At 45.4% G+C, this 144,179-nt stretch overlaps 1 long non-coding RNA gene across 1 annotated transcript; it reads right to left on the bottom strand.

Moving 5' to 3' along the window:
• Positions 1 to 43,687: 43,687 nt before the first annotated feature.
• Positions 43,688 to 118,419, bottom strand: LOC137377060 (uncharacterized). The gene is made up of 3 exons (XR_010976356.1): positions 118,312 to 118,419; positions 67,759 to 67,868; positions 43,688 to 44,256 (listed from the first exon to the last, which is right to left on the bottom strand). It is a non-coding gene; the product is annotated as an uncharacterized lncRNA (long non-coding RNA).
• Between the last annotated feature and the right edge of the window lie 25,760 nt (positions 118,420 to 144,179).

Below are 144,179 nucleotides of genomic sequence, written 5' to 3'. Positions count from 1 at the left end.
TTTTTTAATTACCCACTTTACCTGCATATTAACCTTTTGCAATTCATGCATTCACCCAGATCACTCTGCATCTCAGAGCTCTGCAATCTCTCACCATTTAGATAATATGCTTCTTTTTTATTCTTCCTGTGAAAGTGGACAATTTCCCACTTTCCCACATTATACTCCATTTGCCAAACAATATGTTAATGGTGTGTTGAAAGACAAAGCATTTGTACAGATAGGGTGTTAACGGACTGAAATTTGAACAGCAGCAAGTACAAACATGAAAAAAAAGTGGGTAAGCAAACTGAACAAAATAAGATGAAATAAAATGAAATAAATGCACAAAAAAAATATAAAAAAGAAAAAATAACTAAAAATAAAAGTAAAATGGGGGGCCTGTCATGCTCTGAAATGATTGAACTCAATGTTCAGTCCGGCAGGCTGTAGGTTGCCTAATCGGTAAATGAGATGCTGTTCCTCGAGCTTGGAACACTGCAGCAATCCCAGGTTAGAGATGTGAGCATGAGAGCAGGGGGGAGTGTTGAAATGGCAAGCAACCGGAAGCTCGGGGTCCTGCTTGCGGACTGAGTAGAGGTGTTCCGCAAAGCGGTCACCCAATCTGCGTTTGGTCTCTCCAATGTAGAGGAGACCACATTGTGAGCAGCGAATACAGTATACTACATTGAAAAAAGTACAAGTAAATCGCTGCTTCACCTGAAAGGAGTGTTTGGGGCCTGGGATAGTGAGGAGAGAGGAGGTGAAAGCGCAGGTATTACACTTCCTGCGATTGCAGTGGAAGGTGCCATGGGAAGGGGATGAGGTGGTGGGGGTAATGGAGGAGTGGACGAGGGTGTTGCAGAGGGAACGATCCCTTCGGAATGCTGAATGGGAAGGGAGGGGAAGATGCGTTTCATAGTGGCATCACGCTGGAGGTGGCGGAAATGGCGGAGGTGATCCTTTGGATATGGAGGCTGATGGGGTGGAAAGTGAGGACAAGGGGAACCCTGTCATGGTTCTGGGTGGTAGGGGAAGGGGTGAGGGTAGAGGTGCGGGCAATGGGCCGGACACGGTTGAGGGCCCTGTCAACCACAGTGGGGGGGAATCCTCGGTTGAGGAAAAAGGAAGACATATGAGAAGCGCTGTCATGGAAGGTAGCATCATCAGAGGCAGAGAAACTGGGAGAATGGAATGGAGTCCTTACAGGAGGCAGGGTGTGAAGAAGTGTAGTCGAGGTAGCTGTGGGAGTCGGTGGGCTTATAATAGATATTAGTCGACAGCCTATCCCCAGAGATGGAGACAGAGAAGTCGAGGAAGGGAAGAGAAGTGTTGGAGATGGACCATGTAAAGGTGAGAGAAGGATGGAAATTAGAAGCAAAGTTGATAACGTTTTTCAGTTCGGGGTGGGAGCAGGAAACAGCACCGATACAGTCATCAATGTACCGGAAAAAGAATTGGGGGAGGGAGCCTGAGTAGGACTGGAACAAGGAATGTTCGACATATCCCACAAAAAGACAGGCATAACTAGGACCCCTGCAGGTACCCATAGCAACACCTTTTACTTGAAGGAAGTGAGTGGAGTTGAAGGAGAAGTTGTTCAATGTGAGAACAAGTTCAGCCAGGCGAAGGAGGGTGGTGGTGGATGGGGACCGGTTGGGCCTCTGTTCAAGGAAGAAGCGGAGAGCCCTAAAACCGTACTGGTAGGGGATGGAGGTGTAGAGAGATTGGAAGTCCATAGTGAATAGGAGGCAGTTGGTGCCAGGAAACTGGAAATGGTCAAAATGACATAGGGCGTCAGATGAGTCACGGATGTCGGTGGGAATAGACTGGACCAGCGGAGAAAAGATAGAGTCAAGATAGGAAGAAATAAGTTCAGTGGGGCAGGAGCAGGCTGACACAATGGGTCTGCCAGACAGTCCGGTTTGTGGATTTTGGGAAGGAGGTAGAAGCAGGCTGTCTGGGGTTGCGGGCCTATGAGGTTGAAAGCTGTTGAATGTTTAAATATTGAAGCTGCTGTTCAATTTTCATTCCATTAACACCCTATCTGTACTAATGCTTTGTCTTTCAACACACCATTAACATGTTGTTTGCCTTTGCTCCATGACCTTCTGGTCAGCTATTCTGTGACCTTGTCCTATCTACACCTTCTCCTTTGTTATCTCTTGCTCCACCCCCGCTTTACTTGCTCATAACCTTTCACATTTCTAATATTTGCCAGTTCTGAAGAAGGGTCACTGACCTGAAACGTTAACTCTGCTTCTCTCTCCACTGATGCTGCCAGACCTGCTGAGTATTTCCAGCATTTCTTGTTTTTGTTTCAGATTTCCAGCATCCGCAGTCTTTTGCTTTCATTCAAGAGATAGTAGGGGCTCTGACACAAATTTTCAAATCCTCTCTGGCCACAGGAGAGGTACCAGAGGACTGGAGGACAGTGAATGTGGTACCATTACTCAAGAAGGGTAGCAGGGATAAACCGGGTAATTACAGGTCAGTGAGTCGAACATCAGTGGTAGGGAAATTAGTGGTAAAAATTCTGAGGGACAGGATTAATCTCCACTTGGAGAGGCAGGGACTAATCAGGGATAGTCAGCATGGCTTTGTCAGGGGGAGATCATGTCTAACTAACTTGATTGAATTTTTCGAGGAGGTGAGTAGATGTGTAGATGAGGGTAAGGCAGTTGATGTAGTCTACATGGACTTCAGTAAGGCTTTTGATAAGGTTCCGCATGGGAGATTATTTAAGAAGGTAACAGCCCATGGTATCCAGGGCAATTTGGCAAATTGGAACAAAAATTGGCTTCGTGGCAGGAGGCAGAGGGTGATGATCGAGGGTTGTTTTTGCGAATGGAAGTCTGTGACCAATAGTGTACCGCAGGGATTGGTGCTGGGACCCTTGCTGTTTGTAATGTACATTAATGATTTAGCCGTGAATATAGGAGGTATGATCAGTAAGTTCGCAGATGACATGAAAATTGGTGGTGTCGTAAATAGTGAGGAGGAAAGCCTTAGATTAAGGGGCGATATAGATGGGCTGGTAAAATGGGCGGAGCGGTGACAAATGGAATTTAATCCTGAGAAGTGTGAGGTGATGCATTTTGGGAGGACTAACAAGGCAAGGGAATATACAATGGATGGTAGGACCCGAGGAAGTACAGAGGGTCAGAGGGACCTTGGTGTACTTGTCCATAGATCACTGAAGGCAGCAGTACAGGTAGATAAGGTGGTTAGGAAGTCATGTGGAATACTTGCCTTTATTAGCTGAGGCATAGAATATAAGAGCAGGGAGGTTATGATGGAGCTGTATAAAACGCTAGTTAGGCCACAGCTGGAGTATTATGTACAGTTCTGGTCACCGCACTATAGGAAGGATGTGATTGCACTGGAGAGGATGCAGAGGAGATTCACCAGGATGTTGCCTGGACTGGAGCATTTCAGCTATGAAGAGAGACTGAAAAGGCTAGGGTTGTTTTCCTTAGAGCAGAGAAGGCTGAGGGGGGACCTGATTGAGGTATACAAAATTATGAGGGGCATAGACAGGATAGATAGGAAGAAACTTTTTCCCTTAGCGGAAGGATCGATAACTAGGGGGCATAGATTTCAGGTATGGGGCAGGAGGTTTGGAGGGGATTTGAGGAAAATTTTTTCACCCAGAGTGTGGTTGGAATCTGAAACTTCCTAACAGTTTCATGTTGACAAAACCAAAGCTATTGTCTCCTGCAAACATATAGCTCTGACCTCGACTGCCTTCTCCTTTTTCAGCTGCCATCTTATTTGAGAGGTGTAGAACTTTGATATACTGTTTGACCCTGAGCTCAGCTTCCGCCCACACCTTCAATTCCTCACCAAAACCTGCTTCTTTCACCTCTACAACATTGAATTTCCCCTTCACTTATGAAACACTAATCCATACTTTCATCACTGCTGGACTGGTCTTCACCAACCCTCTGCTAATGGGCCTTGATGCTTCAAGTCGTCCAGACTGCCACAATCTGTGCCATTATCCACACTCAGGTCTGCATCCCTTTCTACTGCCTTCTCATGTCCAGGAAAATCAAGTCATCGGCCTGTAGTTTACCTGGGTCCTCCCTATGTCACTGTTTAAAGATCAGTGTGCCACTTTAATTCTTTACATTCCTCACACGGCTCCCATTTTCAAACAATGAGCGCTGGGGAATCTGCGATTGTGAAATGGATGGAGTACAAAATATAAAGCGAAAAGGGGATGCATCATACTGGATTCCATGGAACAGAAAGACTAAAACTAAACTGAAACTTAAAAGCAGGCAAATGATAAAATAAGGGCTAACAATACTAAAGAAAATCATGATTGAATGCATTGAATACAGAAAGTGTCATGAAAATGGTACAATAACCTAGATAGTTATGGTACTGGACTAATCATGAGTTTAAATCCCACCATAGCAAGTTGTGAAATTGAATTTAATACATCTTTTAATTAGCTTCAAAGTACCCCCTATGATTCTAATGATTCTCTGTTGATAATAGCAAGTGCATGACTGATTTTACTCACCACTTCTTTAAGTACACCTCTATGTTTTGTCTTCTTTTAACTTTGACAGGCGTCCAGATCAGGGCTTTGGTCTGTTTGTTTTTTTAGGCAGCAGGAGCCACACGTGGAAGAGTGTCTGAAGGAGAAGCAGCCTTACATGTCGGCCTCAACAATACATTTGCAAAGAACTTCGAAGACCTGACTGAGACCATTCAGCCTGTGATTAAATTGACCCTGAACTTCTGCCTCACATTAGGAGGCTGCAAGAAGCGGTCACAGATTTCATAGTCCCTCTGGAGAGTAACAATAATGTCGTTTGTTTAAGGACTTCTGCAATGTCTGTAGAAGAGACAACTTTAGCCCTGAGCCCAGCACCCCTTAACACTGCAAGACAAAGGCTGGTAGAAACTGGTCCCTCTGTGACAACTGTTTCACTGAGACGAGTAGCCAGTGGAATTCTCCCAGCTAACCACTGCTCAACCTCATCTCACTCAGGGAGCACCTCATAGACATAGCAGCTCCAGCAAATAAGTTATTTGGCATAAAGGGTAGACCATGAATTGTTCAGCACCTTTTGGTGAATTTTGTCATGGTCAGCAAACACGGCTTGACCACATTAAGTTTTGAATTTATTTCTGTGTATGGTTGCAACTTTTTGAAGTTAGAGAATAGCAGGTGAAATGTCGTATGAAGGAACTGGCAGAAGTCTTTGATAGCAAGGGACTTTGTGAAGGGGGTCAGTGGAGAATAGACAAGTATGAAGTGTCTTTATTTGAAAACACTAGGTTGTAAGTTAAGTTATCTTTACTCTGGCTTCTGGTTGTCCTATTCCACATCCTCCTCTTCCTGTCCGCATCCTCAGGCTGTGCAGTTGGAGACTTTCGTTACCTGCCTTTACATTCATTCCATCCAACCTCTGCAAGCAATAAGTCTTTTCCATTTTGCATAATATGCAACAAGCTACAATGATTTCACCATATTTATCAAGGTTGCTAAAACAGGACTCATAAATGCTGAAAGTGCTGGAAATACTGAGCAGGCCAGGCAGCATCTGTGGAGAGAGAAGCAGAGTTAACGGCCAGAATTTTTCTCTCGTCAGACGGGAGCCATCCACCAACTGAAAAGTCAATGGCGATTCCGCATCCGCCTGGCCTGGGGATCCATACCGCATTTTACGGTCCCCAGGCCTTTAATTGGTCTGAGGCGGAATTTCCACCTTTTTGAGGCAGGAAGTCCCGACTAATGGAGCTGCCAGCCAATCAGCGGGCCGGCAGCGGTGGCTACTGCTGCGACTGCAACCGAGCTTCGAGAAGAAAAGGAAGGACGGCCCTGGGAAAAGGTAAGGTTTTGGGACCTCGCTGGGGGTGATCGGTCGGGCCCTGGTGAGGCAAGGGTGGTCAATTTGGGGGACGGGGCGTGTTGGGTTTTGGGGGTGGTCGGGGCACTCTGTGCCCAATGGAGGGCCACCCCCCCACCCCCAAGCCATCATAAATCCACTTCCTATTAACAGGCGACTTTTCACTTTTCTCAGGCCTGGGCCACCCGCTTGGCAACTGTAAAATCCCTGTGGTGGTGGACGTAGGCCCTTAAGTGGGCGTTAAATGGCCACTTAAGGGCCTTGATTGGCCTGGGGTGGGCGGGCGGTTTTTCACCGCTGCCAACCCGCGTAAAAGGGTGGCAGAGACGGGAGCGGGTCGGGAAGGGCACCCCAAGCCTCCCACCCCATTTTACACCCCCCTCCCCTGCCACCACCTTGCTCTTTGAGGGACGTAAAATTCCGGCCAACGTTTCAGTTCTGATGAAAGGTCACAGACCTGAAATGTTAACTCCGCTTCTCTCTCCACAGATGCTGATTGAGCTGCTGAGTATTTCCAGCATGCTGTTTTTATTTCCGATTTCTAGCCTCTGCAGTATTTTGCTTTTACTTATAAATGCCTATAGTCAGCTCTATCACTCTTCTTGCAATGCCATGGGCCTCTTCACATTTGTTCTCCTCCGAAGTCTGTGGAAGCCTTACTGGGATAAAAGCATATCTGTGAGGATAGTCCCTTCCGGTTTGACTATTCTATCTAGATGAACCATTTATCTAATCCATGTCATCGTTGAACCATGTCTCTGTGATGCTTATATCATAAGGTATCTCTGAGCAAGAGCCTCTAGGCCTCCCACTTTATTCCTAAGGTGCCATGCAATCATAAATAGAACTTTGAGATAACAGTTTTCCTCACTTCCTAGATGAATGTATCAATTTACTTTGTAATTATTTCCTCATGTGTTCATCCTTACATAATTACCTGCTGTACCAGCATCTGCACTTGAGCTGTCATCTACCAGCCCCTGTTTTGTACTATAACATCTAGTTTGTACATCTTTTTAATCTCTACTACTTTATTTTCCCTCTTTCTAACATCTTCACTCTTTACCCTTTTTCTCTGTCTTATTAGCTTAACCCTCCTGCACTAATTCATTGGACAAGATTACAAATTGCGGGTTGGAACCCTGATGTCGCGATAACTTCCAGGTCGCGAGCCCATGCTGATGCGGAAATGTGCATGCATTGCAATTTTTAATCAGCAAGAACGTAATTGGCCTGGAGTTGCATTTCCCGACCAATTTGTGGCGGCGGACATAGGAAGGAGGCGGGAGTGAGACAGCAGCGGCGGACCCATTTTAAAGGGTGGGAGGCAGCCATTGCTGAGGCGGCTGTTTGTCCAAAAAAAGGAAGCACAACCTGAGCCGAGGGCAGTGGGCAGGGAGGCCCCCTGTGCCAAGGCAGCCCCCTATTTTGCTGATGACTCGCTGGAGGCAGTGACTGCACACAGGAACATTCTCTTCCCTGCCAGTGGCAACAGAAGGCCCACAAGACTCAGCAAGAGGGCATGGCTGGAGGTGGCACACGAGATCAGGGGCAGAGGAGTGGTGAGGAGGAACTGGGTGCAGTGCAGGAAACGCTTCAATGACCTTCTTAGGTTTGGCAAGGTGAGTGCCAAGAGAGACCCAGATGGTTTGTCTTCCAGTCAGTGGTCACCAGAATTCAATAGAGAAGGCCATCCAGAAGGCACTTAGAGTTCTCCTCACCATGGGAGAGGGTGAGCTCAGGTGCCTTGCTGACCCATAAGCAGAGGTCAGAACCCTAGTGCTGCTGCTCAGGAGGCTGGAGCGCAGACTGCATTATCATCTATGAAAGAGAAGCTGCAAGTGGAGAGAGAGGGAGGCATTGTCACAATGGCATTGGTCTTCACCTTGCAGGCCAAAAGGAAGCTGAATGCTCGGGAGAATGAGAGGGAAGGCCTGGATGTCAGGGTGCCCCAGCTCGCGGTATTGATGCAATTCAAGGAGAAGACCCCTGATGTGTCCAGCGTGTCCAGCCACAAGGATGCTGGGGACGGAGAGGTGGGAGCCTGCCACAGACAGGGTGAAAAGATCTCAACATCTTTATGTTCAGGGGTTGCATGGCAATGCTGCCTGTGCCACGAGCAGTCAATGCATAAGCTGTTGTCTTATTATCTTAAGCAGCAGAAGTATCTGTTGACTGTCCCGATATCTCATCATCGTCTTCTCTAATGTCTCTCACAGGGCCAGCTGCAGAGGGGCAGGAGTCCACACTCAGAACAATTTCCTGAGGACTCTGAGGAGGAAGAGACTGTGGAGCCTGCACCATCACATCTTACTAGCTCACCCTCCACCAGCGTAGATACTCACACCTTGGTGGGTTGTGGTGCGTTATTAGAGAAGGTGGCACAGGGTAACGCACACATCACTTCAAAGCAGGAGGATTCGTGAAAAGCAGAGTCAGATGTGACCATTCCCCCTTGGAGGGACAGGTGCAGCCCTGCTCAGTAGGGCGGAGATGCAGTGCCACATGAATCACAAAACAAGCGGCTCTATCTGGAGAACCAGTGTGAGATATGTGCCCACATGTCGGAGTTACTTGAGGCAGTGCGGATGGGATGAGAATGGAGGAGTCCATTCATTTCATGTGCTCCACAATGACTCAATGCTTTGAGTGCATGAGCTCCTCCTTTGAGAGAGTGGTCGCAGCATCCCCAGAGCCTACTTACCTGTCCTCAAGGGCACATGGCCATCGCTGTAGCCTCATGCTGCAGGTGCCGCCCAGCAATGGCCACCACTCAAAGTGGCACTGGTGAGGCTGCTGAGCCCTTAGCCCTCTGATTGGGCTGACATCTCTTGGGGGTATGCCACCATCCTTAATATGGACAGCAACCCTGGTAGCAGTCACTTAATTGGCCAGGAATATGCCTCCCTGGGTACAGCCATTGGCTGGAGTGGACTCACCTCCCGCTTTTGGCCCTGGCAGTGGGACTCCAGCTGCCATCATAAAATTCAGCCCATGGAATCTGCCTGAACACCCACTCCCCCATCCTTACCTGTGAATGACGGCCATCTCTCAGCCTTCCTGCTTCAATGCTGTCTCTTGCTGTGTCCTGTCATTCAAAATCGCTCACCACCATGTCACCATCTCCTCCTCCTCCCTGGTTCTGACAGCTCATCGAACCCATACCTTAGAACCAAAATCCAAGTCTGACCCTTAAATGCGCTACCAATAAGCTCGTTGATATGCTTAATTGGTCAATTACACAGAGCGGGCTGGTTGGCCCTTCCGGCTCCTGTTGGCGCCATTCAAAATCTGGAGCATTCGGTTTTTGGGTCGGGAAACTGGAACGCCTCCCCCAGGGGTTGGTTTAAGGATCACCGTCCCCTGTTCCCCCCCTTACTGATGATTCGATTTCCCCGTTATTTCGCAGGACCTGTCACGTCCACCAGTCTTTCCAGACTAAAATCTACAGTCTTCTTGTCTCGTGCTTCATGATTTAATCTGAATTCCCTCCTAAGCTTGTCATCCTTGGTGATCTGCCTTGGCCTCAAACATTATACTAGGTTTCTCAGTGAAGAGCATGGGGAAGAAATTTGTTTGTGTAGACTTACGTCAATTCCCTGGGGGCAGGCTGTGCCATGGGCCACACAGGTAGCGGCCACGGTCCTGCCTGTCCCCGGGGAATCATCGTTGTCTAGTGGCGAACAAATTTTTCCCCTATGAAGGAGCTAACATTGTTTACTGCTCCTGGACTAGTAACCTAGGACATGCAAATTCAAATCCAACTCAACCTTTCAGTGCTTAGGCCCAAAAAAAGGCACCACCAATCAATTCATCACTGAATAGATGCTGTAAGCATGAGGGGAGAGAGTGGTGTAGTGGTAATGTCTCTGGGCTAGTAACCCAGCTTAATGCTTTGGGGACATGGGTTTGAATCCCACCATGGCAGATGGTGAAATTTGAACTCAATTAATAAAGTCTGGAATTAAAAGCTAGGTTAATGGTGACCATGAAACAATTGTTGTAACAATCCATCTGGTTCACTAATGTACTTCAAGGAAGGAAATCTGCTTTCCTTACCCGGTCTGGCCTACATATGATTCCATACCCACAGCAATTTGGTTGACTCTTAAATGGCCTCACAAGCCACTCAGTTCAAGGGCAATTAGGGAAGGGCAACAAATACTGGTCAATGACACCCACATCCCATGAATGAATAAAAAAGCACACTGGGAAAGGAATTATGAGATCCATGATCAACAAAGGTGAGTTTCTTTCAATCCATTGAAACATAGAGAGGTGTGTTTGTTCTCTGGAATGAGAAACATAAGTTTAATTTTTAAACCTAAATGAATGAATCTCCGTCCAAATGAGTGAGTCGCTAATAACTTCACTTTTAATTTTCCATATGCTGCCTGAAAATATTTTTTGTTAATTTGCCCAGTAACAGACTTGCTGTGAAGAATCTGCACAATGTTATAAATTGTGTCAGGGCTCATCACTACACCACTTCTGTGCAGCATTGTCATGGTAAAAAAATATGCTCCTTCTTCCTCATGGAGCAAGTTAAGGTTTGCCAAACACATTTTTGTCCAGTCTGTGCCTTTCAAGGTGTGCATCTGACATCGATACATTGGTCAATCTCCTCTGGATTTGCTCACAGACAGACATTTATAACATAAACCAGTCTACAACAGTTGACAACAATCTACTTGCATAGTCACGATGGTCTGAATGGCCTCCTTCTGTATCATTCTGTGCTTCTACTATGTTATCCTCTAATTATTTCTATTTGATTTACTGTGCGTTATCCGTCCGCAGGTTTGTACTCAATGTCATTGCTTCTACTGCTTTAAAATGTTTTCTTTTAAAAAAAGTTTATTTATGCAACACTACAGTTACACTTCACTTTTAACAATTCATGTACATTTATTAAAATTATCACAGCATAAATTGTGATTAAATCTTTTTTATCAATGCAATAAATAAATCCACTATTTAAAAAAAAAAGGAACAAGGGAACTAATGACAAAGACCAGTTAGAATCATAGAATTGTGGAATGGTTATAGCACAGAAGGAGGCCAGTCAGCCCACCAAGTCCATGCCAGCTCTCTGCAAGAGCAATTTCACTAATCCCACCCCCCTTCCCTTTCCTCATAGCCTGCAATTTTTTTTTCCTCCAGGTACTTATCTAATTCCCTTTATATAGCCACTATTGAATCTGCTTCCAGCACCCTTTCAGGCAGTGGATTCCAGATCCTAACCTGTGTAAAAAAAGGTTTTTCCACATGTTGCCTTTGTTTCTATTGCCAATCACTTTAAATCTGTGTCCTCTGGTTCTTGATCCTTCCACCAATGGGAACAGTTTCTCTCTATCTACTCTGTTGAGATCCCTCATGATTTCAAACACCTCAATCAAATCAGGGCGGCACAGTGGCGCAGTGGTTAGCACCACAGCCTCACAGCTCCAGGGACCCGGGTTCGATTCCGGGTACTGCCTGTGTGGAGTTTGCAAGTTCTCCCTGTGTCTGCGTGGGTTTTCTCCGGGTGCTCCGGTTTCCTCCCACAAGCCAAAAGACTTGCAGGTTGATAGGTAAATTGGCCGTTATAAATTGTCACTAGTATAGGTAGGTGGTAGGGAAATATAGGGACAGGTGGGGATGTTTGGTAGGAATATGGGATTAGTGTAGGATTAGTATAAATGGGTGGTTGATGTTCGGCACAGACTTGGTGGGCCGAAGGGCCTGTTTCAGTGCTGTATCTCTGATCTAATCTAATCTCCTCTCAACCTTCTCTTTTCGAAGGTGAACAACCTCAGCTTCTCCAAGCTTGCCACGTAACTGAAGTTCCTCATCCCCGGAACCATTCTCATAAATCTTTTCTACACCCTCTCTAAAGCCTTCACATCCTTTGTAAAGTATGGTGCCCAGAATTGGACACAATACTCCAGTTGAGGCTGAACCAGTTTTCATAAAGGTTCATCATAACTTCCTTGCTTTTGTACTCTATGCCTCTATTTATAAAGCCCAGGATCCCGTAAGCCTTACTAACCACTTTCTCAACCTGCCCTGCCTTCTTCAACGATTTGTGCACATATAACTCCATGTCTCTCTGTTCCTGCCCCTTTAGAATTGTACCCTTAGTTTATATTGCCTCTCCTCATTCTTTCTACCAAATGATATCACTTTGCCTTTCCCTTCATTAAATGTCATCTGCCATGTGTCTGGCTATTCCACCAGCTTGTCTATCACTATCCTCACAGGTCACTGTACGTCCAAGCTTTGTGCTAATCCAGTATTTAAAAAAAAACAAGGAATGAAGGCAAGAAGTGACAAGGACCACAGTTAGAATCACAGAATGGTTACAGCATAGAAGGAAGCCATTTGGCCTGTCAAGTCCGTGCCGGCTCTCTGGAAGAGCAATTTAGCTAGACCCACTCCCTGCCCCCTTCCCTACAACTCTGCAATTTCTTTTCCTTTCAAGTGCCAATTAGCCAATGGACCTATGTCAGGTGCTGAAAAGGCACTGATGTGACAAAAATTTGTTTGACAAACCTTAATTTGCTCAGTGAGGAAAAAGAAGCAGACGGGATCTGCATAATTTTTGCCATGACAATGCTACACACAAGTGGGATAGTGATAACCCTCGACATAATTTGTAACATCAATCTGCAAATTTTGAAATTGTGCCCTGCAAACCCAAATCTAAGTATTAATATTGATCAAGAAAAGTACTGGTACTAGTAGAACCATAGAGTTTTACAGCACAGGAACAGGCCCTTCGGCCCAACGCGCCTGCGCTGACTGTCAAGCACACGTCCTAACTAATCCCATTTCCCCGCATTTGGCCCCTAGCCTTGTATGTTATAGCGTTTCAAGTGCTCATCCAAATACTTCTTGAATGTCGTGAGGGTTCCTGCCTCTACCACCCCTTCAGGCAGTGTGTTCCAGATTCCAACCACCCTCTGGGTGAAAAAATTCTTCCTCAATTCCCCTCTAAACCTCCTGCCCATTGCCTTAAATCTATGCCCCCTAGTTATTGACCTCTCCGCTAAGGGAAAATGTTTCTTCCTATCTATCCAATCAATGCCCCTCATAATTTTGAAAACCTCAATCATGTCCCCCCTCAGCCTTCTCCACTCCAAGGAAAACAACCCCAGCCTATCCAGTCTGTCTTCATAACTGAAATGCTCCAGCCCAGGCAACATCCTGGTGAATCTCCTCTGCACTCTCTCCACTACAATCACATCCTTCCTATAATATGGATACCAGAACTGTACATAGTACTCCGGCTGTGGCTTAACTAGCGTTTTATACAGCTCCATCATAACCTCCCGGCTCTTATACTCTATGCCTCGGCCAATAAAGGCAACTATCCCGTATGCCTTCCTAACCACCTTACCTACCTGTGCTGCTGCCTTCAGTGATCGATGGACAAGCACCCCAAGGTCCCTCTGACCCTCTGTACTCCCTAGGGTCCTACCATCCATTGTATATTCCCTTTCCTTGTTAGTCCTCCCAAAGTGCATCACCTCACATTTCTCAGGATAAACTCCATCTGCCACTGCTCCGCCCTTCTCACCAGCCCATCTATATCGTCCTGTAGTCTAAGGCTTTCTTCCTCACTATTCACAACACCAGCAACTTTCGTGTCCTCTGCGAACTTACTGATCATACCTCCTATATTCACGTCTAAATCATTAATGTACACTACAGTCACAAATACACGGCGGTACACCACTGTTCACAGGCTTCCAATCGCAAAAATAACCCTCTACCATCACCCTCTGCCTCCTGCCACTGAGCCAATTTTGAATCCAATTTGCCAAATTACCCTGGATCCCATGGACTTTTACTTTCTTAACCAATCTCCCATGCAGGACCTTATCAAAAGCCTGACTGAAGCCTATATAGACCACATCAACTGCACTACCCTCATCCACACCTCTAGTCACCTCCTCGAAAAATTCAATCACATTTGTTAGACACAATCTCCCCCTGACAAAGACATGCTGACTATCCCTGATTAATCCCTACCTCTCCAAGTGGAGATTAATCCTGTCGCTCAGAATTTTTTCAAATAATTTCCTTACCACTGATGTTAGACTCACCGGCCTGTAATTACCTGGTCTATCCCTCCTACCCTTCTTGAATACTGAGTACTGACCCCTGGGGAACCACTGTCTATCTTCTTCCAGATGTTAATGTACTTTTAGGAAGGAAAGAAGTGAGTGGAATCCAGCCACTTTAAATATTGTTACGAAAGTGCCTCTGTGCTTTGTTAAATACATTTTTTGAGGATTCATTTTTGAAAGATTGAGGGAATATTAAATTTTGTGGTTTCAAAGGGGATCATGTAAAGGCCACTTGACTTTGAAAAACAGTCCCTGGAAATGTTTTTTAAAAGGGGTACTGAAAAGTCTTATGAGGAAAACAAACCTTTCCAGAATACCACCTGACTTCCAGCAACAACAGCAAGCCTTTCCAGGAAACCACCTGACTTGCAGCTCAATAAACACCAGAGAACTTTGGACACCTGGAGACGTTGTTTACAAAGAAGTGACAGGTCAAGATTGATGGAGGTCAAAAGATTAACCTCCTGTTGCCGGTTTCGCTTTTGAATTGTTTTGAGTTAGGGTTGAACTGTATAAAAATGGAAAGAACTTCCAAGGAGGGAAGAAAACTTCCAAGGAAAGAAGAGAATTCCCAAGGAAGGAGAGAAAATCACAACCCAGCTCGGCTTTCCAGCATCTCTCTAAAAGACCTTGAGAAGTCCATTGTGTCAAATCATCTCGTCTGCTGTCTTTGAAGAAAAGCCTGCTAAAATTAATTCTCAATGCCGAACCCAGTGACCTGTCTACATGTACTCAGAGGCCAGTTTTGAACACAACATATCTCATCTGCTGTTTCTTCAAGAATGAGCAAGTATTCAGCCCAAGTGTTTTTTTTGTAGTAGAGCTCGAAAGCACAAATCCCTTTATTTTTCCAGTTAACGTGTGTGTGTGTGTGGCGGGGGGGGGGGGGTGGGGGGGGGTGGGCGCTAAGGTAAAAAGGTAACTTTAATCTTTCAGTCTGTGTGTTTATGCTTTACTTCATTACTGGTTAAAACATGTTTTATAATAAACTGATAATTTTGTTTTTTTAAGAAATCTGGTTGGTGTGCTTCATTCTGAGATAAAAAATAGAGGATATGATTGACAGTATCGGTTAGTGGGAAAAAATTTAAATATATGTTCTGACCCATGGAGAAGTGGAACTAGAAGAAGCAGTGCACTCCTCCAGCCTCAGACATAACAATATAATTATACAAAAATCCATCAATGTATATGAGTAAAGCACTAAATGAATATTTGTTAGTGAAATTGTATGTTTGAACAAAATATCCACTACAAGACAAGGGAACACCCCCTCTCCCCCATCCCCCATGAGAATCCCTTTAAATCACAGACAGTTAATATAATAAATTAGGAGTAGGTTGCATATCCTGCAGGCCTTTGCAGTGTAAACCACAAAAACGGCTGTCACAAAATGAAAAACACCAACCATAGCACACAGAATGGATGAGTGGAGACACACTCTGTCCCAGTACCCAGAGGGATAGGTCTGGTGATAGCCCTCTCATCTGCTTAGCACATAATGCATGTGTTTGCTGCGATGCTGGTAATGTGTTTTTTTTTTCAACTTCTTTTATCCAGAGGAATGAATCACATAAGTAGAGCAGTGGAACAAGATTTTCAACCCATTGCCTTTGATTAAGTGCTTTTACATGGGGGTCTCAGGACCTGTAATAATATTAATGGAGTAGAAAGCAGAGCAAAGCCAGGACCTTCAGTTCCCCAAGTAGCATTATCCCAGGGATAAAGAGGGTGATTATAAACTTACATGTATTTGCTCTTATCATTGCTAAGGAGGAAGTTCAGAATGAGAATTAAATCTAATCCTCCTCTCCTTTCAAGCAACAAGAATTAAAGGTTGAAACAAAACCGATTATTAGAGCATAATTTTCTTTTATTAAATTAAGTGAAATACATTTCTAACCCTGTTTTATTTTTTGCATACCTGTTCTCTGACCCTTCCTTTCCTGGCTCATGCTGAGGTACAAACCTAACAGTTATTAGCCTGGTGGCCATTAAGTCCAGAGAAAGTGTCATCTAATAAGACAATGGAGTATAAATAATGACATAGGCCAATTCTGACCTCATCTAATATCCACGTGTAGACACTTTCCAGCTATTGTTACTTATAATACCATTGAATTTCATGTTAAGTTTGAGAGTGACACATTTCAATCACAAACAAGAATCTTAAACTTAAACAAAGCCAATTCCGAAGATATGAGGGGAGAGCTGGCTAAGGTTAATTGGGTAAATAGACTGGAAGGTATGGCGGTAAATGAACAGTGGAAAACATTTAAAGAAACAATTCGAAGGGTTCAACAAAAGTACATTCCATTCTAAAACAAAAGCTCGTCCAGAAAGACCCATCTGTGGCTCACTGAGAAGTTGAGAGTATTAGACTAAAAGAAGAAGTTTACAATGTTGCAAAAAATAGTAGCAAATCTGAGGATTCGGAGTGTTTTAGAAATCAGCAAAGGGCCACCAAAAAGTTGACAAAAAGAGAAAAAATAGAATATGAGTAAACTAGCCAGCAATATAAAAACAGATTGTAAGAGTGTTTATAAGTACATAAAAAAGAAGAGTAGCTAAAGTAGATGTTGGTCCCTTAGAGGCAGAGACAGGAGAAATCAAGGGGAATGAGGAAATGGCAGAGGCATTGAACAAATATTTTGTGTCTGTCTTCACAGTAGAAGACACAAGTTCAATACCAGAAATAGGCAGTAACCTAGGGGCTAAAAAGTGAGGAAATTAAGGATATTGATATCAGAGAAGAAAAAGTATTGGAGAAACTTGAGAGACTAAAATCTGACAAGTCCCCAGGGCCAGATGGCCTATATCCTAGGGTTCTAAAAGAGATAGCTGCAGAGAAAGAGGATTCATTGGCTATGATTTTCCAGAATTCCTTGGATTCAGGAATGGTCCCCGTCAGATTGGAAGTTGGAAAATGTTATGCTGTTTTTCGAGAAGGGAGGTAGAGAGAAAACAGGGAACTACAGGCCTGTTAGTCTACCATCAGTCATTGGGAAGATGCTGGAAATTATTATTAAAGAAGTCTTAACATTGCACTTGGAAAAGCACAGTATGATTAGAACAATTCAGCATGGTTTTACTAAAGGGAAATCCTGTTTGACAAATTTATTGGAGTTCTTTGAGCATCTAACTAGTTAGTTAGTTAGTTAGAGATACAGCACTGACACAGGCCCTTCAGCCCACCGAGTCTGTGCCGACCATCAACCACCCATTTATACTAATCCTACACTAATTCCATATTCCTATCACATCCCCACCTGTCCCTATATTTCCCGACCACCGACCTATACTAGGGACAATTTATAATAGCCAATTTACCTATCAACCTGCAAGTCTTTTGGCTGTGGGAGGAAACCGGAGCACCCGGAGGAAACCCACGCAGACACAGGGAGAACTTGCAAACTCCACACAGGCAGTACCCAGAATTGAACCTGGGTCGCTGGAGCTGTGAGGCTGCGGTGCTAACCACTGCGCCACTGTGCCGTAGTGGTAGGGTAGGTAAAGGTGAACCATTGGATGTAGTATACCTGGATTTCCAAAAGACATTCGATAAGGTGCCACATAAAAGATTAATAGGAAAGATCAGGGCTCATGGTGTTGGGGGTAATATATTAGTGTGGATAGAGGATTGGTTAACCGACAGGAAGCAGAGAGTGGCATAAATGGGGCATTTTCAAGTAGGCAGGCAGTGAATAGTGGGATGCTGCAAGGATCAGTGCTGGAGCCTCAGCTATTTACACTCTATATTAATGACTTGGATGAAGAGATAGAGAGTAATGTATCTAAGTTTGCTGATGATTCAAAGCTCAGTGGAAAGGTAAGCTGCGGGGAGGACATAGAGAGGCTACAAAGAGATATAAACAGGTTAAGTGAGTGGACAACAAGATGGCAGATGGAGTATAATGTAGAGAAGTGTGAAGTTGTTCACTTTGGTCGTAAAAATAGAAAAGCAGAATATATTTTGAAAGGTGTGAAACTGGTAAGTGTTGATGTTCAGAGAGACTTGGGGGTACTCGTACAAGGAATGCACAAAGTTAACATGCAGGTGCAACAGACTATTAGGGAGACAAATGGCATTTTGGCCTTTATTGCAAGGGAAATGGAGTACAGGAATAAAGAAGTCTTACTAAAATTGTACAGGGCTTTGGTGAGACTGGATCTGGGATACTGTGTGCAGTTTTGGTCTCCACATTTAAAAAGGGATATACTTGTACTGGAGGCAGTGCAGTGAAGATTTACTAACTTGGTCCCTGGGATGAGGGGGTTGTCCTATGACGAGAGGCTGAGTAAATTGGGCCTATATTTTCTGGAGTCTAGAAGAATGAGAGGTGATCTAATTGAGACATACAAGATTCTGAAAGGGCTTGATAGGGTGGAAGCTGAGGGATTGTTCCCACTGGTCAGGTAATCTCAAACATGGGGACACAGTCTCAGGATAAGGGGTCAATCATTCAGGACTGAGATGAGGAGAAGTTACTTCACTCAAAGGGTTGTGAATCTTTGGAATTCTCTACCCCAGAGGGTTGTGGACGCTCCACCATCAAATACATTTAAGGCTGGGATATATAGATTTTTGGTCTCTTTGGGAATCAAGGGATATGGGGAGCAAGCAGGAAAGTGGAATTGAAGTCCAAGATCAGCCATGATCGTATTAAATGGCGGAGCAGGCTCGATGGGCCATATGGTCTACTTCTGCTCCTATTTCTTGTGTTCTTATAAAAGAGTTGATCTACTGGTCTGAGGGCAGATAACTCATCATGCACCAGGGATCAAATTTAGGGTTTTCCTTGTGTGTAGAAAGAAGCATTTACTCACTGAGCCATCAAGGGCACACATTCTGGCTCCTTTTAAAGTGACTCTGTTTAAAGATCTGTGTATCTTCAAGCATCTAAATGACTGGGATCGGATCTTCACAATAAGAACCCACCCTTCCTGTAATCAAAGAAACAGATCTAAGTAAGCAACCTAACATGATAAGTCTCTCCTTTTAATTATTGTAATAAGAAATTCTCATTTGATTTGCTGTTAAAGATCATAGATACTAATTGAAGATGGAACTGGAGATCAATAACTGACTTGAGTTGTGGCATTCCTTGGTTTTATCATCATCACATTTCCAGTGTATTCCATGGGAGGTCAGGTCAGCTCCCCATCCTGCTTCAATACTTGCATCATGTTGTGAAAAATTTGGTACAGTGTGCACATTCATTGCAGATCGGCGGTGATGGTGACATTACATGCAAGCGATGGTAGACCTCAGGAACACTCACACATTTCAGACTGGAGCATCAATGCAATTACAAGGTCTTTGGTTCTGTGTGAAAAAAGATGGAAGGTAAGATGGTGGAAAGCTGGTCAATTAACAGACATCAGCTCTAAAATCTTCCTCGCTTCATTTGTAAAAGGGGGCAGTTAATGCAAAGGTAGAACCTCAGTTTGTAGCCAAGCAAGTCCATGGTACAGTGGGCAGAGGCTAAGCCAAGGCCAGGTACTGCGCCTCAGGAAGTGAAAATCAAAGCTTTCCTTAATTCATTCTTCTGTAGCTCCCAACTGCAAGTCTCAGAGAATCAGCGGCAGTAGCTTTAAGCCTGGCTGTAGATATTTTTCTTGGGCAGAGAACCCATCGGGAGGCAGTGGCATAGTGGTAATGTCTCTGGACTACAAATCCAGATGCCCAGTCTACTCTTCTGGGGAAATGGCTTTGAATCCCACCATGTCAGCTGGTGGAATTTAAAACAAAATTAATAAATCTGGAATTTAAAAAAAAAGCTAGTCTCAGTAATGGTGACCATGCAACCATTGTCGATTGTCATAAAAACCCATTTGGTTCACTAATGCCCTTTAAAAAAAAATCTGCTGACCTTACCTGGTCTGGCCTATATGGGACTCCAGACGTGCAGCAATGTGGTCGACACTTAAATGGACAAGCAAGCCACTCAGTTGTACCAAACAGTGAGAGAAAAGCCTAAAAGGAATGAAACCGGATGGACCACCCGGCATCAACCTAGGCACCGGAAACGACAACAGCTTTCCGAGCCCTGTTGACCCTGCAAAGTCCTCCTTACTAACATCTGGGGGCTTGTGCCAAAACTGGGAGTGCTGTCCCACAGACTAGTCAAGCAACAGCCTGACATAGTCATATTCATGGAATCATACCTTACAGACAATGTCCCAGACACCACCATTGCCATCCCTGGGTGTGTCCTGACAGACCCAGCAGAGGTGGCAGCACAGTAGTATACAGACAGGAGTAAACATTGACTCTGGACCCCATGAAGTCTCATTGCATCAGGTCCAATGTGGGCAAGGAAACCTTCTGCTGATTACCACCTACCGCACCACCCTCAGCAGATGAATCAGTACTCCTCCATGTTGAACACCACTTGGAGGAAGCACTGAGGGTGGCAAGGGTAGAGAATGTACACTGGGTGAGGTACTTCAATGCCCATCACCAAGAGTGTTCAGTAGCAGTGCTACTGACCAAGCTGGCCGAGTCCTAAAGGAAATAGCTGCTGGACCGGGCCTGTGGCAGGTGGTGAGTGAACCAACAAGAGGGACAAACCTACTTGACCTCATCCTCACCAATCTACCTGTCACAGATGCATCTGTCCATGAGAGTATTGGTAGGTGGGACGATTGCACAGTCCTTGTGGAGACAAAGTCCTGTCTTCGCGTTGAGGATACATTCCCTTGTGTTAGCACTACCACCGTGCTAAATGGGTTAGATTTTGAACAGATCTAGCAACTCAAAACTTGGCATCCAGGAGGTGCTGTGGGCCATCAGCAGCAACAGCAGAATTGTATTCAATATCCCCTATGCTACCATTACCATCAAGCCAGGGGAGCAACCCTGGTTCAATTAAGAGTGCAGGAGGGCATGCCAGGAGCAGCACCAGGCATACCTAAAAATGAGGTGTCAGCCTGGTGAAGTTACAACCCAGGACTACTTGCATGCCAAACAGCAGAAGCAGCATGCAATAGACATAGTTAAATGATCCCACAACTAATGGATCAGATCTAAGCTCTGCAGTCCTGCCACAGCCAGTTGTGAATGGTGGTGGACAATTAAAAAATTAACAGGAGGAGGAGGCTCCACAAATATTCCCATCCTCAATGATGGGTGAGTCCAGCACATCAGTGCAAAGGACAAGGCTGAAGCATTTGCGACCATCTTCAGCCAGAAGTGCCGAGTTGATAGACATATGGATGAAAATGGAATAGTGTAGGTCAGATGGTTTCACAGGTCGGCACAACATCGAGGGCCGAAGGGCCTGTACTGCGCTGTAATGTTCTAATCTCGGCGTCCTCCTGAAGTCCCCAGCATCACAGATGCCAGTCTTCAGCCAATTCAATTTACTCCACGTATTATCAAGAAGCAGCTGAAAGACTGCTGGATACTGCAAAGCCTGTGGGCCCTGACAATATTCCGGCAATAGTACAGAAGACTTATGCTCCAGAACTTGCCGTGCCCCTAGCCAAGCTGTTCCAGTACAGCTACAACACTGGCATCTACCCGATAATGTGGAAAATTGCTCAGATATGTCCTGTACACAAAAAAGCAGGACAAATCCAATCCTGCCAATTACAAACCCATCAGTCTACTCTCAAACATCAGCAAAGTGATGGAAAGTGTTGTCGACAGTGCTATCAAGTGGCACTTGCTCAGCAATAACCTGTTCACTGATGCTCAGTTTGGGTTCCGCCAGAGCCACACAGCTCCTGACCTCATTACAGCTTTGGTCTAAACATGGACAAAAGAGCTGAACTCAAGAGGTGAGGTGAGAGTGGCTGCCCTTGACGTCAAGGCATCATTTGACCGAGTGTAGCATCAAGAAGCCCTAGCAAAACTGGAGTGAATGGGAAGCAGGGGGAAAACTTTCCATTGGTTGGAGTCATACCTAGCACAAAGGAAGATGATTGTGGTTGTTGGAGGTCAATCATCTCAGTCTCAGGACATCACTGCAAGAGTTCTTCAGGGTAGTGTCCTCGGCCAAACCATCTTCAGCTGCTTCACCAATGACCTTCCCTCCATCATAAGGTCCGAAGTGGCGATGTTCACTGATGATTACACCATGTTCAGCACCATTCACGACTCCTCAGATACTTAAACAGCCGTGTCCATACGCAGCAAGACCTGGACAACATTCAGGCTTGGGCTGATAAGTGGCAAGTTTCATTTGCACCACACAAGTGCCAGGCAATGACCACCTCCAACAAGAGAGAATCTAACCATCTCCCCTTGACATCCAATGGCATTACCATTGCTGAATCCCCCACTATCAACATCCTGGGGGTTACCATTGACCAGAAGCTGAATTGGACCAGCCATATAGGTACTGTGGCTACAAGGGCAGGTCTGAGGCTGCAGTGAGTAACTCACCTCCTGACTCCACAAAGCCTGTCCACCAACTACAAGGCACAAGTCAAGAGTGTGATGGAGTACTCTCCACTTGCCTGGATGAGTGCAGCTCCAACAACACTGAAGAATCTCGACACCATCCAGGACAAAGTAGCCCGCTTAATTTGCACCTCATCCACCACCTTAAACGTTCACTCCCATCACCACTGATGCACAGTGGCAGCAGTGTGTACCATCTACAAGATGCACTGGCTCACCAAAGCTCCTTTGACAGCACTTTCCAAACCAATGACCTCTCCCACCTAGAAAGACAAGGGCAGCAGATGCATGGGAACACCACCACCTGCAGGTTCTCCTCCAAGCCACACACCATCCTGACTTGGAACTATATCACTGTTCCTTCACTGTTGCTGAGTCAAAATCATGGAACTCCCTCCCTAACAGCACTGTGGGTGTACCTATTGTACACCCACATGGACTGCAGTGGTTCAAGCACCTTCTCAAGGGCAATTAGGGATGGACAATAAACGCTGGCCTTGACAGCGATGCTCACATTCCGTGAAAGAATTTTTAAAAACTTAGGAGAGGAGACAGAAAAAAAGAAGGAGCCTAAGCTTCAAAAATAATGATTTAATTCACTCTACATGAAGGTATGGTTGATAAACATTTAGTCACTCTTAGTTTGAGCATCAAAAGAATTTGGTGGCGAATGTGGTGCATCTACTCACAGTATAGTCAGCAGAGATGCAACGTTATAAAGCACGAGGTTTGATGTGTCAATGGAAAATGGCTGTTCCTGTGAAATCATGGAGGATGCTATTGAACAAAACAACAGAATTTTTTTTAAGCTTTCTGGCTTCATCTGTGTACCTGCTCACAAGAATGTTCAAAGTCTGCGCTAGACTTTCTGCCTACTGACCGTGCGTGAAAAAGATTACCTACTTGCATTATTGCCAAATTCTTGAAGCAACAAAATTTGTCAACAAATTGTTGTTACCAGTTAGAAAGGTCAGGTCAATGTTGGGGCCGAATTCTAATGCCCTGATGAAGAGTTTTTCATTTAAAAAATTAAAATCATGTTTTAAAATAATAGAGCTCTCTTTATTATATCTGTGATTGTAATCACCCTGACAAAATGGTGTAGAAAAAAGAAAGATGCAAAATGCCTGACTTTCCATTCCATTCCAAGTGAGAGGGCCAATGGAGGAGAGGAGGTATTTGTGCGACTTTCTCTCTGTACCTGCCCTTACGCAGCCTGGTGTTGCTAATATCTGTTAAGAGAATGACATTGGGAGTGAGGACTCGCTGGAGTTTCCTGATTTGACTGATCTGTTTCACCTTACATCTTGCAGTATAATGACTTCATGCTTCATGAAGTGTATTGTTATTGTTTGACATTGTTAACATCACTATACTGGGAAAGGAGGGGGCTGTGAAAAGAGCTTACACATTATACCTTGATGCAAATTCCATATCTGTGCCCTGTTTTACAAACTGTTTCTTGGAAGAGGTTTCCTCTCTTGTCACTTTTCACAAGCAAGTGTCTGTCATGATGCATATTAGAAATGAAAAATTGATTGTAACAATTCCCTTAATAGGCACTGCTGTGCCTTAAAATATGTTTTAATGTCCTTTCTTCAGGCTCTCAAAAGGATGAGAGGTGGGCTCCCAGTGGGTAAATGTGGAGCTTGGTGCTGGACAGAGCCACACAGACTGGGAATGTTCCAGTTTTATCTCTGGTCCATGATGTGTCAGTTGACCCCAACTGGAGTAGCAGTTAAGGCATTGTAATGTGTCTCAAAATCATTCAGGGTATCTACTCCACATCACAATCCAGTGACCCTGCTGGAACTGCCTTTATGTGGGCAGTGGGTGAGGACAAGATCAGTTCTGATGTCCTCTATGGAAAACCACCCGAGTGACACTCACTACCTCGGCTCAGACATGAAAAATAGCCTTTTGGATCAGATAGCATAAAACTGGTGACACCTGTGGATCTATATCCTTGAAAGAGTCAACACCTTCAGGGGAAGAGGAGAAAAAAGAATAAAATTAGAGCAGTCTCCCTGAATCAATATTTCTTCGGAGCTAAAAAAAAATCAGTTCGAATGATAATTGCCCTTTGCTGCTGTTAACACTGAGGCGGGAGGAATGCACTGTTAATTCAGTCCCACTTCTCCATAGGTCACAACATATCAACAAAATGTCCCACTTACCGAAACAGCCAATTAGATACTCTATTTGTCCCCAGAATAAAACACACCAACGAGGTTTCTTTAAGAAGCAACAAAATTATCCGTTTATTATGAACCAAATCTTAACCAAGAATGAAATAAATATATACGCAAATTGAGATATTAAAGCTCAGTATTTTTCATATCCTAGCCCTCACAGATGCATACATGCATCCAAAAACAAGTTAATCAGGAAAAAAAGGGATTTCTGTTTACAGCTGTTACAAAGAAATAGAAGTGCTATGACCAGGTGAAGAAGGGGGTCTCAGGTTCCCCTTTCACCCCTTCTCTGGTTTGACCGCGACAGGGTTTATTCTTTTAGCACCATGATTTAGCTTACCCCCTCAGTGACCCCTTGCTCACTGTTCCTCTAATTATAATTGTAAATGAGCCAATCAGACAGGTTTTCTTGAGTTTAAACAAGAACGATGTAAGTATACTAATTTTATCACTCTAAACCGGTTAAAATTACTAAAATACATGATGCAACCATGCTCATATTCAATAATGGAATTCAAGTACTGAGTTTCAATGTCCTCAGTTGAAATTAAAGTCTTGAAGTCCTCACTGGGTCACATGCACAATTTAGGCTTGCTCCTCTGGTCCCAGAATTCTGAAGAGAGGCTTTATCCATCTCTTTGGTTGTTGCCTGTAAGGTTCTGTAATCTTGAGGCTTAGTAGCTGCCATCAAGGCTTCCCTGGGATTTTGCTGGAGAGAGAGACAGAGAGAGAGAGGTGCTTTCTCCTTGTAGTTCGGTTACTCTCTTTCTTTCTGAGGCATAATTCACAAACTCAGAGTTACACAGGTGGCTATGTCATGTGACCACCTCTTCATTTGAAAATAGAAGTTTCTGGAAGGTTGTTTGAAATTCAAAGTTCTTCTCTCAAGCTGTGAAAACATACTTGGTGGGGGGTGGGGTGGTGCTTTGGCTCTTTCAAAGTCAATGGGTGTCGAGGCTTTTGACAACCACTATTGACAAAACTCATTATAGGTAATTGAATCAGAGTGCACTCCTATTCTAGCTGGACTGGGTAATTACTTGTCTCCGGTCGACCTTTGGCTTCTCATATGCAAATTGTGAGCGGCCATCTTTAGCTGTTCTATTCTACTTTTTTAAAGTTATTTATAATGTCTAGTAAAAAAGTCTCAGGCAGAGTTCCATACGACAAAATTAATATTTTCCATTTGGCATGTGGGGTTTCCATCAGAGAAGGAATAAAAATAACTTGGTCTGAAAAGATATGGAAGGACGTCCTTTGGTTTGGCGGGGTGTCCCAAAGTCGAATAGTTGGTGGCCACTAGGAGTCTTTCCAGGTAAGGTTGATGAACTGTCTGTTTTGGGTAGGCGTTCAAAGAAATTCAACTGCAGGAGTCTTCACATAGGTCTTCCATCTGGTGTGCAGCAGCAAAGCTGTCAGATCTCACACACGTTCAATGCAAAGTCCTTTAAAAGATGTAAGGTTTCTGCAAGCATTCAGGATGACTTCAAAAATACAGGAGGCAACAGTACAACTTCATACAAGCTTTTGCTTTACAAGAGCAGGGATTCTTCAAAGAGAGGTAACAGTTTTCCTCTGAAGTCCTGGCAGGTCCATATCAAATTCCAATTGCCTCTTTTCCCAAAAACCAGCATCTTTTAACAGTTCAAAGTGAAACCAAATCTCTTTTTCCAGGCAAGTCTCATGCTAATCATAAATTCTCTCTTGTCACAACAAAGAATAGCTCTTAAGTCAAACCCCCTGTGGTGTTTACTTGAAATAATCTGATTTCCAGTAAAAACTTGTTTACTGGTCAACTTTTGTTGAATTTCCTTTCGCAAATAACACCCAAAGGTCAGCCTCTTCAATTTAAAACTATAGATTCCAAGTTTTAACAAAAATATATGGAAATTCATAACACTGCCTATTAATATTTTATACACACCATCTATAGAATGAAGTAGGATGAAGTCCAAACTGCAACGCGGTCTCTCATGGGTACTGGTGACATTAAGTTATCTCAAAGCTTTCCTACACCTCTACTGGCTTTGGCCAACCCATGACTCTATTTGGTTGACTCTACATAGTGGGCAGAGGGTGAATGACTTTCTGAAGTGGCCTAGCAAGGATTCTGTTGTACAAACAATTGCTGTGGAGGCAGCACCAATTTCTTAGGGACAGCCAATAAATGAACTCTCACCCGTGCTGCTCACATCCCAACATTAAAAATAAATCAAATGGAAATCATTGATTTTCTTTGGTCAGCCAGATGTGTGAAAACCCATCATCACCATCACAACAATGGCAGCAGCAACAGTGCATTTATAAACCACTTTTAAGATAGAAAAGTGACCCGAGGTGCTGCACAAAAAATCAGATGAACATAAATACTGAGTTCCAGTAGGAGAAATTAGTAGTGCTGATTATTGTCGAAAACTTGGCCAACATGATGGGTTTTAAAGGAGGTGAGGATCAAGTGGTGGAAGGCTTGAGGGCTGGAATTCCAGAGCATGAGGCCTAATCAACTGAAAGCACAGTGCCAATAGAGGCTAGATTGAGAATTTGCCAGGGTGTTGGGATGGAGTGAGTGTGGGGGGGTGGGGGGGTGGCGGTGGGGGAGGAGGGTGCATGGTGGGGTATGGGTGGTCATGAAAGGGAGGGGATTAAAATCATGCATGGTGTGATATTGTATTCTGGAATTCCAATAGGCTTTTTATAATTTTACAGGACCTTTGTCAAAGGATGAAGACTCCATAGTGGAGGACACTAACCAGGTCGGAAAGAGTGGAAGAGAAGAGAAGATAAATCAACAAGCATTAGTCATTGGGGACTCCATAGTTAGGGGAACAGATAGGAGGTTCTGTGGGAACGAGAGAGACTCACGGTTGGTGTGTTGCCTCCCAGGTGCCAGGGTTCGTGATGTCTCGGATCGTGTTTTTGGGATCCTTAAGGGGGAGGGGGAGCAGCCCCAAGTCGTGGTCCACATAGGCACCAACGACATAGGTAGAAAGAGAGATGGGGATTTAAGGCAGAAATTCAGGGAGCTAGGGTGGAAGCTTAGAGCGAGAACAAACAGAGTTGTTATCTCTGGGTTGTTGCCCGTGCCACGTGATAGCGAAGCGAGGAATAGAGAGAGAGAGGAGTTGAACACGTGGCTGCAGGGATGGTGTAGGAGGAAGGGTTTTGGTTGCCTGGATAATTGGGGCTCTTTCTGGGGTAGGTGGGACCTCTACAAACAGGATGGTCTTCACCTGAATCAGAGGGGTACCAATATCCTGGGGGGGAGATTTGCTAGTGCTCTTCGGGGGGGTTTAAACTAATTCAGCAGGGGAATGGGAACCTAAATTGTAGTTCCAGTGTACAGGATGTTGAGAGTAGTGAGGTCAGGGATAAGGTTACAAGGACGCAAGAGGGCACTGGCAAGCAAGAACTTGGTTTAAAGTGTGTCTACTTCAACGCCAGGAGCATCCGGAATAAGATGGGTGAGCTTGCAGCATGGGTTGGTACCTGAGATCTCGATGTGGTGGCCATTTCGGAGACATGGGTAGAGCAGGGACAGGAATGGATGTTGCAGCTTCCGGGATTTAGATGTTTCAGTAAGAACAGAGAAGATGGTAAAAGATGGGGGGGTGTGGCATTGTTAATCAAGGAGAGTATTACAGCGGCAGAAAGGACGTTTGAGGACTCGTCTACTGAGGTAGTATGGGCCGAGGTTAGAAACAGGAGAGGAGAGGTCACTCTGTTGGGAGTCTTTTATAGACCTCCAAATAGTTCCAGAGATGTAGAGGAAAGGATAGCGAAGATGATTCTCAACAGGGGCGAGAGTAACAGGGTAGTTGTTATGGGGGACTTTAACTTTCCAAATATTGACCGGAAATACTATAGTTCGAGTACTTTAGATGGGTCAGTTTTTGTCCAGTGTGTGCAGGAGGGTTTTCTGACACAGTATGTAGACAGGCCAACCAGGGGCGATGCCACATTGGATTTGGTACTGGGTAATGAACCCGGCCAGGTGTTAGATTTAGATGTAGGTGAGCACTTTGGTGATAGTGATCACAATTCGGTTAGGTTTACCTTAGCGATGGGCAGGGACAGGTATATACCGCAGGGCAAGAATTATAGCTGGGGGAAAGGAAATTATGATGCGATTAGGCAAGATTTAGGATGCGTAGGATGGGTAAGGAAACTGCAGGGGATGGGAACAATCGAAATGTGGAACTTATTCAAGGAGCAGCTACTGCGTCTCCTTGATAAGTATGTACGTCAGGCAGGGAGGAAGTTGTCGAGCGAGGGAGCCGTGGTTTACTAAAGAAGTTGAAGCGCTTGTCAAGAGGAAGAGGAAGGCTTATGTTAGGATGAGACGTGAAGGCTCAGTTAGGGCGCTTGAGAGTTACAAGCTAGCCAGGAAGGATCTAAAGGGAGAGCTAAGAAGAGCAAGGAGAGGACACGAGAAGTCATTGGCGGATAGGATCAGGGAAAACCCTAAGGCTTTCTATAGGTATATCAGGAATAAAAGAATGACTAGAGTTAGATTAGGGCCAATCAAGGATAGTAGTGGGAAGTTGTGTGTGGAATCAGAGGAGATAGGGGAAGCGTTAAATGAATATTTTTCGTCAGTATTTACAGTAGAGAAAGAAAATGTTGTCGAGGAGAATACTGAGATTCAGACTACTAGGCTAGATGGGATTGAGGTTCACAAGGAGGAGGTGTTAGCAATTTTGGAAAGTGTGAAAATAGATAAGTCCCCTGGGCCAGATGGGATTTATCCTCGGATTCTCTGGGAAGCCAGGGAGGAGATTGCAGAGCCTTTGTCCTTGATCTTTATGTCGTCATTGTCGACAGGAATAGTGCCGGAAGACTGGAGGATAGCAAATGTTGTCCCCTTGTTCAAGAAGGGGAGTAGAGACAGCCCTGGTAATTATAGACCTGTGAGCCTTACTTCGGTTGTGGGTAAAATGTTGGAAAGGGTTATAAGAGATAGGATTTATAATCATCTTGAAAAGAATAAGTTCATTTGCGATAGTCAGCACGGTTTTGTGAAAGGTAGGTCGTGCCTCACAAACCTTATTGAGTTTTTCGAGAAGGTGACCAAACAGGTGGATGAGGGTAAAGCCGTGGATGTGGTGTATATGGATTTCAGTAAGGCGTTTGATAAGGTTCCCACGGTAGGCTATTGCAGAAAATACGGAAGTATGGGGTTGAAGGTGATTTAGAGCTTTGGATCAGAAATTGGCTAGCTGAAAGAAGACAGAGGGTGGTGGTTGATGGCAAATGTTCATCCTGGAGTTTAGTTACTAGTGGTGTACAGCAAGGATCTGTTTTGGGGCCACTGCTGTTTGTCATTTTTATAAATGACCTGGAAGAGGGTGTAGAAGGGTGGGTTAGTAAATTTGCGGATGACACGAAGGTCGGTGGAGTTGTGGATAGTGCCGAAGGATGTTGTAGGTTACAGAGGGACATAGATAGGCTGCAGAGCTGGGCTGAGAGATGGCAAATGGAGTTTAATGTGGAAAAGTGCGAGGTGATTCACTTTGGAAGGAGTAACAGGAATGCAGAGTACTGGGCTAATGGGAAGATTCTTGGTAGTGTAGATGAACAGAGAGATCTTGGTGTCCAGGTGCATAAATCCCTGAAAGTTGCTACCCAGGTTAATAGGGCTGTTAAGAAGGCATATGGTGTGTTAGCTTTTATTAGTAGGGGGATCGAGTTTCGGAGCCACGAAGTCATGCTGCAGCTGTACAAAACTCTGGTGAGACCGCACCTGGAGTATTGCGTGCAGTTCTGGTCACCGCATTATAGGAAGGATGTGGAAGCTTTGGAAAGGGTGCAGAGGAGATTTACTAGGATGTTGCCTGGTATGGAGGGAAGGTCTTACGAGGAAAGGCTGAGGGACTTGAGGTTGTTTTTGTTGGAGAGAAGGAGGAGGAGAGGTGACTTAATAGAGACATATAAGATAATCAGAGGGTTAGATAGGGTGGATAGTGAGAGTCTTTTTCCTCGGATGGTGATGGCAAACACGAGGGGACATAGCTTTAAGTTGAGGGGTGATAGATATAGGACAGATGTTAGAGGTAGTTTCTTTACTCAGAGAATAGTAGGGGCGTGGAACGCCCTGCCTGCAACAGATGTAGACTCTCCAACTTTAAGGGCATTTAAGTGGTCATTGGATAGACATATGGATGAAAATGGAATAGTGTAGGTCAGATGGTTTCACAGGTCGGCGCAACATCGAGGGCCAAAGGGCCTGTACTGCGCTGTAATGTTCTAAATTCTAAATTCTAGTGGATGGTGACACCCAGCTTAGTTTTCAAAAGCCTGTAGACTGTGAGTCGCCTTAATCCTTCTGCTTGTGGATTGGAAGGAGGTGGTTTAAATGCTGTTTCTGTCCACAAAGAGTTAAAGATGACCTATAATTCTTTCCTCAGCCTGTGCTGTTGTATATTTTGGCTGCGTTGTCTGATTCCACTGGCATGTGGGCACTGAAACAGATACTGAAAGAAGAACAAAAAAAAGTTTGGGTTCTGAAAAAAAAAAGCATTTGTATACATCTTACAGTCTCCATCAAGGAGAGTTTTTGTTCTGTTGCAGAAAGTATTTTACGAGGCTGGTGTGCTGTGAGGCCCAACCAAATGAAGCTGTCATAGTCACTATTGACTGACATGCCAGTGTAAGTGAAACATGTGATTCTGAATGACTCCCTAATTACTGCTGCTGTGATGTCTCAGAGACTGCCGGGCCAGAGGTTAATAGTCTTGATGTTCAGCCATCGCCTGCTCCAAATGCAGGAGTTAAACTGGCTCCCTAACGGTCGATATCTGAATCAAGTTCTCAAGGCTATTGCACCAACCGATCAATTAGGCTCTTGTTCCCCTTGGTTGTCACCTGACAACAAGTTTGATGAGTTGGAGCTGGAGAGACAGGCAGTTTAAGGTAGTTCAAGACAATTAAAAAATATATAAAATAATAAAAGAAAAGGTCTCTGTATAACCCTTTCAGGGGCATTAACCTATATATGGCAGAAAGTCAATTATCTGGATGTCAGTAATCTAAACAGTTCCATTGATGGAATGCTGTAACGTGCTCTTGCACGCTTTTTTATTCCTGAAAATAAGAGGCTGGGTGCAGTGCAAATCGCCTGGCAAGTGATTAGAACGAGGGGTCTTTACAGAACTACACGTAGGGCCCTCTCTTGTTTTGTGGCCAGTGACTGCATGAGTATCATAGTCAGGAATGCAAAATCCGTGTCCACCATCCCCTCACTGAAAAGCAAAAGCAAAGACTCCGGAGAGTGCTACATTTGTAACCTTAACCAAGGATTATTCCACCATTTTATTTGGTTCAATAAAAGTTTACCTAAGCGCCACATGATACAGTATCACTAAAGTGTGAGTCATCTGGTATGGAATCACCTTACAAAGTACCATTACAGGGTGAGTGACCTGGTACAGATTCAGAACAGTGTAAGTCACCTGGTATAGTAGCAGTACAGTGTGAGTCACCTCTATGGGTTCAAATGGGTTCACAACAGTGTGAATCACCTGGTACAGTTTCACTACAGTGTGTGTCACCTGGTACAGTTTCATTACTGTGTGAGTCACCTGATACAATATTGTAATAGTGTTCGTCACCTGTACAGTTTCACTGCAGTGTGAGTCACCTTATAAAGAACCATTACAGGGTAAGTCACCTGGTAGACTCAGAACAGTGTAAGTCACTTGGTATAGTAGCAGTACTGTGTGAGTCACCTGGTACAGATTAATTACAGTGAGTCACCTGGTACAGTTTCGTTACAATGTAAGTCACCTGGTACAGTTTCACTACAGTGTGAGTCTCCTGGTACAGTATCTCTACTGTGTTCATTCCTAGGCGGGGAGAGATTGATTAGAATGGGCCTATATTCTCTGGTGTTCAGAAGAATGTGAGGTGACCACTTTGAAACATGTGGGATTCTAAGAGTGCTTGACAATGTAGATGCTGAGGGGCTGTTTCTCCTCCCTCGAAAGTCTAATACTAGGGGCATGATCTCTGGATAACGGGTCAGCCATCTAGGGCTGAGATGACGATAAATTTCTTCACTGAGAGGATTGTGAACATTTGGGGCGGCACAGTGGCGCAGTGGCTAGCACCGCAGCCTCACAGCTCCAGCGACCCGGGTTCAATTCTGGGTACTGCCTGTGTGGAGTTTGCAAGTTCTCCCTGTGTCTGCGTGGGTTTTCTCCGGGTGCTCCGGTTTCCTCCCACAGCCAAAAGACTTGCAGGTTGATAGGTAAATTGGCCATTATAAATTGCCCCTAGTATAGGTAGGTGGTAGGGAAATATAGAGACAGGTAAGGATGTGGTAGGAATATGGGATGAGTGTAAGATTGGTATAAATGGGTGGTTAATGGTCGGCACAGACTCGGTGGGCTGAAGGACCTGTTTCAGTGCTGTATCTCTAAATCAAAATAAAATCAAAAATCAAAAATTTGGAATTCTCTACCCCAGAGGGCTGTCAGCAAGTGTTTCCAAGGCTCAGAGTGATAGATTTTTAGAATCAAAGGATCGGGTGGGAAGTGGAGTTGAGGTTGAAGATCAGCCAGAATCTTATTGAATGGTGGAACAAGCTTGAGGGGCCATATGGCCTATTCTTGCTCCTATTTCTTATGCTCTTATGATCAGCACAAGCACCTTTGGCAACTTTAAGAGGCATTTAATGGGAAAAGATAAAGGTTGTTTTCTCTTGAGTAACCCAGGTATTCATTGCATGAACAATCTTTCGTCTATCTTCTCCATTTATATTTTGTCCTAGCTTAGATCATCATTTCAGCATCTGTACTGCCACTCTTGTTCCGTGCGCAGAGGGAACAATGATGAGATAGGAAATGAGCTGGAGGAATTATGAAATATAAGTCAACAGTTGAACTGAACTACGAAAAAAGTACACATCTGTGCCACAAACAAAATGGAGTAGAGGTCAGGTGACTGTCATTAAAGATGTTTGTCTGTTGAAGATGAAACCCATTATCCATGTCTGAATTAGCTTTGGAGAAACCACATTGAAATGGAGAAAACAGCCCATTCCATGCTAACAACTCCTATCTGCAGGAATGGAGCTAACATAAACTTGTGCAGACAGACTGACTCCAAAGGCCAAAATAATAGGTGTGAAATAACACATATTTATCAAAAACATCCCAACACCATCGTGAAACAATGGCTCCCATATCCTGGAAGATTGTTTGAATCAACCCAGTGTCATGCTAGGCCCCCACCTGCCAAGAATGAGGCACATCAATTTTGTCATGAACATTGATTTTTAACTGTTGTTGGAGTGAGGAAATGACTTGTTTAGCAGATCAACCATGGCTGGAAAAATACATTTACATACTAACAGACATTGAAGGTGAGGAAGCGCATTCCAGGGCCTGCTAAGGAGGATACAATCCACAAGGGCCAGAACTGGTTAGACCAGCTGGCCAGAACAAAGAAACAAAGAACAAAGAAAATTACAGCACAGGAACAGGCCCTTCTGCCCTCCAAGCCTGCGCCGATCCAGATCCTCTATCTAAACCTGTCACCTATTTTCCAAGGGTCTGTATCTCTTTGCTTCCTGCCCATTCATGTATCTGTCTAGATACATCTTAAAAGACGCTATCGTGCCCGCGTCTACCACCTCCGCTGGCAACGCATTCCAGGCACCCACCACCCTCTGCGCAAAGAACTTTCCACGCATATCCCCCCTAAACTTTTCCCCCCTCACTTTGAACTCGTGACCCTTAGTAATTGAATCCCCCACTCTGGGAAAATGCTTCTTGCTATCCACCCTGTCTATACCTCTCATGATTTTGTACACCTCAATCAGGTCCCCCCTCAACCTCCGTCTTTCTAATGAAAATAATCCTAATCTACTCAACCTCTCTTCATAGCTAGCGCCCTCCATACCAGGCAACATCCTGGTGAACCTCCTCTGCACCCTCTCCAAAGCATCTACATCCTTTTGGTAATGTGGTGACCAGAACTGCACGCAGTATTCCAAATGTGGCCGAACCAAAGTCTTATACTACTGTAACATGACCTGCCAACTCTTGTACTCAATACCCCGTCCGATGAAGGAAAGCATGCCGTATGCCTTCTTGACCACTCTATTGACCTGCGTTGCCACCTTCAGGGAACAGTGGACCTGTACACCCAAATCTCTCTGGACATCAATTTTCCCCAGGACTTTTCCATTAACTGGATAGTTCACTCTTGAATTGGATCTTCCAAAATGCATCGCCTCGCATTTGCCCGGATTGAACCCCATCTGCCATTTCTCTGCCCAACTCTCCAATCTATCTATATTCTGCTGTATTCTCTAACAGTCCCCTTCACTATCTGCTACTCCACCAATCTTAGTGTCGTCTGCAAACTTGCTAATCAGACCACCTATACTTTCCTCCAAATCATTTATGCATATCACAAACAACAGTGGTCCCAGCACGGATTCCTGTGGAACACCACTGGTCACACGTCTCCATTTTGAGAAACTCCCTTCCACTGCTACTCTCTGTCTCCTGTTGCCCAGCCAGTTCTTTATCCATCTAGCTAGTACACCCTGTACCCCATGCGACTTCACTTTCTCCATCAACCTACCATGGGGAACCTTATCAAATGCCTTACTGAAGTCCATGTATATGACATCTACAGCCCTTCCCTCATCAATCAACTTTGTCACTTCCTCAAAGAATTCTATTAAGTTGGTAAGACATGACCTTCCCTGCACAAAACCATGTTGCCTATCACTGATGAGCCCATTTTCTTCCAAATGGGAATAGATCCTATCCTCAGTATCTTCTCCAGCAGCTTCCCTACCACTGACGTCAGGCTCACCGGTCTATAATTACCTGGATTTTCCCTGCTACCCTTCTTAAGCAAGGGGACAACATTAGCAATTCTCCAGTCCTCCGGGACCTCACCCGACTTTAAGGATGCTGCAAAGATATCTGTGAAGGCCCCCAGCTATTTCCTCTCTCGCTTCCCTCTGTAACCTGGGATAGATCCCATCCGGACCTGGGGACTTGTCCACCTTAATGCCTTTTAGAATACCCAACACTTCCTCCCTCCTTATGCCGACTTGACCTAGAGTAATCAAACATCTGTTCCTAACCTCAACATCCGTCATGTCCCTCTCCTCGGTGAATACCGATGCAAAGTACTCGTTTAGAATCTCACCCATTTTCTCTGACTCCACGCATAATTTTCCTCCTTTGTCCTTGAGTGGGCCAATCCTTTCTCTAGTTACCCTCTTGCTCCTTATATATGAATAAAAGGCTTTGGGATTTTCCTTAACCCTGTTTGCTAAAGATATTTCATGACCCCTTTTAGCCCTCTTAATTGGCCTCAGACACCGGAAACATCAGAGGAATGTATGATGGCATGAAGAGAGCTCTTGGGCCAACCATCAAGAAGATCACCCCCCTCAAATCTAAATCGGGGGACATAATCACTGACCAACGCAAACAGATGGACCGCTGGGTTGAGCACTACCTAGAACTGTACTCCAGGGAGAATGCTGTCACTGAGACTGCCCTCAATGCAGCCCAGCCTCTACCAGTCATGGATGAGCTGGACATACAGCCAACCAAATCGGAACTCAGTGATGCCATTGATTCCCTAGCCAGCGGAAAAGCCCCTGGGAATGACAGCATTACCCCTGAAATAATCAAGAGTGCCAAGCCTGCTATACTCTCAGCACTACATGAACTGCTATGCCTGTGCTGGGACGAGGGAGCAGTACGCCAGGACATGCGCGATGCCAACATCATCACCCTCTATAAAAACAAAGGTGACCGCGGTGACTGCAACAACTACCGTGGAATCTCCCTGCTCAGCATAGTGGGGAAAGTCTTTGCTCGAGTCGCTCTGAACAGGCTCCAGAAGCTGGCCGAGCGCGTCTACCCTGAGGCACAGTGTGGCTTTCGTGCAGAGAGATCGACTATTGACATGCTGTTCTCCCTTCGTCAGATACAGGAGAAATGCCGTGAACAACAGATGCCCCTCTACATTGCTTTCATTGATCTCACCAAAGCCTTTGACCTCGTCAGCAGACGTGGTCTCTTCAGACTACTAGAAAAGATTGGATGTCCACCAAAGCTACTAAGTATCATCACCTCATTCCATGACAATATGAAAGGCACAATTCAACATGGTGGCTCCTCATCAGAGCCCTTTCCTATCCTGAGTGGTGTGAAACAGGGCTGTGTTCTCGCACCCACACTTTTTGGGATTTTCTTCTCCCTGCTGCTTTCACATGCGTTCAAATCCTCTGAAGAAGGAATTTTCCTCCACACAAGATCAGGGGGCAGGTTGTTCAACCTTGCCCGTCTAAGAGCGAAGTCCAAAGTACGGAAAGTCCTCATCAGAGAACTCCTCTTTGCTGACGATGCTGCTTTAACATCTCACACTGAAGAATGCCTGCAGAGTCTCATCGACAGGTTTGCGTCTGCCTGCAATGAATTTGGCCTAACCATCAGCCTCAAGAAAACGAACATCATGGGGCAGGATGTCAGAAATGCTCCATCCATCAATATTGGCGACCACGCTCTGGAAGTGGTTCAAGAGTTCACCTACCTAGGCTCAACTATCACCAGTAACCTGTCTCTAGATGCAGAAATCAACAAGCGCATGGGTAAGGCTTCCACTGCTATGTTCAGACTGGCCAAGAGAGTGTGGGAAAATGGCGCACTGACACGGAACACAAAAGTCCGAGTGTATCAGGTCTGTGTCCTCAGTACCTTGCTCTACGGCAGCGAGGCCTGGACAACGTATGCCAGCCAAGAGCGACGTCTCAATTCATTCCATCTTCGCTGCCTTCGGAGAATACTTGGCATCAGGTGGCAGGACTATATCTCCAACACAGAAGTCCTTGAAGCGGCCAACACCCCCAGCTTATACACACTACTGAGTCAGCGGCGCTTGAGATGGCTTGGCCATGTGAGCCGCATGGAAGATGGCAGGATCCCCAAAGAACATTGTACAGCGAGCTCGCCACTGGTATCAGACCCACCGGCCGTCCATGTCTCCGTTATAAAGACGTCTGCAAACGCGACATGAAATCGTGTGACATTGATCACAAGTCGTGGGAGTCAGTTGCCAGCATTCGCCAGAGCTGGCGGGCAGCCATAAAGACAGGGCTAAATTGTGGCGAGTCGAAGAGACTTAGTAGTTGGCAGGAAAAAAGACAGAGGCGCAAGGGGAGAGCCAACTGTGCAACAGCCCCAACAAACAAATTTCTCTGCAGCACCTGTGGAAGAGCCTGTCACTCCAGAATTGGCCTTTATAGCCACTCCAGGCGCTGCTTCACAAACCACTGACCACCTCCAGGCGCGTATCCATTGTCTCTCGAGATAAGGAGGCCCAAAGAATAAATTCCTCGTTTCAGATTGGTCCTACATTCCCGATATTCTTCCAAAGCTTCGTCTTTCTTCAGCCGCCTAGACCTTATGTATGCTTCCTTTTTCCTCTTAGCTAGTTTCACAATTTCACCTGTCCTCCATGGTTCCCTAATATTGCCATTTCTATCCCTCATTTTCACAGGAACATGTCTCTCCTGCACGCTAATCAACCTCTCTTTAAAAGCCTCCCACATATCAAATGTGGATTTATCTTCAAACAGCTGCTCCCAATCTACATTCCCCAGCTCCTGCCGAATTTTGGTGTAGTTGGCCTTCCCCCAATTTAGCACTCTTCCTTTAGGACCACTCTCGTCTTTGTCCATGAGTATTCTAAAACTTACGGAATTGTGATCACTATTCCCAAAGTAATCCCCTACTGAAACTTCAACCACCTGGCCGGGCTCATTCCCCAACACCAGGTCGAGTATGGCCCCTTCCCGAGTTGGACTATTTACATACTGCTCTAGAAAACCCTCCTGGATGCTCCTTACAAATTCTGCTCCATCTAGACCTCCAACACTAAGTGAATCCCAGTCAATGTTGGGAAAATTAAAATCTCCTATCACCACCACCCTGTTTCTCCTACATCTTTCCATAATATGTTTACATATTTGTACCTCGATCTCACGCTCGCTGTTGGGAGGCCTGTAGTACAGCCCCAACATTGTTACCGCACCCTTCCTATTTCTGAGTTCTGCCCATATTGCCTCACTGCTCGAGTCCTCCATAGTGCCCTCCTTCAGCACAGCTGTGATATCCTCTTTGACCAGTAATGCAACTCCTCCACCCCTTTTACCTCCCTCTCTATCCCGCCTGAAGCATCGATATCCTGGGATATTTAGTTGCCAATCGTGCCCTTCCCTCAACCAAGTCTCAGTAATAGCAATAACATCATACTCCCAGGTACTAATCCAAGCCTTAAGTTCATCTGCCTTACCCACTACACTTCTTGCATTAAAACAAATGCACCTCAGACCACCAGTCCCTTTGCGTTCATCATCTGCTCCCTGCCTACTCTTCCCCTTAGTCACGCTGAATTCATTATCTAGTTCCTTACAGGCTTTAGTTACTACATCCTTACTGTCCACTGATCTCCTTATTTGGTTCCCATCCCCCTGCCACATTAGTTTAAACCCTCCCCAACAGCGTTAGCAAAAGCACCCCCAAGGACATTGGTTCCAGTCCGGCCCAGGTGTAGACCGTCCAATTTGTAATAGTCCCACCTCCCCTAGAACCGGTCCCAATGTCCCAAAAATCTGAACCTCTCCCTCCTGCACCATCTCTCAAGCCACGCATTCATCCTGACTATTCTTTCATTTTTACTCTGACTATCACGTGGCACTGGTAGCAATCCTGAGATTACTACCTCTGAGGTCCTACTTTTTAACTTGGCTCCTAACTCCCTAAATTCTGCTTGTAGGACCTCATCCCGTTTTTTACCTATATCATTGGTGCCTATGTGCACAACGACAACTGGCTGTTCACCCTCCCCCTTCAGAATGTTCTGCAGCCAATCTGAGACATCCCTGACCCGTGCACCTGGGAGGCAACATACCATTTGGGAGTCTCGTTTTCGACCACAGAACCGCCTATCTACTCCCCTTACAATCGAATCCCCTATGACTTTTGTCCTTCCACTCTTTTTCCCACCCTTCTGAAGAGCAGAGCCAGCCACGGTGCCATGAACCTGGCTACTGCTGCCTTCCCCTGGTGAGCCATCTCCCCCAATAGTATCCAAAACAGTATACCTGTTTTGGAGGGAGATGACCGCAGGGGACACCTGCGCTGCCTTCCTGCTCTTTCTCTGCCTTTTGGCCACCCATTTCCTTTCTCCCTCAGCAATGCTAATCTGTGGTGTGACCAATTCGCTAAACGTGCTATCCACGACCTCCTCAGCATCGCGGATGCTCCAAAGTGAGTCCATCCGCAGCTCCAGAGCCGTCATGCAGTCTAACAAGTGCTGCAGCTGGACACACTTCCAGCACATGACTATCTGGCTGTTCCAGGGTTTTCTTTTGAACTGGCCACAGAGAGTTTGAAGGCAGAAAGCAGAATGCTCCTGGACTGAAAATCTCTCTCCTGGCTGGCTCGCCACAGACTCTCCTGTCTGCCTGCTCCCATCTCTTTCTCACAAGCCTCTGAATCCACTGAAAACACATGAACCCCACGGGAAAAAGTTTCCTGCAGCGAACAAGGTTTAAGAAGAATACTGGGACCCAACGAAAAGCAAGATCTACCTACAATCAAGGACTCTGCAGTGAGATTGAAGAACCATAACAAAAACTCTTCAGATATTAGCTCAAACGTTTCCACTTTGTTTCTTCTGCTCTGTTCTGCCTCTATCTGCATGTGTGTATCGCGTATGCATGCTAGCATGGGTGCCTCATGTATCCATAGGCATTAAATGCATTAGAGTTTAAGTTTAATAAATTTCAACTTTTCTTCTTTAACTCTAAGAAAGCCTGTTTGTGCTGGTTTCTTTGCCTTATAATTGGAAAGTGTTGAACAAGGATTCACCATGGGGAAGCTAAAAATACGGTGTGTTTAAAATTAAACCCTATTACGGTAAGACCAGGTGAAGTCTGAGAGGAACCCCTAGACACCTTTCTCACTGGGTCATAACACCAGGGAGAGAGGATGACCAACACCTCAACCTGACAAGTTTCTACCTCAAAAACTATCACTCTGGAGAGAGAGAAAACAGCCAGAGAAAGTCTTTTGCAGCCAGAACAGCTGTGAGACAATTTTGGCTAAGCAGGAACCCTGCTGAAAACATCTTTTAACTACTGCAGCAGAGAAATTGCAAGGTGACTTTGGAACTCCCCCATCTGTGAAAGTGAACCAGGATTTCCATCACCGACTTCAGACTGCGGCTTACCCACAAGGATGCGGCAACATTTCACCTTTTTCAAGACAAAGAACATTCAGGCATGCACCGCAAAAAAGTTTCCTCCCAAGAAGCTTCTAAAGGTTTTTTTTAAAAACAACAATCTCTTGTACAACAATTGGACTCTAATTGCGTGCTACACCCTATCTTTTCTCATGTGTGTGTGTGTGTGTGTGTCTATGTGAATGCATGAGTGGGTGAAGTCGCGAATACTTTTTGGTTATTGTGTAAAAGCATATTTTTTTTAACCTGTGAGCTGCAAGAAAACCTGTTGTTTGCCTATTTATTTGACCCTTAAAAACACTCAGGGACTAAACCATTATTTTTAAAACACTATCTGTGGTCAGTTGAGTGCTGAACAGTAGATGTCACCCACACCAACTTCCATCTGCCCGTAACACTCTATACATCTGCTCTGAACTGCATGCCTTTCCCAGAGGCCTACATGGAAACTCTGGCCTGGATTTTAAGAGCTCTCAAACAGCTGCCATAATCTCAAGCACGGCGGCTCATTTAAATAGTGGGGGTGGCTTGCCCCTCCCCCCCAATCCCCAATCATGTGGTGGAGGTAGGCTGTCCATCCCTGGCAATGGCATCAGCTGCCTGTGTGCAGGCGCTGGCACCATTTTTAAAGGGCAGCCAACCCTGCCAGCATATTTAAATTTTTAAAGAAAGATCCCCAAAATTAAATAAACAAATTGGTTATGCCCCTTTCCAACCCTCCTCAAAATTTTACACTAACTATTTGCCCTTTCCCCCCCAAACCACCTACCTTTTACATCTGACCTTTACCCCACCCCCCAAACTGCATTATGTTTAAGGTTCAACCCTTCCCACCATCCCCTACACCCATTACGTATGTTTGACCCCGTTACCACCCCCCCCCAACGCCCCACCCCGCATTAACAAACTTACTTCCTCCCCCTTCCCCACCAGTGTGGCGCTGTGTTTCCCTGGACGGGGATCTGAAGGCACGGGAGTGCCAGCCGTCGCACTGAAGATTATGATGGGCCCTCAAGATTAGAAGTAAGTGTATTAATTCTATCAGTTTACATATTTAAATTGTGGTCCTGTTACCCAGCAAGGGGGCGCGGGGGGGGTGGGGCGGTGGTGGTGGCCGCCACAGCGCCTCATCAACGCCGGGAGGATTGAGCTGGGCCCTGCCGGCATCGAGGTCCATGGCGGGCCTCATCCGGAGCAAGCTTCAGGTCCCCCACTCCCCCCAGCTCCCGACGGATCACGACGTCGAGGGCTTCTTAAAATCCCGCCCTCTCTGTGCAAGTGGCAACTCCAGTGCCAACATTGGAACAGGATTTGTCCAATCAGCCAGTCATGGCTGATCTGTATCTTAGATCCACCTACCCGCCTTTGTTCCGTAAGCCTTTAACTCCCTTGCCTAACAAAAATCCATCAACATAGTTTTAAAACTTTTAATTAACCCCCAGCCTCAACAGCTTTTTTTGCGGGGAGAGTTCCCGATTTCCACTACCCTTCATGTGAAGAACTGCTTCCTGACATCAGCCCAGAATAGCCTTGCTCTAATTTTAAGGTTATGTCCCCTCGTTCTGAACTCTCCCACCTTAGTAAAGAGTTTCTCTCGATCTACCCTATCAAATCCTTTAATCACCTTAAACACTTCAATTAGATCACCACATAATCTTCTATACTCAAGAGAATACAAGCCTAGTCCATGCAACCTGTCCTCATAATTTAACCCTTTTAGCCCTGGTAACATATATTCCAAAACATGTGATACATTTCTGAATCGAACACCCATTACCTTTCCTAACAGTTTGTGAGCGCTGCACCGTGTGGCCTAATTTTGCACTTCTTAGTACAATTTGCATGGCTGAATCCTGTGAGACTGGCTGGCAGCTGAGTTTATCTGTGAGAGGTTCCTGAGTTTCCACACATACCAAAGTGGACTGCAGTATTTCAATCTCATTCATCAAAATACTTTATCTGTGGGGTTTTGGAATCATCCACATTGGCCGCCAAATGATGAAAGCTCTGACACATATTCCCTGGTGTTACGGCCAGGTGAGGAGGGGGTCTCAGTCTCCCCTCTTGCCCTTCCTCTTATTTGGCCTCAACAGGGCTTATTCCTTTTAAACAGTGGTTCTGCTTACCACCTCTGAGTGTTTTACCTTTTTCCTTCGCTATGATCTTGAAAGAACCAATCGGACAGGTTTTCTTGAGTTTAAACAAGAAAGAGGTAAGTTTATTATACTTTACAATCTAACCACGATTTAAAAATAAAAAATACGCTACACATTCAGGCATACATTCACACGAGAATCACAAATACACAAATAGGGCTGGATTTTATGAGCTTGCTGCTGATCTTGGCGGCGAGCTCCAAAAATGGCGCTCCCCCTATGCAGGCCGCACACCAAAGAGCCACTGCAATCTCAAGCACGGCGGCTCATTTAAATAGCCGGAGCGGCCCCCCCCACCCCACCCACCACAATCATATGGAAGGGGCGGGCTGTCCGTCACCAGCAATGGCGTCAGCTGCCTGTGTGCAGCCACTGACGCCATTTTTAAAGGGCTGTCAGCCCTGCCCGCTTATTTAAATATTTAAAGGAATATTCAATAAAATTAAATAAATACATTTCTTTTGCCCCTCTCCCACCCCTCCAATAACAATTACATTAACTATTTGCCCTTCCCCCTCCCAAAACACTTACCTTTAACATCTGACCTTCCCCCCAAACTGCTCAAACGTTAAACTCTAACCCTTCCCACCATCTCCTACACCCATGATGTTTATTTGACCCCCTCACCTCCCACCCGCACTGATAAACTTACTTCCTCCCCCCTCCCCACCAATGTGGCATCTTGTTTCCCCAGACAGCGATCCAAAGGCGCGGGAGTGCCAGCCGCCGTACCGAAGATTTTGATGGGCCATCAAGATTGAACATAAGTACATGTTAATGTATTAATTTACTTTATTTGCATATGTTGATAGTGGTCCCATCACCCAGCAGTTGGGGGGCTGCCACGGTGCCTCGCCGCCGTCGTGAGTATCAGACTGGGCCTTGCCGGCGTCGAGGTCCGTGGTGGGCCTCTTCGGGAGCCATCTTCAGGCCCACCCCCCGCCACAGATCTCGACGTCGAGGGCTCCTTAAAATCCAGCCCATAGATTACAAAGTGGGAAAGTAGGTTTTTGGTTGGATTAAAGTCCAGAATAAATAAAAGTTAAATACACAGTTTGAAGTTGGATCATTCAGTGGTTGTCCAACTGGAGTTGTACTCTTGAAGTCGTTGTTGGTCAAAGTGCATTTTGTGATTGGTCTGTTTTGCTCAGGGTTTTCTTGAAGGCAGACTGGTAGGTGATCCTCTCCCCTTGGTCTCTGGCTGTAGCAGTCTGTAAGCTTGGAGCAGACAGTTTTCAAACTTGATGTTTTCTGGAGAATGAGAGAAAAAGAGGGAGAATGAAAGGGAGGCACACAGCTTTCTCAGCTTCTGTTCACTTCTTGTCTCTGTGTAACAAAACTCCCAATCTCTCTCAGGTGGTATTGTCAGTGTTTACCGCCTAGAAGGATGTCTCCACTACTGAATGCCTCAAGATGGCTTTGAATGCCCTGCTAATGAGGATGATCTGGATAATCTACTCAGTTAGCCAAAGCATTGTTCTGGCTGGGCTTCTTGTTAGACCTCTGGCTCTGGTTGGAGCCTTGGATTGTGCAAAGGTGTTTCAAAGCGAATTGTAGTGGCCATCTTGGCTGCCATTTTTTTTAAAGTTAACTGTAAGATTTTCTCCATTAAAAGTTTAATGTAAATTTTCCACCAATGAATTAAAAATTCCTCATTTGGCACATGGTGTTTTTTTGACAGTGGTGAGAATGATAATCTTTTACACTGAGCAAGTACTTGTCTTTCAAATGGCAGGCAGTTACCATTTCAAAATTAAATATGGAAACATTGCTGTGAAGCTACCTTGCACTATAATTATGTGTCATGTTTTCATTATGTGACATGTTTTTGTCATGTGGCAGGATTTTATCATGAAGCATGTTTTCTTCATATGCTGTATTTTTGTCATGTGGCATATTTTCTTTATGTAGCATGTCTTCATCATGTGGCATGGTTTCCACATGAAGCATGTTTTCATTAAGTGACATGATTTCATCATGAGCTACGTAATCATCATATGGCATGTTTTCATTATGTGGCATTTATTCGTCATAGAGAGATACAGCACTGAAACAGGCCCTTCGGCCCACCGAGTCGGTGCCAACCATCAGCCACCCATTTATATTAATCCTACATTAATTCCATATTCCCTACCACATCCCCACCTTCCCCCAATTCTCCTACCACCTACCTACACTAGGGGCAATTTACAATGGCCAATTTACCTAACAACCAGCAAGTCTTTGGCTGTGGGAGGAAACCAGAGCACCCAGCGGAAACCCATGTGGTCACAGGGAGAACTTGCAAACTCCACACAGGTAGTACCCAGAACCAAACCCGGGTCGCTGGAGCTGTGAGGCTGTGGTGCTAACGGCTGCACCACTGTGCCGCCCTCATCATGTCATGTGACATGTTTTAAGGGGCATGCATTCATAATGTGGCATGTTTTTGCCAAGTGGCACATTTTCATTATGTTTCACGTTTTCATCATGCGGCATGTTTTTGTCATGTGGCATGTTTTCATGAAGGGGCATGTTTTCCTACATTACAGCAATGACTATTTTTTTAAAAAGTACTTCATTGGCTGCAAAGCACTTTGGGACATCCTAAGATTGTGAAAAGCGCTGTATAAACATAAATCTTTTTTTCTGTATGTTTTGGCTCTTGAGCTGCATCTGTATCCTTGGGTCTTCATTCCCTCACTGTATACATGTATAAAATGGCTTGTCTGCTGGCAGGTAATTTGTCGGTATTTATATTTAATGGGCAATTCTCATTGATGTAATTTTCCCCTGGCCCTGTAAGTTAACTATAATGTTAACTATCTTCTTCTTCTTTGGCCTCCTTATCTCGAGAGACAATGGATACGCACCTGGAGGTGGTCAGTGGTTTGTGAAGCAGCGCCTGGAGTGGCTATAAAGGCCAATTCTAGAGTGACAGACTCTTCCACAGGTGCTGCAGAGAAATTTGTTTCTCGGGGCTGTTGCACAGTTGGCTCTCCCCTTGCGCCTCTGTCTTTTTTCCTGCCAACTACTAAGTCGCTTCGACTCGCCACATTTTAGCCCTGTCTTTACGGCTGCCCGCCAGCTCTGGCGAACGCTGGCAACTGACTCCCACGACTTGTGATCAACGTCACAGGATTTCATGTCGCGTTTGCAGACGTCTTTAAAGCGGAGACATGGACGGCCGATGGGTCTGATACCAATGGCGAGCTCGCTGTACAATGTGTCTTTGGGGATCCTGCCATCTTCCATGCAGCTCACATGGCCAAGCCATCTTAAGCGCCGCTGACTCAGTAGTGTGTACAAGCTGGGGATGTTGGCCGCCTCGAGGACTTCTGTGTTGGAGATACAGTCCTGCCACCTGATGCCAAGTATTCTCCGGAGGCAGCGAAGATGGAATGAATTGAGACGTCGCTCTTGGCTGACATACGTTGTCCAGGCCTCGCTGCCATAGAGCAAGGTACTGAGGACACAGGCCTGACACACTCGGACTTTTGTGTTAACTATATAGCGAAAAATTTGAAATTGTTTAAGGAATTCTAAAATGTGATGCTATCAAAATAAATGTCAATTTAGGCCGAGTAGTACTATAAAACACAGCAGTTTTGTGTGGAGCAGAAAGTACATGATCCTGTGACTAAGCATTTCTCTGGCTGATTAGGGGGGGTGGGGTTTGAAACCTTACTTCAAATGGGCCTTTTAGCTTACACACTAAGCCCAAGTGAAAAAAGCTCAGACGATATCAACTACTCAGCTTTTCAGGACCTGTCTTTAGTTTATGCTTCAGTCATTCTATGCTAATGCTTGAAATTTACTTCACCACAGAAAAGTTCATTCTTGGAATAATTATGCCATAGGCGTCATCAATCAGCAAGCATGTTATTGCCACTATGGGCAGTAAGAGTGTGGTCACATTACCGCAGACTGGACAATCCGGCCATTGTCTTCTCTGATTGTTAACATTGTTTGCAGACCTTCGACTGAGTGGCACCAAAGCTCAAGGTAGCTATATTAAAGCTTTGCAATCTACTGGTTTCCAGATTGAAACTGACTAACATTTAATGCATTGATTTTTTTTGTAGAGTACATTAAGTTCCCATTACTTTTATTAACCATCTGAAAGCTACTTCTGATCCTGTTTCCATTCACAGAATTTGGTGGCATAGTGATAATGTCACTAGACTAGTAATTCAGAGGCCCAGGCTAATGCTTTGGGGACATGAGCTCAAATCCCACCATGGTAGCTGGTGGAATTTAAATTCAATTAATTAAGAGATAAAAAGCTAGTCTCAGTAATGATGCCATGAAACAATTGTTGTAAAAAAAACATCTGGTTTACTCATGTCCTTTAGGGAAGGAAATCTGCTGTCCTTACCTGGTCTGGCCTACATGTGTCTCCAGACCACAGCAATGTGGTTGACTCTTAACTGCCCTCTGAAATGGCCTAGCAAGCCATTCATTTCAAGGGGAGTTAGGGATGGGCAACAAATGCTGGCCTGCCAGCAATGCCCACATCCCATGAAAGAATTAAAAAAACACACAAAGTTGTGGCCGTTGTCAGATGATCTTTGCTGTTGCCTTTGGATATGGAATTATCAAAGACTGCAATTCTTGCCCCTCGAGGGAATTTGTCACCCCTCGGACCAGCTGTTTTGTCAACAACTGTGTGATCCTGAGAAATTTCTTATTGTGGTCAGAACCCTACCAGGTTACAAGGAGTAATTTTATTGCTGTAATATTAAGACAATCTTACAAAATACAGACTCCAAGGGGTTTTCAACTTTCTTAACTTACCATCAGAGCATAAAACTGTTATTGTGAGTTGGATGGCCATTACTAAAATCAATAGGAAGGGAATTCAGTTGTTTTCTATAATGGCCTCCCAACCCTCAATGGAGGTTTTAGGTTAAAATGAAAGCAAAATACTGCGGATGCTGGCAATCTGAAATAAAAACAAGAAATGCTGGAAATACTCAGCAGGTCAGGCAGCATCTGTGGAGAGAGAAGCAGAGTTAACTTTTCAGGTCAGTGACTCTTCTTCAGAACTGGTGGTTTTAGACTTTGATGCATGGTTGCAAATTACCTCCGAAATATCTTAAATTCTAACTGGTGGAGTAGCAATTGTACTTCCATGCACCCATCTTACAGGCATCAAACAGAAGCAATGAAGTTCAGTTTCAAGAATCAATGCCTTTTCTCCCAAAAATAACTGAAATGCATCTGATCCAATATTGGGTCAGGGCATTCTTCAGGCATCCTGTTTGGCTGCCTAGAGCAGGTGTTAGTTCCATGTATTTCCTAATAAGGGACATAATACTTGTGTTAGGACCCCTCAAGAAAACTGGGCTGCCCTGAGTTTTTTTAAAATCATTTATGGGATGTGGGCATCACTGGCCAGGCCAGCATTTATTGCCCATCCCTAATTGCCCTTGAGAAGGTGGTGGTGAGCTGCCTTCTTGAACTGCTGCAGTCCACGTGGGATGGGTACACCCACACTGCTAGCGGTTAGATACAACTGAGTGGCTTGCTAGGCCATTTCAGAGGGCATGTAAGAGTCAACCACATTGCTGTGGGTCTGGAGTCACATGTAGGCCAGACCAGGTAAGGACAACAGATTTCCTTCCCTAAAGGACATTAGTGAATCAGATGGGTTTTTACAACAATCGGCAATGGTTTCATGTCCATCATCAGATGATCATTAGACTAGCTTTTTTAAATTCCCGATTTATTAATTGAATTCAAATTCCACCTTCTGCTGTGGTGGGAAGCAGGTGTCGAGCCTGCTCCACTAAAGTCTTCCAGATGTGGAAGGTATGTTCTGCCCCCTCTTGTTCTCCCCGCCCCCAGCCCAATGCACTTTACCCATATCTATTTATTTATTTTTTTTATTTATTTAGAGATACAACACTGAAACAGGCCCTTCGGCCCACCGAGTCTGTGCTGACCAACAACCACCCACTTATACTAATCCTACATTAATCCCATATTCTCTACCACATCCCCACCATTCTCCTACCACCTACCTACACGAGGGGCAATTTTTAATGGCCAATTTACCTATCAACCTGCAAGTCGTTGGAGGTGGGAGGAAACCGGAGCACCCGGAGGAAACCCACGCAGACACAGGGAGAACTTGCAAACTCCGCACAGACAGTACCCAGAACTGAACCCGGGTCGCTGGAGCTGTGAGGCTGCGATGCTAACCACTGCGCCACTGTGCCGCCCATATCCTCCCAATTCCCGGGACTTGCTGGTGACAAAGACAGTGGTCTGACATTGATCTTTATAAAATAGGCAAGCTGCCTATGGAGGAGCGGCAGACAGCAACAGGTCACCCGAATAATGTTATTGTGGCGCAGGGCCCAATTGTGGGCTGCCTTAGGCTTCTGATTGGGCTGCAGGTTTCATGTGCAACTCCTGTTTCAGGCTTGAAAGCTGGCCCACAGGAATTTCCCATCCAAACAGTTTGACTTTCACTACTTCACAACAGTGATTCTGATTCAAATTAATTCATTGTATGTGAAGTGATTTAGGATGCTTCTGAGAGATGTGATAAGCTGGTGTCTAAATGCTAGTTATTTCTCTGCTTTTCTCTTTCCTTTTCCCCCTGCTCCCACTTCTCCCTTTCTGTATTCCATATTTTAACTTTTATTTTGCAATTACTCTTTTATAAATATTCAAATACCTTTCTTTATCCCCCATGTGCCTCTAGAGCTAAATGTTCCTGTAATCATGCTAATGCTGGAACAATTTTATCTGACAAGGCTTATCAATAATATTTAATAAAATCCCCAAAGTCTTCTTATACAATACATTGTCTGTAATCATTTGCTTGAAGTAAATAAGCTCATTATTACTTTTCTGCTATCTAGAACTACCTTATTGTAAAAACCTGGGGCCCAAATTCTCAACAGCACAATTGCGCCATTGGGACAGATGGAGCAGATCTTTGCCCACTTCGAGGATGCAGTGCTGACCCCACCATAAATTGAAGGGTTAACCAACTTACATAGATTGAGGTGTGCAAGCTGTGTAAACACAGCCTGGAATGTCTCATGTACACTGGTGGAGATAGAAAACAGTACAAAAGGTGAGATGTTAGCCCGGAAATACCTGGAGGAGAGGCAAATACCTAGTGCTGGCCCGTGCTCACCTGCTGTGGGATCACTTTCCATTCTCCCCCACTTCCAGTCCAGATGTTTGGATGCTCTAGGCAGGAGTTGGACAATTTCCCCACCCCCCCCCCCAAAACCCCAACCAGCAAAGTCCATCAGAGTGATGGTTTGGTGCACACAATTCAAAAGATCCATGCAAATGAGGCCCAGGACGCATAATGGATTGGGCCTCAAGGTATTAAAAAACAGGCGGGTGACTGATGCACACTATCTAACGGCCACCTGTTAAATGTTAAAATTATCCCTGGGGTTCATAATCGCTTACACAGGAGGCCAAGGAGGACATGGTTGGAGTCAGGGGAAGACCTGCAACTTTCCCCACAATGGTGGGAAGGCACTTGATTTTTCAGCCAAATGGATTAGCGCCCACCAAAGACACATCCATAGTGCAGCTTGCATCTACCTACCTCATGCAAATTAGTTGCAGTCCCATTGACTCTGCAAACTCCAACAGGGTCAACACTGGAGGGAAATGAGGGGAAGCATCCCAGCATACCTGCCAGAATCATGTACAATGCGTTAATTTAATAGCAGTCCAAATGGATTCAGAATGGGAAGATCTCACCTGACCAACCTCCTCGACATATTTGAGAAAATGAAATCCCAAGTGCATTGAATTAGATGTCGCACTTAGACTTTCATAAGATATTTCGCAAAGTTCCACACAAATGGCTATTAGTTAAGCTCAAAGCAGTGTGAATTCAGGGTAAACCCTGGGAATGGAAGAGTAGAAAACAATGGGTACTTTTTAGAGGAGTTATCTTAGATTAAGGGGAACAAGTACTGAGTGGCTTGTAACATTTCTCACTGCTGGGCTCACCTCTGTTTCTAACACTAGTTATTTGAACTCAGTAAACAAGTGCAAGCTGCTTAAATTTACAGAAGATACCAAACTAGGAAGTTCAGTGGAATTGGAGGAGCCCACTCTCAAATCACAGTAGAGTGTAGAGATTAGGGCTTAAGGGAGAAACCTGAGAGGTGATCTCATGGAGGTAAACAATAACCTGAAGAACATGGAAAGGGTAAATCTGGAATGTTACTTTAAATTATATTCTGGGAGGAGAGTAAACAATCAGAAGTTTAAAATAACACAAAGCAAATCCAAATGTGACATCTGAAAGTTCTTCACATAATGAATGATTGACACATGGAAATAGAGAGAAAAGAAACCCCCGGGGTTATTTAAGAACCAATTGGATGCTGCACTGAGGGATTTTATGAGCTTTCTAGATGGAACATTGATCACTCAGAGCTAGTGCACAGGTACAAAAAATAAATCAAGAAGTCTAATAGAATGTAAACCTTTATTTCAAGGGGGCTGTAGCATATGACTGAGTAATTTGTGCTTCAGTTGTACCCAGCCTTGGTCAGACCTCATCCGGAGTACTGTGTTTAGTTTTGGGCACCGAATCTCAGGAAAGGTATATCTTTCAAAATATGCTGGTCTCGGAAGGGGTTAGCGCAGATCCACCAGAATGATACCAGGGTTTATAGGGTTAAGTTGAGAAGACAGGTTGCATAAACTTGGTTTGTAGTCCCTTGAGTTTAGAAGGTTGAGGCGTGATCTAATCAAGGTGTTTAAAATGATAAAAGGATTCAGTGGTATAAAAACAGAAAGTGCTGGAAATACTCAGCAGGCTGGCAGCATCTGTGAAGAGAGAAGAAAAGTTAACGTTTCAGGTCAGTGACCTTTCATCAGAACTGGCAAAGGTTAGAAATGTAATAGGTTTTAAACAAGTAAAGTGGGGGTTAGGGGGAAAGAGAACAAAAGGGAAGATGTGTGATAGGACAGAGGGCCGGAGAGATTAACTGACAAGGTCAGTGGAGTAGTTACAGAGAAACTATTTCCTCTGGTGAGGTAAATTAGAACAAAGGGGCATAACCTTAAAACTGGAGCTAAGTCTTTTAGGAGTAAAAGGAGGAAACACTTTTTTACGAACATACAAACGTACGAGTGAGGAGCAGAAGTAAGCCATTCGGCCCCGAGAGCCTGCTCCACCATTCAATAAGATCATGGCTGATCTGTCTGTGTCTCAATTTCCACACTCCCATCTACCCCCGATAACCTTTGATTCCCTTGCCTAACAAGAATCTATCTACCTCTGCCTCAAAAATATTCAATGACCCCGCCTCCACCATCTACTGAGGCAGAGAGTTCCAAAGTTGCACAACCCTCTGAGAGAAAAAATTTCTCCTCATCTCTGTCATAAAAGGGCGACTCCTAATTTTAAAAGTGCCCCCTAGTTCTGGACTCACCCACAAGAGGAAATATCCTTTCCACATCCACCTTGTGGAGACCATTCAGGATCTTATAAACTTCAATCAAGTCTCCCCTCACGCTTCTAAACTCCAGTGAAAACAAGCCCAGTCTGTCCAACCTTTCTTCATAAGACAACCCGCTCATTCCAGGTATCAATCTGGTAAACTGCCTCTGAACCGCCTCCAATGCATTTACATCCTTCCTTAAATAAGAAGACCAAAATTTCACACGGTATTCGAGATGTGGTCTCACCAATGCCCTGTATAACTGAAGCATAACATCCTTACTTTTATTTTCAATTCCTCTCATAATAAAGGATAGCATTCCATTAGCGTTCTTTATTACCTGCTGTACCTGCAAACTAAGTTTTTGTGACTCCTGCTCCAAAACACCTAGATCCCTCTGCACCTCGGAATTCTGCAGTCGTTCTCCGTTTACTCAAAGGATAGCGGAAATCTGGAATTTCTTCTCCAAATGTCTGTGGATGTTTGGTCAATTGATATTTTCAAGACTGAGATTGATAAATTTATATTAGATAAGGGTATTAATGGATATAGAGTAAAGCAAGGTAAATGGTGTTGAGCTACAGATCAGCCATGATCGAATTGCATGGCAGACATGCTCAAAGGGCTGAATGGCCTACTCATGATCCTTTGTTCCTGTGTTCTTCTGAGCAGAGATAGGCTAAATGGTCTCACTCAGCCACAATTGTCTTGTGATCTTGTTGTTAGAAAATTGTAAAATGTTTTTTATTTAACTAATTTTTAATTTAGGACCTCAAAGATTATAATCTCTGGGTTTCTTCCGGTGCCTCGGGCTAGTGAGTATATGAATAGGAGGTTAGATCAGATGAATGCCTGGTTGGGGAGATGGTGCAGGAGGGAGGGCTTTAGATTCTTGGATCACTGGGCCTGTTTCTGGCGAAGTAGAAGTGGCAGTGGGGGCGCATTTCGGGGATAGTGACCATAACTCTGTAAGATTTAAGGTTGTTATGGAAAAGGACATAGAGGGACCAGAAAAAGAGTACTGAATTGGGGGAAGAACAGATTTCAATACGATAAAACAGGATCTGGCCAAAGAGAACTGGGAGCAGCTTCTTATAGGAAAGTCTACATCAGACCGGTGGGAGTCATTTAGAAGGGAAATTGTGAGGGTTCAGGTGCAGCATGTTCCTGTAAAAGTGAAGAGTGGGACCAACAGGTCAAGGGAACCCTGGGTGTCAAGGGATATAGAGGATTGGATAATGAAAAAAAAGGAGGCATATGGCAGATTCAGAGTGCTGAAAACAGCAGAGGCCCTGGAGGAGTATAGAAAGTACAGGGGAGTACTTAAAAAAATAATTAGGAGAGCAAAGAGGGGGCGTGAAAAATCACTGGCAGACAAGATAAAGGAAAATCCCAAGGTGTTTTCTAAGTATGTTAGGGGCAAGTGGATAACCAGGTAAAAAGTGGGGCCCATTAGGGATCAAAGAAGCAATGTGTGTGTGGAGCCAGAGGACATAGGTGAGGTTTTAAATGATTACTTTTCATCTGTGTCCACTATGGAGAGGGATGATGTAGGTGTAGAGATCAGGGAGGGGGATTGTGATATACTTGATCAAATTAGCATTGTAAAGGAGGAAGTATTGGCTGTATTAGCGGGCTTAAAGGTGGATAAATCCCCAGGCCCAGATGAGATGGGTCCCAGGCTGCTATGTGAGGCAAGGGAGGAGATAGCGGGGGCTCTGACACAAATTTTCAGATCCTTTCTGGCCACAGGAGAGGTACCAGAAGATTGGAGGACAGCGAATGTAGTACCATTATTCAAGAAGGGTAGCAGGGATAAACCAGGTAATTACAGGCCAATGACTCTAACATCAGTGGTAGGGAAATTATTGGAAAAGATTCAGAGAGACAGGATTAATCTCCACTTGGAGAGGCAGGGATTAATCAGGGATAGTCAGCATGGCTTTGTCAGGGGGAGATCGTGTCTATCAAATTTGATTGAATTTTTTGAGGAGGTGACTAGAGGTGTAGATGAGAGTAAAGCAGTTGATGTAGTCTACATGGACTTCAGCAAGGCTTTTGATAAGGTCCCGCATGGGAGATTGGTTAAGAAAGTAAAAGCCCATGGGATCAAGGGTAATTTGGCAAATTTAATTCAAAATTGGCTTAGTGGAAGGAGATAGAGGGTGATGGTAGAGGGTTGTTTTTGTGAATGGAGGCCTGTGACCAGTGGGGTACCACAGGGATCATTGCTGGGACCCTTACTGTTTGTAGTGTACATTAATGATTGAGACGTGAATATCGGAGGTATGATCAGTAAGTTCGCAGATGACATGAAAATTGGTGGTGTCGTAAATAGTGAGGAGGAAAGCCTTAGACTACAGGACGATATAGATGTGCTGGGAAGATGGACGGAGCAGTGGCAAATGGAGTTTAATCCTGAGAAGTATGAGGTGATGCACTTTGGGAGGTCTAACAAGGCAATGGAATATACAATGGATGGTAGGATAAATAAAAACAAGAAATGCTGGAACCACTCAGCAGGTCTGGCAGCATCTGTGGAAAGAGAAGCAGACTTAACGTTTCGGGTCAGTGACCCTTCTTCGGAACACTGACCCGGAACGTTAACTCTGCTTCTCTTTCCACAGATGCTGCCAAACCTGCTGAGTGGTTCCAGCATTTCTTGTTTTTATTTAAGATTTCCAGCATCCGCAGTATTTTGCTTTTATATAATGGATGGCAGGACCCAAGGGAGTACAGAGGGTCGGAGGGACCTTGGGGTGCTTGTCCATAGATCAATGAAGGCAGCAGCACAGGTAGATAAGGTGGTTAGGAAGGCATACGGGATACTTGCCTTTATTAGCCAAAGCATAGAATATAAGAACAGGGAGGTTATGATGGAGCTGTATAAAATGTTGGTTAGGCCACAACTGGAGTACTGTGTACAGTTCTGGTCACTACACTATAGGAAGGATGTGATTGCAATGGAGAGGGTGCAGAGGAGATTCACCAGGATGTTGCCTGGGCTGGAGCATTTCAGTTATGAAGACAGACTGAAAAGGCTGGGGTTGTTTTCCTTGGAGTGGAGAAGGCTGAGGGGGGACATGATTGAGGTATACAAAATTATGAGGGGCATTGATAGGATAGATAGGAAGAAACTTTTTCCTTTAGCAGAGAGGTCAATAACTAGGGGGCATAGATTTAAGATAAGGGGCTGAAGGTTTAGAGGGGAGTTGGGGAGAAGTTTTTTCACCCAGAGTGTGGTTGGAATCTGGAACACACTGCCTGAAGAGGTGATAGAGGCAGGAACACTCACGACATTCAAGAAGTATTTAGATGAGCACTTGAAACGCCATAACATACAAGGCTACGGGCCAAGTGCTGGGAAATGGGATTAGTTAGGACAGGTGCTTGATCGTCGGTGCAGGCGTGTTGGGCTGAAGGGCCTGTTTCTGTGCTGTAAAACTCTATGACTCTATGTGGTCACTTGACTAAGTGCCATTTTAATTACTTCTCTATCCAATGTCTTTTCTCTTCCTTGGCTGTTCTCCATTTCGATTTCAATAGCAGGTTGAAAACCTCAACTATGTTGTTCACTCAATATCTTTCTACAGCTCATACTGTTTCTGAAATTTTTCAACATTCTGTTGTTTATTTTCCTGCTCAAAGTGGCTCAGCTTGTGGCAGTTGACATATGTGAATTACTTTCTCCAAAACTTTTCCTTAGTTTTCCATTGACAGCAATGGACTGACATAGTGAAACGCTAACTAGTTTGCTCCATGTATTAAACTCACCAACAGCACAGGGAAAAATCATTAGTATTGCATGATGATGAATTGAAATCCATCAACAAGGTTTAGATAATCATTTTCTATTGGCAAGTTGCTCCTTGTATTACAATAAGACATATTGACTTAAATCTGTCAATAGCAATAAAACAACTTGGAATGTAATGGCGTAAGGTGTTTAAAATATCAGAATGTGGTTCATTTTTTTAAGTTAATTGGTTCCCATCATATTATTGGCTAATTTGGTTCTTTTAGTTCTACAGCGTTAAGCATTTGATGCTGTGTTAAACCCTATTCAAAATATGTAGCATGCTGGGAAAACTGCTGAAATTACCTAGCATCCTGATTGGAATTTTACGCTGGAGGCTAATTGGGCAGTAAAATTACTGACACTCTGTGCATTTTAAATTGGACCCAGCTTATTTAAACTTGAAGCTTAGTTTGTGCCCTGTTGAGAAGGTTATTAATGGTTGTTCATTAACTCCAATCGACTACAGTCATTAAAAATAAAAAGGGAAAAAGGTATCTTTTCTTGTAGGATTAGAATAACATCAGAATGCATAGAAGAAGACCATGCAGGCTATCAAGCCCATTCCTTTCATGGACCATGTTCAATGTATTCTAAGACTGTCTCTACACAACCCAATTAATCTCTTGAGGAAAGACACTGCAAATCTCTCCCAAAGGTAAATCAAACAGAACCCCCGGCTACCAATCTAATCTCATATCCTACTATATATGTCTTAGATCAATTGCCTTCCTTCTCTTGGTAGTTCCATGGTTACAGGAAAGCAGGAAGAATCATATTTCATACTGTATTTGATCAATTTTCTTTACATATTTATCATTATTTCTAAACAGATGTTTATCAAACTTTTTCTTAAAATGCATTAATCTGCACAATTTTAGCTGGGAGTTTATCATTGAATATCTACTAGCATATGGGGAAAAAACTCTTCCAATCTCAAGTCGTCTTCAAGTTTCATTCATTTGATAGTTGAGTCTTCTTGTTCTGCACTCAAAATTCAAATTAAACAACATGATTTGATCGACATATTATGCATTCCCCTCAGCAATTAATAATACCTGGATCATGCCCGCTCTATAGCATCTCTTCCGGAATGAAAATAATTGCAATTCCATGAGTTTCTCTTCAAAACTCTGAGCAACTTGTCCTGGAATTATCTGCATCAGCCTCCTCCAAACACCAAGCATCTTCATGAGAGGTGTGTTCTGAAGGTGCTTCCATTTTTTAATATTTTTTTGAGGAATTGTGTTTAAAACTGAAAAGATACCATGGATGTGTTTTTTTTACAAGGATCACTGGAAGTCTTGTTTGGAAACAACCTTCACTGGAGGTCACATGCCTTAAGCTCAATAAACAACAGAAAACTTGGTGACTTGGGGAAGATATTTACAGGGAAGTGACATGTCCAGATTTATGCTTGTGAGGAGATTTCGCTTTTGGGATAGTGTTTTGACTTTCTAGTTGGGGTGTGAACTATTTTGAGCTAGTTGGAGCTCAGCCTGCCAAGAGAGAAACATCCAGCTCATCTCTTTCTTCACTTCTCTGAAAATCTCTGAGAGTTCAGTGTGTGTGAGAGCTACAACTCCTGATGCCGTATTTCTCCTGAGAAGCTGGAAAAGTTTTGTTGTTTATTAAGAAACCTGGTTGATGTATTTTATTCTGGGGTAAAGAGTAGAGTATATGATTGACCATATCAGTAACTGGGTAAACATTTAAATATATGTTGTGACCTGTGGAGACATGGAACTAGAAAAGACAGCGCTCTCCTCCCATCTCGGTCGTAACAGGTGTTATATATCATCAATGTAGCCTGCCTGAAGCCTTTTGAAGCAGGCCTTTATACAAGGGCAGGGTCACCAAATCACCCATTTTAGCCTGGCAGCTGATGACTGCGGAAGAGAAAAGCTAGATCAGGGGGTGAAGGGAGGGGCGGTCAATGAGAGTGTGAAAGAGACCCCGGGTGCTTCAATTGATGTATTGCATTATGCGGCATTGAACCACAGGGAAAAAGAAACTCTTAAGGTTTGATCATCCTGATTTTGATGTAAAACAGTTTACCTTTCCTGAAAGTTGCCTTTTACTCTTCTAAACTCCAGCAGATACAGGCCTAACCTGTCCAAACTTTCCTCATAAGACAACCCTCCTATTCCAGGTATTAGTCTAGTAAACATTCTCTGAACTGCCTCCAATGCATTTACATCCTTCTTTAAATAAGGAGACCAATACTGTACACAGTACTCCAAATGTGGTCTCACCACTGCCCTGTATAAATGAAGCATAACCTCCCCACTTTTGTATTCAATTCCTCTCGCGATAAACGATAACATTCTATTAGCTTTCCTAATTATTTGCTGTACCTGCATACTAACCTTTTACGATTCATGCACTAGGACACCCAGACCAATCTGCATCTCAGAGCTCTGCAATCTCTCACCATTTAAATAATATGCTTTTTTGTTCTTCCTGCCAAAGTGAACAATTTCACATTTTCCCACATTATACTCCATTTGCCAGATCTATATCCCTTTATAGCCTCCTTATGTCCTCTTCACAACTTACTTTCCTACCTATCTTTGTGTCATCAGCAAATTTAGCAACCATACCTTTGGTCCCTTCATCCAAGTCATTTATATAAATAGTTGAGGCCCCAGCACTGATCCCTGCGGCACACCACTCATTACATCTTGCCAACCAGAAAATGCCTACTCTCTGTTTCCTGTTAGCTAGCCAATCTTCTTTCCATACCAATATAGTACCCCCAACGTCATGAGCTTCTATTTTCCACAATAATCTTTGATGTGGCACCTTATCAAATGCCTTCTGGAAATCTAAGTACAATACATCCACTGGTTCCCCTTTATCCACAGCACATGTTACTTCTTCAAAGAACGGCAATAAATTGGTTAAACATGATTTCCCTTTCACAAAGCCATATTGATTCTGCCTGATTACCTTGAAATTTTCTAAGTGCCCTGCTATAACATCTTTAATAATAGCTTCTAACATTTTCCCTAAGGCAGATGTTAAGCTAACTGGCCTGTAGTTTCCTGCTTTCTGTTTCCCTCCCTTTTGAATAAAGGAGTTACATTGGCTATTTTTCCAATCGAATGTTACCTTCCCTGAATCTAGGAAACTTTGGACTGAATTTTACAAGTCGGTGGTGGGCAAAAACAACGTCGTGGAGTCGCTGCGATCCTAAGTGCGGTAGCTCATTTAAATAGCTGGAGCAGGCCTCCCTCCCCGATCACATGGAGGCGGTGGGCTGTCTGTCCCCGGCAATGGCGTCAGCTACCTGTGCTCAGGTGCTGATGCCATTTTTATAGGGCTTTGAGGCCTACCGTTAAATTTAAATACTTGAAGATGCAGTGAATAAAAAAAATACATTTACTTTGCCCTCTTCCTCCTCCCCAATAAACATAAAAATAATTACTTTCCCGCTCCCCCCCAAAACACTTATCTTGTCCACCTGACCCACCCCCCCCCCCCACCAAAGTACATAAACTTTCACCTCAAACCCTTCCCACCATCCCCTGCATGAGTGAATTTACTTTGACTCCAATCCCCCCACCCCCATCCCGCACGGATAAACTTACCTCCTCTCCCCTCCCCACAAGTGTTCCACCTCGTTTCCCCGGACACGGATCTGAAGATGCGGAAGTGCTGGCCAGAGTCAGGAAGGCCAGCGTCAGGAAGATCGTAGCAAGACGGAAAGTGCCAGTGTAGGTATGATTAATACATTAATTTTAATTTTTTTACATATAAGTATGTTAATGGGGGTCCCCCTGCCGGCAATATCGGGCTGGGCCCTCCCAGCATCGAGGTGCGTGGCGGCCCTCTCCCGGAGGCATTTTCCTGTCCCCTCCGCCACAAACCCCAACGTCGGGGGTTCTGTAAAATTCAACCTTTGTGAACATTAAAACCAACACATCAACTATCTCACTAGCCACTTCTTTTAGGGCCATAGGATGAAGTCCATCTGGACCCGGGGATTTGTCAGCCTGCATTTCCAACAATTTGCTCAGTCCCACTTCCCTGGTGATTGTAATTTTCTTGAGTTCCTCCCTCCTTTCCATTTCTTGATTTACAGCTATTTCTGGGATGTTACTTGTATCCTCTATAGTGAAGACCAGTGGAAAATACCTGTTCAATTCATCGGCCATCTCCTTATTCTCCCTTATTAATTCCACAGACTCACTTTCTATTGGACCAACGATCACTTTGTTAACTCTTTTCTTTTTTAAGTATCTATAGAAACTCTTACTATCTGTTTTTATATTTCTAGCTAGCTTTCTCTTGTACTCTAATTTCTCCCTCCTTATCAATCTTATAGTCATTCGTTGCTGTTTTTTATATTCTGTCCAATCTTCTGACCTGCCACCCATCTTGGTGCAATTATATGCTTTTTTTAAAGTTTGATACTATCTTCAACTTTTTTAGTTAACCACGGATGGTGGGCCCTCCCCTTGTAATTTTTCTTTCTCTTTGAAATGTATCTATTCTGTGTATTCTGAAATATCCACTTAAATGTCTGCCACTGCATCTCTATTGACCTATCCCTTAAGCTAATTTGCCAATTCACTTTAGCTATCTCAGCTTTCATGCCCTCATATTTGCCCTTATTTAAGTTTAAAATACCAGTCTTGGGCCCATTCTTCTCTCCCTCAAACTGAATGTAAAATTCAATCATATTATAAAATCACTGCTGCCTTGGGGCACCTTCACTATGAGGTCATCAAGTAATCCTATCTCATTGCACAATACCAGATCTAGTTTAATCTGCTCATTGGTTGGCTCCAGATCATGCTGTTTTAAGAAACTATCCCAAAAACATTCTATTAACGCCTCATCTAAGCTACCTTTGCCCATCTGATTTTTCCAGTCTATATGTAGATTAAAATCCCCCGTGATTATTGCCGTACCTTTCTGACCAGCTCCCATTATTTCTTCCTTTATAATCTGTCCTGTTGTGTGGTTATTGTTCGGGGGTCTGTACACCACTCCCACGAGTGACTTCTTGCCTTTATCATTTCTCATCTCTACCCATCTTCTACATCCTGGTTTCCTGAACTTAGGTCATCCCTCTCTATTGTGCTAAAAACATTGTTAATTAACAGAACTACCCCTCCACCTTTTCCTAGCTTCCTGTCCTTCCTAAATGTCATGTAACCTTCAATATTCAGATCCCAATCTATGTCATCCTGTAGCCATGTCTCTGTATTGGCTATCAGATCGGACTTATTTATTTCTATTCGCACTATCAGTTCATCTGTTTTTATACAGAGCCTTTAGTTTTGTCCTTTTATTATTTTTGTAACGTCTAGCCTTGACTACTGATTTACTCTTAGATTTGCATTCTCTATCCCTTCCTGTTACAGTCTTTTTATAATTTCCCATATTAATAGCTTTCCCTCTTGCCTTGTCTCTACTCTTTGATTTACCATGTCTTTCCAAATGTGATCCATTGCCCCCACTATTTAGTTCAAAACCCTCTCTATTTCCCTTATTATGCAGCTCGCTAGGACACCAGTCCCAGCAGGCGTAGACCGTCCCAATGGTAAAGTCCTCACTTTCCCCAGTACTGGTGCCAGTGCCCGATGAATCGGAACCCACTTCTACCACACCAGATTTGAGCCACGCATTAATTTCTCTAATCTTATTTGCCCTATGCCAATTTGCACGTGACTCAGGTAATAATCCAGAGATTATTACCTTTGAGGTTCTGCTTCTTAATTTGATGCCTAGTTCCTCATACTGACTATGCAGAACCTCTTTCCTTGTCCTGCCTATGCCGTTGGTACCTACATGGACCACAATGATTGGATCCTTCCCCTCCCACTGTAAGCTCCTCTCCAGCCCTGAGCAGATGTTCTGAACCCTGGCACCGGGTAGGCAACACAGCTTTCTGGCTCTTTGCTGCAGAGAACAGTGTCAATCCCCCTCACTATACCATCCCCTACTACCACTTTATTCCTTTTTGCCCCCCCACCCCACTTATGGCTTCCTGTACCACAGTGCCATGGTCAGTCTGCTCATCCACCCTGAAGACCCTACTCTCATCAAAACAAACTGAAAGAGCCTCAAACCTGTTGAACAATTGCAAAGGCTGAGGTTCCTGCACTCCTGTTCTCTGGGTCCCCTTACTTGCCTCAGCTGCAGCCACACTCTCCTATCCCTGACCACTGACCATATCAGAAGACCCTATCCTAAGAGGTGTGACCGCCTCCTGGTACAAAGTGTCCAGATAACTTTCCCACTGCCTAATGTGTCACAGTGTCTGCAACTCAGCCTCCAGCTCAATGACTCTGAGCCGAAGCTCCTCGAGCTGCAAACACTTACTGCAGATTTCTTTGCCCTGGATCGCACAGGCATCCAGGAGCTCCCACATGCTGCAGCCATGACACATCACCTCTCCTGCCATCCTTAATGTGTTTTAATTAACTACTAAATTATTTTATTCAATTATTTATTTTCCTTTTTATATATTTTATTAAACTTACCATCAGTTCCTGTACTGTTTTAAACCTTAGGAATAGAATAGACCTTTACCACTTACCAGATATTTACCAAACAGCTAGCTACTTCCCCTGCAGTAGAGTAAGAACCATATCCTACAGGGTGCAAAAGTTAGAAAAAGCAAAGGAGCACCACCTTTCCCAACTCCCTCAACTCAAAGAACTCCCAGCACTCTGTTCAAGTCACACTCAATGAAAGGGGGGAGGGGGACAAAGAAGAACAAAAGGATAAAAGAGGTGGTATGAGGAGGGTCTTAAAGGAGCAAAGGGAGATGGATAGGTGGAAGGCTTAGTCAGGACATTGCAGAAGGTGGGGCCTAGGCGTCTCAGGGCACAGCCACTAATGACGGGGTGAAGAGTGAGCACATAATGTGTCAGAATTGGAGGAATGGAAAGTTTGGAGAGGGTTGGAGAAATGAAGAAGGTCACAGAGATAAGGAAAAATGAAACCATGAATGGTTTTTATTATGATGATAATTTTAAATTGGAAACACCGGTCTGGAAGCCAATGTAGGCGAGAAAGGACAGAGGGGACGTATGGATAGGACTTGGTGCAGGATATAATACAGGCAGCAGAGTTTAGGATGAGGCGGATTTTATAGGGTGTGGAGGATGGAGACTGGACAGGACAGTATTGGGAAAGTTGAGTCTAAAGGTGACAAAAGCATTGAAAGTGCTTCAGTAGTAGTGGAGCTGAGGCAGGCACAGGGATGGTTGATGTTACAGAGGTCAAAGTAGGGGGTCTTTGTAATGGACAAAATACAAGCTTTGAAACTTAGCTGAGTTTCAGAGAGGACACCGAGAATGCAAATGGAATTGGTGGCAACGGTGTGGAACTTATGCTGGGGGCTGAAGGTGATGTCTTTAACTGGACAAACTGGCAGCTCTTGACTAGATGTCTGACAAGCAGTCTGACTACACAAAGGCAGTGAACAGGTTGAAAGTGGTGGTGGAGAGGTAGCTGTGTGTTGTCAGCATACATGGGGAAGCTGACTCCATTTTTATGGAAGATGTCGCCAATGGGCAGCATGTAGATGAGGAAGAAGAGGGGGCCAAGAATAGATCTTTGTGAGACTCTGGAGGTAACAGTGTGCAGCTGAGAAGAGAAATCATTGCTGTAAAAGCTCTGGGTATGATTGGATAGATACAAGTGGACCCAAGTGAGGGAAGTCCCACTGAGCTGGATAATGGAGGAGAGGCATTGGAAGAGGTCAAAGGTGTCAATGGCTGCAAAGAGGTCAAATAGGGAAAGGAGGGATAATGCCTCATGGTCACATTCATAGTTGTGACTTTGGTTAGGGTCATTTTGATGCTGTGGCAGGGGTAGAAACCTGATCGGAGATATTGAAATATAGAGTTGTCAGAAAGATGGGCATGGATTTGGGAGGTGGTAACATCTGATCCCAATTTGCATATTTAAATATGGATTCTGCCGGAAAGTTGCCTGTAAAGAAACCTACATAAAAATAGCAGTCAGCAGGATGCAAGTAGCTCGAGTGAGTGAAGTAATCTGAACAATTTTAAATGCCCCTCCATCTGGTTTCTGTTGGGTGGGTAGGGTTAAAATTGCACCCCATGTTCAAGAAATTTGTAAGGGAAGAAAAGATTGAAGATGAAGTGGTATAGAGGGGTCAAGGATTGGATTTTTTGGGGGTGGGGGCAGCGGTGATGGGAGTTTCATAGGGAAGTACCTCAGTACCTGAGGAAGAGGAACCAATTCCAAAGTCAGGTAGCATGGGGAATAGGAAGGGAATCTGGCTGGTCAGCAGTTTAATGGGAATGGAATCAGGAAGTAGGAAATAAGTCTCTGGACAAAATGAGTTCACAGAGCGCATGAGGGGAGCCAGGTAAGGCATGAGCTCAGGGCCGGGGCAGGAGGAAGCCTAGGGGGAGGTTTGGCTTGGTGGGTAAGAGGAAGGAGGGAAGCAGCAAAGGCAGATGAATGGATGATCTCAATCTTAATGACAAAGAGGATCACAAGCTCCTTGCACTTGTAGTTGAAAATCAGATTGGAAGGGAAAGGAGAATGAGACTTAAAGAGACATTTGGTTGGAGAAAAGAAGTTGGATAATCTCTAGGATAGTCCATAGGCTTCACAAACCACTGACCACCTCCAGGCGCGTATCCATTGTCTCTCGAGATAAGGAGGCCCAAAAGAAAGAAGAAGAAAAGAAGTCCTGGAATAATGGGTGATTTTGGCAGAGGAGATTGAATTGTGATAGTGCTGATGTAGTCTGGCCACATCTGGAGATGGATGGCTATGCCAGATGTGCGCCAGATAAACTCAGGTTCATACCGTTAGACTTGAGGAAATGAGAATAGGGATCATACTGGGGATTGACTGGATGGGAAACAGTAAAGATTCTTCTGGGACTAGGCGATTAAAGGTGGTAGTGATTGTGTGGTTGAGTAGATTGACAGCTACAGAAGTATCTTAGTGAGTGGAAGGACAAAGGCTAGGCAGCTAGGACTTTGGAGAGAGCATTCCGTGGGCAGATGGCATTGGAAGGGGTAGAGGAATCTGGGCGGTGAGGGATATAAGGAAGTGGGTGGAGATGGCCTTGTCTGTGATCAATTCCTTAGAAGTAGAGAGGTCATGGGAAATGTCAAAGTCAAGGGGCCAACTGTAAACATGGGTTGGAGAGATTACATGGAGAGAAAGGCTTAAGGAGGACAGGAGGGCAGTGAATTCATTGGAGAGATGGCATGGGTCACAGAGATGAAAATTGAAATCAGAATCATTTGATGGTTGAAAAATATTTTAGAATACAATTTGAGATGATCCTTAATGGCTTGTGGTCACTCCGAGCCCGACTGTGAGGCTTTGATACCAGTAAACAAACATAGAAAAGGATCACTTATCCAATCTAATACCAAAGTATTTGCATTATATCTATATATATATCCTTTCCTGGTGGTTACTGGAAACACACAGGAGAACCTATGGGCTGTGTAGGAAAATGTCATGAGCTTGCTGCAGTGAAATGGAAAAATGAATCCCTGTTGATTGGCACTAATGAACGAGAGTCCAGTCATGTGGCACAGTTACTAGGGAGCAGCTGTTTCTCACAGTACTGCCATATGTTATTTCTGGGCCTGTAATAAATTCCTGGTCCGCAACTTTTGCTGAAATGCAATTGACTATGAGATGTAAGTCATCCAGCCCCATATTTCAGGATTGTGATGTTTTTCTGGTTTTTGTTCCCCCTTGTTACTTTTTTTTGCAACAGTATGCATTACTTTTAGGAAACCAAATGGTATATTAGCCTTTACTACAAAAGGATTGGCATATAAGAACAAAGATGTTTTACTGCCATTGTATAGGGTATTTATGAGACCACACCTCGAGTACTGAGTTTTGGCCTCCTTACCTTCCTTACCTAAGGAAGGATGTACTTGCCTTAGAAGCAGTGCTACCAAAGTTTACTAATCTGATTCCTGAAATGAGGGGATTGTCTTATGAGGAGAAATTGCGTAGACTAGTCCTATGTTACCTAGAGTTTGGAAGAATGAGAGGTAATCTCATTGAAACATATAATCTGCTTAAGGAGTTTGATTGGATTAGATGCTGGGAGTGATGTTCCCCATGGCTAGGGAGTCTAGAACACGGGATCACAGTCTCAGAGTAAGGGAGCAGCCATTTAGGACTGAGATGAGGAGAAATTTCTTCACTCAGAAGGTTGTGAATCTCTGGAATTCTCTACACAAAGAGCTGTGGATGCTTAGTCATTGAGTATATTCAAGTCAGATATTTTTTGGATACTAAGGGAATCAAAGGATATGGGGATAGTGCAGGAAGGTGTAGCTGAGGTAGAAGATCAGCCATGATCTTATTGAACAGCAGAACAGGCTCAAGGGGCAGATAGGCCGACTCCAGCTCTTATTTCTTATGTTCTTATATTTTTATTTTATAGATTTTGTTGTCACTTTCTCTCCCCTTCCCCCAATATTTGGTTCCCATAAGCCACACACCAACAAGTACTTGGTTGGGTGACCTGTGGTTTTATTTTGGGAAGTATTTTGTTTTGCTGAAGTTGGGTATGCCAATGCTGAATAATGTGATGGAAACCCCACCTGCCAAGAATGAGGCATATTAATTTTGTCATATGGAACATAAATTTTAAACTCTTACTGGACTAAAAACATGGCTGCATCTGCATTCCAAGAGACAGTTGCCTGGAGAAGTCAATGGAACTGTTCTCTGATTCAATTAACCAAATGGATTTTGATCAAAAGACATTGAGGATGTGAAGGTCAGCATTCCAGCCCCCTCCTGAGGATATCTACTAATATTGAAAGAATCCACAAAACTTGCCAGGCAGGTTGTCCCGAAAAAAAAGAGCTAGTCCCATGACTGGCCTGCTGGCCCAAGGGTTGGTTTGAATTGTGTTCACAGAACAGTTTGGGTCAGAATGCAACTGACCATGAAGAGAGAACATCTCTCCCTGTTTCTCAGTCTGACGAAATGAAGAAACTGCAATTGGATTTCAAGAAGACAGAAAACCATCGAAACAAGTTTGAAAGTGTGTACTGGGCCCCAACGAGATGGCAAGATCGAACAGCAATCAAAGACTTTACATCAAAATCAAAAGACAGTAAATGAACTCCAGCTATTGCTTCAAATCTTTCTCCTTGATTCTTTCTCCTTTTCTGTCTCTATCTGCATATGTGTTTATCACGTACGCATGCTAGCGTGGTCACATCGTCTATTTTTAGCAGTTTTAACTGAATTTGAGTTTTAAAGTTAATAAACTTACACCTTTCTTGTTTAAATCTAAGAAAACCTGTCTGGTTGATTTCTTTGCATTACAATTGGAGAGCAGTGAACAAGGATTCACTGAGGGGAAGCTAAAAACACGGTGTATTAAAAATTAAACTCTGTTATGGTCAAACCAGGAAAAGGCTGAGAGGGAACCCTTAGACGCCTTTCTCACCAGGTTGTAACAATAATGAAACAGTTTCCACTTGAAGCAGTTTTCCAGCTTTTGTACCAAGAATCACCAAGTATTCTGGAATTCCCTACCTAACACCACTGTGGGTGCACCATCAACCAAAGTCTACAGCGGTTCCAGGAAAAAGCCTATCACCACCGTTAGAGGGGAATAACTGGAGCCTTGCCAGCATCAGCTACATCTGGAAAACAAAAATGAAAGAATTCTCAAACACTTTCAAATATTTCCCTTCATATATACTGTCCAATGCTTAATTTTTCCTTGTTTATATTCTCTCTAATTTATCCTATTGCCGATTGGCCAGTTATTTTTGGCCTTGATTCATTCACACTGTGGCCTTTCCTGCTAGATTGCCATGAGGAACTTTGGAGGTTTTGCAGGTGCTTAAAGCCTAATTGGGGTGGAATTGGTCTCAGGCCATAGCGCAAAACGAACAATAGCAAATCAGCAGTCGGTTTTACACTCTGCCTAATGTCAATGGAGTGTAAAACAGGCTGCTGATTCGTTATTGTTATTTTGTGCTACTATCTAAAACCAATTTCAGCCGCATTTTGCGTTTGTCTCTTTTTCTGTTTTGCTTTCTCTTTCTCATATATTGGGGGCTGGATTTTACCAGCCCTCCAACATCGGGGGTCGTGGCAGGGAGCCCATAAAATTCCGCTGGGAGAGGCTCGCCTTGGCCCCTGACGCTGAGTAGGCCTCGCCGCATTTTACTGTTGGCAGCGGGACCTTGGTGCGGCCCCCCCCCCCCGTCCCCCGCCGCTTGGCAGCGGACCCTCAATTACCATATATAAAGCGCTACTTACCTTTCCTGATTATGCAGCCCACTGCCTCTCCCTCCACAGTTCTACATTTTTCATTGAACGCGCGGCTGTCACGTGCCGTCCCATTCATGAATATGAAAAGCTAATGGGACATCAGAAGTAGGAGTAGTTGCTCACAATGCAGGTAAGTCTGGATATACCGGGGTCTGAACTCTGCATACTGGAAGGGAGGTGGGAGGAGGGGATGGTATTACAGGGTCACAAGCCTGTATACTGGAAGGAAGGTGGGAGGGGGGATGGCATTACAGGGGGGACAAGTCCGCAGATGTGTAGGGAGCCACTGTGTTTCCGCCCTCTGTAAAGGTTGTCCACTCTGTGCCATTGATTGCCTCTGTCAGTGAAGGAGCAATGGCACTCCAGTCACGCTGTATGTGGGGAGAGTGCCAGAAATGGTAGGCGTGTGAAGTTTCTATGTCTAGTGGGCCAATCGGTGCAGCTTGCACAATCTTTATGTGGTCATGCGGTGCCACATTTAGTGGCAGCTAAGAGGGGCAATGCCATGCCATGCCATCATAGTTGATGCATGAAAGCACCTGATATACCAGTCAACATTAATCTCTGCTCTGTTAGGTACCTTCAAAGAAGTGAAGGAACCGAGTTTAATTGTAACTTCGTGATGGAGATGTTTCACCCTATATGCATTGTCCCGCTTCTCGTGAGGATCCATAATGCATGCAGGCAAAATCAACAGGCAGGTGCAGCCCGCATAGAGGCCCCCGGATGTGAGCAGCAAACCCCAAAGAGAGCTCGCTACTACAGATCAACGCACATCTGCAGGTCCCGCATGACATACCTGCTGATGTCAGAGCACCAGTATCAGAGGCAACTGTGGATGTTGAGAGAGGTTTGACACATCTCTGTGCCCTGCTCAACGATGACCTGCAGCCCATGGGATTCGGTAGCCATCCTATGCCTGTGGCCCTCAAAGTGACAGTGGCTCTTAATTTTTATGCCTCTGCATAATTTCAGGGGCCCACTGGAGACTTTTGTGGGGTCACACAGTCAGCAGTGCACATTCATGAATCAGGGAGGTCACTGATGCCCTGTACTGGAGGGCTGATGACTATATCCGCTTCAAGATAGACCCTGGGAGCCAGGCCCAGAGGGCCTTTGGTTTCGGCTCCGTTGAGGGATTCCCACAGGTGCAAGGGGTCATAGACTGCACCCATGTGGCCATCAAGGCTCCCGCCGGGTGACTAGCTGCATACGTAAACCATAAGGGCTTCTACTCGCTCAACGTGCAGCTTCTATGTGATCACCGGAAATGCTGCATACAAATCTGTGCCTGCTTTCCAGGCAGCTGACATGATGCTTTCATCCTGCGCCAGTCCCAGCTGCCATTGCTGTTCACTGAACTGGCTCAGATGGAAGGGTGGCTTCTTGGAGACAAGGCCTACCCCTTGTAGACATGGCTCCTGACACAAGTGAGACACCCCAGTACTGCTGCAGAGGAGAGATACAGCACCAGCCACGGAGCTACAAGAGCCACCATCGAGCAGGCGATGGGCATGCTGAAAATGCGTTTCCGTTGCCTGCATAGATCGGATGGTGCCCTGCAGTACGAGCCAGAAAGGGTAGCCAGCGACGCCCACATCCCACAAATAAATTTTTAAAAATGCAGGGCAAGCAGCGAGCTAAGGATGCATGGCAGCGCCTCATTGATAAAAGGTCCTCCACGCCATAGGCATCACCGTGTGCTCTGCAAGCCACACAGCACCCTCATTCACCTGTTGTGCAGCAGTCCACACCTGCAACATCTTTGTCTCCACCATTACTGGCAGCAGCAGACTGAGCCATTGTCCATGTTACTGCCCGTGGAGATGCACATGAGTAATGCTGACATGGCAATGATGTTATTCCATACATTGGCAGTTCTGAAAGGCCAATGATGTAATGGGAGGAGACATGATCAGTACATGCTGGCGCACTTCATTCACACAGTAAAAGCAACACACGTCAGTGAAAAAGATTTTGATTTTGACCTTTTTACATTGTTATGTCATCCGTGCAAACCCATTTGTGTCACGGTGTTTTTTGGAAACACTTGCAGATACTCCTTGGCGGTGCCACTTCTGCGCTAGCAGCCTGACTGGAGAAAGGCTGCTGATCACATTGCCCTTTGGCTATGAAGGACTTTGGCGGTCGTCCTCTGTGCGCACGAGACCTGGAGGGCCCCGGCTGGCTAGGGGAATCCTGCGTCACTGCACAACTCTCCTCAGGTGTCGTGGCTTCTAGAGCTTGACTCACCGGCGGAAGGGCTGGTGACACATGGATGCACCTTGAGGGTGGACCTCAGATATGGCGCTTAGGCTCGCCTCCTCCAGTTCAAGGCTCGTTTGAACCTTTCTGCTCTCTCTGGTAGGACCAAGTGCAGTCTCCATGCCCCTGGTCCCTCTCACACCTTGCTACTGATTTGTCGATCTGATAGCCTCGGCGAGGGATTGCAGGTCAGCGTGTATTAATGGAATCTGGCTCACCAGGAGGGCCATTGCCATCTCCCTGTATGACACCATATGCTCAAATGCTTGGGACATGGCAGCTGTCATGGCCTGGATGGACTCCCCCATCGTCCGCTCAAGGCTGTGCATGGCCTGTGGCATCTCCACCAGATGTTGCCATGACTTCTGCTGCAGCTCCAGCATGCCCTGTGCTGTCCACAACAGAGGGTCATTATTAGCCTGGGGCTCAGCATGGGCCTAGCCACTTAAAACCCCTGACTGTCAGGAGCCTTGGCTGTCTCAGCCTCGGTCAGCTGCTCGGGCGAGCGTACAGTGCTCTCACCAGCTTGTGAACATGACTGTCAGCCCGATCAGATTCCCACCAAGGTGACTGTATCTGCGCTGGTGGAAGGTGCAGGAGTGTCATGGTTCGCTGCATCCTCTGAGGATGTCTCTTCCTCTGAGGTGCAGGAGGTGTCCTGGGCCACCATTGCTGACTCAGAGCGTTAACCTGCAAGATACAATGAGAAGAGCACACTGTCAGTCTTTATGGTGAGCATGTAACAATTGTGACAGCATTGTGTTAAACAGCATGATTTTCACACTGATCATTGTGTATATAAAATGGATGCATGTTCGCCCAGGAGCCTGAGCTCAACGGCACCAAATGCACGGTCCACATGTGTCGCAGCCAGTTCGAGGGCCTCCTCCTCAGCCTGTGTCAGCGTCCACATATCTGGCATTCCTCCAACAGTCCAACTCACCTACGAGCATTGTGGGCTCTCTTTGCCCGGAGGATGGCAAGGTAACAACCAGAAACATGTGACAAGAGGGGTACTGGGCCCAAAGATGGGGAAGGCTTGGTGTGCACAACTGAGTGAGCCACTCATGAAGGTATCATATTGTCAGCTGCAGACAAGGGTGAGACCTGGACGTTAACTCTGCTTCTCTCTCCACAGATGCTGCCAGACCTGCTGAGTTTCTCCAGCATTTTCTGCTTTGCTGCAGATTGACAGCAGCCCCAACAGAGGTAGTATTTCTTTGGCAGCTGTCAGGAAGCAGGTGCTGGGGCCCTATTTAAAGGGCCCCAGCACCTGCTGCACTGCTGAGCCAACGTTCATCACGGCGCCGAATGTCCCGCCTCCCATCACGTAATAATGGGGGGGGGGGGGGTGGGGGTGGTGGCGGCATGTCGCCATGATGCTAATGAGCACCGGCGACAAATATTGTGGGGGCTCAGCAGTGGCCACTGCACACGGGAAAACCGCCAATTTCAAAGCGTTCCACCACGAGTTGCGGCACACTAGTAAAATCCAGCCCTAGGGCTCAGTTTCAACAGTTCGAGACGGGAACGGTGGGGGGGCCTATAACATTGCATTGGAAGGTGGGGACGCCTATCCAACGCCTTCCAATTTGGGCCAGGGCGGGGAAGGCTGAGGACAGCCTTTCCGCCCCAGGCTAATTGAAGCCCTTAAGGGCCCCCCGCCCTCCCTTACCGTACCCCTGGGAGGACACAGCCCTTCATCTTCACCAAACCCACACCCACATCTGTCGCCGGGGTCTGCCTAAATGGCCCCAGTGACCCCGACCCCACTCAGTACTGCAGGGCCTCCTGCAGTACCGGCAGCAACCACTGCTCCCAGTGGCACTGCCGACACTGCAGAGCTGCCGTCCTTCCGATTGGCCAACAGTTCATAGCCAGAGGCTATTGCAATGGGGATCCCCCCCGCCATCTTCCGGCCCGCCGCCGGGACTCCCATTGTCAGATCAAAATTCAGTCCAACCAGTGCGGTAAACTGGTGGAATGGATTTCCCCACCCTCTGTATAACCCTCCTGAATTTGTTTATTTGAGGAAAATCAAGGAAAATCAGGCGGTTCTGCAATGGGTGGGGGAAGTTCCATCAGATGTTTCCCCAGGCTGGAAAGTTGTAATTTCTCATATTGTCTTTGTTTATTTCTAGCCTTGTCCCTGCCTCTATCTGTCCATCCCTGTCTGTGTCTATTTAATTGTCTTTTGCTGAGTCTGTCTCTACGCCTGTCTAGCTCCCACTGGGGGAGATCATGACTTTGTGTAAAAGTGTAAAACGAGTGATAGCAAGTCAGTAGCCTGTTTAACAACCCTCCTGATTTTTATTTCTATTGACTTTAAGCAGTGTGGCAATGTGCTAGCTAGCCTTTTGTGACATACCGTAGCCTGTGTGTTAGCCAATATCTAAGGTATTAAAGCCTGTGTGTTGTCATATACAATTTTTGCACAGAGTAATGCTCTGAAGAATGAACTTCTGTCCAGAAGAATATCATTGGGTGAATTGTGTTTTTATTGGCAATCAAGCCTGATTTTAATTGATGAATTGGGTCTGAGCTAGATGCTTCAGAAGTTATAAGCCCTGGCATGATAAAGGGAATCTCCTTCACCAGCAAAATATATTCTCAGAAATCAACTGGCACCAAAAATTATAATGTCACCTTAGAACATTAGGGAGGGTCATTCAGTGGATCGATTTTGAGCTAAATTTGCTAGAGTTAATCATGGACTTTCTTGCTATATCCATACTCATTGTCATTTAAGGATGCAGTTAAAAAATGAACAAACTCACTTAACTCTTCCAAAGCCACAAACCTCTTGTTCATGCTTTAAAAACCTGCACTACTGATGCTACTTTTCCATCTTAACCTTCTCTGCTCCTGAAGCTTCTGACTGATGCTGCGGTACAGTTCCAGAAAGGTTCCAAGCTCTTAGGTACCTTGCCAATATGTGCATTTGTCACGTGCAGGCTTTTTGTGGATAAATCACAACCGAATCCAATTCTAAGCCCATATTCGTGCATATTCGTGCACTTTAATAGGACAACAGGGAAAGAAGTTTGAAATTTAAAATGAGAATTTAAAATTCTCATCTTTGTACTCAAATCCCTCCATGGCCTCTCCTCTTCCTATCCTTGTAACCACCACCAACCAGCCCTACAACTCTCCAGGTCTCTGCACTCCTCCAACTCAGGCCTCTTGCACATCTCCAGTTTTTGAATTTGAATTTGGGTCTAGCGCTGGTTTCAGGCATGCATGCTGGATGTTTTTGGGGTGCCCTAATCGATTTTCCATGCAGCAGAATGAGCACATACAAGCTGAGTGTCATATTGAACACTTTAGCTTTTGCTGGTACAATGCTCTCTGCCTGACCCATTTTCTATGCCGGTAGTCCTTCTTCCACCTAAGTTTCTCCCCTTCTTTTCCAAAGGTGCTGGCTCATGCTGGTGTATATTTCCATGGGCATCGACTGCCCTCCAATGCCTTGCCGAAGTGGGTGTTCTTCATGTGTGAGCTTAAGTAGTGAGTATTGGTACAGTATTTGACTGTGAGGTGCACCATAGTCAAGCTTCTAGAATCATGGAATGGTTCTAAGTCAGCACCCTGCAAGAGCAACCCAGCTGGTCTCATTCCCCTGCCATTTCCCCACAGTCCTGAATTTATTTCTCTTCAGTTGCCTATCTAATTCCCTATAGAAAGCCATGATTCAATCTGCCTACACCATGCTCTCAGGCAGTGCTTTCCAGATCCCAAGCGCTTGGTGGATAAAAAAGTTTTTCTTTATGTCGCAGTTGGTTCTTTTGCCATTCACCTTAAATTGATGTCCTCTGGTTCTTCACTTTTCTGTTAATGGGAACAGTTTCTCTCTATCTGCTCTGTCCTGACCCCTCATGATTTTGAACACCTCCATCAAGTCTCCCCTCAACCTTCTCTTCTCGAAGTAGAGCGACCCTCAGCTTTTCCAATCTATCCACATAACTGAAGTTCCTCATCACCGGAATCATTCTTGTAAATCTTGACTCTGGCCTCACCCAATTTTTAGAAACACACACTATTCAGCAGTAGATACTGAACAGCAACTTGAAGCAGGAAACCAGGCTGATTCTTCTCCACATAGCGGTACTGAGATTATTTGTATTGTTCTTTCTGTTGCTTGTTTGGGATTTGCTAACTCAGCATAGACCGAGGCTTTAATAAGGAACCCTTCTGATCATATAATTCACTGTCACATAGGACAGTGTTGTACGGTCGCCTTGCGAGTGATGTCCCTTTAAGAATTCAGTATGCTAATGAGCTAAGTACCAGGATGTAGTCATATGACTTGAAACCATTGTCCCACTACAACTCTAACACTCTAGACCATGGTTCTGCATATAGTTTGCTCTGTATTGTATATACTAGTTTAGCATTTAATAAAAAGTTAGAGATCTTCAAGGAACTGGAATCCATGTGCCTCATTGTGCTGCTTAAGATAACACAAAGAACACATGACAGGCAGTATATTTTCTCATTGAGCCACTGGGGCAGTGGAGCAATGTTTGAACAAACTCTGCCATCAGTTTCTCAGCTCTTTGCATTTGCCGTTGCTGCTCTTTAGTTAAGCAGGGCAGCTATCTATTGGCTGTATTCTAAAGCATCGAATAAAATAGAGTCTCGCCAATCTCTTTAATTGTTTTGCATTATAACAGGTTACGTTGAGATGACTACACACATCAAAGAAAAATACATTTGTAAGTTGCCGTTCAATAATCAGACTCATTCTCACAAATAGAGTTAACTGAAGAAGACAGCTAAATAGCCACAGAAAAATATATTAGTCCGGTTGCTTTTTGCTGCAGAAATAGGGCAGTGAGTGAAAATTGGAACACAATACGGTTGCACTGGGTCCCATCTTCTTTCTGACCCTGACCTATCGGGTGAGGGTGGAATGGAGGAAATTGCTGCTGGGAATTCTTTCCATTGTCACATTACTTTACGAGATGGAGCTGCTGTGATAACATCATGATGTTTCCGGTTGGGAATCCTGCCAGTTCCACCTGTTGTACAGCTCGTGCACGGCACACCCACGTGATGCCAGGCGTCCCTTACAAAAGGTACAGTGATGCCCACAGTACCATTTCCTGATGGTAATCAATCTTAAAGCAATTGATCACTGTTAGGATGACTTCAGGAAAAAAAAATGCTCTTTCCCCAGTTTGACTGTCCTGGCTCCCACCCACATCCAGGCCCCTCACAGAGCTCCCGCTTCATTCTATGCTGAAGAACCCACACTTGAGAATTGAGACGGGGTTAGCGCTGGGCAGGGAGATGCACAGGACTCCTGCCCCACCACAACTCCAGAGAAAAGTAGCCCTCAAGAAACTTTTCAACCATATGTTTTTAATGATTTTAAAATGTATTAAAATGCACAGAAAATTCCATTCATTCTTACAATGCTCCTTCCAAATATGTCCACTTTCAGAAAGTTGCGATGAAGATTTAACTTTAGATGATTCTTGTTGAATCAATGAAGCTGATACACAGCAGCAAGGCATAGTGTGGTATGATGCAGCTCGGTGTGGCACACTGCAGCATTGCGCAGGGCAGTGCAGTGTGGTGTGGTGCAGTGCAGCATGGCACAGTGCAGCATGGCACAGTGCAGCATGGCACAGTGCAGCATGGTGCAATGCAGTGGTGCAGTACAGTGTGACCACAGGGCAGCCTGCTGCAATGCAAAGTAGTCTAGCACAGTGTAGCAGTGCAGTGTGGCAGAGTGCATTATGGTGCAGTGCAGCATGGGGCAGTGTAACGCAGAGTGGCACAGTGTAGCATGATGCAGTGTGGCGACGGGCAATGTGGTACAATATAGTCTGGTACAGTGCAGTGTGGTATGTTGCGACACAGTGCAGAGCAGTTGGTGTGGCACAGTGTGACATGGTGCAGTGCAACACAGAGTGACAATTGCAGTACGGTGGAATGCAGTGTGACACAGTGCAACATGGTGCAGTGCAGTGTGGCACAGTGCAGTGTGGCGCAGTGCAACATAGTGCAGTGCATTGTGGCACAGTGCAACATGGTGCAGTGCAGTGTGGCACAGTGTAACATGGTTCTGTTTAGTGTGACACAGTGCAGTGTGGCGCAGTGCATCATGGTGCAGTGCAGTGTGACACAGTGCAGAGTGACACAGTGCAACATGGTGCAGTGCAGTGTGGCACAGTGCAACATGGTTCTGTTTAGTGTGACACAGTGCAGTGTGGCACAGTGCAACATAGTGCAGTGCAGTGTGGCACAGTGCAACATGGTGCAGTGCAGTGTGGCACAGAGTAACATGGTTCTGTTTAGTGTGACACAGTGCAGAGTGGCGCAGTGCAGCATGGTGCAGTGCAGTGTGACACAGTGCAGAGTGACACAGTGCAACATGGTGCAGTGCAATGTGACACAGTGCAACATGGTGCAGTGCAGTGTGGCACAGTGCAACATGGTGCAGTGCAGTGTGACACAGTGTAACATGGTTCTGTTTAGTGTGACACAGTGCAGTGTGGCGCAGTGCAACATCGTACAGTGCAGTGTGGCACAGTGTAACATGGTTCTGTTTAGTGTGACACAATGCAGTGTGGCGCAGTGCAGCATGGTGCAGTGCAGTGTGACAGTGCAGTGTGGCACAGTGCAACATGGTGCTGTGCGGTGCAGCACAATGCAACATGGTGCAGTGCAGTGTGGCACAGTGCAACATGGTGCAGTGCAGTGTGACACAGTGCAGAGTGACACAGTGCAACATGGTGCTGTGCAGTGCAGCACAATGCAACATGGTGCAGTGCAGTGTGACACAGTGCAGAGTGACACAGTGCAACATGGTGCTGTGCAGTGTAGCACAGTGTAACATGGTGCAGTGTGGCACAGTGCAGAGTGACACAGTACAACATGGTGCTGTGCAGTGTAGCACAATGCAACATGGTGCAGTGCAGTGTGACAGTGCAGTGTGGCACCGTGCAACATGGTGCAGTGTGGCACAGTGTAACATGGTTCTGTTTAGTGTGACACAGTGCAGTGTGGCGCAGTGCAGCATGGTGCAGTGCAGTGTGACACAGTGCAGAGTGACACAGTGCAACATGGTGCAGTGCAATGTGGCACAGTGCAACATGGTGCAGTGCAGTGTGGCACAGTGCAACATGGTGCAGTGCAGTGTGACAGTGCAGTGTGGCACAGTGCAACATGGTGCAGTGCAATGTGACACAGTGCAGAGTGACACAGTGCAACATGGTGCTGTGCAGTGCCGCACAATGCAACATGGTGCAGTGCAGTGTGACAGTGCAGTGTGGCACAGTGCAATATGGTGCAGTGCAGTGTGGCACAGTGCAACATGGTGCAGTGCAGTGTGGCACAGTGTAACATGGTTCTGTTTAGTGTGACACAGTGCAGTGTGGCGCAGTGCAGCATGGTGCAGTGCAGTGTGACACAGTGCAGAGTGACACAGTGCAACATGGTGCAGTGCAGTGTGGCACAGTGCAACATGGTTCTGTTTAGTGTGACACAGTGCAGTGTGGCACAGTGCAACATAGTGCAGTGCAGTGTGGCACAGTGCAACATGGTGCAGTGCAGTGTGGCACAGTGTAACATGGTTCTGTTTAATGTGACACAGTGCAGAGTGGCGCAGTGCAGCATGGTGCAGTGCAGTGTGACACAGTGCAGCATGGCACAGCGCAGCATGGCACAGTGCAGCATGGTGCAATGCAGTGGTGCAGTACAGTGTGACCACAGGGCAGCCTGCTGCAATGCAAAGTAGTCTAGCACAGTGTAGCAGTGCAGTGTGGCAGAGTGCATTATGGTGCAGTGCAGCATGGGGCAGTGTAACGCAGAGTGGCACAGTGTAGCATGATGCAGTGTGGCGACGGGCAATGTGGTACAACATAGTCTGGTACAGTGCAGTGTGGCATGTTGCGACACAGTGCAGAGCAGTTGGTGTGGCACAGTGTGACATGGTGCAGTGCAACACAGAGTGACAATTGCAGTACGGTGGAATGCAGTGTGACACAGTGCAACATGGTGCAGTGCAGTGTGGCACAGTGCAGTGTGGCACAGTGCAACATGGTGCAGTGCAGTGTGGCACAGTGCAACATAGTGCAGTGCAGTGTGGCGCAGTGCAGCATGGTGCAGTGCAGTGTGACACAGTGCAGAGTGACACAGTGCAACATGGTTCAGTGCAGTGTGGCACAGTGCAACATGGTTCTGCTTAGTGTGACACAGTGCAGTGTGGCACAGTGCAACATAGTGCAGTGCAGTGTGGCACAGTGCAACATGGTGCAGTGCAGTGTGGCACAGTGTAACATGGTTCTGTTTAGATTGACACAGTGCAGAGTGGTGCAGTGCAGCATGGTGCAGTGCAGTGTGACACAGTGCAGAGTGACACAGTGCAACATGGTGCAGTGCAATGTGACACAGTGCAACATGGTGCAGTGCAGTGTGGCACAGTGCAACATGGTGCAGTGCAGTGTGGCACAGTGTAACATGGTTCTGTTTCGTGTGACACAATGCAGTGTGGCGCAGTGCAGCATGGTGCAGTGCAGTGTGACACAGTGTAACATGGTTCTGTTTAGTGTGACACAGTGCAGGGTGGCGCAGTGCAACATCGTACAGTGCAGTGTGGCACAGTGTAACATGGTTCTGTTTAGTGTGACACAGTGCAGTGTGGCGCAGTGCAGCATGGTGCAGTGCAGTGTGACAGTGCAGTGTGGCACAGTGCAACATGGTGCAGTGCAGTGTGGCACAGTGCAACATGGTGCAGTGCAGTGTGACACAGTGCAGAGTGACACAGTGCAACATGGTGCTGTGCAGTGTAGCACAGTGTAACATGGTGCAGTGTGGCACAGTGCAGAGTGACACAGTACAACATGGTGCTGTGCAGTGTAGCACAATGCAACATGGTGCAGTGCAGTGTGACAGTGCAGTGTGGCACCGTGCAACATGGTGCAGTGTGGCACAGTGTAACATGGTTCTGTTTAGTGTGACATAGTGCAGTGTGGCACAGTGCAGCATGGTGCAGTGCAGTGTGACACAGTGCAGAGTGACACAGTGCAAAATGGTGCAGTGCAATGTGGCACAGTGCAACATGGTGCAGTGCAGTGTGGCACAGTGCAACATGGTGCAGTGCAGTGTGACAGTGCAGTGTGGCACAGTGCAACATGGTGCAGTGCAGTGTGACACAGTGCAGAGTGACACAGTGCAACATGGTGCTGTGCAGTGCCGCACAATGCAACATGGTGCAGTGCAGTGTGACAGTGCAGTGTGGCACAGTGCAATATGGTGCAGTGCAGTGTGGCACAGTGCAACATGGTGCAGTGCAGTGTGGCACAGTGTAACATGCTTCTGTTTAGTGTGACACAGTGCAGTGTGGCGCAGTGCAGCATGGTGCAGTGCAGTGTGACACAGTGCAGAGTGACACAGTGCAACATGGTGCAGTGCAGTGTGGCACAGTGCAACATGGTTCTGTTTAGTGTGACACAGTGCAGTGTGGCACAGTGCAACATAGTGCAGTGCAGTGTGGCACAGTGCAACATGGTGCAGTGCAGTGTGGCACAGTGTAACATGGTTCTGTTTAATGTGACACAGTGCAGAGTGGCGCAGTGCAGCATGGTGCAGTGCAGTGTGACACAGTGCAGCATGGCACAGTGCAGCATGGCACAGTGCAGCATGGTGCAATGCAGTGGTGCAGTACAGTGTGACCACAGGGCAGCCTGCTGCAATGCAAAGTAGTCTAGCACAGTGTAGCAGTGCAGTGTGGCAGAGTGCATTATGGTGCAGTGCAGCATGGGGCAGTGTAACGCAGAGTGGCACAGTGTAGCATGATGCAGTGTGGCGACGGGCAATGTGGTACAATATAGTCTGGTACAGTGCAGTGTGGCATGTTGCGACACAGTGCAGAGCAGTTGGTGTGGCACAGTGTGACATGGTGCAGTGCAACACAGAGTGACAATTGCAGTACGGTGGAATGCAGTGTGACACAGTGCAACATGGTGCAGTGCAGTGTGGCACAGTGCAGTGTGGCGCAGTGCAACATAGTGCAGTGCAGTGTGGCACAGTGCAACATGGTGCAGTGGAGTGTGGCACAGTGTAACATGGTTCTGTTTAGTGTGACACAGTGCAGTGTGGCGCAGTGCAGCATGGTGCAGTGCAGTGTGACACAGTGCAGAGTGGCGCAGTGCAGCATGGTGCAGTGCAGTGTGACACAGTGCAGAGTGACACAGTGCAACATGGTGCAGTGCAATGTGACACAGTGCAACATGGTGCAGTGCAGTGTGGCACAGTGCAACATGGTGCAGTGCAGTGTGACACAGTGTAACATGGTTCTGTTTAGTGTGACACAGTGCAGTGTGGCGCAGTGCAACATCGTACAGTGCAGTGTGGCACAGTGTAACATGGTTCTGTTTAGTGTGACACAGTGCAGTGTGGCGCAGTGCAGCATGGTGCAGTGCAGTGTGACAGTGCAGTGTGGCACAGTGCAACATGGTGCTGTGCGGTGCAGCACAATGCAACATGGTGCAGTGCAGTGTGGCACAGTGCAACATGGTGCAGTGCAGTGTGACACAGTGCAGAGTGACACAGTGCAACATGGTGCTGTGCAGTGCAGCACAATGCAACATGGTGCAGTGCAGTGTGGCACAGTGCAACATGGTGCAGTGCAGTGTGACACAGTGCAGAGTGACACAGTGCAACATGGTGCTGTGCAGTGTAGCACAGTGTAACATGGTGCAGTGTGGCACAGTGCAGAGTGACACAGTACAACATGGTGCTGTGCAGTGTAGCACAATGCAACATGGTGCAGTGCAGTGTGACAGTGCAGTGTGGCACCGTGCAACATGGTGCAGTGTGGCACAGTGTAACATGGTTCTGTTTAGTGTGACACAGTGCAGTGTGGTGCACTGCAGCATGGTGCAGTGCAGTGTGACACAGTGCAGAGTGACACAGTGCAACATGGTGCAGTGCAATGTGGCACAGTGCAACATGGTGCAGTGCAGTGTGGCACAGTGCAACATGGTGCAGTGCAGTGTGACAGTGCAGTGTGGCACAGTGCAACATGGTGCAGTGCAGTGTGACACAGTGCAGAGTGACACAGTGCAACATGGTGCTGTGCAGTGCCGCACAATGCAACATGGTGCAGTGCAGTGTGACAGTGCAGTGTGGCACAGTGCAATATGGTGCAGTGCAGTGTGGCACAGTGCAACATGGTGCAGTGCAGTGTGGCACAGTGTAACATGCTTCTGTTTAGTGTGACACAGTGCAGTGTGGCGCAGTGCAGCATGGTGCAGTGCAGTGTGACACAGTGCAGAGTGACACAGTGCAACATGGTGCAGTGCAGTGTGGCACAGTGCAACATGGTTCTGTTTAGTGTGACACAGTGCAGTGTGGCACAGTGCAACATAGTGCAGTGCAGTGTGGCACAGTGCAACATGGTGCAGTGCAGTGTGGCACAGTGTAACATGGTTCTGTTTAATGTGACACAGTGCAGAGTGGCGCAGTACAGCATGGTGCAGTGCAGTGTGACACAGTGCAGCATGGCACAGTGCAGCATGGCACAGTGCAGCATGGTGCAATGCAGTGGTGCAGTACAGTGTGACCACAGGGCAGCCTGCTGCAATGCAAAGTAGTCTAGCACAGTGTAGCAGTGCAGTGTGGCAGAGTGCATTATGGTGCAGTGCAGCATGGGGCAGTGTAACGCAGAGTGGCACAGTGTAGCATGATGCAGTGTGGCGACGGGCAATGTGGTACAATATAGTCTGGTACAGTGCAGTGTGGCATGTTGCGACACAGTGCAGAGCAGTTGGTGTGGCACAGTGTGACATGGTGCAGTGCAACACAGAGTGACAATTGCAGTACGGTGGAATGCAGTGTCACACAGTGCAACATGGTGCAGTGCAGTGTGGCACAGTGCAGTGTGGCACAGTGCAACATGGTGCAGTGCAGTGTGGCACAGTGCAACATAGTGCAGTGCAGTGTGGCGCAGTGCAGCATGGTGCAGTGCAGTGTGACACAGTGCAGAGTGACACAGTGCAACATGGTGCAGTGCAGTGTGGCACAGTGCAACATGGTTCTGTTTAGTGTGACACAGTGCAGTGTGGCACAGTGCAACATAGTGCAGTGCAGTGTGGCACAGTGCAACATGGTGCAGTGCAGTGTGGCACAGTGTAACATGGTTCTGTTTAGTGTGACACAGTGCAGAGTGGCGCAGTGCAGCATGGTGCAGTGCAGTGTGACACAGTGCAGAGTGACACAGTGCAACATGGTGCAGTGCAATGTGACACAGTGCAACATGGTGCAGTGCAGTGTGGCACAGTGCAACATGGTGCAGTGCAGTGTGGCACAGTGTAACATGGTTCTGTTTCGTGTGACACAATGCAGTGTGGCGCAGTGCAGCATGGTGCAGTGCAGTGTGACACAGTGTAACATGGTTCTGTTTAGTGTGACACAGTGCAGTGTGGCGCAGTGCAACATCGTACAGTGCAGTGTGGCACAGTGTAACATGGTTCTGTTTAGTGTGACACAGTGCAGTGTGGCGCAGTGCAGCATGGTGCAGTGCAGTGTGACAGTGCAGTGTGGCACAGTGCAACATGGTGCTGTGCAGTGCAGCACAATGCAACATGGTGCAGTGCAGTGTGGCACAGTGCAACATGGTGCAGTGCAGTGTGACACAGTGCAGAGTGACACAGTGCAACATGGTGCTGTGCAGTGTAGCACAGTGTAACATGGTGCAGTGTGGCACAGTGCAGAGTGACACAGTACAACATGGTGCTGTGCAGTGTAGCACAATGCAACATGGTGCAGTGCAGTGTGACAGTGCAGTGTGGCACCGTGCAACATGGTGCAGTGTGGCACAGTGTAACATGGTTCTGTTTAGTGTGACATAGTGCAGTGTGGCACAGTGCAGCATGGTGCAGTGCAGTGTGACACAGTGCAGAGTGACACAGTGCAACATGGTGCAGTGCAATGTGGCACAGTGCAACATGGTGCAGTGCAGTGTGGCACAGTGCAACATGGTGCAGTGCAGTGTGACAGTGCAGTGTGGCACAGTGCAACATGGTGCAGTGCAGTGTGACACAGTGCAGAGTGACACAGTGCAACATGGTGCTGTGCAGTGCCACACAATGCAACATGGTGCAGTGCAGTGTGACAGTGCAGTGTGGCACAGTGCAATATGGTGCAGTGTGGCACAGTGCAACATGGTGCAGTGCAGTGTGGCACAGTGTAACATGCTTCTGTTTAGTGTGACACAGTGCAGTGTGGCGCAGTGCAGCATGGTGCAGTGCAGTGTGACACAGTGCAGAGTGACACAGTGCAACATGGTGCAGTGCAGTGTGGCACAGTGCAACATGGTTCTGTTTAGTGTGACACAGTGCAGTGTGGCACAGTGCAACATAGTGCAGTGCAGTGTGGCACAGTGCAACATGGTGCAGTGCAGTGTGGCACAGTGTAACATGGTTCTGTTTAATGTGACACAGTGCAGAGTGGCGCAGTGCAGCATGGTGCAGTGCAGTGTGACACAGTGCAGCATGGCACAGTGCAGCATGGCACAGTGCAGCATGGTGCAATGCAGTGGTGCAGTACAGTGTGACCACAGGGCAGCCTGCTGCAATGCAAAGTAGTCTAGCACAGTGTAGCAGTGCAGTGTGGCAGAGTGCATTATGGTGCAGTGCAGCATGGGGCAGTGTAACGCAGAGTGGCACAGTGTAGCATGATGCAGTGTGGCGACGGGCAATGTGGTACAATATAGTCTGGTACAGTGCAGTGTGGCATGTTGCGACACAGTGCAGAGCAGTTGGTGTGGCACAGTGTGACATGGTGCAGTGCAACACAGAGTGACAATTGCAGTACGGTGGAATGCAGTGTGACACAGTGCAACATGGTGCAGTGCAGTGTGGCACAGTGCAGTGTGGCGCAGTGCAACATAGTGCAGTGCAGTGTGGCACAGTGCAACATGGTGCAGTGGAGTGTGGCACAGTGTAACATGGTTCCGTTTAGTGTGAAACAGTGCAGTGTGGCGCAGTGCAGCATGGTGCAGTGCAGTGTGACACAGTGCAGAGTGACACAGTGCAACATGGTGCAGTGCAGTGTGGCACAGTGCAACATGGTTCTGTTTAGTGTGACACAGTGCAGTGTGGCACAGTGCAACATAGTGCAGTGCAGTGTGGCACAGTGCAACATGGTGCAGTGCAGTGTGGCACAGTGTAACATGGTTCTGTTTAGTGTGACACAGTGCAGAGTGGCGCAGTGCAGCATGGTGCAGTGCAATGTGACACAGTGCAACATGGTGCAGTGCAGTGTGGCACAGTGCAACATGGTGCAGTGCAGTGTGGCACAGTGTAACATGGTTCTGTTTAGTGTGACACAATGCAGTGTGGCGCAGTGCAGCATGGTGCAGTGCAGTGTGACACAGTGTAACATGGTTCTGTTTAGTGTGACACAGTGCAGTGTGGCGCAGTGCAACATCGTACAGTGCAGTGTGGCACAGTGTAACATGGTTCTGTTTAGTGTGACACAGTGCAGTGTGGCGCAGTGCAGCATGGTGCAGTGCAGTGTGACAGTGCAGTGTGGCACAGTGCAACATGGTGCTGTGCAGTGCAGCACAATGCAACATGGTGCAGTGCAGTGTGGCACAGTGCAACATGGTGCAGTGCAGTGTGACACAGTGCAGAGTGACACAGTGCAACATGGTGCTGTGCAGTGTAGCACAGTGTAACATGGTGCAGTGTGGCACAGTGCAGAGTGACACAGTACAACATGGTGCTGTGCAGTGTAGCACAATGCAACATGGTGCAGTGCAGTGTGACAGTGCAGTGTGGCACCGTGCAACATGGTGCAGTGTGGCACAGTGTAACATGGTTCTGTTTAGTGTGACATAGTGCAGTGTGGCGCAGTGCAGCATGGTGCAGTGCAGTGTGACACAGTGCAGAGTGACACAGTGCAACATGGTGCAGTGCAATGTGGCACAGTGCAACATGGTGCTGTGCAGTGTAGCACAGTGTAACATGGTGCAGTGTGGCACAGTGCAGAGTGACACAGTACAACATGGTGCTGTGCAGTGTAGCACAATGCAACATGGTGCAGTGCAGTGTGACAGTGCAGTGTGGCACCGTGCAACATGGTGCAGTGTGGCACAGTGTAACATGGTTCTGTTTAGTGTGACATAGTGCAGTGTGGCACAGTGCAGCATGGTGCAGTGCAGTGTGACACAGTGCAGAGTGACACAGTGCAACATGGTGCAGTGCAATGTGGCACAGTGCAACATGGTGCAGTGCAGTGTGGCACAGTGCAACATGGTGCAGTGCAGTGTGACACAATGCAGAGTGACACAGTGCAACATGGTGCTTTGCAGTGCCGCACAATGCAACATGGTGCAGTGCAGTGTGACAGTGCAGTGTGGCACAGTGCAATATGGTGCAGTGCAGTGTGGCACAGTGCAACATGGTGCAGTGCAGTGTGGCACAGTGCAACATGCTTCTGTTTAGTGTGACACAGTGCAGTGTGGCGCAGTGCAGCATGGTGCAGTGCAGTGTGACACAGTGCAGAGTGACACAGTGCAACATGGTGCTGTGCAGTGTAGCACAGTGTAACATGGTGCAGTGTGGCACAGTGCAGAGTGACACAGTACAACATGGTGCTGTGCAGTGTAGCACAATGCAACATGGTGCAGTGCAGTGTGACAGTGCAGTGTGGCACCGTGCAACATGGTGCAGTGTGGCACAGTGTAACATGGTTCTGTTTAGTGTGACATAGTGCAGTGTGGCGCAGTGCAGCATGGTGCAGTGCAGTGTGACACAGTGCAGAGTGACACAGTGCAACATGGTGCAGTGCAATGTGGCACAGTGCAACATGGTGCTGTGCAGTGTAGCACAGTGTAACATGGTGCAGTGTGGCACAGTGCAGAGTGACACAGTACAACATGGTGCTGTGCGGTGTAGCACAATGCAACATGGTGCAGTGCAGTGTGACAGTGCAGTGTGGCACCGTGCAACATGGTGCAGTGTGGCACAGTGTAACATGGTTCTGTTTAGTGTGACATAGTGCAGTGTGGCACAGTGCAGCATGGTGCAGTGCAGTGTGACACAGTGCAGAGTGACACAGTGCAACATGGTGCAGTGCAATGTGGCACAGTGCAACATGGTGCAGTGCAGTGTGGCACAGTGCAACATGGTGCAGTGCAGTGTGACAGTGCAGTGTGGCACAGTGCAACATGGTGCAGTGCAGTGTGACACAGTGCAGAGTGACACAGTGCAACATGGTGCTGTGCAGTGCCGCACAATGCAACATGGTGCAGTGCAGTGTGACAGTGCAGTGTGGCACAGTGCAATATGGTGCAGTGCAGTGTGGCACAGTGCAACATGGTGCAGTGCAGTGTGGCACAGTGTAACATGCTTCTGTTTAGTGTGACACAGTGCAGTGTGGCGCAGTGCAGCATGGTGCAGTGCAGTGTGACACAGTGCAGAGTGACACAGTGCAACATGGTGCAGTGCAGTGTGGCACAGTGCAACATGGTTCTGTTTAGTGTGACACAGTGCAGTGTGGCACAGTGCAACATAGTGCAGTGCAGTGTGGCACAGTGCAACATGGTGCAGTGCAGTGTGGCACAGTGTAACATGGTTCTGTTTAATGTGACACAGTGCAGAGTGGCGCAGTGCAGCATGGTGCAGTGCAGTGTGACACAGTGCAGCATGGCACAGTGCAGCATGGCACAGTGCAGCATGGTGCAATGCAGTGGTGCAGTACAGTGTGACCACAGGGCAGCCTGCTGCAATGCAAAGTAGTCTAGCACAGTGTAGCAGTGCAGTGTGGCAGAGTGCATTATGGTGCAGTGCAGCATGGGGCAGTGTAACGCAGAGTGGCACAGTGTAGCATGATGCAGTGTGGCGACGGGCAATGTGGTACAATATAGTCTGGTACAGTGCAGTGTGGCATGTTGCGACACAGTGCAGAGCAGTTGGTGTGGCACAGTGTGACATGGTGCAGTGCAACACAGAGTGACAATTGCAGTACGGTGGAATGCAGTGTGACACAGTGCAACATGGTGCAGTGCAGTGTGGCACAGTGCAGTGTGGCGCAGTGCAACATAGTGCAGTGCAGTGTGGCACAGTGCAACATGGTGCAGTGGAGTGTGGCACAGTGTAACATGGTTCTGTTTAGTGTGACACAGTGCAGTGTGGCGCAGTGCAGCATGGTGCAGTGCAGTGTGACACAGTGCAGAGTGGCGCAGTGCAGCATGGTGCAGTGCAGTGTGACACAGTGCAGAGTGACACAGTGCAACATGGTGCAGTGCAATGTGACACAGTGCAACATGGTGCAGTGCAGTGTGGCACAGTGCAACATGGTGCAGTGCAGTGTGACACAGTGTAACATGGTTCTGTTTAGTGTGACACAGTGCAGTGTGGCGCAGTGCAACATCGTACAGTGCAGTGTGGCACAGTGTAACATGGTTCTGTTTAGTGTGACACAGTGCAGTGTGGCACAGTGCAGCATGGTGCAGTGCAGTGTGACAGTGCAGTATGGCACAGTGCAACATGGTGCTGTGCGGTGCAGCACAATGCAACATGGTGCAGTGCAGTGTGGCACAGTGCAACATGGTGCAGTGCAGTGTGACACAGTGCAGAGTGACACAGTGCAACATGGTGCTGTGCAGTGCAGCACAATGCAACATGGTGCAGTGCAGTGTGGCACAGTGCAACATGGTGCAGTGCAGTGTGACACAGTGCAGAGTGACACAGTGCAACATGGTGCAGTGCAGTGTAGCACAGTGTAACATGGTGCAGTGTGGCACAGTGCAGAGTGACACAGTACAACATGGTGCTGTGCAGTGTAGCACAATGCAACATGGTGCAGTGCAGTGTGACAGTGCAGTGTGGCACCGTGCAACATGGTGCAGTGTGGCACAGTGTAACATGGTTCTGTTTAGTGTGACACAGTGCAGTGTGGCGCAGTGCAGCATGGTGCAGTGCAGTGTGACACAGTGCAGAGTGACACAGTGCAACATGGTGCAGTGCAGTGTGACAGTGCAGTGTGGCACAGTGCAACATGGTGCAGTGCAGTGTGGCACAGTGCAACATGGTGCAGTGCAGTGTGACAGTGCAGTGTGGCACAGTGCAACATGGTGCAGTGCAATGTGACACAGTGCAGAGTGACACAGTGCAGTGTGGCGCAGTGCAACATAGTGCAGTGCAGTGTGGCACAGTGCAACATGGTGCAGTGGAGTGTGGCACAGTGTAACATGGTTCTGTTTAGTGTGACACAGTGCAGTGTGGCGCAGTGCAGCATGGTGCAGTGCAGTGTGACACAGTGCAGAGTGACACAGTGCAACATGGTGCAGTGCAGTGTGGCACAGTGCAACATGGTTCTGTTTAGTGTGACACAGTGCAGTGTGGCACAGTGCAACATAGTGCAGTGCAGTGTGGTACAGTGCAACATGGTGCAGTGCAGTGTGGCACAGTGTAACATGGTTCTGTTTAGTGTGACACAGTGCAGAGTGGCGCAGTGCAGCATGGTGCAGTGCAGTGTGACACAGTGCAGAGTGACACAGTGCAACATGGTGCAGTGCAATGTGACACAGTGCAACATGGTGCAGTGCAGTGTGGCACAGTGCAACATGGTGCAGTGCAGTGTGGCACAGTGTAACATGGTTCTGTTTAGTGTGACACAATGCAGTGTGGCGCAGTGCAGCATGGTGCAGTGCAGTGTGTCACAGTGTAACATGGTTCTGTTTAGTGTGACACAGTGCAGTGTGGCGCAGTGCAACATCGTACAGTGCAGTGTGGCACAGTGTAACATGGTTCTGTTTAGTGTGACACAGTGCAGTGTGGCGCAGTGCAGCATGGTGCAGTGCAGTGTGACAGTGCAGTGTGGCACAGTGCAACATGGTGCTGTGCAGTGCAGCACAATGCAACATGGTGCAGTGCAGTGTGGCACAGTGCAACATGGTGCAGTGCAGTGTGACACAGTGCAGAGTGACACAGTGCAACATGGTGCTGTGCAGTGTAGCACAGTGTAACATGGTGCAGTGTGGCACAGTGCAGAGTGACACAGTACAACATGGTGCTGTGCAGTGTAGCACAATGCAACATGGTGCAGTGCAGTGTGACAGTGCAGTGTGGCACCGTGCAACATAGTGCAGTGTGGCACAGTGTAACATGGTTCTGTTTAGTGTGACATAGTGCAGTGTGGCGCAGTGCAGCATGGTGCAGTGCAGTGTGACACAGTGCAGAGTGACACAGTGCAACATGGTGCAGTGCAATGTGGCACAGTGCAACATGGTGCAGTGCAGTGTGGCACAGTGCAACATGGTGCAGTGCAGTGTGACAGTGCAGTGTGGCACAGTGCAACATGGTGCAGTGCAGTGTGACACAGTGCAGAGTGACACAGTGCAACATGGTGCTGTGCAGTGCCGCACCATGCAACATGGTGCAGTGCAGTGTGACAGTGCAGTGTGGCACAGTGCAATATGGTGCAGCGCAGTGTGGCACAGTGCAACATGGTGCAGTGCAGTGTGGCACAGTGTAACATGCTTCTGTTTAGTGTGACACAGTGCAGTGTGGCGCTGTGCAGCATGGTGCAGTGCAGTGTGACACAGTGCAGAGTGACACAGTGCAACATGGTGCAGTGCAGTGTGGCACAGTGCAACATGGTTCTGTTTAGTGTGACACAGTGCAGTGTGGCACAGTGCAACATAGTGCAGTGCAGTGTGGCACAGTGCAACATGGTGCAGTGCAGTGTGGCACAGTGTAACATGGTTCTGTTTAGTGTGACACAGTGCAGAGTGGCGCAGTGCAGCATGGTGCAGTGCAGTGTGACACAGTGCAGAGTGACACAGTGCAACATGGTGCCGTGCAGAGTGACACAGTGCAACATGGTGCAGTGCAATGTGACACAGTGCAACATGGTGCAGTGCAGTGTGACACAGTGCAGTGTGGTGCAGTGCAGCATGGTGCAGTGCAGTGTGACAGTGCAGTGTGGCACAGTGCAACATGGTGCTGTGCAGTGCAGCACAATGCAACATGGTGCAGTGCAGTGTGGCACAGTGCAACATGGTGCTGTGCAGTGTAGCACAATGCAACATTGTGCAGTGCAGTGTGACAGTGCAGTGTGGCACAGTGCAACATGGTGCAGTGTGGCACAGTGTAACATGGTTCTGTTTAGTGTGACACAGTGCAGTGTGGCGCAGTGCAACACCGTACAGTGCAGTGTGGCACAGTGTAACATGGTTCTGTTTAGTGTGACACAGTGCAGTGTGGCGCAGTGCAGCATGGTGCAGTGCAGTGTGACAGTGCAGTGTGGCACAGTGCAACATGGTGCTGTGCAGTGCAGCACAATGCAACATGGTGCAGTGCAGTGTGGCACAGTGCAACATGGTACTGTGCAGTGTAGCACAATGCAACATTGTGCAGTGCAGTGTGACACAGTGCAACATCGTACAGTGCAGTGTGGCACAGTGTAACATGGTTCTGTTTAGTGTGACACAGTGCAGTGTGGCGCAGTGCAGCATGGTGAAGTGCAGTGTGACACAGTGCAGAGTGACACAGTGCAACATGGTGCAGTGCAATGTGACACAGTGCAACATGGTGCAGTGCAGTGTGGCACAGTGCAACATGGTGCAGTGCAGTGTGACACAGTGCAGAGTGACACAGTGCAACATGGTGCTCTGCAGTGTAGCACAGTGTAACATGGTGCAGTGTGGCACAGTGCAGAGTGACACAGTACAACATGATGCTGTGCAGTGTAGCACCATGCAACATGGTGCAGTGCAGTGTGACAGTGCAGTGTGGCACAGTGCAACATGGTGCAGTGCAGTGTGACACATTGCAGAGTGACACAGTGCAACATGGTGCTGTGCAGTGTGACAGTGCAGTGTGGCACAGTGCAACATGGTGCAGTGCAGTGTGGCACAGTTCAACATGGTGCAGTGCAGTGTGGTGCAGTGCAACATAGTGCAGTGCAGCAGGGGGCAGTATAATGCACAGAGGCATAGTGTAGCATGGTGCAGAGCAGTGTGGCACAGAGCAACATAGTGCAGAGCACTGTGACACAGTACAACACAGTGCAGTGCAGTGTGGCACAGTGTAACATGGTGCAGTGTGGCACAGTGCAGAGTGACACAGTACAACATGGTGCTGTGCAGTGTAGCACCATGCAACATGGTGCAGTGCAGTGTGACAGTGCAGTGTGGCACAGTGCAACATGGTGCAGTGCAGTGTGACACAGTGCAGAGTGACACAGTGCAACATGGTGCTGTGCAGTGCAGCACAATGCAACATGGTGCAGTGCAGTGTGACAGTGCAGTGTGGCACAGTGCAACATGGTGCAGTGCAGTGTGGCACAGTTCAACATGGTGCAGTGCAGTGTAGTGCAGTGCAACATAGTGCAGTGCAGCAGGGGGCAGTATAATGCACAGAGGCATAGTGTAACATGGTACAATGCAGTGTGGCACAGTGCAGTGATGAAATGCAGTGGTGCAGTGCAGTGTAGAGTAGAATGCTTGTCATTCATTGATGGCTCGCTATCAAAACATTTTTTAAGAGGAACTAAAAATAGAAAATTAAACCGACATTTATTATTCCATAAATTAATCTACTTTTCCAGAAACCAATCCTCATGTTTGAAGTCTCCAAGGTGGGTCGTGGAGTTGATTCGTAAACTGACTTTTCACCTTTGGGACCTGGAGAAAACTAGTTCAGATTGATGAGGTGAAAATTGGCTCACTATGCTGGCTGCCAGGGTCACGCTTGACTTGAACTGAAAGCAGCCTCAGCCCAGCTCCGAGCGGTCTCCGAGTCCTCACCACATTGTCAACCACAATTAACACTAATTAGAAAGCTCACTCAGTGAGGTCAGAGGACATGGAAATGTAAGACTGGTGCACGAGGTGGTTTCCTTCTGAGTTAATGCAATTAACACTACATATTCAATGTTGCAGCAGAATATCACATCCTGTGGGATACTCATGCCAGGTGGGTGTGGGTGGTCTACCTCCCCCCATCGTATGAGCCCCTAAATCCCACCCACCATGTAGGACAAAACACCCTATCGATTGATATGAAGCTAGTTATGGCCATTTCTGTAGCGTTCACATCGTGGTCTGCAGTTTGTTAATCAGCCTGCGATTCTTTCCACTATTCCACACTAATATGCAAGAGTGTGACGATACAAAAACAGCAACAACAGCAAAGTGGAAAGAACTCACACACTGAATCCAACCTATGTTTTATGTGACCGGGGAGTGCTTGAAGGTGACAACTAGGTGAAAAAAAAAGCGTTCCAAACCTCAGTCCTGCAATCCCTCATTCTGAACAGTACAAGATCCACCAAAATGATTCTGGTAGAATTTAGCAAACTAGTATCCAAATTTAATACATTTCCTCAGCTTTTGACAATAACAGACCTCAGAAATTGCTCTGCTCCAGTGCTGATGAATTCACACCCAATGGGGAATATACAGTAGTATATTTTAGTCTGATACAAGACTGGCAACACAAGACTACAGAAAGTAACACAAGAGAGAAAACATGTATAATTTTGGTGGATGCTTTATTTTGTTAAATACCTGTATTTTTTAGACTTACCATAAAAAAAATCCCCAAAGGCCTCTCACTATGTAATTTTTGAAATCGTTTATAAAACAATCCCATTGTGAAAAACTGATCGTAAGTCTTGAAGTGCCTCAGTCAGAGACCAATGTCCTTGATTATATTGGTGCGCAGTTGTTCATATTACCAAAATAAAATTTATCCTGGCAGAAAAGGCTGGAAATGGACATCAGTAAAACTGTATTGATTTTGCCTGACATTGGAATTTATCAATGTGAACACTTCGATGACAGGCTCCCCCCTCAAAAATAGAGGAAAATCAATAAGATGTTACAGACGTCTGTCTTCCTGACTTTTTAACCAGGGTCAAATTATTGCAACAGGAACTGAGCTGAATGTTGCTTTTCTTCTGTTTACATTCGACTTTGTTTTCAGAGGGCATTGCAACTTTAGAAACACTCAGTTCTCTGTGAAATTTTCCAGTTTGTTCCTGACGATTTGGCCCATATGCTGTGGGAGCTTCCTTCCTGAAGGTCAGGGATCAAACTACCATTTCGCACCAGAGTCGCGATACAATGCGATGCAATATGTACTAGAGGGTGCAATATTTAGATGTTAACCTATTTAAAGTAAATATCTTCATTAACATAATGCAGGCAGGAATATATCCAAACTCATTAACAGGTGCACTAAAAATAGCAGCATGTGAATTAAACCCAGGGGTATTATTTAGGCAATAATGAATATGAAGTTGTGTGTAAGCAAAGGTTTTACCATATTATTCTGGTCAAAGATATGATGAAAGAACACAACATGCATTTATCTTCTTATTTGATACTGTTGTTAACTCCTGTCCCCACTCATTGATCAGTAAGTATTCAGAAATTCCTTTAAAGTAAACTTTAGTTCTCAAAAGGTCTAACCAATATACTCTTCTTCTTAGGCAGTCCTTCGGGATCGAGAATGGCTTGCTTCCAGTCCGGTTCTGAGATGGCTGATAAGTCCAATGCGTGATCTGCAGACTCTGTCACATGAGGGGCAGGTGGTGTTTGAAGGGTCTGGTAAATGAGTAGTTTGGAGGTTTGTACGCTCCCTCCGATGCCTCGACTTTGCCTCTGCATGTTCCAGGTGAAGTCCCTCAAGGTGTACGATACCTTCCTGAATGAGCTTTCTCCATCTAGGACGGTCACAAGCCAAGGACTCCCACGAGTGTCGACAGAGATGTTTGATCTCTTCACGGATGCTTTGAAGACATTTCTAAAGCGTTCCACTGTCCTCCTGGGAGTCTCCAAGTTCAGCTGCTTTGGGAGTCTGGCATCAGGCATGTGAATAACGTGTCCCGCCCAGCGGAGCTGATTTTAGGTGATTAGTACCTTACTGCTGGGCAGATTGGCTTGGGAGCGGACACTGCTGTTGGACCTAATGAAGCTTAGAATGACAGGTATCTTCATCAGCTGTGGCAGAACCTTTATGAGAAAGTTTATGGAGGATCCAATTAAATTTCTAAATTTGACATCCTGGGTAAGTATTAGAGAAGTTTTGTGATGAAGAGACCCATTTTTAAAAAATTCTTTCACAGGATATGGGTATCGCTGGCTCGGCCAGCATTTGTTGCGCATCCCTAATTGTCCCTGAGAAGGAGTTAGTGAGCAGCCTTCTTGAACCACTGCAATCCATGTGGGGTAGGTACACCAACAGTGCTGTTAGGAAGGGAGTTCCAGGATTTTGACCCAGCAACAGTGAAGGGTCGATATAGTTCAAGTCAGAATGGCGTGTGAAATAAAAACAGAAAGTGTGAGAAATACTCAGCAGGTTTGGCACTATCTGTAGAGAGCAAAACAGAGTTAACGTCTGAGGTCTGTGATCTTACATCAGAACCAGGATAGTATGTGGCTTGGAGGGGAGCTTGCAGCTGGTGGTGTTCCCATGCATCTGCTGCCCTTGTCCTTCTAAGAGAAAGAGGTCATGGGTTTGGAAGGTGCTGTTGAAGGAGCCTTGGTGAGTTGCTACAGTGCATTTTCTAGATGGTATACACTGCTGCCACTGTGTGTTAGTGGTGGCAGGACTAATTGTTGAAGATGGTGGATGGGGTGCCAGTCAAGCAGGCTGCTTTGTCATGGATGGTGTCAAGCTGCTTGAGTATTGTTGGAGCTTCACTCATCCAGGCAAGTGGAGGGTATTCCATCATATTTCTGATTTGTGCCTTGTAGATGCTGAAAAGGCTTCGTGGAATCAGGAGTTGAGTTACTCGCCGCAGAATTCCCAGCCTCTGACCTGCTCTTGTAGTCACAGTATTTATGTGGCTGGTCCAGTTCAGTTTCTGATCAATGGTAACTCCCAGGATGTTGATAATGGGGGATTCAGCGATGGTAATGCCATTGAATGTCAAGGGGAGATTGTTGGATTCTTTCTTGTTGGAGATGGTCATTGCCTGGCACTTGTGTGGCACGAACATTACTTGCCATTTATCACCCAAGCCTGAATATTGTCCAGGTCTTGGTACATCTGGACACGGACTGCTTCAGTATCTGAGGAGTCCCGAATGGTGCTGAACATTGTACAATCATCAGCGAACATCCCCACTTCTGACCTTGTGATGGAGGGAACTCATTGATGAAGCAGCTGAAGATGGATTGGACAGTTCATCAGTCATTTCTTTTTCTTCCAGGTGAAACTGCGATTTACTCACACTTCTTTCAATTTAATATACTGTATTCATGGGGGAGATAGTGGTGTAGTGATAATGTCACTGGACTAGTCTCCAGACACCCAGGCTAATGCCCTGGGGACATGGGTTCAAATCCCACCAGGGCATTTAAGTATTGCAATTAATGAATAAAAAATCTGGAATTGAAAGCTAGACTCAGTAAGGGCAATTAGGGATGGGCAATAAATGCTGGCCTTGCCAGCAATTCCCACATTCCATGAAAGAATTTTTTTTAAATTTATTATTCAGGAAGCAGTCTTCTCTATCTTGGGGAGACCAAACGTAAATTGTGCATTAACTTTGAGGAACACGTCCATTCAGTTTGCCAGTGTGACCCTGTCATTTTAATTGTCCACCCCACTCTCTCTCTGACATCTATGTCATTGGTCTCCTACACCATTTCAATGAAGTTCAACGTAATCTCGAGGAACTGAACCTTTTGAGTAGGCACTTTACAGCTTTCAAGACTCAACATTGATTTCAACAATTTCAGATCATAACCACTGCACCATTTTTTTCAAACAGCAGCTGTTGGTGATGATTCTGCTGTTGCCATTTACAGCTCCCCTAGACCCATCTTTTGTTTGTTTACTTGTCGCATTACCACCCCATTTGCCTTGCACCATCATCCATTTTGTCATTTACTCTCTCCTGCCTTCCACCCTATCACAGACCTTCCCTTTTGTTCTTTCATCTCCTCCCCCTTTGCCTACCTCTGTACTTGTGTAAAACCTGTTACATCTCTAACATTTTTCAGTTCTGATGAAAGGTCATCAATCTGAAAGGTTAACTCTGTTTCTCTCTCCACAGGTCAGTCAGACCTACTGGGTATTTCTAGTATTTTTGTTCGTACTTTACATTTCTTTATAATGCTGGCTCACCCGCTGTCTATTTGCTTTTATTTCTGGAGCTTTACAAGCCCTTTGATAGTTGTACCATTGAGACAGATTAGCGTGACATTTTTATTTTAGTTGAACTCTTCCTGACAAGTGAGAACATTGGGCAGGACTTTGCTGGCCCCAGTGTGGCTGGAAGATAGGGGTGCGTGTGGGAAAATGGTGGGAAGGCTTGTTGGGACATCTCCCTGACGCAGTCCCGCCACCGGGAAGTTTCCCAGTGGCTGGACCAGCTGTGATCACTGCCTGCCAATTTAAATAATTAAAAGCCCTATTGAGGATGATTTGCCTGGACTTCTGGCTTTTTGCCGTCAGTGGAAAGATCCCCGCCACGTGGGGAAGCTACCATCATCATGGAGGCAGGCCTCCCTGCAGCATCCTGGGGGATATTGGTGCCAGAGGATCCATGCCTCACAGAGAGGGCTGCAGGTAGGAAAGACAGCCCCAACAATCTGGCTGAAGGAGTTTCCTCTCCGATCGGTGGGGCCTTCCACCCACGGCCATCCAGAAGTTTAAGTAATACTTACCTCTCTGAGGTCTCCTATCTGCCTTGGCAGCATCCACCTCTCCCAGTGGGGTTGCGAGGCTTCAGAACTGCAGGTCCTCTGATTGGATCAGCAGCATCAGGAGCCCGCTCATCCTTAATTGGATGACAGGCATGGAGGTGGCCAATTATGAGACCACCTCTGGTAAAATTGCCGAGCCAGTCCCGCTGCCAGCAAATCTAGTGGGGAGGAACCCCATTTGGTCCTAACGTGACCCCAAAGTCCCAGAATCACAGAATTGCTACAGCGCAGAAGGAGGCCATTCAGCCCATTATGTCTGCACCAGCTCTCTGAATGAGCAATTCACCTAGTGCCACTCCCCGCCTTCTCCTCATAACCCTGCACATTCTTCCTTTTCATGTAACAGTCTAATTCCCTTTTGAAAGCTTCAATTGAACCTGCCTCCACCACACTCTCAGGCAGTTCACTCCAGTCCTTAACCAGTCGCTGCATGAAAAAGTTTTCCCTCATGTCACTTATTCATCTCTTAACAATTACTGTAAATCTGTGCCCTCTCGTTCTTGATCCTTTCATGAATGGGAACAGTTTCTCTCTATCTACTCTGTCCAGACCCCTCATGATTTTGAATATCTGTATCAAATCTCCTCTCAGCCTTCTCTTCTGCACGGAAAACAGTCCTAACTTCTCCAAGCTATCTTCATAACAGGAGTTCCTCATTTCTGGAATCATTCTCGTGAATCTTTTCTGCTCTAACGTCTTCACATCCTTCCTAAAGTGTGGCACCCAGATTTGGACACAATACTCCAGCTGAGGCTGAACTAGTGTCTTATACAAGTTCAACATAACTTCCTTGCTTTTGTACTCTATGCCCCTATTAATAAAGCCCAGGATACTGTATGCTTTATTAACCACTCTCTCAACCTGTCATGCCACATTCAATAACTTATGCACATATACACCCAGGTCCCTCTACTCCTGCACCCCATTTAGAATTGTATCCTTTATTTTATATTGTCTCTCCATGTTCTTCCTACCAAAATGCATCACTTCACATTTCTCCACAAGGTCGCGGTAAAATTTGTCCCATTTTGTCCATTGTCTCCTCCAGCAGCCTAATTATGTGAGATCATCTTCTTCTTTTGGGTAAGATGTTAAACTGAGGCCCGTCTGCCCTCTGAGCAATAGAAGATCCCATAGCATTATTTTGAAGTAGAGCAGAGAAGTTCTCCCCAGTGTCCTGGCCAATATTTATCCCTCAAGTAGCATCTATAATATCACACATTATATCAAGATTATCACACAGCTGGTAGTGGGACCTGGCTGTGCGCAAATCAGCTGCCGCATTTCCTATGTTACAACAGTGACTCCACTTCATTGGCTATAAGGTGCTTTGGGACATTCTGAGGTCATGAAAGGGTGCAATACAAATGCAAGTCTTTCATTTTTTCTTGCTACATGACAGAAAGCAACATGGCAAAACCTGGCAACTGTTATGGTCACTGCCAGTGGGGAAAGGAAAGGTGGAAAGTCATTGGTCAATCTGGTCCTCATCCACTTTCCGTGTGGTCTACTCTCCCTGATTTCTTTATTCTGTCAATATTACTTCTCTTCTAAGCTCTCCTATCTTATTCCTCCAATTGCTTTTCTTCCTCACTGCATTATCACAATGTTTGGATCGAGATGTCATTTTCTACTATAACCCTCTGTCCTTTCAAGCACTGCCGGTTCCCTCTCCTCCTATGTATTCATTTCAAGGTCCTATACGTGTTTTCAAATTTCTTTGCAGCCTTATCCCTTCCTACCTGAGTGCTCCCTACCATATCTCCCAGCTCCTCTGATTCTGACCTACTATTTGTTCTCTGCTCCCTCTGCTTATTCAACCCTTCAGTCACATTCTCCATGTCCTCATGCAACATTCTCTCTGAATCATGCTGCCTTGCCACTTCTCTAAATTTATTTCAAAGCTGCTCAAAAACCTAACTTTTCAGCTGTGTTTTGCTCAACTCCCCTCTCCCCTTAATTACTTACATCTTAGTTTCATGTTTATTTTTTCCATATTATTAAGTGTCTAAAACATTCTATAATTTGACAGGCTCTATTGTTGTTCCAGTTCATTCTTTCCCAGTACTTCACTTCCTCCTACAATCTCTTAAGACCGAAACTTGACATCACCTCACGACTGCTTTTGTTTTATCTCATCTTTTCTTCCTTGCTGATATCCTGCAATACAGTTCTTCACCCTTCACTCAGGATTCTCAAAAATAAATGGTAAGCATAAATGCCAAGCCCAGAAGAAAAAAATAGCAAAGCCAAGTAGCAGAGTCTGTTCCAGGCTGCAGTGCATTCCTGGGGATCAGTCATCATTTGTATACTAATCATACCATTTGAAATGCCACCGTGACCCCTGAATTGTATCACTGACCTGACAGACCTCCAGCTCTTAAAAATGTAAGGTAAAGGGGAAAGAAAATCTTATAGGAATAATTTTCAAAATATCCACTATTGTTTAAGTACAGAAAAAATGTCTGTTGAATAACAGGGTGGTGCAGTAAGCTAGGTAGATGACCTTTCCCATCTGGGACCTTTGATCAAATTCAGCTGGTAATGATGGGATGTAAGTGTTCTCAGTCTTCTGGCTATAAAGTCTTATCTGACATGAATTGGGCAAGATCGACTCAGTTCCCTGTGGGTGACCAATTTGGCACTAAATTGCCAGTCTCAGAAAGTCCACAGGAAAAGCTATGTGCAAAATGGTGCAGTATAGGTTTATCATCTGAGGCTAGGCTGAGGCAAATTGTTGGAGCATAGCAGAAACATTTGCCCAATCTGGTGGGCATTAATGATACCATGGCACTATTAGAAGAAGCTAGGGGAATTATCTTGGTACAAAAGCTGCAGATGCTGGAAATCTGAACTATAAACAGAAAATTCTGGAAATACTGAACAAGTCAGGCAGCATCTGTGGAGCGAGAAACAGAGTTAACGTTTCAGGTCTGTGACCTTTCATCAGAATTGAAAAAGTTAGAAATATAATAGGTTTCAGCAAGTGAAAGGAGGGAGGGTAGGAAGAAGAATAAAAGGGCAGAGGGCAGGAGAGATTAAATGACAAAAGATTTCATGGTGCAAGGTCAAGGGAAGTGGTAATGGGACTCTTCCCTAACTTTTCCCAGTTCTGTTGAAAGGTCACAGACCTAAAACATTAACTCTGTTTCTCTCTCCACAGATGCTGCCAGACCTGCTGAGTATTTCTAGCATTTTCTGTTTTTATTTCAGAATTAACCTGGTGTTCTGGCCAACATTCATTCTGAAAACTATCTTGTTGGCATCTTCCATCTACGAAAGATGATGGACATGCAGCAAACAATCCATTTAGGTGGGGTGTCTTTTCTTGGTGCACTTTTATTGATGGCTGTGAAAGCCAATCATTGAGAAGCAGGTTCTACCACAAGTCCTGTTGGTGAAGCTGCCAAGTGACGCTGTGAATTGTTGTTTTTGATGTTGGCGTCTGTTGCCAAGCTGCTGTAGCAACTGGTCATCATGGTAGTGCACACCAATCCACAGGATATGTCGCCATTTCCCTCTTTCACCAGCTAGTGACTCCCAAGTGCGATAGTCGATATTTAGGGTCTTCATGACATGCTTGCAAGCATCCTTGAAGCTTTGGGTGCCCCACTGGTTGTCTGGCCCTGGCTACCCCACCATACAGAAGGTCCTTGGGTATGTGACCATCTTCCATACTGCGGGCGTGTCTGATTCACCAAAGCCACCTCTGTTTGATTAGGGCCAATACACTTGGGAGCTCTGCCTTTGAGAGGATGGCCGCATTTGTGATTTTATCCTGCCAGGATATACCCAAAATGCACCACAGACAGTAAAGATGGAAATCATTGAGCTTCTTTTCCTAGTAGCTGTAGGTCACCTACATTTCACAGCCATACAGCAAGGTGCTGAGAACACAGGCCTTATAAACCATCAACTTGGTCCTAAGGATCAGCTTGGTGTCATCTCATGCGCGTTTCGCAAGTCAGCCAAAGGTGGTTGCTGCTTTCCCTATCCACGTATCAAGATCTTCATCAAGGGACAGATTTTCTGTCACCGTGGACCCAAGGTAGCAGAATTTGCTAACCACTTCCAGTGGGGTGTTATTTAGAGTGATCAGGGTGGAGATACAACACCTTGTCCCATGACTACGGTTTTCTTGATGCTTATAGTCAAGGAGAACAAGTTACAGGCACGGGAGAGACAGTCCATGAGTTTTTGCAGCTGAGTTTCCGTGTGAGCAACTAGCATAGCATCATCAGTGTGGAGGAGTTCTCTGATCAGGACTCAATGTGTTTTTGTCTTCAGCCTTGATAGATTGTAGAGCTTGCCATCTGACCTAGTGTGCAAGTAGACTCCTTCCAAATCTGCAGGGAAGGCGAAGGTCAAAAGCGTGGAGAAGAAGATGCCAAACAGAGTGGGAGCTAGGGCACAACCCATTTCACTCCATTCTTCACATTAAAAGCAGATTATCTGGTGATTTATCTCATTGCTGCTTGTGGGACTTTGCTGTTTGCAAATTAACTTCCATGTGTCCCTACATTATACAATAGTGACATTTCATTAACTGTGAAGGGCTTTAGGACCACAACAACTTATATAGCATATTTATATGGTGCTTTTGATATAATATAATGTCTGACGTAGATGAGTGTAATCAGGCAAAAATGGACACCAAATCAATGGAGGAGACATTCGGAGAAGGTAACAAAAAGCTAGGTCAAAGAGGTAGGTTTTAAGGAGCATTTTAAAAGAAGAGAGAGAAAGATGTTTCGGGAGGCGATGCCAGAGCTGAAGGCACGGCACCCAATGGTAGGCCGAAGGAAGCTGGGGATGCAAAAGAAGCCAGAATTGCAGGAATGCAGTATTCTCAGAGAGGCCTTGATTTTAAAATTCTCATCCTTACTTTCAAATCCCTCAATGGCCACTTACCACCCACCCCCCCCCCCACCCCACCTCCCCCCACCGCAATATCCCTGTAACTTGCTCCATCCATACACCCCTCCCATATCTCTGCTGTCCCCCAATTCTGACCTCCTGTGCTTCCCTGATTTTCATCACCCCTCATAGTTTTTATGGGCATCCAACTGAGCTCTCATGGAGACCCATAGGATAGAGCTTGCTTTATCAGTGACAAACTGTGCATTTCATCTTTTATTTCTCAAATTGACCAGAAAAGCTTAAAAACTTTGCTTCATGATTAAAAGATGCATTTAAGTGAACATTAGGGGAGGCTGATATTGTACTCAGCTGTGATGCCCCATGGTAGAACAGCCTATCAACAGGCACTGTTTAGGATCGCACTTGAAAAAAAGAACACCCAATCTCAGTGGAACTGTGCTCCAGCAGGACTCTGTGTGCCTTCAAGAGAGGAAGAAAGTTGAAGAAAATGGGAATGCAATTCTGGAGAACAAGATGGCACATTAGGTGATGTCTTTTCTTTAATATATATTTACACTGGTTCCACTGTTAGAAATCAGCAGGCTTGTCATGAGCTACCTTAACAGAAGGCTCCTGTCTTTGATTATATTGAAATAGAGCTGTTAGGACCCTAACTCCCCCTTCTCAGATTCAAAAATCAATTTCAATCAGCATTGAATGTAATATTATCAAATGTCAACGGCTATAGATGTATACTTTGAAAATTATCCCTGACAGCTTCTTGTTGACTTAATTAAGTGCACAAAAAGTCAAAATATCTGAATTGTTGCCCTTTTTTCGCTTCGTAGCACTTATTGACTGGCCTGAAATCATTGCCTTCAAGCTTTTATTGACAGGGTTGGTGTGGTATTGAAATAATTCCTAAGCAGATAAATCAGATTTAGATTTGTTTTTAATTGAGGAGAATTGATTGGAATGGTGCTAAGGCCTCAAAGAGGCCTCAATCCTCGAAGGATTCGGGGGAGGGGGAAGTCCTAGGGCTGATGCCAAAGGTAGTCTGTTGGAAGGATGGATAAAGATCTAATTATTTGTCCAACTGAGCATGACCCTTCTTTCTGAGATTCTCTTGACATGGTGAAAGACAGCATATGGACTTAACTATAGAACGAAATGAAATTACTTGCATTTAATAACACCTTTCATCATCTCAGGACATCCCAGAGTGCTTTACAGCCAATGAAGCACTTTTTAAGTGTAGTCACTGTTATAATGTAGGAAATGGCACAGCCAACTAACACAAAGCAAGGTCCCACAAACAGAAATGTGATAATGACCAGACAATCTGTTTTCGTGAAGTTAGTTAAGGGATAAATGTTGGCCAGAATACTGGAGAGAATGTCTCAGCCCTTCTTCTAGTGCCCTGGGATCTTTTACATTCAGCTGAGAGGATAGACAAGGCTCTCTGTCTTATCTGAAAGAGCTAACAATAGTAGTTAGGGTTGAGGACTTTTGTCAATTCAAAAACCAGACAGGATGGGGCAGAGGGTGGAGTCATGGTATGAGTTCTTAGTTTATTTTATTGATGATGAAAATTTATTGAAATCTTTAATGATCACAATAACTTTAATTCATTCATAAGATGTAAGTGTCACTGGCAAGGCCAACATTTATTGCCCACCCCTATACAACATTTTCGAGGACAGTTAAGGGTCAACCACATTGCTGTGGGCTTGAAGTCACATGTAGGCCAGTGTCATGCAGGCCCCCACCTGCCAAGAATGAGGCACATTAATTTTGCCACATGGACATTAAATTTTAAGTTGTTGCTGGGAAGAAGAGAAGGCCTGTGACAAGGGGTTGCCAGGCCCCCTGGCATATTAGCATATTAGCAGACAGTGCTTGAAAGGAAAAGACAATTGACAAAGGCAGAAGTGGTTATACCAGTCAATCAGGTGACTACCCTGCTGGCCAACTTGGGGAGTTTAAATTGTAGAGACAGTGTTTGAACTGGCAGAAAGCAGAATGCTCCTAGACAGACTCCTGTCTGTCTGCCTGCTCCCATCTCTTTATCACCAGCTTCTGAATCCATTGAAGACACATGAACCCCAAGAGAGCAAAGTCTCCTACATCGAATAAGGTTTAAGAAGAATACTGGGCCCCAACGAAAAGCAAGACCTACCTACAATTAAGGACTCTACAGTGAGCTTGAAGCACAGTAATAAAAAACCCTCTTCAGAGATTGCCTCAAACTTTTCCACTTTATTTTTCTTCTGCTCTTTTCTATCCCTATTTGCATGTGTGTATCACGTATGCATGCTAGCATGGGCGCGTCATGTACCCTTAGGCATTAACCGCATTAGAGTTTAAGTTTATGTTTAATAAAATTTCACTTTTCTTCTTTAAACCTCAGACAACCTGTTGTGCTTTGCCTTATAATTGGAAAGCGGTGAACAAGGATTCACCAAGGGGGAGCTAAAAACACAGGGTGTTTAAAACTAAACCCTGTTACAGTAAGACCAGGTGAAGGCTGAAAGGGAACCCTAGACCTCTTTCTCACCTGGTCGTAACAGCCAGATCTCCCTCCTTAAAGGACACTAGTGAATCAGTTGGGTTTTTATGACAATCCAGTAGTTCCATGGTCATCATTACTGGTACTATCTTTTTATTCCCAATTTATTTAATTAACTGAATTTAAATTCCCCAGTTTCTGTGGTGGGACTTGAATTCATAGTTCCGGATTATTAGCCCACACCTCTAATAGTTCAGTAACATAACCACTGCCATAGCCCCATCTCTATACATAGAATCAAGTCAATGCCTTTGTTAAAATATTGAATCGAGGATTGTCATACAAATGTGTTGTGTTCATGGTTAATATTGTCAACAACAATTTTTAGGCCATAAATTCTTGAACAACATATTGGCTAGCTTTGCTCTCCGTTATAAAAAAATTGTCCCTTAATGATTGGCAATATACTGTGTTTCATTGGGATTGTGCCTCAGTAACCAATATTACACTTCATGATATAAAAAAAATGCTGCAGAGACTGGAAATCTGAAACAAAAGCAGAAAATGTTGGAAACACTCAGCAAGTCAAGCACAGTATCTGCCGAGAGAAATGACAAGTTAAGGATTCTGCCTTACGCCTTTGTTAGACCTAGTTTGGATGAAAGGTTATGACTCGTCTGGTAACTTGTCACTTTTCTCCACAGAAGCTATGCCTGACTTGTTGAGTCTTTCCTGCAGTTTCTGATTTTATTACAGCCTTTTGCTCCTCACTAAATGACATTGAACCATTGTGGAAGAACTGTCCCTCACTGATTGACATTACAGCCCATTATAATGGGCTCACTGGTATTACACACTAATTATAGTAAGAATTGTTCTTCACTGATTGAGACTATAGCAACAATTTCACTTGTTCACCAACATAGGGGAACTATGTTCATTCAGAATGAAGGAGATGAAACTTGCATTTATTTAACATGGGGCGACTGGAAAATTCAGTCAACAGGTTGTGTGGGCATGGGGCAGGAGTGGGGGTAGGAGGAAGTGGGATGTGGAGTGGGTGGGCAGAAGAACTGAAATAGGTGAATTAAGCAGGGGGTAGATGGTTTGGGACAGCCAACCAATCATCAGGGAAAGAGAATATGGCCAGTGGGGAGAGGGATTTTTTTAATTTAATCGTTCATGGAATGTGAGCATTGCTAGCAAGCCCAGCATTTATTGCCCAACTCTAATTGCCCTTGAATATAACATTTCACAGTAAACAGGGAAGTAAAATGGGGTAGAGGTGGCCTCACAGGGAGTACTGCAGCCACTGGGGATTTGAAGGCAAAGGGATTAGCAGCCAATGAATGGGTTTGAATGGGAAATGCTGTTACCCGAGAGAAGTTGAGTGATACATACATCAGCTGTAGTGTTGAACAAATTAAATTTGAGCCAATCGGTAGGGGGTGCAGTGCAGACGAGTGAGCGATCCACAACGTACTGCTGCTTTGGGGCGGGGGGGTCAAAATGCCTTACAGTTGTGGCGGGGTGGTTCATGATACCTGCTTAGCTGCAGGGTAGGTCAGAGGGGAGATGCACAGATAAGGCAATGGAATTTCTTTGCTGATTGTTCCAATCAATATGCTGCCAATTCCATTGCTTCTTCAGGATTTCAGCGTCTAACATAATGTCTGCCTATTCAGACTGATTGTCCTTCAGCTATTGTTCAGCACACATTTTTGATGGCAAGTCTTCCTCATGGTCGGCAGCACCACTTTTAATATCATTCAGATAGACATAATTTTATTTAAGCTCCATACATATTAAAGATATTTCAGGAATATTGCAGACCATTACAAGGTCACTGCAATTGTATGCCTCCAGTATGCGGGAGGGCTGTACATGTCTGTTTATCTATGAGTGTGAGTTATTTAAATGTCTACGTCTGTTCTTTTTGTGTTCGCAGATTTATAACTATTTGAACATTGCAAAGGCCTCCTTCAGGAGGAAGGCAAATATCTAGTTTCTGTCGGCTTCCATTTATGGATTCCAGCATTCCAAGTCTTGGTATTATGTGTCCCTCTTACTATAGCTCTGTAAAGGGCTTTGTATGTTAAAGATGCTATATAAATGCAACTTATTGTATCGTTAAAAAAACCCTGCTACAGTAGGCTGAAAATCTTCCTCAGATCTTACTCCATCACGTTTAAATCTCAAACCTTTCGTGCAAGGGGTGTTACGACCGACCGCTCCAGTCAAATCCCCCAATCAAAATATATGATTCTGAAACGCACCGTTAATTCAATCCTGTCGCTCCACAGATCGCCAAACATACCATTTAAAACTTTCCAAATTAAAGAAAGACCCAGCCAAATTGTATCTTCTATTAACCCCCGAATGAGGCTAATCAAACCAGGTGTCTTTAAATCAACAAATTAACTGTTCAATCAGAAAAAATAAATTCTTAAACACTATGAAGATATAAACAACATTTAAAATAGAAAAAATTAGAGTCCTTGCAAATTTACAGTCCAATGTTGCTCAAAGTCCTCACCGCCATCCGATGGGGAAAAAAGGTTCTTCAACAGTAGAACAGTCCGTGGTCTAATTCCAGCAGTAAGTGATGCTTTCCTTCTCCTAAGCGAATTTTAACAAGTAACAACTTGCAAACATTTTCAATAGAATCATTCTGACCTTAGAGTTGTTGAGTGATAAAAGATTGTCACAGTCTAAATTCCCTTCAGTTCAAATTATCAGAGATCTGTTTTGGCTTGACATTTTTTTTAGAATTTTGAGGTGATATTAATTAAACAGACTAAAATTCTCTTCCTTCAGTTTAAATGGTTGAGAGTTCTTTTTCCAGGTGCTAACACCAGCTGTCTGTGTGTGTTCTCTGTTAGAACAAACTGTCATCAACTAAAAAGCCAGTTCAAAATTAAATTGTAACAAATGTATCGCTTGATACTTATTCCAAGTGGCTATATCCATGGTAACGAGAATGCACCCTTTGAATCACAGTCTCCAAATGGTTGTATCCAATGGCAACCGAAAATTCCCTAACTCCTGAGGCTTTCTGGCTCTTAAAGCAGTACTAATCCTTTGCCAGCCTTAAAGGTACACCGCATATTCCCGGAAAAAAAACTAAGGACCACGACAGGGGTCAGTGGATATCACAACTTCAGATTGTCTGGTTTTGGTACCTGAAAATGTCCATTAAGTTTTGGGAACCAAATAATGGATCTGGGTACACACAGGAAAACTGCAAATCCTTGCTATTATTCAATATTTTGCAATGTCATTTCTTTTTACCTGTTTTTAAAATGACCTCGAAGGCATTGTGAAAATCTCAGCAGTGCGTATTTCTGGTACTGGCATCTGAGTCAGTATCGCAGGAGACAAGAACATTTTCCTGGGTGGGACAGGGGGTGGGGATGACATTATGGGGCTTATTTTCTACCAGTGGGCATTGATTAATGATCTTTAAAATAAAGTTACACCTCTCTGTTATGTTGAAAGTGTGAGAATGTGAAATTTCAATACTTTAAAGCGCTCACAAGTCTGTTAAAGCCTTGAAAGGAAATCTAGTACAAAGCAAGTCATGTCTTGTTGCGTTCTCAGAGGCTTTGAGATTGTTTGTTAATAAAAGTTGACTTTGATTGGCCAAGGTGTTGCCATGGGGAAAGCAGCGGGGAACTATAGGCTCCCCAAGCTTCTGGGTGATTCTCAAAAAAAAGGCGCAAGGCTTGAACATATTTCGATATTCTGATGAAAGGTCACAGACCTGAAACGTTGGCTCTGTTTCTCTCTCCACAGATAGAAACATAGAAACATAGAAGATAGGAGCAGGAGTAGGCCATTTAGCCCTTCGAGCCTGCTCCGCCATTCATTATGATCATGGCTGATCATCCAACTCAGTCGCCTGTTCCCGCTTTCGCCCCATACCCTTTGATCCCTTTAGACCCAAGAGCTATATCTAACTCCTTTTTGAAAACATACAATGTTTTTGCCTCAACTGCTTTCTGTGGTTGCGAATTCCACAGGTTCACCACTCTCTAGGTGAAGAAATTTCTCCTCATCTTAGTCCTGAAAAGTTTACCCCATATCCTTAGACTATGACCCCTGGTTCTGGACTCCCTCACCATCGGGAACATCATTCCTGCATCTACCCTGTCAAGTCCTGTTCGAATTTTATAGGTTTCTATGAGATTCCCCCTGCATTCTGCTGAACTCCAGCGAATATAATCCTAACCGACTCAATCTCTCCTCATATGTCAGTCCCACCATCCCAGGTATCAGTCTGGTAAACCTTCGCTGCACTCCGTCTATAGCAAGAACATCCTTCCTCAGATAAGGAGACCAAAACTGCACACAATATTCCAGGTGTGGCCTCACCAAGGCCCTGTATAATTGCAGCAAGATATCCCTGCTTCTGTACTCGAATCCTCTCGCTATGAAGGCCAACATACCATTTGCATTTTTTACCGCCTGTTGCATCTGCATGCTGACTCTGCCCGATTCTACCACTGTTCTCTAACTGGTCTGCTATAAAATCTTTGTTAATGGACTCTAGAATTTTCCCCACTAACGACGTCAGACTGACTGGTCTATAAATCCCTGTTTTCTCTCTACCTCCCTTTTTAAATAGTGGGGTTACATTAGCTACCCTCCAATCTGTAAGAACTGTTCCAGAGTCTATAGAATCTTGGAAGATGACCACCAATGCATCCACTATTTCTAGGGCCACTTGCTTAAGTACTCTGGGATGCATACCATCAGGCCCTGGGGATTTATCGGCCTTCAATCCCATCAATTTCCCCAACACCATTTCTCTACTAATACTGATTTCTTTCAGTTCCGCTCTCTCTCTGTGTTTCCAGCACTTTCTGTTTTTATTTCAGGTTTCCAGCATCTGCAGTATTTTGCTTTTATTGAACATATTCCTTTTGTTTGCAGAGAACGGGTTCCTGCATATGAATGTATATCACACACAGGATTGTTCAGCACATGCTACCTAATCGCAGAATCACATTTGTTATGTTTGTTTTGTGTTTTGCACGCACGGGCTGGTTGAGTACAGTCTGTACTCTCCCCACGACGAACAGCCAAAGGAACGTAAAAGCAAAATATTGCGGATGCTGTAAATCTGAAATAAAAACAAAAAGTGCTAGAAATGCACAACAGGTCTGGCAGCATCTGTGGAGACAGAAACAGAGTTAACGTTTCAGGTCTGTGACTTTTCAGCAGAACTGGCAAAGGTTAGAAATGTAATAGGCTTTGAGCAAGTGAAAGGGGGAGGAAGAAGAACAAAAGGGAAGGTCTGTGATAGGGCGAAGAGAAGGAGAGATTAAATGACAAAGATGCCATGAAACAAAAGGCAAAGGGAGTAGTAATAGCCTTAGTAAAAGACAAAGCATTTATCCAGATAAAGTGTCAAGGGCAGAATAATGAACAGCTCTGTCCAAAAGCAAAAGCATGAAAAAACAGTTTAAGATGGTACATGGTAAAAAAAACAATCAAAATGATGGTCATGGTCTGAAGTTGTTGAACTCAATGTTGAGTCCAGATGGCTGTAGAGTGCCTAATTGGAAGATATGGTGCTGTTCTCGAGCATATGCTGAGCTTCACTGGAACACAACAGAAGGCCGAGGCCAGAAATGTGGACGTGAGAGCAGGCAAAGTGACAAGCAAACAGAAGCTCAGGCTCATGCTTGTAGACTGAGCGGAGGTGTTCCGCAAAGTGGTCACCCAAACTGTGTTTGGTCTCCCCAAAGTAGAGGAGACTGCATTGTTAGCAGCAAATACAGTATACGAAATGGAAAGAAGTACAAGTAAATCGCTGCTTCACCTGGAAGGAGTGTTTGGGGCCTTGGACGGTGAGGAGAGAGGAGGTAAAATGGTATGTATTACACCTCCTGTGATTGCATGGGAAGGTGCCACGGGAAGGGGACGAGGTGTCGGGGGTGATGGAGGAGTAGACCAGGGTGAGATGGAGGGAATGATCCCTTCAGAATGCTGACAGGAGTGATGACATCACACTGGAGGTGGTGGAAATAGTGGAGGATGATCCTTTGGACGTGGATGCTGGTGGGGTGGAAAGTGAGGACAAGGGGAACGCTGTAACAGTTCTGAGATGGAGGGGAAGGCGTGAGGGTAGAGTTGCAGGAAGTGTTTCAGACATGGTCGAGGGCCCTGTCAACCAGAGTGGGGGGGAATCCTCGGTTGAGGATAAAGGAAAACATACCAGAGGCCCTGTTGTGGAAGGTTGCATCATCAGAACAGATGTGACGGAGTCGGAGAAACTGGGAGAATGGAATGGAGTCCTTACAGGAAGCAGGGTGTGAGGAAGTGTAGTCAAGATAGCTGTGGGAGTCAGTAAGCTTATAATGAATATTAGTTTCCTGTTACAATCCCAACAATCTGCTAATTGGAGGTGTGCGGGTTGACAGTTCCCCCAGCCATCTGCCCTCTCTTTGAAAATCCCATCATATTCCGGAGGCATCAGAAACCAGCGACGCCATCCGGGATTACGAGTTTCAATGCATGCCCGCAACCGACCTCGCCCTCTCGGGCAATTCAAAATCCGGCCCAGCCCTTAGGCTACCACTACACCCTCTCCACGGTTTTGAATATTTCCTTTATGTCTTAATCATCATAATCTCTTAATGATCAACACTGAACATGATGTGCGAGGTTCAGTCTGATCAGGACAATGTACAGTTGAGCATGACTGTAAAGGCTAATTCCTTCAATTGACTGGGGTAAAAGAAAGGCCCATATTTCTGAGTGTTCCTCTATTGATTGTTAAAATCCACCAGACTGTATGAGATTAGGTTATTTTGATAATTTTTCCAAGCTCATTGTGCACTTATTACATGTGCAGTGTGCCCTAATTAACCTGCATTTCATACTTGCATCGTAGCTATGAAACTGTTGACAGGCACATTCTCTAAATAAACAGGGACACACTCTTTCTTGCAGAAGACGATGCAAACAACTTGAAACAGGATCTTCCACCAGAGGAGGCCAAGCCCACCTCTTCCCTCTAGAAGAATATGTGCTGGGCATCACGGGCATGCTGAACAGCCAGGCCTAACCTCTCCTAAGCATCCACCCAGATATATCATGCTGCACCTCTAATACCTCATCCTGTGGCTTACTGTGAAGTACTGTATGTAAATACTTCATCTAGGCTATCAATATTCCCCTTACATCACTTGAGAATGGAATTCAGTCCACATTGAGCACAGATTCCAGTATTGATATAAACTATCGGGCTGGGGAGTACAGGTGACAGGATTCCTAATAGAGTGAGCCAATGTCTGCTGGCAGTGCCAGATGTCGCCATTGGCGACTTCTTTCTCTCTGCAGCATCTTCCTTGCTTCTGCAGAGACAAGGAGCAACAAAAAATCTGATGAGATTCCTGCTATCCAATATTTCCTTCCTGTTAAGATACCTGTAAGGGTCTCCTCAGAGTATGAGCCTCACAAAAGAGAAACCTGATTTCGGATTTCTGACCATTACCAATTAGTCAAATCAAAACATCTTTGGTTGCAGGACCTTCCACCTCTCCAATCCCTACAGCAATAGTTGAGTGAGTTCCCAGGATCTGCATTGCCTCTTCCTCCTTCTGTTTCTCCTGCTGTAGCCCTTCCTTCTCAGGAATTGTGCACAATTTTCATGTTACAAGCATGCTTGTGACTGAGTCACAGACAGTTTAGTTTGAGAATTCTCATTACTTGTTTGCTAGACTTCCCAAAGAATTAGTGAGGGATCCTTTGCTCGAAAACATATTAATAAATGGAATCTTGAGAATGAAATTTAATCTTTAACATCACTTCATATTGCACAGTGTTAGTGAAAACAATCTGTGCTCAGTACACACAACATACAACCCCAACTCTTATTGCTAAGATATTTATCAGACCATAAACTATTTATCAGCTCATGAGATGCACAGTCCTTGTTTAGCACACAGAAGGGTTAATTACAGGCAGAGAAGGCTGAGTGATATAAAGTGCTTAAGCCCAGATGTAAAACATAAAGACAGCTTAAGATCTGCTTTTTGCAGAATATGGATATGTAACAGGTCTTTGTGGCTATTTGAGACAAAGTATATCTCCATTTTCTCCCCTTAAATATTCATAAGTAGCTTTGCAGTATTAATATCTAAGATAGCTCACAAGAACACTTAAATAATACTCTCCCCTCCCTCTCATTTGTGTAATGCATTTGGCCATGTTAAAAATTGTTGTGGGATTTTCTCAGTGGAGATGCAGTTTAGTCCCACAGCGTGTAATTATTATTAAGGAAGGTCTTATCAAACACTAATCCCAGTTATTTTACAAAGACAGAGTATAAGATTTGGAAGGGGCCAAGGTTAATGTAGAATGAATAGTGCTGATCCATTCCTCTATAGCTTTTCAGCACGTTTATTCAAAAATTGAAGATTAGTGCCCATTGTCATGCTGTGCAATTTAATATTTACTAATGCTGCTTACTTTCTAACAAATAACCAGAGAGTTTAAAAGGCTGGTTATACTGCTGGTTACACTGTTTCTTGTGTCAAAGTAGTCATTTCAGGTGAGACTGCAGACCACATTATGACAAGAAAAGTGACACCACCTCTCGTAAGTAGACTCACACCAATTGGGTTTGATGCCAGCCACGGCTTGCAATGTAAACATTCTGAACCTCTTTGGCACCAGATATCAGCCAGCTGGATAGTCTCCAAGAATTCTTTGCTTCCTTTCCCTGATCCAACAGCTGCTTGCAATGTGTCAAAGAAGTAATTGATGTTATTCTAGAGAAGGCTTCATACCTCATTCTTCCCATCTCAAATGATGCTAGATATTAATTCAATCATACCTGTCACTCAACTGTGTTGTGAAAACTCTGCCTACTCCACCTGGCATCTAGATCACTGAAAAATCCTCAGCAAGCTTTGTCACCGCTCCTAAGTTCTGTAAATTCATCATTAATTCTGAACTAAAATATTTAACATTTTTGCATCAAATATCAGTAGGGCACACAATGTGGCTCACTTATGCTTGCCAGAAGCTACACATATTCATATGCAGGGACCTGTCCTCTACAGGCAAAAGGAACATGTCACAGGTGTTGTGCCTTTTTTGAATTAAACAAAGTGTGGTGGACAATAGTTCCCTGGTGCATTCCCCATGGCAATACCTCAACCAATCAGAGTCAACTTGCCAACCAATCAGCACCCTTTTCTCATGCAGTATAAATTGCTGCTCCCTTTGAAAATTGGCATTCTTGCAAATGTCCTGATAAGTGCAAGACAAAAAGCTTCAACAGCATGTCTCTTTTTACAGCAATACTCAAATATCCAATGCTGTCTTTTGGCCCCTCAAGCAGGAACTATCTTACAACTCATTGGAACCCTCATTTCACTACTTTCCCATCTCGATGATACTGTTGGTAACTTAGATAAAGAGAAAGCTACTGCTTTTGATTCAGAACTATATTGACATCAAATTTTATCAGTTTGCAACCTTCATTGTTCACAACATCCAATTCTCTGACTACTGAATGGCAAAATCATTATGTCTTGATTCCTTCTATGGCCTTCAGTAGGGGAATTAAATCTTCTTTCCTCAAACGCATTAAAAAAAAGTGGCCTTGAATTTCTGCATGGATCATCCCAATCTCTCCCTGTAAGTTTGGCAGAAGAGTGGCAGTACCCCTGGGCAAATGGTGAAATCAGCCACTTTCAGCCGTTAGCGTTGTTTCTCTAGGGGTTTCACCAACCTCCCGTCAAAGTTACTATAGGTGATTGGGACAACACCCATAGAATGTCAGGGCTCATCCTATCATGTTTCTCCAAGTCTGTCACCCCTTACTACCTCCATGATCAAACTTAGCTCCTTTTATGTGCCAAAGACTTGTTTTCCCCTCAACAACTTTGAACTCTTCATAAAATCATTGTCCATCCAAGATTTGAATTCTGCTCAAGTTCAGGGAACAGCCTGGACCCCTGAAGACTGGCCAATTTAAAATAAAGCTCACCACCACCTTCTCAAGGGCAATTAGGGATGGGCAATAAATGCTGGTCTAGTTAGCAATGCCCACATTCCATGAACAAATAAAACAAAAATCAGGACTAGCCGCCTGTGCCAATGGGTTCTGGGGTGGGGTAGGGAGGGGGATCAGCCAACACCAGATTTTCCAGTACATGGGCTGGCAGGTATTGGAGAGTTTCCCATTATGGAACAATGCCCAGTAGTTCCAGAAGATTAGACGCCCTCCCTTTGGCTTTGCAAACTCTGATGGGGTGAATATTGGAGAGAATCAGGAGCATAGTCCCAGTGTTTACACCAGGATTATGAGCCTGGTTCTGTACATTTTGAAGTGAAGAAAGCAGCAGGTGATGCCATAACTGGGCTACCTGACCAGGCTGGCATCTTATTGTTTTTCTTCCGCATTCTCATAACATCCGTCTTCTCTTCCCTCTTAAGTTCCTTCAGCACACATAATTCTTCATCAAAATATGTAATGAAACTTTCATGTCATATTGAAAGTCTATTGGGAACTGTGCTCCTTAGCTACTCATGCTTGCCTTTCTGCTTGTTCTCTCCTCGATTACATTGTATATGGTTCCCTTTCCTCATGAAATCCCCACCTCCCATTCACCACTCTCTCTTCAGAAAGTTCACCTTTGACCCCACAGGTCCTTGCAAACTACCACCCTATTGCCAACCTTTTTCCCTCCAGAGTCCTTGATTATGTCGTCACATTAAAATCCATGGGCTGGATTTAATGTGCCCGCCGCCACCCGCAAGGGCCGCATGTCGCAGAACCACCGTGATTCTAAGCATGGCAGCTAATTTAAATAGCTGGGGCGGGCACCACCCCACCAACATCACATGGAGGGGCATGCCGTCCATCGCTGGCAATGGCGTCAGCTGCCTGCGCGCAGGCACTGACACCATTTTTAAATGGCAGTTAGCCCTACCAGATAATCTAAATATTTAAAGATAAAGTGAATAAAAATAAATAAATACATTTCTTTTGCCCCTCTCCCACCCCCCAATAAAGATTAAATTAATTATTTGTCCTTTCCCCACCCCCCAAAACACTTAACTTTACCTCTGACCTTCCCCCCCCCACCCCACAAACTGCACAAAGTTTCAACTACAACACTTCCCGCCATCCCCTACACCCATGACATTAATTTAACCCCGTTCCCCCCACCCACCCCGGCACTGATAAACTTACCTCCTCCCCCATCCCCACCAGTGTGGTGCCTCGTTTCCCAGGACGGGGATCCGAAGGCGTGGGAGTGCCGGCCACTTGGCCGAAGATCACTGCGGGACATCAGGCGGCGATCTGAGCTTCATTAATTAATTCATTTTAATTATATTCAAATTGGGGTCCCATCGCCGAATGGCAGGGGGGTGGTTGTCGCCATGAGGCCCCGCTGCCGTTGGTAATATCGAAAATGGGCCCTCCCGGCGTTAGGGTGCACGGTGACCCTCTCCCAGAGGCATCTTTAGGCCCCCCCCCCCACCACGGAACCCAACACCTGGGGGGAGAACAAAATCCAGCCCCATCTTTCCCACATCAGCATGTTTGAATGTCTCCAATCAGTTTTCCACCCCGCCACAATATTCAAACGATCCCAATTAAAGTCATAAATGACAGCCTCTGTGACTTTGATGGTGGGGCATTTTTGTTCCTTGTCCTTCTCAACATTTCTGTAGATTTTAACATGATTGATCATACCTCTCCTCCATTATCCAACGCAATCAGACTTCCCTTGTTTTATTCCACTTTTACCTATCCCAATGCAGCCGGTGCATCTCCAGCAATGGCTTCTCTTTCCACCCACATCACCTCTGGAATCCTTCAACATCCCCTGTGTCAACCATGGTTCCGTTGGTAGCACTCTTGCCTCTGAGTCGCAAGGTTCCAGGTCCTACTGCGGAACTTGACCAAAACATCAAGAGTGGCACTGTCGGAGGTGCTGTCTTTTAGTTAAGACATTAAACTGAGACCCGTCTGCCCTTTCATGTGGACATGCAAGGTCCCATGTCATTATTTTGAAGAAAAGCAGGGGACCCTGGTGTCCTGGCTAATTTTTATCCCTCAATCAACATCACAAAAACAGATTATCTGATCATACCGACATTGCTGTTTGTGGGAGCTTGCTGTGCGCAAATTGGACGCTGCGTTTCCTACATTGCAACAGTAACTACACTTCACTGTTCTTCATTGGCTGTAAAGCGCTTTGAGATGTCTGGTGGTTGTAAAAGTTGCTATATAAATGCAAGTCTTTCTTTTTTTTCCTACATGCTGCCTCTTGGTAACACAGTGGCGGCACAGTGGCGCAGTGGTTAGCACCGCAGCCTCACAGCTCCGGCGACCCGGGTTCAATTCCGGGTACTGCCTGTGTGGAGTTTGCAAGTTCTCCCTGTGTCTGCGTGGGTTTCCTCCGGGTGCTCCGGTTTCCTCCCACATGCCAAAGACTTGCAGGTTGATAGGTAAATTGGCCATTATAAATTGCCCCTAGTATAGGTAGGTGGTAGGGAAAATATAGGGACAGGTGGGGATGTGGTAGGAATATGGGATTAGTGTAGGATTAGTATAAGTGGGTGGTTGATGGTCGGCACAGACTCGGTGGGCCGAAGGGCCTGTTTCAGTGCTGTATCTCTAAAAAAAAACATCATCTGAAGACATGGGTGAACTTTCACACAAAGTGATGACAATCAGATCTACCTCTCCACCACCTCTCTCAACCCCTCCACTACCTCTGTGCTGTCAGAATGCTGATCCAGTTTTAGCTGAGCAGAAATTTACCTCCATTAAACATTGGGAAGACCAAAGCTATCTATTTGGCCTTTACCCCAACTAATATCTCTTTCTTTGATTCAGCATCAATTTGGCACAGTTATGGCTCTGAGAAGCAGTCATAGTCCTAGTCATGAGGTGGTAGAATTTTCCCAGGGATTCTCCCAATCTTCCACTAAAACCAGATAGGGGATCGGTGGAAACCCTGGAGAAATGGCATAAAATGGTGAGAAATTGGGAGAACTCTTGCAGAAATTACTGATGTGTGGGTCTTGTTGCTTACCTTGTAGGTTTCAAAGGAAGGTTGGCCTAGTTGGGCCAAATTGCCTCTTTCATTTGTACTTACCTTTATGATACCCCACTGTCACAAATACCAGTGTTCAGTCAATGTGGTTCACTCTATGTGGCATTAAGAAGTGGTTGAATACACTGAACACAGCAAAAGTTTTGAGTCCTGATAATAACATGGCTGTAATGCTAAAGACCTGTGTACTAGTGTTAGCTGCTCCCCTAGCCAAGCAGTTCCAGTGCAGCTATAACACTGGCATCTACATGAAGGTCATCCAAGTTTATCCTATTCACAAAAACAAGAATGAACTTAATCCAGCCAGTTAGAACCACTAACAGACTCCTTCTAATCATCAGTAAAGTGATCGAAGGAACCATCAATAGTACCATCAAGCAATATCTACTCACCAATAACCTGCTCGCCAAAACTTAGTTCAGTTTGTGCCAGAACCATTCAACTCTCAATCTCATTAAAGCCTTCATCCTGAATGCCAGAGCAGAGGTGAGCTGAAGGTCTTCCCTCTCTGATAGCTTTAAGAATCCAAAGTGAAATGAACATAGACTAGTCTTAACCCAATTTCCATTTGGCACAGATCCATGGCACATAACTCCCTGCAATCCAATGCTAATTTGCACTAAACGTCAATCTCACTCAGAAAGACAACACAGCTGGTCAGTGTAGAAAATGAAAATGTTTCACTGAAGCAGTGAGGATGTTTTCTGTAGTTGAGAGGAAGACCAAGAATTTTTTTTTTCTGTAGCTGCGAGTTGTCAATATTGTGTAAGAAAAATAGGAAAAAAAGGTGTTCCATTCTCAGCAAGGACATACCTCAACTTAAAAAACAAACTTTCTTTTAAAAGTCGCACAAAAATATAACTCCATATGTCTACCATTTTTAAGCCTCTGATGGATGTAAAGGCAAATTAACTAATTGTGTGATCCCAGTGATCTCCGACCTGCACTCCTTTCATTCCCATGTTACGACCGTAAGGCGGGAGGAATGCACTGTCTTTTCTAGTTCCATTTCTCCACAGGTCACAGCATATATTTTAAATGTTTAGCCAGTTACCGATATGGTCAATCATATACTCTACTCTTTGGCCAGAATTTTACCCTCGGAGGACGGGAGCTGTCCACTGACCGAAAAGACGGTGGCAATCTGGCCTCCTTCTGGCCTGGGGAACCAGACCAGATTTTGCGGTCCCCAGGTCCTTACTTGGTCTGAGGCAGGACTTCCGGCCTCATTGAGGCAGAAAGTCCCGCCTAACGGAGCTGCCAGCCAATCAGTGGGCCGGCAGCTCTCTGTCCCAGCAGCACCACTGGGAGCCCTGGCCACTGCTAAGACTGCAACCCAGCTGAAGACGCAGGATGTTGGGAAGCCCCGGAGAACAGGTAAGATTTTGGGACCTCACCAGGGGCAATCGGTCTGGCCCCAGCGAGGCAAGGGTGGTCGATTGGGAGGATGGGGGCGTGTTGGGCTTTGGGGGTGCCTGATCAGGAGGGCCACCCGCACGCCCCCCCCCCCCACCCCCCCAGGCCATCAGAAAGCTGCCTACTTTTAACAGGCAGCTTTTCTCGGGCCTGGGCTGCCCGCCGGACAAGGGTAAGATCCCTGTGGCGGTGGGCTGAGACCCTTAAGTGGACATTAGCTGGCCACTTAAGGGCCTTGATTGGCCTGCAGTGGGCGGGCCGCGTTTTGCCACTGCTGCCGCTGCATAAAATGGCAGCAGAGGCAGGAGCAGGTCAGGAAGGCCCCCCTGAGCCTCCCGCTCCATTTTACAACCGCACCCCCCGCAACCCCACCACCATGCCGCTCTTTGGGGGAGGGGGGCGGTAAAATTCTAGCCTTCATCCCAGAATAAAGTACACCAACCAGGTTTCTTTAATAAACAAAATTATCAGTTTATTATAAAAGAAGACTTATCCAGTAACAAAGCAAAGCATTAACACACAGACTGAACTACGAAAGTTCCCATTTTAAATACCACCCACCACCCGCACCCCCCCCCAACATACAAACATTCACACACACTGGTTAAAGAGAAAAAATAATGAAATTTTCTCTGCAGAGCTCTTTTACAAAAAACAGACAAAAAAGAATACTTTGGCCAAATACTTGTTAATTCTTGAAGAAAATGGATGAGATAATGTTGTGTCCCAAAATGTCATACAGTCTGGCATCTGAGAACATGGAGATCTTTTTTGGAGCAAGTCTTTTCAGGTGGCGTTGAGAATTAATCTGGCCAGTTTTTCTAGCTTCTCAGGAGAAATGCAGCATCAGGGGGTTTTAGCTCCCACACACTAGATCTTTGCAGGGTTTCACAGAGACAGGAAGAAAGAGATGAGCTAGGTGTTTCTCTCTTGGCAGGTTGATCTCCAACTAACTCAAGACAGTCCAAAACCCAACCAGGAAGTCAGAATAATATCCCAAAGTGACCTCCTGACCATCATAAATCTTGACATGTCACTTGTAAACATCTTCCTCAAGTCACCAAGGTTTCTGTTGTTTACTGAGCATAAAACATGTGCATGTGACTTCCAGTAAAGGTTGGTTTCAAACAAGAACTCTCAGTGAACTTTCAACAAAAAACAAAGTCCAGCATCTATGAAATTTTTTCAGTTTTAAACACAAGTCTTCAAAAAAATATTTAAAAATGGAAGCACTTTCATGACACCTATCAGAGGAGATCCCAGCCTTCCCAATAAGCCATGTGTAGACACCATGGCACAGTGACGATATTGTACCAATGACACCACATGTTGGAAATTGCAGGACAACAAGAACACGATCACCAATTAATAAAATAACAGGCTCTGAGCAGCGTGAGCTTCCTGCATGCCAGGTCCAAGCCAAGGTTGCAGCTATTCCAATAGACTCTCATTGGATTTCTGTGGGAATCTGCTGAATTGGCTACAGACTTTTTGAGCCCCTAAGTATTGCGAGGATATTTGGCATGTGGGGGTTTGGGGTTTCGTGTGGATTTTCAAGCAAAGGTCACGAGACGGAAATCTGGTTGATTTTTTGCCTCCATAGCTCAGATGCACTCAGGCCATTTGTAATGGTCCAAACTCACTGAGATAAGCTAACGATAAATGGGCCAGGGGATCAAAACTAGGCATACCACTGTCTTTGGTGTTGCACCACCAACTCTTTTGTCATTTTATATGTCCTTTCTTCCATCCTATCACAGACCTTTCCTTTTGTTCTTTTTCCATCCTCCCCCCTTTCACTTGCTCAAAACCTATTACATCTCTGACTTTTCCCAATTCTGATGAAAAGTCATCGACCTGAGGTGTTAACTCTGTTTCGCTTTCCACAAATGCTGCCAGACCTGCTAAGGTATTTCCAGTTTTTTCCTGTTTTTCTTTGAATCAAAGCTGGGACCTTCCCGATCTGTAGGGTTTATCGGCACATTGGGTTCTGCCTTTACCAAATGAGCTATCAAGGAGGACGGGCCTATAAAAATAGCGTATTCAGTTATCAATATAAAGAACAAACTACAAAATAGGTCAGCAAAAAAAGTATCAGTTCTTAGTGGTGAGACAACAAGAGAAAAGTGATTTTTTAATTTGGAGTCAATTTGAATGAAGGTGCTAGTGTTCCGAGTTGTAATTCAGAATGAGCTAAAATTGACAATTTACAGTGAAGCAAACGCTATGACATGAAAGTTTAATTTGACAAAACAAATGCATCAAAACCCGAAGCGGTTTGCTCAGTAAAAAAAATCCATCAGTTATAGCGTCATGCTACAGAGAATAAAGTAAAATTATTAGCAGGGCTGTTGAGAATGAAATGTATTACTGAGCCCCATCTCCTTTCAATAAGACAAATTTATATCAGAGGAGTTGTACTTAGCTGGGTAAGCCATTTGGAAAAGAATGATTGGGTCTGGGTGCTGAAGTTCATCAAAGTCATCAGCTTCAGAGGAGCTCATTCATCATGGGCTGAGGGGATGTTTACCTGCAGTACACCTGTAAGGTACATCCAACAAATTGAACAGCACACTGCTCTGTCAAATTTCACACCCAACTGCATCGCTGTGATGATAGTCTTCAGGAAAAAGAGGTGCCTTCTGGAATCCTAGCAGTTTTTTTAAGGTGGATTTTTTATAAAGCAGATGGAAAAGACAGGAATCGCTGGACTATTAATCTTTCACTGGAATAAACTTACACCGGTGGAACACTTAATAAGGACGTACTAGAATTGGCTAAACTTTCTTCTTTCTCCAAGGTACTTATTCCTGTTTTAACTTTCCTCTTCCCTTCTGAAAGAGTTTACCTGTGCTCGGGTTCAGTTCCACGGTTGCTGTTGCCCTCCAACACCACGATCAACTGGCCATTCTTCATGTGGGTGTCAGTAGCCTATTTCACCATAGGGATATCACAGCTGTCCTTGCCCGAAGTCTGCACAATTGCATAGTCAACCAGGGCCAACTGGAGAGCAACAAGGAATCGGAGTCCTGATTGATTTCTCACACCCCACACATCCCACTTCCACTCCCAAACCCTATAGTATTTGCATGATCACAAAATAAGTATGGATAAAAAAGCCTATTTGCACCATCAAAGCTCATCTCTCTAGAAAAGCCTAGAGACTCCCAATCTCACCATCCAATTATCTCTTAGTTAATTCCAAGGTCCTTGCATACATTATACTATCTAAAATTCTATTGTGTGAAACAGAACTTTTTTAATTTGCCTTACACAAGTTTCAATCATTGCCAATTGTCACAGTTTACTTTTTCTATATTGTTCACTATTTTATACACTAGTATGAAGCCCTTTTTTAATCACTTCCTTTCAAGGTGAAAAGTTTCTCTGCTGTTTCCTCATAGCTCACTAGGGATTAGCCTCATGGCTCATCCATGCACTGCCCCCAGAATTTAATATCTCCCTTGTACCTTGGTGAGCAAAATTCGGCAGACCAGTTGTTGCAGTTTGACCAGTGTGCTGCATATTTTCAGTACAAAATCATCCAACTTTATTGAAACAGGCCAGCCATTGAATGGTAAAACAAGCTCGATGGGCTGAATGGCCTACTCCTGTTCCTATGTTCCTGTCTAGAATTATGGTTCAGCAACCTATTTGATTTGCTGATTGCTGCTGCACAATGACGTATTGGGATGATCGAAACCATTATCTTCAGTCCCTGCCACAAACTCCGTTCCCTAGCCATCGACTCTATCCATCTCCCTTGCAATTATCTGAGGATAAACCAGACTGTTCGCAAACTTGGTGCCATATTTAACCCGGAGATGAGCTTCCAACCACATATCCTTGCCATCACTAAAACCGTCTATTTCCACCTCCGTAACATTGCCTGAAACCCTAATTCATTTGTTACCTCTAGACTTCACTATTCCAATGCAGTCTTTCCCAGCCTCCCATGTTCCACCATCTGTAAACTTGAGATCATCTAAAACTCTGCCGGCCATGTCCTAACTCACACCAAGTCAAGGTTGAAAATGCAGTGAGAACAATTTCTGCCCAACCTTCTTGCCCAATTAGCCTATTGCACACTGGCACTGCTGGCCACGCAAAATGGGGGGAGGGAGGGCTACCCATCCCAGAGTTCCAGGTATGCTGGGGGCAGAGTATCAGAGGCCTGGAGTGGGGGGTGCGGATTGGAAGCCTCGTGGGGGTGGTGGAGGTTTGACGTCTCAGTGTGGGGAGGTTACAGGGGTGGGGAGGGATCGGACGCCGTGGCGGGTGGGAACCAAAGACCACCTGTGGGGTGTGATCAGAGGTCTGGGAGGAGGTCGGAGGCTCACAAGGAGATTCGAAGGATTGTGGAGGGGGTTGGTACGGCTGTCCAATCACAGGGGGTTGTCCAGGTAGGCAGTCTGGATCCAGCAGGTAGGTGCACTTTGTCTCCTGGATCCAGCTGTCCTCGTCTGGGTTTTGCTGCTTGGTTGCTCAAGGCTTGGGGAACCCGGCTGTCTACAGTTAAATATTGAATAACATTAGAACATTAGAACATTACAGCGCAGTACAGGCCCTTCGGCCCTCGATGTTGCGCCGACCTGTGAAACCATCTGACCTACACTATTCCATTTTCATCCATATGTCTATCCAATGACCACTTAAATGCCCTTAAAGTTGGCGAATCTACTACTGCTGCAGGCAGGGCGTTCCACGCCCTTACTACTCTCTGAGTAAAGAAACTACCACTCACATCTGTCCTATATCTATCACCCCTCAACTTGAAGCTATGTCCCCTCGTGTTTGCCATCACCATCCGAGGAAAAAGACGCTCACTATCCACCCTATCTAACCCTCTGATTATCTTATATGTCTCTATTAAGTCACCTCTCCTCCTCCTTCTCTCCAACGAAAACAACCTCAAGTCCCTCAGCCTTTCCTCGTAAGACCTTCCCTCCATACCAGGCAACATCCTAGTAAATCTCCTCTGCACCCTTTCCATAGCTTCCACATCCTTCCTATAATGCGGTGACCAGAACTGCACGCAATACTCCAGGTGCGGTCTCACCAGAGTTTTGTACAGCTGCAGCATGACCTCGTGGCTCCGAAACTCGATCCCCCTACTAATAAAAGCTAACATACCATATGCCTTCTTAACAGCCCTATTAACCTGGGTAGCAACCTTCAGGGATTTATGCACCTGGACACCAAGATCTCTCTGTTCATCTACACTACCAAGAATCTTCCCATTAGCCCAGTACTCTGCATTCCTGTTACTCTTTCCAAAGTGAATCACCTCGCACTTTTCCGCATTAAACTCCATTTGCCATCTCTCAGCCCAGCTCTGCAGCCTATCTATGTCCCTCTGTACCCTACAACATCCTTCGGCACTATCCACAACTCCACCGACCTTAGTGTCATCCGCAAATTTACTAACCCACCCTTCTACACCCTCTTCCAGGTCATTTATAAAAATGACAAACAGCAGTGGCCCCAAAACAGATCCTTGCGGTACACCACTAGTAACTAAACTCCAGGATGAACATTTGCCATCAACCACCACCCTCTGTCTTCTTTCAGCTAGCCAATTTCTGATCCAAAGCTCTAAATCACCTTCAACCCCATACTTCCGTATTTTCTGCAATAGCCTACCGTGGGGAACCTTATCAAACACCTTACTGAAATCCATATGCACCACATCCACTGCTTTACCCTCATCCACCTGTTTGGTCACCTTCTCGAAAAACTCAATAAGGTTTGTGAGGCACGACCTACCCTTCACAAAACCCTGCTGACTATCGCTAATGAACTTATTCTTTTCAAGATGATTATAAATCCTGTCTCTTATAACCTTTTCCAACATTTTACCCACAACCGAAGTAAGGCTCACAGGTCTATAATTACCAGGGCTGTCTCTACTCCCCTTCTTGAACAAGGGGACAACATTTGCTATCCTCCAGTCTTCCGGCACTATTCCTGTCGACAATGATGACATAAAGATCAAGGACAAAGGCTCTGCAATCTCCTCCCTAGCTTCCCAGAGAATCCTAGGATAAATCCCATCTGGCCCAGGGGACTTATCTATTTTCACACTTTCCAAAATTGATAACACCTCCTCCTTGTGAACCTCAATCCCATCTAGCCTAGTAGCCTGAATCTCAGTATTCTCCTCAACAACATTTTCTTTCTCTACTGTAAATACTGACGCAAAATATTCATTTAACACTTCCCCTATCTCCTCTGATTCCACACACAACTTCCCACTACTATCCTTGATTGGCCCTAATCTAACTCTAGTCATTCTTTTATTCCTGATATACCTATAGAAAGCCTTAGGGTTTTCCCTGATCCTATCCGCCAATGACTTCTCGTGTCCTCTCCTTGCTCTTCTTAGCTCTCCCTTTAGATCCTTCCTGGCTAGTTTGTAGCTCTCAAGCGCCCTAACTGAGCCTTCACGTCTCATCCTAACATAAGCCTTCTTCTTCCTCTTGACAAGCGCTTCAACTTCTTTAGTAAACCACGGCTCCCTCGCTCGACAACTTCCTCCCTGCCTCACAGGTACATACTTATCAAGGACACACAGTAGCTGCTCCTTGAATAAGCTCCACATTTCGATTGTTCCCATCCCCTGCAGTTTCCTTCCCCATCCTACGCATCCTAAATCTTGCCTTATCGCATCATAATTTCCTTTCCCCCAGCTATAATTTTTGCCCTGCAGTATATACCTGTCCCTGCCCATCGCATCCAGCCTCATTATGATATGTAAAATGCCAACCCGCCTCCTTGGTGCGAGTTGGTTGCCTGCCCACCATCTCAACTCCAAAAGCATCAGGATTCTGATTTTTAACACCCAACCCAACCCCACCCATTTTTTTGATTTAAAATTCCTCCCTATATCTCACAAATTCTTCTTCCCAGCTTCCTCACTTCCCTTTCCTTTCTTTCTATACCATGGTAGAATTTTATTTACTGTTTTCAAGAATTCAGCGTTCATATACGCAATCTCTCACATACATCACATTCACAGAATGCAAGGATGCGATGGGCAGAGCACTGATGATAACAAGACTTAAAGATAAAAGGAGACCATTAATGGTTTCAAAAGGAAAATGTTGGTAACAATTCACATTCTGATCATTAATTATTGATGGATGGAAAATCTAGCACTTAAAGTTAACAGGTGACTAAGGTTCAAATCTGAGATGGTGGGAGGTTGTACTCGAAAACCTGAATGGAGAGAGTGAAAGTGGGCAGATCAGTGAATGTGCTGGTCCAGAGAGAAAGGGAGTGCAATAGTGAAATCTTGTGTGTCAGTCTGGTTAGGACAACCTGACATTCACATTCTTATTCACATTCACATAGATAAGCATATATTATCCCTTTCTTACTATGGCATTTATTTGATAGACAAGTAAAACTAATTTATATTTAGGAATTAAAGGAGGGTTCATGGAAAAAATGAACCAGAATGGCCAAAAAGGGAGTTTTGTAATAAAATTAACCTAAAAATGTCTTTTAGCAGATTTAAGGGGGTAGAAATTCTATATCCAGGAGGCAGAATTCCAGCATTGCTGTGGGTTGGGGGTGGGGGCTGTAATTTGGAGAAGAATCTAAATTTGTCAGGTTTCTGCCAATTTAAGGTAAAATGGAAATCCTGACTGAGGACACTGGCAATTCTGCCGCCATTCCTATGGTCCTGCACCAGTTTCAGGGCATCTGAAAGTATTTGAGGACAATATTCGACATTTAGGAAGGATAGGCAAAAAGGAAAAGGAGGTGGTGGTACGCTGATAATAAGGGATCGGAGCAGTACATAAGTAAAGGAGGATCTCAGATCAGAAGAACACAATGTGGAATCTGTTTGGGTGGAGCTAAGAAACAGCAGGGGGCAGCAAACATTGGTATAAGCCACCAAGTAGTGGGAGATGGCATTAATCAGGAGATTAGAGAAGCATGTAGCATGGGTAAATCCACTCATAGACTGGGTAAACCTAATGAGCACGAATGTTGTGGAGGACGAGTTTCTGGACTGTGTTCGGGATGGTTTTCTAGAGCAGTATGTTGAGGAACCGACTAGAGAACAGGCTATTTGAGATCTAGTATTATGTAATTAGAAAGGGCTAATTAATAATCCTGTTGTTAAAGAACCTTTAGGGATGAGTGACCATAATATGATAGAATTTTACAATATGTTTGAAAGTGAGATAGTTCAATCTGAAGCCAGGGTGTTAAATTTGAACAAAGGAAATTATGCAGGTATGAGGGGCAAATTGGCTGAGGTGAATTGGGAAAATACATTAAAATGTATGATAGTACATCAGCAAATAGTTTTTAAAGAAATATTACATAGTTTACAGCAACTATACATTCCTTCAAGGCACTAAATCCCCAAAAGTAAAGTCAGTCAACCGTGAATAACAAAGGAAGTTAAGGATTGTATAAGATTAAAAGAAAAGGCCTATAAAGTTGCCAGAAATAGTAGTAAACCTGAGGATTGGGAGGATTTCAGAATACAGCAAAGGAGGACAAAGAAACTGATAAAGAAAGGGATAATAGAATATAAATGTAAGCTATCAAAAAATATAAAAACGGACTGTAAAAGGTTCTATAGGTGTGTAAACAGGAAACGTTTGGCTGAGACAAATGTGGGTCCATTACAGGCAGAGTCAGGAGAATTTATAATGGGGAATAGAGAAATGGCAGAGAAGCTAAATTATTACTTTGTGTCTGTCTTCAGTGAGGAAGATACAAGAAATCTCCCAAAATTAGAGTTCCAAGAGATTAGGGGAATGAGGACTTGAAGGAAATTTGTATTAGTAAGAAGGTTGTAATGGAGAGGTTAATGGGACTGAAGGCTGATAAGTTCCAGTGTGTTGCAAGAGGTAGTTATGGAAATAGTGGATGCATTGGTGATCATCTTCCAAAATTCTACAGATTCTTTTTTTTTATTCATTCATGGGATGTGGGCATCACTGGCTATGCCAGCATTTATTGCCCATCCCTAATTGCCCTTGAGAAGGTAGCTGCCTTCTTGAACCCAGCGACAGTGAAGGAACGGCGATATAGTTCCAAGTCAGGATGGTGTGTCTGGATGGGAACCTGCAGGTAGTGATGTTCCCATGCATCTGTCTCTTGTCCTTCGAGGTGGTAGAGGTCGCGGGTTTGGAAGGTGCTGTCTAAGGAGCCTTGGTGCGTTGCTGCAGTGCATCTTGTACACACTGCTGCCACTGTGCGTCGGTGGTGGAGGGAGTGAATGTTTGTGGATGGTGTGCCAATCAAGCGGGCTGCTTTGTCCTGGATGGTGTCGAGCTTCTTGAGTGTTGTTGGAGCAGCACACATCCAGGCAAGTGGAGAGTATTCCATCACACTCCTGACTTGTGCCTTGTAGATGGTGGACAGGCTTTGGGGAGTCAGGAGGTGAGTTACTCGCCGCAGGATTCCTAGCCTCTGACCTGCTCTTGCAGCCACGGTATTTATATGGCTACTCCAGTTCAGTTTATGGTCAATGGTAGCCCCTACGATGTTGATAGTGGGGGATTCAGCAATGGTAATGCCGTTGAATGTCAAGGGGAGATGGTTAGATTCTTTCTTGTTGGCACTTGTGTGGCGCAAATGTTACTTGCCACTTCTCAGCCCAAGCCTGGATATTGTCCAGGTCTTGCTGCATTTCTACATGGACTGCTTCAGTATTTGAGGCGTCGCGAATGGGTGCTGAACATTATGCAATCATCAGTGAACATCCCCACTTCTGACCTTATGATTGAAGGAAGGTCATTGATGAAGCAGCTGAAGATGGTTGGGCCTAGGACACTACCCTGAGGAACTCCTGCAGTGATGTCCTGGAGCTCAGATGATTGACCTCAGCCATCTTCCTTTGCGCTAGGTATGACTCTAACCAGCAGAGGATTTTCCCCCTGATTCCCATTGACTCCAGTTTTGCTAGGGCTCCTTGAGGCCATACTCGGTCAAATGCTGCATTGATGTCAAGGGCAGTCACTCACACCTCACCTCTTGAGTTCAGCTCTTTTGTCTATGTTTGAATCAAGGCTGTAATGACTTCAGGAGCTGAGTGGCCCTGTCAAAAGCCAAACTGGGTATCACTGAGCAGGTTATTGCCAAGCAAGTGCTGCTTGATGGCACTGTTGATGACACCTTCCATCACTTTGCTGATGATTGAGAGTAGACTGATGGGGCAGTAATTGGCCAGGTTGGACTTGTCCTGCTTTTTGTGTACAAGACAGACCTGAGCAATTTTCCACATTGCCGGGCAGATGCCAGTGTTGTAGCTATACTGGAACAGCTTGGCAAGGGGTGTGGCCACTTCAGGAGCACAGGTCTTCAGTACTATTGCTGGAATATTGTCAGGGCCCATAGCCTTTGCAGTATCCAGTGCCTTCAGTCGTTTCTTGATATCACACGGAGTGAATTGAATTGGTTGAAGACTGGCATTTGTGATGCTGGGGACTTCAGGAGGAGGCTGAGATGGATCATCAACTCGGCACTTCTGGCTGAAGATTGTTGCAAATGCTTCTGCATTATCTTTCACACTGATGTGCTGGGCTCCCCCATCATTGAGGATGGGGATATTTGTGGAGCCACCTCATCCAGTTAGTTGTTTAATTGTCCTCCACCATTCACGGCTGGATGTGGCAGGACTGCAGAGCTTAGATCTGATCTGTTGGTTATGGGATCGCTTAGCTCTGTCTTATGCAGTTTGGCATGCAAGTAGTCCTGGGTTGTTACTTTGACCCCTCATTTTGAGGTATGCCTGGTGCGGCTCCTGGCATGCCCTCCTGCACTCTTCATTGAACCAGGTTTGGTCTCCTGGCTTGATGGTAATGGTAGAGTGGGGGATATGCCGGGCCATGAGGTTACAGATTGGGCTTAAGTACAACTCTGCTGCTGCTGATGGTCCACAGCACCTCATGGATGCCCAGTTTTGCATTGCGAGATCTGTTCAAAATCTAACCCGTTTAGCACGGTGATAGTGCCACACAACACGATGGACGGTATCCTCAATGTGAAGGCGGGACTTTGTCTCTACAAGGACTGTGTGGTGGTCACTCCTACCAATACTGTCATGGACAGATGCATCTGCGGCAGGCAGATTGGTGAGGACAAGGTCAAGTATGTTTTTCCCTCGTGTTGGTTCCCCCACCACCTGCCGCAGACCCAGTCTAGCAGCTATGTCCTTTAGTACTCGGCCAGCAGTGGTGCTACCGAGCCACTCTTGGTGATGGACATTGAAGTCCCCCACCCAGAGTACATTTTGTGCCCTTGCCACCCTCAGTGCTTCTTCCAAGTGGTGTTCAACATGGAGGAGTACTGACTCATCAGCTGAGGGAGAGCAGTAGGTGGTAATCAGTAGGTTACCTTGCCCATGTTTGACCTGATGCGATGAGACGTCATGGGGTCCAGAGTCGATGTTGAGGACTCCCAGGGCAACTCCCTCCCTGATGCATACCACTGTCCTGCCACCTCTGCTGGGTCTGTCCTGCCGGTGGGACAGGACATATCCGGGGATAGTGATTGCAGTGTTTGGGACGTTATCGGGAAGGTATGATTCCGTGAGTATGACTATGTCAAGCTGTTGCTTGACTAGTCTGTGGGACAGCTCTCCCAGACAAGCCCCCAGATGTTAGTAAGGAGGATTTTGCAGGGTCGACAGGGCTGGGCTTGCCGTTTCCGGTGCCTAGGTCGATGCCGGATGGTCCGTCCGGTTTCATTCCTTTTTCTTGACTTCATTGCGGTTAGGTACAACTGAGTGGCTTGCTAGGCCATTTCAGAGGGCATGTAAGAGTTAACCACATTGCTGTGGGTCTGGAGTCATATGTAGGCCAGACCAGGTCAGGACAGCAGATTTCCTTCCCTAAAGGGCATTAGTGAACCAGATGGTTTTTACGACAATTGACAATGGTTTCATGGTCATCATTAGACTAGCTTTTTAATTCCAGATTTATTAATTAAATTCAAATTCCAGCTTCTGCTGTGGTGGGATTTAAACCCATGTCCCCAGATCAATACCCAGGTCTCTGCGTTACTGGTCCAGTGATAACACCACTCGGCCACCACCTCCCCTGGAGAGGCTCCTGCAGATTGGAAGGTAGCAAATGTCACCCAGCTATTGAAGAAGGGAGGGAGAGAGAAAACAGGGAATTACAGACCTGTTAGCCCAACATCAGTTGTTGGAAAAATGCTAGAATCTATTCTAAAGGATGTGATAAATGGACACTTGGATAATAATTATCTGATTGGGCATAGTCAACATGGATTTATGAATGGAAAATCATGTTCGACGAACTTGTTGGAGTTTTTTGAGGATGTTACTAACAGAATTGATAAAGGGGAGTGGGTGGACTTAGTATACTTGGATTTTCAGAAGGCTTTTGATAAAGTCCCCTACAGGAGGTTGGTTTGCAAAATTAAAGCACATGGGATAGGATTGGTTAACAGGCAGAGAGCAGAGAGTAGGAATAAATGAGTCATTCTCGCATTGGCAGGCTGTGACTAGTGGGGTACCGCAAGGATCAGTGCTTGGGCCCCACCTGTTCACAATGTATATCAATGATTTGAATGTGGGGACTAAATGTATCATTTCCAAGTTCGCAGATGACACAAAACTAGGTGGGAATGTGTGTTGTGAGGAAGATGCAAAGTGGCTTCAAGGGGATTTGGACAGACACAGTGAGTGGGCAAGAACATGGTAGATGGAATATAATGGGAAAAATGTGAGGTTATCCACTTTGGTAGGAGGAATAGATGTGCAGAGTATTTCTTAAATGGTAAGAGATTAGAAAATGTAGATGTACAAAGCGACCTGGGTGTCCTTGTCAATAAGTCACTGAAAGCGAACATTCAGGTGCAGCAGGCAATTAAGAAGGCTAATGGCATGTTAGCCTATATCGCAAGAGGATTTGAGTACAGGAGTAGTGAAGTCTTGCTTCAATTGTATAGAACCTTGGTTAGTCCGCACCCAGAGTACAGTGTGCAGTTTTGGTCCCCTTACTATTGCCATAGAGGGAATGCAAAGAAGGTTCACCAGACTTGTTCCCAGGATGGCGGGACTGTCCTATGAAGAGAGACTGGGGAAACTGGGCCTGTATTCTCTAGAGTTTTGAAGAATGAAAGGTGATCCCATTGAAAACTACAAAATACTTAAAGGGATAGACAGGGTAGATGCAGCTAAGATGTTTCCCCTGGTTGGGGAGTCTAGAACCAGGGGGCACAATTTCAAACTAAGGGGGAAGCCACTTAGGACAGAGATGAGGAGAAATTTCTTTACTCAGAGGGTTGTGAATCTTTGGAATTCTCTACCCCAGAGGGCTGTGGAAGCTCAGTCATTGAGTATGTTTAAAGCAGAGATTGACAGATTTCTAAATACAAGTGACATTAGGGGATATGAGGATAGTGTGGGAAAAAGGCATTGAAGTGGAAGATCAGCCATGATCATATTGAATGGCGGGGCAGGCCCAATGGGCCGAATGGCCTACCCTGCTCCTATGTTCCTATGTTCCTAACGCCCAGAAATTCATTTTGCTTGTCCCTGATAGGCCCAGCATGACCAACATTGGGCCGAAAGTGAAGTAGGCACACAGCAATCAACTGTTGTTTCTGAAATGCCCTATCGCTTCTGGTCTGGAGGCTTCAAAATTTTCAAAGCATTGTTTTCAGATTGATTTGGGCCTGGTATGCCCCCTCTCAGATTGACAGTATTCCACACTGAGTTTCCAGTGGCATTGCAGGGAAATTTCTCTGTTGCATTTCTATAGATGCAGGGCATGGCCCCAAAAGTTTAACAGACCCCATCCCCAGGATTTGGGATGAGGGTCACTTGCAGGGCAAGGCAGAAGGTGGAAGTTCTCTTTCCTGCATCCTACTAGCCCCTGCCCCATCCCTTAATAGCATCTATGGAAGTTCTGGCCCAAAAAGAACAATTGTCAGGACAATAAGAGCAAGTGTAAAAAACTGCTGAGGATAACTGAGCCTATATTAGGATTTCTAAAAAGGCTTTTGAAAAGAGGTGCAGCAGTGACAAATGTTCTTTTCAATCATTTTAGCATTCAAAGTATAATTAACAGTGAACCTATATACATCATCCGTCTACATTCAGCGATTTATTGGAGAAGGTTAGGTATGAGGATAAGGATAAGGCAGATGGTCTTAGCTAGGATTAAAGCACATAAAACTGATCATCCTGCTGGACCTGCAATTATTCTAGAGTGCTTAAGGAAGTGGACAAGGTTGTAGTTCAGTCATTGACTCAAATATTCAATAGCTCATTGAGGTCTGAGTTGGTTGGTGTAGCTTGGAAGGAGGCTCATGTTATTCTATTAATTAAGAAAGGGACAAAATTGGAACCTGAGAACTATAGGCCAGTGAGTTTGACAGTGGTAGCAGGGAATTTGCTCAATGCTATTTATGATCACTTAAGAGAGTTCAGCAGTTATTAGGGATTCCCAGCATGATTTCAGGAAACAGTGGTCCTGCCTCATTACCCTGATTGAGTTCTTTGAGGAAATGATCAGAATAGTGACTGATGGTGGTGCTGGTGATGCTTATATCTGGTTTCCCAAAAAAGCCTTTAATAAAGTGCTATGTGGAAGGCTATCGGTAAAGATTAGATCATACAAATATACGAATATGAGATTATATGACTGATATTCTGCTACATAGATAACTGACTGCAATCCTGCAGACAGACAATTATCAATAATGTGAGTGCATCTGAATGGTGCCTGATAACAAGTGGAGCTCCAGTAAGCTTTGTTTTGAGACCATTGCTGCATAACTTTTTCATGAATGATTCAGCTGCAGCATTAATGAAACCATTTGTAACTTTGCTGATGACATAAAAACGTGCACAGGGGTAAGCAATTTAGTTCAAATTAATAGGTTGCAGGCCAACTGAGATAAATAGGGGCATTTGGTCCATGTGTTGTGACTGTCTTTAAATATGGACATTGCAGTGCATTACATTTGGATCGGAAAAACTCCAGGTGGTTTTAATACCATGCAAGGGTACCCTTTCAAAGCTGTTCATCAAGATGATGTTAAAATTGCACGAGCCGTGTGAAGTGGCTATAGGGAAGAGAAATAGGGTTTTAGGGTCGATTGAAACAGCTTCTTTTGCATCAAACAAAGAACGCTGTATTAGGCTAGATTTTAACCCTGCCTGGCCAGTGGTAACAGGATTCAAGTGCTTTCCAGCTCCATTCTCGAACTATTCCACCTATCTCCATTTTAACATCAGAGTTTTTATATTCAGGATGTGTGCCCAACGTAGATTTGTTGGGAATTTAGAGTAGAGGGAATGGAAGTTAAGGCAGTTGTATGTTCCTCCTGCAGAATGTGGGAGGTAAGGGTCGCCAAGAGTGTCCCTGCTGACTGCATCTGCGGGAAGTGCACCCAACTCCAGCTCCTCGAGAACCGCGTTAGGGAACTGGAGTTGGAGCTGGATGAACTTCGGATCATTCGGGAGGCGGAGGGGGTTATTGAGAGGAGTTATGGGGAGGTAGTCACACCTCAGGTAAAAGAAGTAGGTAGATGGGTTACCGTCAGGGGAAGGAGAGGGAACCAGCAGGCAGTGCAGGGATCCCCTGTGGCCGTTTCCCTCAACAACAGGTATACCGTTTTGGATACTGTTGCGGGGGACGACTTACCAGGGGTAAGCAATGGGGTACAGGTATCTGGCACAGAGTTTGTCCCTGTTGCTGAGAAGGGAAGGGGGAAGAGGAGCAGAGCATTGGTCATTGGGGACTCCATAGTTAGGGGAAAAGATAGGAGGTTCTGTGGGAACGAGAGAGACTCACGGTTGGTATGTTGCCTCCCAGGTTCGTGATGTCTCGGATCGTGTTTTTGGGATCCTTAAGGGGGAGGGGGAGCAGCCCCAAGTCGTGGTCCACATAGGAACCAACGATATAGGTAGGAAGAGAGATGGGGATTTAAGACAGAAATTCAGGGAGCTAGGGTGGAAGCTTAGAGCGAGAACAAACAGAGTTGTTATCTCTGGGTTGTTGCCCGTGCCACGTGATAGCGAAGCGAGGAATAGGGAGAGAGAGGAGTTGAACACGTGGCTGCAGGGATGGTGCAGGAGGGAGGGTTTTGGTTTCCTGGATAATTGGGGCTCTTTCTGGGGTAGGTGGGACCTCTACAAACAGGATGGTCTTCACCTGAACCAGAGGGGTACCAATATCCTGGGGGGGAGATTTGCTAGTGCTCTTCGGGGGGGTTTAAACTAATTCAGCAGGGGAATGGGAACCTAAATTGTAGTGCCAGTGTACAGGATGTTGAGAGTAATGAGGTCAGGGATAAGGTTACAAGGACGCAAGAGGGCACTGGCAAGCAAGAACCTGGTTTAAAGTGTGTCTACTTCAACGCCAGGAGCATCCGGAATAAGGTGGGTGAGCTTGCAGCATGGGTTGGTACCTGGGATCTCGATGTAGTGGCCATTTCGGAGACATGGGTAGAGCAGGGGCAGGAATGGATGTTGCAGGTTCTGGGATTTAGATGTTTCAGTAAGAACAGAGAAGATGGTAAAAGAGGGGGTGGTGTGGCATTGTTAATCAAGGAGAGTATTACAGCGACAGAAAGGACATTTGAGGACTCGTCTACTGAGGTAGTATGGGCCGAGGTTAGAAACAGGAGAGGTGAGGTCACCCTGTTGGGAGTCTTTTATAGACCTCCAAATAGTTCCAGAGATGTAGAGGAAAGGATAGCGAAGATGATTCTCGACAGGGGCGAGAGTAACAGGGTAGTTGTTATGGGGGACTTTAACTTTCCAAATATCGACTGGAAATACTATAGTTCGAGTACTTTAGATGGGTCAGTTTTTGTCCAGTGTGTGCAGGAGGGTTTTATGACACAGTATGTAGACAGGCCAACCAGGGGCGATGCCACATTGGATTTGGTACTGGGTAATGAACCCGGCCAGGTGTTAGATTTAGATGTAGGTGAGCACTTTGGTGATAGTGACCACAATTCGGTTAGGTTTACCTTAGCGATGGGCAGGGACAGGTATATACCGCAGGGCAAAAATTATAGCTGGGGGAAAGGAAATTATGATGCGATTAGGCAAGATTTAGGATGCGTAGGATGGGGAAGGAAACTGCAGGGGATGGGAACAATCGAAATGTGGAGCTTATTCAAGGAGCAGCTACTGTGTGTCCTTGATAAGTATGTACCTGTGAGGCAGGGAGGAAGTTGTCGAGCGAGGGAGCCGTGGTTTACTGAAGAAGTTGAAGCGCTTGTCAAGAGGAAGAAGAAGGCTTATGTTAGGATGAGACGTGAAGGCTCAGTTAGGGCGCTTGAGAGTTACAAGCTAGCCAGGAAGGATCTAAAGGGAGAGCTAAGAAGAGCAAGGAGAGGACACGAGAAGTCATTGGCGGATAGGATCAGGGAAAACCCTAAGGCTTTCTATAGGTATATCAGGAATAAAAGAATGACTAGAGTTAGATTAGGGCCAATCAAGGATAGTAGTGGGAAGTTGTGTGTGGAATCAGAGGAGATAGGGGAGCGTTAAATGAATATTTTCCGTCAGTATTTACAGTAGAGAAAGAAAATGTTGTCGAGGAGAATACTAGGCTAGATGGGATTGAGGTTCACAAGGAGGAGGTGTTATCAATTTTGGAAAGTGTGAAAATAGATAAGTCCCCTGGGCCAGATGGGATTTATCCTAGGATTCTCTGGGAAGCTAGGGAGGAGATTGCAGAGCCTTTGTCCTTGATCTTTATGTCGTCATTGTCGACAGGAATAGTGCCGGAAGACTGGAGGATAGCAAATGTTGTCCCCTTGTTCAAGAAGGGGAGTAGAGACAGCCCTGGTAATTATAGACCTGTGAGCCTTACTTCGGTTGTGGGTAAAATGTTGGAAAAGGTTATAAGAGACAGGATTTATAATCATCTTGAAAAGAATAAGTTCATTAGCGATAGTCAGCACGGTTTTGTGACGGCTAGGTCGTGCCTCACAAACCTTATTGAGTTTTTCGAGAAGGTGACCAAACAGGTGGATGAGGGTAAAGCAGTGGATGTGGTGTATATGGATTTCAGTAAGGCGTTTGATAAGGTTCCCCATGGTAGGCTATTGCAGAAAATACGGAAGTATGGGGTTGAAGGTGATTTAGAGCTTTGGATCAGAAATTGGCTAGCTGAAAGAAGACAGAGGGTGGTGGTTGATGGCAAATGTTCATCCTGGAGTTTAGTTACTAGTGGTGTACCGCAAGGATCTGTTTGGGGCCACTGCTGTTTGTCATTTTTATAAATGACCTGGAAGAGGGTGTAGAAGGGTGGGTTAGTAAATTTGCGGATGACACTAAGGTCGGTGGAGTTGTGGATAGTGCCGAAGGATGTTGTAGGGTACAGAGGGACATAGATAGGCTGCAGAGCTGGGCTGAGAGATGGCAAATGGAGTTTAATGCGGAAAAGTGCGAGGTGATTCACTTTGGAAGGAGTAACAGGAATGCAGAGTACTGGGCTAATGGGAAGATTCTTGGTAGTGTAGATGAACAGAGAGATCTTGGTGTCCAGGTGCATAAATCCCTGAAGGTTGCTACCCAGGTTAATAGGGCTGTTAAGAAGGCATATGGTGTGTTAGCTTTTATTAGTAGGGGGATCGAGTTTCGGAGCCACGAGGTCATGCTGCAGCTGTACAAAACTCTGGTGAGACCGCACCTGGAGTATTGCGTGCAGTTCTGGTCACCGCATAAGAGGAAGGATGTGGAAGCTATGGAAAGGGTGCAGAGGAGATTTACTAGGATGTTGCCTGGTATGGAGGGAAGGTCTTACAAGGAAAGGCTGAGGGACTTGAGGTTGTTTTCGTTGGAGAGAAGGAGGAGAGGTGACTTAATAGAGACATATAAGATAATCAGAGGGTAAGATAGGGTGGATAGTGAGAGTCTTTTTCCTCGGATGGTGATGGCAAACACATAGCTTTAAGTTGAGGGGTGATAGATATAGGACAGATGTGAGAGGTAGTTTCTTTACTCAGAGAGTAGTAGGGGCGTGGAACGCCCTGCCTGCAACAGTAGTAGACTCGCCAACTTTAAGGGCATTTAAGTGGTCATTGGATAGACATATGGATGAAAATGGAATAGTGTAGGTCAGATGGTTTCACAGGTCGGCGCAACATCGAGGGCCGAAGGGCCTGTACTGCACTGTAATGTTCTAAAAAAAAAAAAATAGGCAGGCGATGCCTCATAAATATTGGGGTCCTATGACATAGTTAGGAACCTGACACAATTTAACTCAAAGTTGTGGAAGTCCTGTCTAATGCAGGACCTGCTAGTAAAACCTGGAGCAAAAGGTCACTCAAAGGCTTTGAAGTGGTATTTTAGGGAGCAGTGAGCTGGAGGTTATTGGATCATGGAATCTCTTTACTGCCTGGTTCATCAAAAGAGCTGTGAGCTTCCAGATTCCTTCTTTCTCACTTTTTATTTGGCCTCAGTGAGATTGTTTTGTTAACATGGGAGCTGAGGGATGGATGAAAACTTGGAGGAGGAGCAGCAGGTGAGGGGACTAATTGTCAGAGGCCATGTCCAGCACACTGGGTATACAGACCAAGGGCTGAATTTTCACTTTGGAGGCAGGAAACAGAAGCCTGAACTGTTTCTGGCTCCCAAACCTGGCTCTGGGATGGGGAGGTGGTCATAGCCACTCGTTGGAATTTTGACTGGGGTTCCCCCTTAATAGGCTTAGAGACAGGTTCCCTGTCTAATTAGAGACAGCAAGCAGATTCTCAAAGCTGGAGGGACAATCAAAGGCCTTCCAGCTTTAGAGGAGTACCAGGCTGCAGTAAAAGGTAAGTAACTGAGAGGTCACTTCAACATGGGGTGGTGGGGGAAGCCCTCTACTATGGATTTTGGCTGCACCACCACATAGGCAGGCAGAAAGGACCACTGGTACCCCAGCCGGCTGCCCCCGTCACATTGGGAAACTGGAAGCCAACTGGAAAATCCCAGTCAGCCTTCTTAATGTACCTTTAAAAGGCTCTTACTGAACCTAATAAGCTGCCGGCCTTGTGGAGGCAGGCAGCCCTGCCATCCCCAAACCCTCCTCAGCCAAAATGGCCAACATCAGGAAACCAGCACACTAGCCAGTTCCAGTATTTTCGGGCCCCACACACTTCCATTCCTAACCTTGGCAGGGAATGAAAATCATGCCCTAAGAGTCACTTTCTTGGATCAATCAGAGGAGCAGTGTCGAAGGAGGCTATACCTCTCTGTCCAAGCAGCTGCTGCAGCCTATTGCAACAGGACCTGCTAACCAAAGGGGCCATTCCACACAAGTCGCCCTCAAAGTCACGATGGTCCCTAACTTGCCTTCATCGGCCGAGGGCATTGAGTACAAGAGTTGGGACATCATGTTACAGTTGTAGATAACGTTGGTTAGGCCGCATTTGGAGTACTGTGTGCAGTTCTGGTTGCAGCACTATAGGAAAGATGTGATTAAGCTAGAGAGGGTGCAGAAAAGATTCACAAGGATGTTGCCTGGTTTGGAGGGCTTGAGTTATAAAGAGAGATTGGATAGGCTGGGTCTGTTTTCCCTGGAGCGGAGGAGGCTGAGAGGGGACATGATAGAGGTATATAAAATTATGAGAGGTATACATAGGGTAGATAGCCAGAGTCTGTTTCCCATGGTAGGGGTGACTAAAACTAGAGGGCATAGATTTAAGGTGAGAGGGAGGAGGTTTAAAGGGGATCAAAGGGGTAAATTTTTCACACAAAGAACAGTGGGTATCTGGAATAAGCTGCCAGAGGAGGTGGTGGAGGCAGGAACATTAGCAACATTTCAGAGGCATCTGGACAGGTACTTGAATGAGCAAGACATAGAGGGATGTGGAATTAATGCAGGCAGGTGGGATTAGTATAGATAGGCATTATGGTCGGCATGGACGCGGTGGGCCGAAGGGCTTCTTTCTATGCTGTACAACTCTATGCCTCTATGACTCTATAACTTTTGTTCTGATGAAAGGTCATCGACCTGAAATGTTAGCTTTATTTCGCTCTTTACAGATGCTGCCTGACCTGCTGAGTATTTCTGGAATTCACTGATTTTATTATAGCCCTTAATTCTTCCCCACTGGCTCCTTCTAATTTGTTACAATGACATTAGCTGGGTATCACAGTTTGTAGTACATGGATGCATCAAGCAGGTCACCAATGGACTTGTGATGCCGGAGCATCTCCTTCCCCATTGACCTCAGCAGTCAACAGGACAGACTTGGAGATCTGCAGCAGTGTCTGGCTTCCCTCACATCTAGGGCACACATACGAACATACGACAATACAAATTAGAAACAGGAGTAGGCCACTCAGCCCCTCGAGCTTGCACAGCCATTCAACAAGATCATGGTTGATCTGATTGTAACCTCAACTCCACATTCTCGCCTACACCCAATAACCTTTCACCCCTTGCTTATCAAGAATCTATCTACCTCTGTCTTAAAAATATTCAAAGACTGCTTCCACTGTCTTCTGAGGAAGAGAGTTCCAAAGACTCACGGCTCAGAGAAAGAATTTCTCCTCATCTCTGTCTTAAATGGGCAACCCCTTATTTTGAAACAGTGACCCCCTAGTTCTAGATTCTCCTACAAGAGGAAACACCCTTTCCACATCCACCCTGTCAAGACCCCTCAGGATTTTATATGTTTCAATCAAGTTGCCTCTTTCTCTTCTAAACTCGAGTGGATACAAGCGTAGCCTGTCCAACCTTTCCTCATAAGACAACCCACCTGCACAGGGCGGCACAGTGGCGCAGTGGTTAGCACCGCAGCCTCACAGCTCCAGCGACCCGGGTTTGGTTCTGGGTCCTGCCTGTGCAGAGTTTGCAAGTTCTCCCTGTGACTGCATGGGTTTCTGCTGGGTTTCCTCCCACAGCCAAAGATTTGCAGGTTGATAGGTAAATTGGCCATTGTAAATTGCCCCTAGTGTAGGTAGGTGGTAGGAGAATTGAGGGAAGTTGGGGATGTGGTAGGAAATATGGGATTAATGTAGGATTTATTTAAATGGGTGGCTGACAGTTGGCACAGACTTGGTGGGCCGAAGGGCCTGTTTCAGTGCTGTATCTCTCTCTCTATGGCCATTTCGGGTATTAGTCCAGTAAACCTTCTCTGAACTGCTTCCAATGCATATACATCCTTCTTTAAATAAGGAGACCAATACTGTACACAGTACTCCAGATGCGGTCTTGCCAATGCCCTATAATCTCCCGACTTTTGTATTCAATTCCCCTCGCAATAAATGATAACATTCTGAAATAAAAACAAAAATTGCTGGATATACTCAGCAGGTCGGCTGCATCTGTGGAAAGAGAAGCAGAGTTAATGTTTCAGGCCTGTGACCTTTCATCAGAATTAGAGTTTTCCTAAGTGCCCTGTTCTGATGAAAGGACACAGACCTGAAACGTTAACTCTGCTTCTCTTTCCACAGATGCTGCCAGACCTGTTGAGTATTTCCAACACAGTTTTTATTTCAGATTTCCAGCATCTGCAGTATTTTGTTTTTATTTAAGTTGGAACATTCTATTAGCTTTCCTAATTACTTACTGTAATTGCATACTAACCTTTTACGATTCATGCACTAGGACACCCAGATGGCTCTGCATCTCAGAGCTCTGTTATCTCTCACCATTTAGATAATATGTTTCTTATTTATTCTTCCTGCCAAAATGAACAATCTCACATTTTTCCACATTATACTCCATTTGCCAGATCTTTGCCCACTCACCTAACCTATCTATTTCCCCCTGCAGCCTCCTTATGTTCTCCTCACAACTTACTTTCCTACCTATCTTTGTGTCATCAGCAAATTTAGCAACCATACCTTTGGTCCCTTCATCCAAGTCATTTATATAAATTGAAAAAAGTTGAGGCCCCAGCACTGATCCCTTTGCCACACCACTCATTACATCTTCCCAACCTAGAAAATGACTCATTTATGCCTACTCTCTGTTTCTTGTTAGCTAGCCAATCTTCGATTCATGCCAATATGGTAGCCCCAACATCATGAGCTTCTATTTTGCGCAATAACCTTTGATCTGGCACCTTATCAAATGCCTTCTGGAAATCTAAGTACAGTACATCCACCGGTTCCCCTTTATCCACAGCACATGTTACTTCTTCAAAGAACTGCATTAAATTGGTTAAATGTGATTTCCTTTTCACAAATCCATATTGACTCTGCCTGATTACCTTGAATTTGTCTAAGTGCCCTGCAATAACATCTTTAGTAATAGCTTCTAACATTTTCCCTATGACAGATGTTAAGCTAACTGGCCTGTAGTTTCATGTTTTCGGTCTCCCTCCCTTTTTGAATAAAAGAGTTACATTGGCTATTTTAATTTTGGAAAATTAAAACCAGCGCATCTACTATCTCACTAGCTTCTTCTTTTAAGATCCTAGGATGAAGCCCATCAGGACCCAGGGACTTTCAGCCCGCAGCTCCAACAATTTGCTCAGTACCACGTCCCTGGTGATTGTAATTTTCTTGAGTTCCTCCCTCCCTTCAATTTCCTGTCTTACAGCTGTTTCTGGATTGTTACATGTACCCTCTATGGTGAAGGCTAATACAAAATACCTGTTCAATTTATCTGCCATCTCCTTATTATCTGTTATTAATTCCCCAGACTTACTTTCTATAGAACCAACACTCACTTTGTTAATTCTTTTCTTTTTTAACTATCTATATAAACTCTTACTATTTGTTTTTATATTTCTAGTCAACTTTCTCTCGTACTCTAATTCTTCCCTCCTTATTGATCTTTTAGCCATTCTTTGCTGCTTTTTATATTTTGTCCAATCTTCTGAACTGTCACCCATCTTTGTGCAATTATAAGCTTTTTCTTTAAGTTTGATATTATCTTCAACTTTTTAGTTAACCACAGATGGTGGGTCCTCCCCTTGGAATTTTTCTTCCTCATTGAAATGTATCTATTCTGTGTATTCTGAAATATCCACTTAAATGTCTGCCACTGCATCTCTATTGACCTATCCCTTAACCTAATTTGCCAGTTCACTTTAGCTAGCTCTGTTTTCATGCCCTCATAATTACCCTTATTTAAGTTTAAAATACTAGTCTTAAACCCACTCCTCTCTCCCTCAAACTGAATGTAAAATTCATTCATATTATGATTGCTGCTGCCTAGGGGGCACATGTTGCTGTCAGGGTATCAGAACATAAGCTAAGAGGTAAAAATGAAGGATAGGGGGATGAATTCCAGCTTGTGATCTCCCATGCCCAATCTCCCTCAGATGTCCACCAGCTGCCAAAATTTAAGGCACCAACTATTAGGTATGGGAAGCACCCGCCTGAAACAGGGTTAGGTGTCAGCATGTACAAATCGGGATCCTAACATCAATGTTAGGACTCAGATTGAAATTCGTCTACAAATTGGCAGAGCTTGTACTTTGCATTTTGCTTTGTAAAAGGCAGATTATGCTTGACAAATCTATTTGAATGTTTTGGTGAAGTAACAGAGAAGGTTGATGAAGGGAAGCGGTGGATGTTGTCCAAATGAATTTTAAGAAAGCATTTGACAAAATATCACATAAAAGGTTGCTTAACAAAATTGAGGCTCATAGAATAGGAGGGTCAGTGTCCAATTCGATAAAAAATTGGCTCAAGGGCAGAAAACAGTGAGTCGTGGTAAAGGGTTGTTTTTCAGACTGGAGGATGGTAAATGTTCCCCAAGGGTCAGTGTTAGGACCATGGCTTTTTTTGCTATATATAAATGGCTGAGTAGACTTTCAAAATTTGCCAATGACACCAAACTTGGAGGTGTGGCAAACAGTGAGATGATATGAACTGTCTTTAATAGGACATAGATAGGCTAGCAAAATTTAATACAAGTGAGAGGTGATGCAT

The sequence above is a fragment of the Heterodontus francisci genome, chromosome 1 (assembly GCF_036365525.1).
Source record: "Heterodontus francisci isolate sHetFra1 chromosome 1, sHetFra1.hap1, whole genome shotgun sequence".
Lineage (NCBI taxonomy): Eukaryota > Metazoa > Chordata > Chondrichthyes > Heterodontiformes > Heterodontidae > Heterodontus > Heterodontus francisci.
The sequence above is the reverse complement of the archived record's forward strand: the minus strand, read 5'-3'. Positions and strand labels throughout refer to the sequence as shown.